This window comes from Macrotis lagotis, chromosome 1, assembly GCF_037893015.1.
Source record: "Macrotis lagotis isolate mMagLag1 chromosome 1, bilby.v1.9.chrom.fasta, whole genome shotgun sequence".
Taxonomy (NCBI): domain Eukaryota; kingdom Metazoa; phylum Chordata; class Mammalia; order Peramelemorphia; family Peramelidae; genus Macrotis; species Macrotis lagotis.
The window spans coordinates 343,696,000-343,821,465 of NC_133658.1; the positions used below are offsets into that span (position 1 = coordinate 343,696,000).

At 41.5% G+C, this 125,466-nt stretch overlaps 3 protein-coding genes, 1 long non-coding RNA gene and 1 pseudogene across 7 annotated transcripts; 4 read left to right on the forward strand and 1 right to left on the reverse strand.

Annotated features, from left to right (window-relative positions):
* The first annotated feature begins 19,636 nt into the window (after positions 1-19,636).
* Positions 19,637-47,007, forward strand: LOC141505731 (bactericidal permeability-increasing protein-like). Of its 2 annotated transcripts, none has more exons than XM_074211833.1 (16): positions 19,637-19,685; positions 21,751-21,866; positions 21,949-22,063; positions 23,504-23,632; positions 24,639-24,794; positions 24,874-24,937; positions 26,556-26,619; positions 26,736-26,827; positions 28,590-28,769; positions 28,945-29,004; positions 39,941-40,108; positions 41,643-41,710; positions 41,968-42,010; positions 42,452-42,515; positions 43,079-43,155; positions 45,240-47,007. In XM_074211833.1, exons 2-16 carry the CDS (start codon positions 21,773-21,775, stop codon positions 45,279-45,281), a joined length of 1,416 nt encoding a protein of 471 aa, XP_074067934.1. In that variant the 5' UTR covers positions 19,637-19,685; positions 21,751-21,772; the 3' UTR covers positions 45,282-47,007. The 2 variants fall into 2 exon arrangements, with proteins under 2 accessions (XP_074067934.1, XP_074067935.1); XM_074211834.1 differs by having other exon boundaries at positions 19,673-19,742.
* Positions 33,747-34,130, forward strand: LOC141517639 (mitochondrial pyruvate carrier 2 pseudogene; annotated as a pseudogene).
* A 3,428-nt stretch (positions 47,008-50,435) lies between the features above and the next one.
* Positions 50,436-58,386, forward strand: COX4I2 (cytochrome c oxidase subunit 4I2). Of its 2 annotated transcripts, none has more exons than XM_074211836.1 (5): positions 50,436-50,557; positions 51,858-51,948; positions 56,000-56,161; positions 57,522-57,653; positions 58,000-58,386. In XM_074211836.1, exons 1-5 carry the CDS (start codon positions 50,546-50,548, stop codon positions 58,134-58,136), a joined length of 534 nt encoding a protein of 177 aa, XP_074067937.1. In that variant the 5' UTR covers positions 50,436-50,545; the 3' UTR covers positions 58,137-58,386. The 2 variants fall into 2 exon arrangements, with proteins under 2 accessions (XP_074067937.1, XP_074067936.1); XM_074211835.1 differs by having other exon boundaries at positions 50,438-50,557; positions 51,858-51,954.
* Positions 58,387-59,234: 848 nt separating this feature from the next.
* Positions 59,235-104,281, reverse strand: BCL2L1 (BCL2 like 1). 2 transcript variants are annotated; one of them, XM_074211838.1, is made up of 3 exons: positions 104,172-104,281; positions 101,897-102,551; positions 59,235-61,383 (listed from the first exon to the last, which is right to left on the reverse strand). In XM_074211838.1, exons 2-3 carry the CDS (start codon positions 102,440-102,442, stop codon positions 61,246-61,248), a joined length of 684 nt encoding a protein of 227 aa, XP_074067939.1. In that variant the 5' UTR covers positions 102,443-102,551; positions 104,172-104,281; the 3' UTR covers positions 59,235-61,245. The 2 variants fall into 2 exon arrangements, with proteins under 2 accessions (XP_074067939.1, XP_074067938.1); XM_074211837.1 differs by lacking the exon at positions 104,172-104,281 and adding an exon at positions 103,518-103,644.
* An 8,063-nt stretch (positions 104,282-112,344) lies between these two features.
* On the forward strand, positions 112,345-116,628 carry LOC141517642 (uncharacterized). The gene is made up of 3 exons (XR_012476930.1): positions 112,345-113,161; positions 113,948-114,083; positions 115,804-116,628. It is a non-coding gene; the product is annotated as an uncharacterized LOC141517642 (long non-coding RNA).
* The last annotated feature ends 8,838 nt before the right edge of the window (positions 116,629-125,466 follow it).

Consider the following 125,466-nt stretch of genomic DNA (forward strand, 5'->3'; position numbering starts at 1 on the left):
GTAATTATCCACGTGAATTGTATACATGTTTATAAGTATGCACACGTGTAGGCCGTATATCTATGTGTGCAAAGGTTTGTTGACTGTAATGTGTGAAAGTGTACAGGAAATGTGCATATCACTATCTGTCCACTAAATATCTGTATGGACAGATTATCTAAAGGTGATTCTTTGGTAATATTTGTATGTGTTTACATGGCCTCATACTAGTTCATAGATCACATTTCTATAGCACTTCACAGTCTGTGAAGTATTTTCACTCTAACATCCCCATTAGGTTAATATAAATGTCATTATCCCCATTTTATAGATGGGAGACACAGGCTTAAAGTGATTTACTCAGTCACATAGCCAGGAAGTGACAAATGAGTGCTCCAACCCAGAACTAAATTTCAGGCCAGGCTTCTTTTTACTTTATCAGATGCCTCTTACCACCTTATGAAAAGCCAAAGACAGCTGCAGAGAGCTAGAAAGATACCCAGGGGTCCTCAAGCCCAACCTACTCCTTTAACGGATAGGAAACCTGAGGCCCAGAAAGGAAAAATGACTTCTCCATAGTTAGCCAGTAAGTGGTAGAGTTGGAACTTGAGCTTTCATTCCATACTTTTTTCTATACTCTATTGTTCTTTTGTTGTATGTATAGAAAAATATAATATATAAATGTGTATATATAAGACCACCTATATACAGATATAGGTATATCTGTATGTATGTGAATATGGACATAACTATAGTGCCTCCATATGCATATATCCAATGTACATATATTCATATAATGGTCTTAGGATTTTGGAATTTGAAGGGTTCTTAGCTGTTATGAATTCCGTTTTATAGAAAAGGAAAACAGGGAAGAGATACAACTGCCCCAACATCACACAGCTAACCAGTTATCAGTGTAGGGATGAGAACTCTGGACTTTGGAGATGCATTTCAAGGCTAGGGATCTCTCCACTATACTATCTGGCATATAGGAATATGAATATGCATGGCCATATCTATGTGTCTCTGGGTACATGCCTACATATAGCTACATGCATACACGTGGTGTGGTCTTTTCCAGGCCCCCCCTAATTCTGGGAGGGAAGGATGATGGTGGGGGTCCCTGGGCTGTGGTCCCTCCCTCCAGAGCTCAGCCCACCAAGCTGAGCTGCTCAGAAATCTCTCTGTTTCTCTCTTTTCCCTTTTGGCTGGGCCCCAGCCCATCTGGAGCCTGGCGCAGCCGGCCTGTTTGTGAATGTTTCAATCAGCTGGGTGCAGAAGAATGTGTAGTCATTTAACCTGAACATCCCCAGGTGTACAGAGGCGCCTCTCTGTCTGGGGCTGGGAGGCCTTCCCAGGCAGCCGGCAGCCTGCCTTTGGCACCAGTGTATTAGACAAACACGGCTCCCTCCCGCCCTCCCTCCCTTTTCCCCTCCCACCCTCCCGCCCTTCCACACTGCCTGCTGGAGCTAACCACCTCTTCCACAGCTGCATCTCCGGCCTGGGAACTGCAGCCCAAGAATTGCACAAGAGACTCAGAGACAGAGAAGGGGGGTGGAGGGAAAGAGAAAGAGAGAGAGCCTTTTTTTTTTTTTTGAAAGCACACAAAACCCTTCTCCTTTCAACCATGGCTTGGGAAATCATTAGAAAGTTAACTCTTTCTGGGCTGGCAGTTTGGGAATAGAAGGAGGTCTTGGGAGAGGGGAGCCATGAGGGTCCAGTCTCCTGAATCTTTTCCTCAACAACCAATATCTCTGGGTCAAAGGTAGAAACTCCCCTCCCCCTATTCAGGGAAAAAGGGTGAATAAAAACCTGCTGGCAGAATGTTGGGGAGGATAGAATAGAGTTTGTCTGGGCAGAGTTTCCTGGGACTCTGGGTGCCACACTCTAGGATTTTGGAGATAGAATGATTTACTAAGTCCCCTGGTCAAGATCATAAAGTCCTATACTACTAATCAGTGCAGGAAGGAATCTTGGAATCTAGAATACGCACTTTTAGAGATGTAAGGGCCCTTAACAGACAGAATGTTTAACATTAGATCATCTAAGGACTCTCAATTCCTTCATTTGACTGATGGGGCAGTGAAGACCTAAGAAGATCTCACAGCAAATGAGAAACAGAAAGGGCACTATAGACTTTCATAGGGTCCAGGGCCCCCTACACTACTCTCCACTATATAGGAGATTGATTGGGACCTAGACCCATTTTCTTTTCTGTAAGGTACAAAAAAGTAATGATTTTTAAAGTTCCTTCCCAAAAGCAGCTGCACCCAACAATGAGGGGAATTGAACCTGGAGGCAAGAGGTTCTCATTCTTCTATGCTGACATCCCCTCCCCCATACACATATTTCTATGTCATTCATTGCCCTCTGAGACCCCAATAATAATGACTATCAACAAGCCTGGGAAAAAACTCAAAGGATTCAAGATTTCAAGGGACTTTAACTATCATCCAGCCCAGGGGTTCTTAATCTGGGGTTCATGAACTTTTTAAAAATTTATAATTATTTTTTAATATGATCATGTAAATAAAGGTTTTCCTTGTACTCCTTGTATTTTGTTTTATGCATTAAAAAAAAAACAAAAGAAGGGTTATATCCAGTTGTCCCACTGAACCCAGATGACTCCAAAGGAGAGGAGACTGGTGATGTTTCATAGGTTTATTTCACTTAAATCCAATTCACTTGCAAGTCATGACTTTACTTTCTGGAAGTTAGAGAAAGAAAGAATGAAGGCCAAACAATAATCTGTGAGTAGACAGCTCTCTCCTTTTTCTTTTTTTCCTTCTTTCTTTCTTTCTTTCTTTCTTTCTTTCTTTCTTTCTTTCTTTCTTTCTTTCTTTCTTCCCTCCTTTTCCCTCTCCCTCTATCCACATAAGAATCATAACCTTACTTTCTGTTACCCTGCTGAAAAGGAACATAAATCATGACTGCTGAAACCTCTCAAAGATATCTTCGAGTTTGGGGCTGGATTTCTTTTTTAAGGATGGTGCCTTTACCCAGATCACTCTGGCTCTCATTGATTGGCCAACAATAGGTCCCAGTCCAAGTATCTCTTTGGACTCAGATGTCTCAGAATGGTTATAAATAGGAATCGTTTCTGTTTTGACCAGAAACCCGGGGGTCTTCCCCTGTTTTAGATCAATTTTTGAGGGAAATGAGGTCATTTTTGTCTCATTCCTTACCTAACCTTAATCACAAAATGGGCTTTGCCTCAGACAAGCTGAAACCTGAGAAAGACCTTAGCTTTAAAAAGCCAGTCTCCCACGGCATCCAGGGCAGTATAAAGTCATCCTGATCCCTATCTGGCCATAGGACCCAGATGGATCTAGAAGAGAGAGAGTGAGGCTGGTGACTTCAAATCAGTTGCAAGTTATGAGACCATCTTCCTGATGTCATGGTCCTCTCCAAGAGCAAAGCATAAACAATATATTTAAAAACCTAATGTTATTAAAAAAGAAAAAATATTCTGATAAAGAGAACAGAAGGTACACCAAGACGGCCAAAGAGGCCCAAGACACAAGAGCAGGTTAAGAACCCCTGCGATAATCCAACTGCCTCATTTTAGAGAAGAGGAAACTGAGGCTTATGATTTTTTCCTAATAGTAGCCAGGCAAATAAGTAACATTGTCAGGATCTCTGTTTCAATTTGTTCATGGCAGTTCCAGGCTTTCTCTACACCGGGGCCCTTCCCCAGGACAGTGGGTACTCCTGGCTACCAATCTTTGTGGGGAGAGCAGCAGGGTCTACTCCCCCATACTCTACCTAAGGTGGGGGGGGTAGTTCCTGGAACTGGGAAGAGAGCAGCCTGGAGCCCAGGCTCCTCACCCCGTAATTGGGAGGTGGGGCCGGGGAGGGGCGACCTCTCCTTCCCCAGGAGGGAGCAGCCCCAGAACCTCCCTCTTGCCCAACTCCCCAGCTGGGGCGACTCCATTCCAGGGGTGGAGTAAGGGAGGGTGGTGGAGAGGGGTGACTCAGGACCCAAGGTCCCGTCCGGGAAAGGGACAGGAGCCGGGGGGCCTCTTATCTCTCTCTGGGAACCGGGCGTTGCATTTCCTGCTGGCCAAGTTACAAAACTGGTCGGAGGCTCGGTGCTGGGGGTTCTGCTTTCCCGCGGGGGTCCGGGTTGTGTAATCCGGCGGGGAATTCCCTTCCACCTCCTAGGGAAGGTGACTCCTAGAGCTTATGGCCCAGATTCCTCCTCCTTTTACCTAGGGGGAAACTGAGGCAGAGGAAGAGAGTGATTTGCCACAGCGAACTAGTGACAGAGTTGGGACTAGAACCGAGGCCACTCAACACTTGCGCGGCCTTGGGCCCGGGGATCCTGGGGGAGGAAGGACCCCTAAATTAATGGGGAGGGGGCTGTTCGAATCCGGGACGCTGAGGAAGAGGAGGAAGGACGTTGATATCTGCGCAGTTTATGCAAAGCATAAACCTGGAACCATAGTAAAAAAAATAAAGAGGAGAGCGGCCCGGAGGCGCGGCTGCTTCTGGAGCGGTGCCCGCAGCCCCCGCCGGACGCTCCGGACCCGGCGCCCCGATCATCCGCCTCCTGGAGGCTCCTGGGCAGGAGAAGCGCAGTGGCCTCGGCCCCAGCGGGCCAGCCACCGAAGCTGGTGACTTGGTGTCCCCTGGTGGACAGAGTCAGGTGTGCAGCTGGGGTCTGCGCACAACGGCATGGGGCTGGGGGGAGTCAAGGGGAGGCGGCTAGAATCCCAATCCTAATGCGTGCCATTCGTTTCCTTAAGAAGACCATGACATCAGGGGCTGATGGATTTAGTGAGGGGAAGCTGTGCCGAACTTTCTCCTCTGGAGCCATGTGGGTCCAGTGGCCAGATATGAACCAGGATGCCTGGAGATGACCCTGGATGCCAGGCAATCGAGGTTAAGTGACTTGACCAAGGTCACACAGCTATTAAGTGTCTGAGACCAGATCCAAACTCAAGTTCTCCTGACTCCAAGACCAGTGCTCCATCCACTGTGCCACCTAGCTGCCTAATCCAAGGTTGGAAGGGAATTTCGAACATTACCCCGGCCAGCCTCCTTTCTGAAGCAGGGTTCCTCTCCTCTTGGATACCTCTTCTTTATCTGAAATATGAAGAAATATGATTGTGTATTTGTGTGTCTATGTAGATCTTTTCCCCTTCTCTCCTTTTCTCCACTTTGTGATCTCAGACTTTTCCCTTTCCTTAAATGGGCTCACCTTCCATGTTGGTAAAATGTAGCGGTAGGATAATCTGATTATTATCTTTTATCCTGTAACATTCAGTTGAGTTTTCTTTTATCCTCAGCTTCATTTAATATCCCAGCCCTTCATCTTGAAGCATTTAGTGACCCAGAGTGCAGGGCAATCAGAAAAATCTGAGTTAAAATCCAGCCTCTGATACTTAGGAGTTCTGTGACTCTGGGCAAGTCATTTAACTTCTGTTTGCCTCAGATTTCTCTAGTGAAAAGGAGAATAACAGCCCATAACCCCCAGGATTGTTGTGAGTAGCAAATAAGATAATACTTGTAATATAGCATCTGGCACGCAGTAGGGGCTTATTATTTTCCCTTGTGCCTATCTTCTCTCACCCAATAGCCCCCTTTCCTCCTTTAAATCCTGGCTTCTAGTCTACACACTAAACTCAAAGGAGTTCTCCACCCCAACCCAAATTTTCCTTTGATCTCTAAGACTTTCAGCTTTAGAACAAAAGTAGAACCCAGATTTCCCCAGATTCTTCCTAATCCTATGGACCTGGGATTGTCACTGGCTAAGACCCCAACCTGAACTGCCCCAGAATCCACACCTTTTGCCACTTCTGTGGACAGACTATCAGCATTCAAAAGCAGAAGGAATAAGGGCTATACATCAGAACTCTTGTGTGTAATCCCATCTCTGCTATTGACAACTTTTGAGAATTTTAAGAAGTTGCTTTAATCTAATCCTTCAACCATCTATTAACACCTATGCTGTCCCAGGCACTTTACTAGCTTTTGGGACTTCAAAGACAAATCTATTTCCTACTCAAGGACCTTATGTTCTAGTGGTTGGCTACCTCTAATCTCTCTCTCTCTCTCTCTCTCTCTCTCTCTCTCTCTCTCTCTCTCTCTCTCTCTCTCTCTTATTTTCTAGATCTGTAAAATGAGGAGCTTGGGCTAACTAATCTTCAAAAGCCTTTTCAGATCTGAATTCTACAAAGTTCTATGAAGCTTCTTCTACCTCAGTTCAATTCAACAAGCATTTTTTAAACATCCACTTAGAGGCAAGGCCCTGTGCAGTGTGAGAGTACAAAGATAAAAGAATGAAATGGCCTTTATTAAACACTTACTTTGTACAAATGCACTGTTGCTAAACTCTGGGGATAGAGTATAGGGCAACAGTTCTTAATCTGGAGGATCTAATTTTTTTTTAACCTTTCTTTTCAAAATGTAAATAATAGGGCAGCTAAGTGGTGAAGTGGATAGATCACTGGCCCTGGAGTTAGGAGTACCTGAGTTCAAATGTGGCCTCAGACAATAATTACCTAGCTGTGTGCCCTTGGGCAAGCCATTTAAGCCCATTTGCCTTGCAAAAACCTAAAAAAAATGTAGATAATATATTTTTTCCAATCACATATAAATATAATTCTCAACATTCTTTTTTTGTTTTGTTTTGTTTTGTTTTTGCAAGGCAATGGAGTTAAGTGACTTGCCCAAGGTCACTCAGCTAGGTAATTACTAAGTGTCTGAGGCCGGATTTGAATTCAGGTCTTCTTGACTCCAGGGCCCATGCTCTATCCACTGTGCCACCTAGCCTCCCCCAACCTTAATTTTTTTTATTATTTTATTATTTTTTATTTTTTTAGGTTTTTGTAAGGAAAATGGGATTAAAGTGGCTTGCCCAAAGCCACACAGCTAGGTACTTATTAAATGTCTGAGGTTGGATTTGAACTCAGGTACTCCTGACTCCAGGGCTGGTGCTCTATCCACTGTACCACCTAGCTGCCCCCAACATTCTTTTTTTAAAAGATTTTGAGTTACAAATTTTTCATCCTCCCTCCTCAAGACAGCAAGCAATTTGATATAGGCTACATACACACAATCATGTAAAACATTTCTACATTAGTCATATTGTGAAAGAAGAAACAGAACAAAATGAAAATTTGCATTCAGACTCCATCAACTCCACAACTTTGGTTGTGGATAGCATTTTCCATCATGAGTCCTTTGGATTGTTTTATGTCATTGTATTGCTGAGAAGAGGTAAGTCATTCATGATTGATCATGGCACAATGTTACTGTTAATATGAACAATGTTCTAGTTCTACTCACTTCACTCAGAATTAGTTCCTGTAAGTCTTTCCAGATTTTTCTGACATCTGCCTGCTCATCATTTCTTAAAGCACAATGGTATTTCATTACATTCACATACCACAACTTCTTCAGCCATTCCCCATTTGTTGGGCATCCCCTCAATTTCCAAATCTTTGCCACCACAAAAAAAAAGCTGCTATAAATAATTTTGTACATGTAATTTTGTACATTTATGAATCCCTTTGGGAGAGAGAACTAGTAGTGGTTTTGCTGGATCAAAATGTATATACAGTTTGATTGTTCTTTGCACATAGTAAGGAGCTAACTTTCGAATAGGAGAGACAACATATTTGGAAGGTTTTGAGTACAAGTTGGATGAAAAGCTCCCAAGATACCTTGGGTTCAATGGCATAGTAGATAGTAATATATCTTCTTTAGAGCCATTTCAATTAATAAAATATCTCTTTCTGATATTGAACCATTTGAAACACTGAAATCATTTCTAAGTGCCAAGGACTTTGTGGACAAGACCTTTCTTTTCCACTGAAAGGTATTTTAGCAGAAATTGAATATATAGACCAACCATCACACCTGTGTGTTGGCATAAATTCGAAGTGGCTGCATGTTTTAGACATAAAAGATAGCATCCTAAGCATATTAAAGAGCAAAGAAGACATTGTCTTTCAGATCTATGGACAAGAGAAGAGTGCATTGCGATACCATTACTACATCTCTACCCCAGAGAGGAAAAGGATCCATATTTACAATAATATTTATAGTAGCTCTTTTCATAGTTGGCTCAAACTGGAATCTAAGGAGAAGCCCACCTATTGGAGAATGGACAAACAAATTGTGGTATTATGAATGTAACAGAATATTATTGTGCCATAAGAAATGTTGAAATGTTGGACAGTTTCAGAGGAAATTGCAGAGACTTTCATTAGATGATGACGAGTGACACGAGCAGAATCGAGAACAATTCACACAATGACAAAAACATTACAGATAAAAATAACTTTGAAATTTCCCAGGACGATGATTGTTATTGTTGTTTGTCCTTCATTCTTGAAGAGGACTATGACATCAGGGAGATGATGCCATGACATACCAATGAAAAAAGATTTAAGTGAGGGGAGACCTGTGCAAAGTCAGCAGTCTCACTTTCTCCTCTAGAGCCATTTGAGTCCAGTGGCCAGATTTAGAAACAGGATGACTAGAGATGGATGTAGGAGACCTTGGTCTTTTTAAGCTAAAAGACCTTGGTCTTTTTAAGTCTAGGTAAGCAATGAGGCATGGTTGCTGCAGAGATGGGTCTATAGTTGTTTGGGGGGGGGGGTGTTTTTGTTTTGTTTTTGCAAGGCAATGGGGTTAAGTGGATTGCCCAAGGCCACACAGCTAGGTAATTATTGTCTGAGGTCGGATTTGAACTCAGGTACTCCTGATTCCAGGGGCGGTGCTTTATCCTCTGTGCCACCTAGTTGCCCCTAGAGATGAGACTATAACAGACACAGAAGTAGTTGCCAGATCACATCTCCCTGGATGCTTCCCAGGATGATAACTGTGGGGACTGGCCTAGAAGTATTAAGTCCAAAGTCACTGAGAGAGTCACAGGAGAGAGTTCTTTCCTCTTAGAATGGCAGTCTCTCTGTGGGTCCTTTCTTTATGTCCCTCAGTCTTTAGGATTCAAACTGACTTGTGCTCTGATTATGAAAAAGACAGAGAAGGAAAACCATGCCTTATCCCTACTGAACTCAGGCCAGATTCACTCAGAAGAAACTACGACTTCTGCAACACAGCATTAATAATATTTCTATCACTCTCCCCCCCCCCCCCCCCCCGCCCCAAGGCTCATCGTTACATTGGTGTAGACTGATCTCCAACCACACAAACTGTATACCCAAACACCTGCAATATGTTTCCTCACTGATAGCATCCCTATTAGTCAATAAGTATGGTTGATTGGGGGAGGAGTATTTTTTTTTAATGAATCAGACCTATGGTTTCATGGATTTAGAAAGTCCATGTTCAGAAACTCTTGTCATGTAGATCAGTAAAGTATCAAATCCTTGATCTTGTGGATTCTTCTGAGGCTCTGAGAAAATTGTAACTTGCCCCTGGCTACAGAGACCCTAACAGGGGCTGATTCATGTGTATAGGGGAATGAGTTACTCTTGGAAGGAAGCTGAACAAATATTACTAGAGCCAATGAGAAGTAAGGGAACTGAAGCTCAAAGAGAGTAAATGACTTGACCAAGGTCACAAACTTAGAGATTTGAACACAGTTCTAGACTCCAAACCAGATTGTCCTATATATTTCATAGACTGTCTCGACATACAACAACATTTATTATTGCCAAGTGGGAAACTCTGGGGATACAAGATCAAAAAAAAATGAATGAATTCTTTTCTTGAAGGCAAGGAAATAGATTAGATGATCTTTGGAGAGTCCTTCCAGATCTAATATTGGTGATGGAATCAAAGAAGTTTTTTTTAAAACACATATTTTTAATTTTTGTGGTTACATATCCCTCTTTACTGATATAATGAATGAGTGGATGGGACAAAAGTGAAAGAAGAGATGTAGGGGCAGCTAAGTGAAGAGTAAATGATAAGGCTGAAGGGGAAGAAAAAGAAGTTAGAAAGGCTTTTGGCTGGCAGTATTCCTGATTGGGGAGAAGATAGGAAGTGGTGGTGGGGGGGAGCTGAGCCTTGGATACCTCCACCCTTGACTTCATTCATTCATTCAATGATTATATAAATACCCACTATGTAGAGTCAATATTGTATTAGATACTGAAGGAAACTTTCAGTCAAGATAGCTGCCCAAGTAGGAGGTACACTGTGAGCTTCCCCATACTAGCTTAAGTAAAAACCTGAAATTTGCAAGAGAACAAACAATAATTTAAAAACTAATTGAAATACTTGTACCCGTATAATCTATATTGGATTGCTTGATGTCAGAAGGACATGGGGGAAAAGAGAAATGTGGAATTCAAAATCTTACAAAAAATGAATGTTGAAAACTATCTTTACACATGTTTGGAAAAGAAAAATCACATTAAAAAAACAAAAAAATCAAAGAAAAAATCTATGTAATATTTTTTTTAAATTCCAGAACTGCACATGAGATCAGCCTGAGTGAAACAGGAAAAGAAGGCAACCAGGAAAGTCAAGGTCAGTGAAGCACAACCTACCTGCTTGACCAGAAACAGGTCAAAGGCATGTGGAGCCAGCAAGAAACCTTTGGATCTGAAAGCAGCAAGAACAAAGGATTACCCTGAGAAAGCCCCAGGGTGAAAGTATTGGGAATCCTTTCAGGTGGTGGAGGGCAACAACCAACTTGATACCTGGGATAGCTCTAGATGCACAGGGCTTTGAGGTCTCCAGTACTCTTTCTTGAGAAATGAAACTGGGGGCAGCTAGGTTGTGCAGTGAATACAACATGGGCCCTGGAGTCAGGAGGACCTGAGTTCAAATACAGCCTCAGACACTTAATAATTACCTAGCTGTGTAACCTTGGGCAAGTCACTTAACCCTATTACCTTGCAAAAATAAAAATTAAAAAAACAGAGAAATGTAATAAAGGCTCTGGAATTAGAAGAAGAAAAAATAGTTTAGAAAATAAAGTGGTTGACTTTATCCAAGAAAATGGACACTCTGAAAACTAGGATAGGCCAAATAGAAATCAAATGACTTCATGAGATGAGAAATATAGCAGAACAAAATCAAGAGATTGAAAAAAACATGGGAAAAATATAAGATACATAAAACCAAAGACAATTGACCTGGAAGGTGGGTCAAGGAGAAGTAATTTAATAATCACTGAAAGACACGCCAGATGCACAGGGAGGCATGATGTTTAAATAAGAAATAGTCCTTATCATTAACAGAATTCACAGTGTAGTAAAAGTTTTATAATTCACCAACACAGTATAATAATATTACTTATGCAATGAATGAACCTGGTCTCAACTACCTCCTCATGCTTCTTTACTCTTTCTCCCTTCCCATCACTTTTTAAACTTGCCTCTTTTTTAACTATTTCTGTTAAGAGCATCACCAATTTCATGGTTCTCTTTAGAATCATCTTTTTTTTAGGTTTTTGCAAGGCAAATGGGGTTAAGTGGCTTGCCTAGGGCTAATCAGCTAAGTAATTATTAAGTGTCTGGGTTTGGATTTGAACTCAGGTACTCCTGACTCCAGGGCCGGTGCTCTATCCACTGCATCACCTAGCTGCCCTAGAATCATCTTTGACTTTCTCTTCTCTCTCATCTATGTCCAATCAATTAACAGGTTCTGTTAATTCTATTTCCACAATAGTTCTTGCATCTATTCCTTTCTCTCCAAGCACATAGCATCTTGGCCTAGTTCAGAATCTCTTGCCTAAACTAGGATAATGCCAGCATGGCAATAGGGATAGTAAAAAGTACACTGATTTTAGAGACAAGAACATGGGTTCATTTCTACACTTAGCAATATGAACCTGTGAGAGATACCCTGAGCCACTATTTTCTTATTTGTAAAATTGCATCCTTGACTATTGGTATCTGTAGTACCTATCCCATAGATCTGATGTGAATACTCTTTTAAATTTTTGTAAAATTTTTCCCCTCAGTTAAAAGAAAAAGAAAGTTTCAACATTTACTTCCAAAATCTTGAGTTCCAAATCTCTCCCTTCTTCCCACTTCACTCCCCTCATTGAGAAAGCAATTTATTCCATATAGATTAAAAATATATGAAACCTCAAGAAAAATAAAGTGAGGGAAAAAAGTATGCTTCTGTATTGTCTGTATTCAGACATCCTCAGCTCTCATGTTGGGAGAGATAGCTTTCTTTCCCATAAGTCCATCAGAGAAATTGCTTCAATATTTTTCTCACAGTTGCTTTTGCTAGCTGTATTTTCCTCCATCCTGTTCTTCCCCACCCCTATTTATTCTTTTCTCTCTCTTTCCTTTTACCCTGCCCCTCCTCAAATGTGTGTTGCATCTGACTACCCTCTCCCACAATCTTCCCTCTCTTATATCACCTATACCCCCCTCCCCTCTGCCTTCCCCTTTCTCCCATCCCTTTTCTCTCCTATTTTCCTCTATGGTAAAATAGATTTCTATACCCATTTGAGTGTGTATATTATTCCCTCTCTATGCCACTTCCTCTGAGAGTAAGGCTCACTCCTTCCCTTCACCTTCACCTTCTTCCACTCCACTGCAAAAGCTTTTTTTTGCCTCCTTTATGTGAAATAACTTACTTCATTCTACCTCTCCTTTTACTTTCTTCCAGTACATTCTTTCCCCTCATTCCATATTTTTAATGTTATAACCTTCAAATTCAACTCTCTCCTATGCTTTGTCTATATATGCTCTTACTAACTGCCCTAATAAATGAGAAGGTTCATATGAGATATCAGTATCATCTTCCCATGCAGGATTACAAGTAGTTCAACATCATTAAGGCCTTTATTACTTGCCCTTTATGTCTACTCTTGCTTTATTTCATCTGAGTCCTGTACTTGAAAATCAAATTTTCTATTCAGCTCTGGTCATCTCATCAGGAAAATTTGAAAGTCCCCTATTTCCTTGAATATCCATCTTTTCCCCCAAAAGAGGACATCCTGGGGGCAGCTAGGTGGTGCAGGGGATAGAGCACCGGCCGTGGAGTCAGGAGTAACTGAGTTCAAATCCAGCCTTAGACATTTAATAATTACCTAGCTGTGTGGCCTTGGGAAAGCCACTTAACCCCATTTGTCTTACAAAAACCTAAAAAAAAAATGCAAAAAGAGGACATCCTGAAAGAATATGTTCATTTTTGCTGAGTAGTTGATTCTTGGCTGTAATCAAGGCTCTTTTGCCTTCTGGAATATCATATTCCAAGCCCTACGAGCCCTTAATATAGAAGTTGCTAAATCCCATGTTATCCTGACTATAACTCCACAATATTTGAATTTTTCCTTTCTGGATACTTGTAATATTTTCTTCTTGAGTTCTGAAATTTGGCTATAATATTCCTGGCAGTTTGCATTTTGGGATCTCTTTCAGCAGGTGATTGTAGGAATCATTCAATTTCTATTTTACCTTCTGCTTCTAGGATATTAGGACAATTTTCCTAGATAATTCCTTTTTTCTGGATAATTACTTGAAAAATGAAATCTAGACTCTCTTTTTTTTGGTCAAGACTTGTAGATAGTTCAATAATTTTTAAGTTGTCTCTTCTGGATCTGTTTTAGGTCAGTTTTTTTTTTAGGTTTTTGCAAGGCAGTGGGGTTAAGTGGCTTGCCCAAGGCCACACACCTAGGTAATTATTGAGTGTTTTAGATTTGAACTCAGGTACTCCTGACTCCAGGGCTGGTGCTCTATCCACTGAGCCACCTAGCTGCCCTGTCAGTTGTTTTTCCAGTGAAATATTTCACATTTTCTTCTAGTTTTTCATTCTTTAGTTTTGTTTTATTGTTTCAGCTTCCTTTATCTCCATTCTAAATTTTAAGGAATTGTTTTCTTGGGGCAGCTAGGTGATGCAGTGGATAGAGCACCGGCCCTGGAGTCAGGAGTACCTGAGTTCAAATCTGGCCTCAGACACTTAATAATTACCTAGCTGTGTGGCATTGGGCAAGCCACTTAACCTCCATTGCCTTGCAAAAAAAAAAAACCCTTAAAAAAATCAATGTAAGGAACTGTTTTCTTCAGAGAGTTTTTGTATCTCCTTTTTCCATCTGACCAATTCTGCTTTTTAAGGCATTTTTCTCCTCATTGCCCTTTTGGACTGTTTTCTACATTTGACCCAAACTGGTTTTTAAGATGCTATTTTCTTCAGTACTTTTTTTGTATCTCTTTCACCAAAGCTGATGACTTGGTTTTCATAATTTTCCCATATCACTCTCATTTCTTTTCCCAATTTTTCCTCCACCTCCCTTAATTGAGCTCTTCTATAGCCTGAGACCAATTCACATTTTTCTTTTTTTTAATTTAATTTTTATTCTCATTTTGTACAAATGTTTTTCTTTACATTAATAAAATATATTTGTTTACAAGTAAACAAAATACTCCTCCCCCCATGAATATAGATAGACTTGCTTGGGCAAAAAAGTAAAGGGGGGGAGAAAAAAATTAAAATTTAAAAAAATAATAGTAATAATTGTAGCTATGGCCAGGTGGTGCAATGGACGAAGCACCAGCCCTGGAGCCACGAGCACCCAAGTCCATATCCAGACTCGTAAACCCAATAATCACCCAGCCATGTGACATGCAAGCCACCCAATCCCCACTGCATTGCAAAAGCCAAAAAGAAGAAAAAAAAAAGACCCAAAATAAAATAAAATAGTAATAATAGTAGGGGTGGCTGGGTGGCAGACAGAGCATTGGCCCTTGAGCCAGGAGCACCTGGGTCCGAATCCGGCCCCAGACAACCAATGATCACCTTGCTATGTGGCCCCAGGCAGGCCACCCAGCCCCACTTGCCCTGCACCCTCCCCCAAATAATAATAACAAAAAATGTGTTTCAGTCTTTGTTTCAACACCATCAACTCTGTCGTGAGTGGATCACATTCTTTATGATAAGTCCATCACAAAAGTTACTTCCATATTTTTCCAACGTTACCATTGTTGATCGCAACTCCCTCCTTTTGTATTTCTCCACTACCATGTACTATATTTTCTCTCTCCTTTCACTCTGACTCTGCTGTAGGGTTGCTGAGTGGCACAGCAGACAGATCCCTGGTCCTGGGGCCAAGAAGCCCTGAGCCCCCATACCACCCCTTAGACCCAGAATCCACCTGGCCCTATGGTCCTGGGCAGGCCATCCAATCCCAGCCCCTTGCAAGAAGTAAAAAAAGAAAATGTGTTATATCTGACCACTGTCCCCCCATGGTCCATCCTTTCCTCCTTTATTCACATCCCCACCCCTTCCCCCTGCTCCCCCCTCCTTCTTACTCCAGTTGTCTATACTCCATTGAATATATTTGCTGTTTCCTCTCCTAGCCATCTCTAATGAGAGCAAAGGTTCCCTCATTCCCCCTTGCCTCCCCCCTTCCATATCATTGCAATAGCTCATTCTAATAAAAAAAATCTTATTATGTGAAATAGCTTGGACTATTCCCCCTCTCCTTTTTCTTTCTCCCATTCCATTTCCCTTTTTTTCTTATTGACTCTATTTTTACACCATATTTTATCTTCGAATTCAGCTTTCTTCTGTGCTTCAATTATAAAAGCTCCCTCTACCTGCTCTATTAACTGAGATGGTTCATATGAATATTATCAGTATCATTTTTCTATACATGCAGTTCCTCCTCATCAAGTCCCTCATATTTCCCCCCTCTCCTCCAATCTCCATGCTTCACCTGAGTCCTGTATCTGAAGATCAAACCTTCTGTTCAGCTCTGGCCATTCCAAAAGGAACATTTGAAATTCCCCTGGTTCATTGAAAGTCCATCTTTTTCCCTGGAAGAGGACATTCAGCTTTGCTGGGTAGTTCATTCTTGGCTGCATTCTAAGCTCTCTTGCCTTCCGGTATATTGTATTCCAAGCCCTACGAGCTTACAATGTAGCTGCTGCTAAGTAATGTGTGATCCTGACTGCAGCTCCACGATATTTGAACTGTGTCCTTCTGGCTGCTTGTAATATTTTCTCTTTGACTTGGGAGTTCTGGAACTTGGCTATAATATTCCTGGGGGTTGGTTTTTTGGGATCTCTTTCTCAGGGGGATCGGTGGATTCTCTCCATTTCTATTTTGCCCTCTGCTTCTAGAATATCAGGGCAATTTTCCTGTAGTAATTCTTTGAAAATGATGTCAAGGCTCTTTTCCTGATCATGACTTTCAGGTATTCCAATAATTTTCAAATTATCTTTCCTAAGTCTGTTTTCCATATCAGTTGTTTTTTCAATGAGATATTTCACATTTTATTCTAATTTTTCATTTTTTTGGTTTTGAAGTATTGATTCCTGATTTCTGGTAAATTCATCAATCTCCCTGAATTCTATTCTTTGTCTGAAGGATTTATTCTCCTCAGAGAGTTTTCTTATCTCTTTTTCCATCTGGCCAATTTTGCTTTTTAAAGCATTCTTCTCCTCCATAACTTTTTGAACTGTTTTATCCATTTGACCTAAGCTGTTTTTTAGCATGCTATTTTCTTCAGCATTTTTTTGAATTTCCTTGACTAAGCTGCTGACTTCATTTTCATGTTTTTCCTGCATCTCTCTCCTTTCTTTCCCCAGTTTTTCCTTCTAACTCTCTCATTTGATTTTCAAAGTCTTTTTTGAGCTCTATTATAGCCTGAGCCCAATTTCTGTTTTTCTTGGAGTCTTTAGATGCAGGAGCTTGTGCTTCCTCATCTTCAGACTGAGTATTTTGATCCTTCTTGGCCTCATTTGCAAAATATTTCTCAATGGTCTTCCTCTTGTTTGTTTGTTCATTTTCCCAGCCGAAGCCTATTTTGGGGGGTGCTTCCTGAGCTTTTGGGACACTCCCACAAGGGTCTCAGTGTGTGAGGTTCTGTCCTCCCTCCTGGTCTGTGAATGATCATAAGCTCCCCCCTCTACCACGTGGCTGAGGTGGGAGGGGCCCTGCTGTTCTATGGGGGGGCTTAGACTGCGATCAGGATCTGAATGTGGTCCAAGCTCCAGAGTCCTGTTCCAGGGACAGAGGACAGAGCTCTGCAGTTTCTCTTCACTCCCCTCCCTCAGCTCAATGGGCTCATGCCCTAGGGGCTCCTGCTTACCGGCTCCGCCTGCTTCTGTTTCCAGGTCTAGGCTGCCAAAAGACCAGGCTGCTCGCTGTGTGCCCTGAGGGCTGGGCTCCACATGCTCGCTCTGGCAGAGGTCCCCCGCTGTTCCCCTACTTTGTGCCGGTGCTCCCCAGGGTACAGCTCAGGAGACTCCCCCGCCCTGGGGCTGCCTCCGGGAGGCTGAAGTTCTTTGGCTCTGGTGGGCCACCCCTCTGGCGGACCGCCTCTCCGGCCCCGGGGAGCAGAGCCTTTCTGCTCTTTTCCAGGTTACCTTGAGTAGGAGAACTGCCTCACTGGGTCCCTTTGTGGGTTCTGTCTCTCGAAAGTTTAGTTAGAGTCCTTAGTTTATGAGTTTTTATCAGAGAGCTCCTAAAACTCAATCCCTTCATGTCGCCATCTTTCCAATTCACATTTTGCTTGGAAGCTTTGGATTCAGAAGTTTTGAATTTTTCAGCTTCTGAGTGTGTATTTTGATCCTCCATAGGATTAAATTGTCTATGATTGGATTTTTTTCTTCTGTTGTTTGTTCATTTCCCCAGCCTATGACTTGATTTTAATTCTTCATAAATTGGGGCTTTGCTTCCAGGGTGGGAGACACACTATCCCAAGCTTTTGAAGGTTTTTACAACTGTTTTCAGGGATACCCCCTCAGGGACCTGCAAGTTCTCAATTCCTCCAAAGTCTTATGAGAGGCTCTGACTGCTCTCCTGGGCCTCTGCTCTGGTCTGTGGATGACCACAAGCACTCTCTTCTGCCTTGGAACTGTGAGGAGGGTCTCTGCTCTGCTGCAAGGAGTAAACTCTGTTGGACTTCTGCTCCATTTCCTGAGATTGTGGCCCCAGACTTCGACCTGGATCTGAGTATGGGTGAAGCAACAGAGTGCTGCCTCAGGGATAGTGAAGAGACCTCTGAAGTCTCCATTCCCTTATCCTCCATGGGCTGAGCACTCTGGAAGCAGCTGCTGGGATGCTCTCCAGACCTGCTTCTTGTCCCCTAGGCCTAGATCTGCACTGAGGACTGCACAGGACTGGGCTCCCCTATCACTCTGGTGTGACAGAGTTTTCCTGCTGAGCTTCCCAATTGTTTTTGGCAATCCCTAGGCTGCGAGGTCTGGAAACTGCCACTGCTGCTATGGACCCAGGCTCCCTGTGATCTGTTCCTGTATGTCTGGAGCCAATTCACTCTGGCAGCCCAGGCTGCAGGACCTTTCTAACCCCAGTGTAACAGACCCTTCCCTGTGGATCTTCCAAGTTATCTTGGGCTGGAAAATTGTTTCACTCAATCTTTTTGTGCATTCTGCCCATCTAGAATTTGGTTAGAGACATTATTTGAAGCTATTTGGAGTGGTTTGGGGGAGAGCACATGGGAGTCCTTGCCTTTACTCTGCTATCTTCACTCTGCTGTAGTGAATATTCAATGAAATAATACATGTCAACTATTATCATATCTCCTGGTTAGTTTGGAAGTCTCCAAACAAGTCTGATCATATTACTCTCCTGCTCAAAAATCTTTAGAGGCTTCCCTTGCTTTTAGGACAAAATACAGACCACTTGGTCTCACACCTCAAACTTTACAGCAGCTTTCCTGACTTTTTACCTATGTGATTTATTTATTTTTCCAATTTAGTTCCTATTATTTCCCTTCATGAACTCTACATTCCAGTTAAGACAGTCTACTCTTTGTCCTCATTCTTAACATTCCATCTCCAGCCTCCATGGCTTTCCACAAGCTGTCTCTCTCATCAGCCTATGCCTCTACCACAACCACCACCACCACCATCACTCCCCAACTCCCATGCTGGGAACCACCTACCCCTTCATCATCTCCCACCCATTTGAAACCCTATCCTCCTCCAAGGCTCTGTTCAAGAGATTCACCCCTTCCCTGTCCTTAAATGTTTTATTCCTTTTTCTGTCCTTGGGTACAGTCTCCCCACCAGAAAATAAGCTCTCCAAGGACAGGGGCTTTCATTTTTATTTTTTTGTCCTGGGAACCTAAGGCGATGCTTAACATCAATAGAGTTTTGTTGAATTGAGGTATTAGAGAGGTAGAAAGGAAAGTTGTTATTTGAGGTCTAAGGAAGAAAGTTGTTCCTGGTGGGGTCTGGGCAAATTATTGGATCAGGGAAAGCTTCCTGGAAAAGGTAGCAGTTGAGTTGAATTTTAAAGGATGAGATGAAGATAGAAAGGAAGAACATTATAGAAACAGGAGGTGGTAGAAAGGAGCCTTAAGCTAAAATGTTGAAATGGTGGAAAGAAATCATAAGAAATAATCATAAGAAATAATAAAGGCTGGACCAATAGAGTTGTACCAGATTGTAGAAGGCATGAATTCCCAAAAATAAGTTTGAACTTTACTCTTTAGACAATAATAAAGTCAATGAAAGATTTTCAGTTGAGTGATGTGACCAGACCTCCAGCTAAGGAACAATTTAGCAAAGTGTGAAGGACAGATTAAAGAGGGCAGAGAATGGTGGCAGGAAGACTTATTTGAAGGCTGATTTGCCTGGAAGAGCCAGGGCTAAAAGCTCATCCACATCTCATCAGCTCACTCTCTTTCCCACTTTTCTTTGCCTCTGCTCTTTAGCTCAGCCTCCTTTCACTTCCCCATTATCACATCCTGTTTTTGCAGCCCACTCCTCAACTTCCCCTTCCTCAACATTACTCCATATAACCCAAGGGTCAGAGAACAGACTCCTGCTGCCTCTCTGAAACAGCCCAAGGTAAGGAGAAGGGGAAGCTCTGGCTGAGCCTAGAGACCAAGACTGGGCCTCTTGTGGGTATGTCTGGGTATGTGTGTATATGGGTGTTGAGGATGGAGAGTGGAGGAGGGAGGGTAGCAATGCCATCTTGATCTAGGGCCAGCTGGAACCAATAACAGATGGTGAGTGGGAAGTGGGGGTGGAGGGGGGAAGACTGTCCAGGGTAGGAGAATGAAAGCTCCATTCAGCCAAATAGAAGGGTGGAAAGTGCTTTGAGATCCTAATGGGCAGTTTGGTAGGGAGGAAATTCTATAAGATGTTAAACCCTCTTAAAAAGTTTGACCCTTTAGCACAGTCTTTTTTCTAGAGCACTCTTTGTGCTAGGCTAATGGGGATAAATCCTAGAGGCAGACTCTGGTCTAAGGTCTTCCTGGAGCAGGAACCAGCCACAGACAGAGGCCCCTGTGAAGGAATTCAAAGTTTTCTCCTACCTTCACTCTCAATGAATGGTGGTGAAAGTGGAGGCCCAGCAATCAATGCACAGAAAGAATGGAGGAGACAGAAAAAAAAAAGACTTCAAATTCAATAAGCCTTTATTAAGCATTTTGTGTACACTGTGTGTACAGTGCTAAGGAGATACAGTTGTCTCCTTGAACAGTGCTACACAAATCCTGCCCTCATCATAACAACTCTCATTTCTATACAATAACAAAATCTTAAAGATTTTACAAAGTACTTTCCTTACAGAGGAAATCTGTGAGGGAAGGAGCCCACAAATTGTTAACCTTATTTTACAGATGAGAAAACTGAAGTTGAGAAAGGGAAATGATTTTCTTAAGGTCACTAGCAAGTGAGCAAGAGAGCTGCAACTTGGACATGGGAGGACATGCTACCTCTATCCAATTACATTTTTTTTTTGTAAAAGTGCTTAGCACAATGCCTGGCTATTGCTATATGTTGTTATTCAGTCATTTTTCGGTCATATCTGACTCTTCATGACCCTATTTGGGGTTTACTTAGCAAAGGTACTAAAAGGGTTTACCATTTCCTTCTCTAACATATTTTACAGATGATAAAACTGAGACAAACAGGGTTAAGTGACTTGCCCAGGGTCACATGGCTAATAAATGTCTCAGGCCAGATTTGAACTCAGTGAGATGAATCTTTTGGACTCCAGACCCTGAACTCTAGCCACTGTGAAGTGGCACAGTGGATAAAGTACTAGCCCTGGAGTCAGGAGGACTCCTATATCTGAGTCCAAATCTGACCTCAAACCTTTGACACTTACAAGCTGTGTGACCTTTGGTAAGGCCAAGACTGGGCCTCTTGTGGGTATGTCTGGGTATGTATATATATCTGGGTGTTGAGGATGGAAAGTGGAGGAGGGAGGGAGGGTAGCAATGCCATCTTGATCTAGAACCAGGTGGAACCAATAACAGATGGTGGGTGGAAAGTGGGGGTAGAAGGGGGGAGACTATCTAGGGCAGGAGAGAGAAAGCTCACTCAGACAAATAGAATCCTGATTGCCACACATCCAGGGCCATCTCCAGTCGTCCTGATTCATATCTGGCCAGTGGACCCAGATGACTCCAGGAGAGAAAATGAGGTTGGAGACTTAGCACAGCGTCCCCTCACTCAAATCTACCGCATGTTCTTGTCATGGCATCATACCCTGATGTCAGTCTTCTTTGAGAAAGAAGAACAAGGGGGCAGCTAGGTGGCGTAGTGGATAAAGCACCGGCCCTGCAGTCAGGAGTACCTGGGTTCAAATCTGATCTCAGACACTTAACAATTACCTAGCTGTGTGGCCTTGAGCAAGCCACTTAACCCTATTTGCCTTGCAAAAACCAAAAAAAAAAAAAAAAGAGAGAGAGAGAGAGAAAGAAGAACAAACACCACCTAATTATAACTTTCTACTTAGCTAGGCTAGCCCTTTGAAAGCCTATTGCTGGCAATGCCCAACACTTTCCAGCTTGGTGGGATCTACGATAGGTCTTACTCTGGTGACATATTTGTTAATTAATTGACTGCTGGAGAGTAAAGAAGCCATCCCACCTTATTTGTTGATATTCAATCCATCCCACAGCAGGGTCTGGAGAAGCTTTAAGATGCTGTGGTTCCTAGTGATGTTGTTGGGAGTAAGAACAGAGTCAGTAAATCCTGGAATAAAAATGAAGATCAACCTGAAGGCCCTGGACTATGGTTGGTGCTCCATAATGGGGTAGGGAGGCCATGGTGCAGGGAGGTAAAGAAGAGCTGATGGTCCTGTTGGTCTCTGTTGCAGGGAAGCAGATTGGGATGGAGTTACTGAAGACTACTCTGCTGCACATGCCAATCCCAGATTACCAGGATTCCTACTCAATCCCTGTTGCAGGTCATGTGGAGTATGCCGTGACAGGGTGAGAGGGATGAAAATCAAGGATCTCCCCATCAACTGTTTCCCATAAACAACCCTACCACCCTTCCTCCCTGCTCCCCCAGCCCTCTCCTTACTCCACTCAAATACCTCCATGGACATCAGATTTTTCACTTAGCTATCCTGCTTCTCCCCACCCCCCAGCTCCCAAACCCCTCTATCTCAAGCTTTGATTACAGACTGAAAAATGTCACAGTTAGAAGAAATATTTGAACAGAGAAGTTCAAACTTAGGCAGTTGGGTGGAATAAGGAAGCTGCTGAAATTAGAGTCAGGAGACCATCCTCAGGTTTGTGTGGCCTAGGGCAAGACACATAACCTCTCAGAGCCTCAGCTTTCTCATCTACAAAATAGGCATAATAAAATAAGTGCTCCGAACTACATGAGGTGATTGGGAAGAGAGTGCTTTGAAAACTTCAAAGTACTATGTGAAAATGAATCTTTTCCTTCTAGACTAACCCCCCCCATTTTACAAATAAGGAAACTGAGTCATCAGAAAGCAAGCATTCTATTACATCAAATAATAGGATTTTAAAATCTCTAATCCCAGAGTTCCCCTGTCAAAATTAAAGAGATAATATTTGTGAAGTGCCTGGCAGACCCTTCCCTCTCTGGATCTTGGTTTTCTCAACCGTGAAATAGGAGTTTGACCTAGATAATTTCTAGAAGTCCTTCCAATTCTGATAATCCTGTTCCCTATTCTAAGGACCCTTTAATCTTCAATGATCCTTGTTTTATGACAGTTTAGGATGCATAATGGCTTCAAACTGTCTCTCCAAGGGATATTTTTGACAGGGGGTCAGTTTGTCTGTTAGGAGACTTCCACCTTGGACATAATTGGGTCTGGGTAATGGGTCTGGGAGTAGAAGAGACCCTTTGAGGAAGGCTGGGTCAAGAAAGTGAGCTTCAACTGATACTTTCCTTTTGTTTATTTGATATTTTATTTTTCCAATTATATGTTATGAAAGCTTTTCAACATTCATCCACATGCATATGCATATTTTTAAATTATTTAATTTCCTTCCACCCTCTCTTCCTATCCCCTTCCTCTCAGCATCAGTCAGGTGAATATTGTACATACATATTTGTGTTTAATATATTTACAGACTAGTCATTTTTGGTATGAGGAATTAGGCTTAAGGGAAAACAAAGAGGATCATGAGGTAAGAAAAAAAAATACATGAGAAATTTTAAAAAAGTGAATGTAGTATTCATTTGGATTCTGTAGGGGTTTTTTATTTTGTTTTATTTGTTTTTCTTCCTCTGCATGGGGATAGCATTATCCATAGGCAGTCTCTTAGGGTTGTCCTAGTGCTAAGAGGAACTGCATCCATCAAAGGTGATCAACTCACAATGTTAATGTGTACAGTGTTCTCTTGATTCTGCTCCCTTTGCTCAGTATCCAACTGATATTTTCCTTACAGGCTCAAGGTAACTACTGTAAATTTGGGGAAGACGTTGGTTGCACTTGTTCCCAACTCAAGGCTCAAACTGTCCATGGGACCTGCAGAGGCCCAAGTCACTGGTCATTGGTCTGTGAACTCATTTTTAATGTAAGGACTTTGAAGAATTGACTGAGTTACCCCAATCCCCTCTCCCACTTTCATCCTTGGTTCCCTCCTTTCCCTAATGACAGACATATGCCTAACACCCCCATTAGAAACTTTCAGATCCTCAAAGAACACAGACTTTTGATTCTGTGGACTAGGACGCATCCTGTCCAATTCCACCCCCCTTCCCCCATTTAAGAGAGGAACGGGGGGTGGCTAGGTGGCACAGTGGATAGAGCACCGACCCTGGAGTCAGGAGTACCTGAGTTCAAATCTGACCTCAGACACTTAATAATTACCTAGCTGTGTGGCCTTGGGCAAGCCACTTAACCCCCATTACCTAGCAAAAAAACCTAAAAAAAAAAAAAGAGAGAGAGAGAGAGGAATGAATGGGTAAAGAAGGCCTAAAGAGGGAACACATTACTAAGGACACATATTAAATAAGTGGTGAATCCAATATTTTAACACAGAGATATTATGGATTCAAGGTTCAGGCTTTTCTATTCATCCCTTCCTGTATCCTGAGACTCCAAATTCCCAAGCTTCCGAAATCCAATCTTTTGAAAGTATCCACCCTACCTCTGCATTCTCTGTAGGACTCTGGATCTGGGCTCACAGGTTCATGGGATTAAGATTTGGAAGAGACATTAGAAATCATCTGATCCAATACCATTATTTTACAGAGAAAGGCCAGGGGACAGTTAAATTTGAATATTTTTAATGATTTTTTTACTTTCTTTGGTCAAGTTCAGTCCAGCTCATACTTTACCACCTCTTCCTGGAAGTCTTCCAGTTATCAGTGAGGGATGCTGCAATACGGTGTGTCCAGAGATTATACATATTGTTTCCTGTGGGAATCTGGCCACCCCAAATTTGAGAGACAGTCATTAGAATCAACTGCCTCAGTGGGCAGCTGCTGCTCTCTGGTGGCCATGAGTGGGATTACTCCCAAGCTCTTTGTATCTGTGGGCTGCCTACCTTCCCTCTCCTGTTCCATCTCACTAAGCAGAAAAGAGAGTGAAACCCTCAAGCTGAGTGTGGAGAACATGATGTTGGCCATGCTAGTAGAGGTGGGCTGGGATGGCACTGGACACCTGATCATGAGCCTTGAAGACTGTAACTGCCAAATTGGGGACTTGAATATCCTCATCTCTGAGGGATCCAGGTAAGTACAATGTCAGAGGACTGTCCCAGGACAAGAAGAGGGTGTCAGGTGCACACATTCCTATTCTCTCTTCCCCTAGATGGCTCTATAACATCTTCACTAGAGTGCTGAAGAATGTCATTCGACAGGAGTTGGAAGTCAAGGTGAGATTCTTCAGTAGCCCTTTTCTAGGAACCTACCTCACTATAAAACCCACCTCAAGCTCTTCCTCCTTCCCAAGACCATCCCCACCCCTTTGACACTTCAAGTTCCTTCCCCTCTTATCTCTAGACCCCTAGCCAATTTTTCTTTTTTTCCTCATCTAGGTGCCCCCCTTATTTTTCTTCCCTTTGCAATCCCTCCGTCAAGTCTCACCTAATTCCTTCAGACTGAGATCCCTTTTAGTTCTTTCCCCCTCTTAGCTCTAGGCCCACTCTCTTTTTGCCTCCTCCATTCTAATACACACATCAATTGCTTGTTATAACAGTCTTATGAGGTCCTTGATATCATGGCATCAACATTATGACATTATGAATGAGCCAATTTATCAGGCCATCGGCACTTGGATGGTTGATGTTAAAACTAAGAAATTATTCAGATACCCTGAATTTATCTGGGAAATATCTTTTGATCTTATTGCCCCCCATGGATAGGCAATCAGTGCAAAGGCTAGCTCAGTCAATAATTGGTACCCTTGATCAAATCACTTAACCTCCCAGGACCTGTGTCTTTCTTCCTTCAATAATTCAATTCGACAAAGTCCTGTGCTGGGCAAATAGGCATATAAAGACAAAAGGGCAATTGTCATCGGCCTCCAGGAATCTACATTCTGGAAGAGGTAGAGAATTCACAGAAGAAAGAAATCATCTGACCATCTGAATCACTATAGAACATATCCCCAAGGAATACACTGAGACTGAGACAGAGTGGAAGGAGGGAGAGGGAGGTAGAGACATATGGAGATACACACACACACACACACACACATACAGAGAGAGAGAGAGAGAGAGAGAGAGAGAGAGAACAGAATCAGAGTCAGAGAGAGACTAGAGAGAAAGAGAAGAAGGAGGGAGAAGGAGACAGAGATGGTTGGTTGTTGGATGGTTGGTGTTAAAACTAAGAAACTATTCAGACAGAGAGATCAGTCACAGAGAGTAAGGGGGAGAAGATAGAGGAGAAGGAAGGAGAGAGAGACATAAGAACAGAGTCAGAGAAGGAGAGTGGGGGAGGGGAAGGAAAAAGAGATAGAAGGAAGGGAAAGAGGGACAGAGACACACAGAGACAGAGAGAAGACATTGAAAGGCACAGAGAAATAGAGTACTTAAGGAGCCTTTCTCTGTGAAGATCAAATAAGACAATGTGTGTGTTTATATATATATATATATATATATACATATATATATATATAATTTATATGTATGTGTGTGTGTTTTTAAACCTTAAAGCAATAAAGTAGGAATTATTGATGTTTATTATTTTAATCCTGCCAACCTGTCAGCACAGACTCTCCCCCCATTTCTAGAGGATACATCTGAGAGCTTCCCCACTACCCCACTCCATCCTTCTACCTCTTCTCCCCCAGACAAGAGAGATGATGTATGAAAAAAAGGATTGAATGTAAAAAACCCTGAGCTTGGATCTCTGGGGATGGGATTCTGGGAACTGGAGGGACCAGAGCAAGAGGTCAGGAAGGGGTCCAGGCAGGGACTGATGCCAGGGAGTGACCTCACCCTCCCTAAGATGTCCCTTTCTCCAATTTCCTGGACCTTTCTCCTTGCTCAGCTGTGTGAAGAGATCCAGAAAGAGATGAGAACTCTGCAACAAACATTGCTGAAGAACATCTCAGGTCAGGGGGTGGCACTAGGAGCCTGGATCTGGGAGGGAGAGGGCTGGGGAGAGAGTCATGAGGATCACAGGAGAACCCTCTGAGGACAAGTGGTCCCTTCTTGCTCTGGTTCCCAGAATCCATCCACATAAGCCCCTTTGCAGACTTGAACTATTCTCTGGTAGCAGCACCACTGATTTCAGAACAAAGCATTGAACTGGACCTTAAGGTAATCTCCCTTCCCATACTCCTTATTATCTTTTCCTTCCTGAATCTTCCTCATTTTTTCAACCTTCTATTTACCCTCCTAATTGTCCTCCTTCCTCATTCTCCCTATTTTCATTTTATCATTGACATTCTCCTTCCTCCTTTTTGTTCCTCATCTTTCCTATCTACTAAGCATCACACTTTCCTACACTCTCTCTGAAAGTACAAGTTAGTTGTTCCTATTTTGCAGATGAGAAGAAGCCAGATAGAACCAAGTGACTAACCCAAGGTCCCAGAGCAAACCTGTGGTATATCTGGATCTCCCAGGCCACTTTCTTTTCTAAGCTTTCTTTTCCCAAGCATGTCCTTTATTGCCGCATCCAAAAGCCCATGAATATTCACTTTAGTAGGTTTGAGCACCCTAAGAAACTAATTTTATTCATTATAAAATAAGGGGGCTTCCAGTTCCGGTATTCTATAATTTATGCTCCAAGGTCTCTGCCAGATCTAACATTCTGAAATTCTACTAACTAATCCTTTATACACTATCCAAGTAAAGACTGGATGATTCATATCAGGAAGGTTTGGGGTAGTGACAGGGGTTGGACTCAATATCTTCTCAGGTTCCTTCCATCTCTGAAAGTCTATGATTCTTTCTTTTTTTTTTTTTTTTTTTTTGCAAGGCAATGGGGTTAAGTGGCTTGCCCAAGGCCACACAGCTATGTAATTATTAAGCGTCTGAAGCTGGATTTGAACTCAGGGACTCCTGACTCCAGGACCAGTGCTCTATCTACTGCAGCACCTAGTCGCCCCAAGTCTATGATTCTTAAGCACTTTATATTTTCTCTACCGGTTAGCCTGTTTGGGTTTCATGATTCTTTGTGGTCAGGGATAATTGGCTTTATTTCATGAAGGAGGAAAATGATGCTAAGAAAGAGATCATACCTGGGACAGCTAGGCAGTGTGGTGCACCAACTCTGGAGTCAGAAAGACCTGAGTTCAAATTTGGACTAGTATACTAGCTGTGTGATTTTGGGCAAGTCACTAAAACTCCAATTGTTCCCTCCAAAAAGCACAAATAAATCAGCCTTCTCAGAAAGAAAGGAAGGAAGGAAGGAAGGAAGGAAGGAAGGAAGGAAGGAAGGAAGGAAGGAAGGAAGGAAGAAAAGGAAGGAAAGAGGAAAAAAGAAAGAAAGAAAGAAAGGAAGGAAGGAAGGAAGGAAGGAAGGAAGGAAGGAAGGAAGAAAAAGAAAAGGAAGGAAAGAGGAAAAAGAAAGAAAGAAAGGGAAGGAAAGAGGAAAAAAGAAAGAAAGAGAAAGAAAGAAAGGGAAGGAAAGAGGAAAAAGAAAGAAAGAGAAAGAAAGAAAGAAAGAAAGAGAAGGAAAGAGGAAGAAAGAAGGAAAAAAGAGAAAGAAAGAAAGAAAGAAAGAAAGAAAGAAAGAAAGAAAGAAAGAAAGAAAGAAAGAAAGGAAAAGAAAGAGGGGGCGGCATAGTGGATAAAGAGCCGGCCCTGGAGTCAGGAGTACCTGAGTTCAAATCCGGTCTCAGACACTTAATAATTACCTAGCTGTGTGGCCTTGGCCAAGCCACTTAACTCCATTTGCCTTACAAAAAACCTAAAAAAAAAAAAAGCAAGAAAAAGAAAAGAAAGAAGACACATTACAGCAAAGGAATTGGGACTGGATCTTCACAAAAGGCTTGATGGGGCACTTTTGAGTGTTCCTATCTCAGTTTCCCTGTCCTGTCTTTTCTCCCCCCCTCTCCATAATTGCCTCCTACCCCAGGGTGAATTTTTCAGCCCGAGTGAACCCACGAAAATCTTTCCGGTGACCTCCTCTCCGATCTCACTCTGGGAACAGAAGAAACACATGCTGCTCCTCGGCCTTTCGGACTTTGTGGCCAACTCAGCAGCCTTCGTTTCCTGGGGGGCTGGGGCGTTGTCCTGGACCTTCAATGATAGCCAGGCAAGGGGCTTGGGGCGGGTGGGAGCAAGGAGAAGCTGACTTCTTGCAGAAGGTGGGTCTTTAGCTGGGGGAAGGTGAGGGGCAGTGAGCTCAGGGAGCAAGATGGAGATTGCTGCCTGCTTGTGAAAGGTGAGGGATGGGTAAGGCTGAAAGGGACCTTCCTCCATCATTCCAGATCCCCAAGAAGTTTCCCTTACGTCTCAACACTGAGAGCTTCAAAGGCCTTGTGCCTGAGGTAAGGGTCATCTGTTTTGCCTCTCAGCCTGCCCATGTTCCTTTTGCTCTCTTTAGTGTCATTTACCTGAGTCTGTACCGAACACACACAGTCCATAGTTAATTCTCCCCCCAAAAATCTGTTTCCTTTTGTTGTGATAAAGACAGGAAACTTCTACTGTTTATCCAGAGTAGATGAATTTAATGGACTTGAAAGAAACATTTGTTAAGCAACTACTATGTGATAAGAAGTACAGCTGCTGGCGCAAAGTAGGTGCTTAAAGGGAGATAAAGGGAAGGTGGGGAGATAAAGGAAGGGAGGGAACTTTTCTTGCTCTCAAGAGCTCACAGACTAATGGGGAAGAAAATATGCCAATAGCAATATACAAACAATAACTGATAAATAGAAATACATATAGAATGGTTTTACATATATGTGCATATTTGTGTCTAATGATAGCTATCTCTAGGACGGGAGGGGAAGGAAAAGGGGAAAAAAAAGTTACATAATAACTTTATTGTATATTTAAAAGGAATAGCAAACCGTACATAATAGATTTGCAGTACAATTATCTTTTTTTATCTAGCCTACCATGTATGAAAATGCTTATTTTATTTTTTAAGTTCAGAATAAAATAAAATGAAAAAAGAAAATATATGCAAATAAAAATAATACTGGATAAATTGTAGATAATCATAGCAGAAAGATACTAAGTTTAAGGAAGATAAGGAATGGTTTCTTATAGAAAGTGAGATTAACTGGAACTTAAAAGAAGTCAAGGAGACTAAGAGGTAGAGAGATGAGGAGGGAGACAGTTCCAAGCATAGATGATGGGTAATGACAATTCCCAGAGTAGGAAGATGAAATGTATTATTTAAGGAACTGCAAGGAGACCAGTATCACTGGATTGAAAATTATGTGAGGGAGAGTAAATTATAAATAGATAAGAAAGTTAGAAGAAGAGCCAAGTTATAAAGGGCTTAAAAGACAAGTGGAAGGAAGCTTAGAGATCATTTTCACCTACCACCTTTTTTTAAAAGAGGACCTGGAATTCCCTGAAGTCACCCAATAAAGTGGCAGAGCCATGACTTGAACCCTGCTTTTCCTGTCTAGGGGCTTCTTTGCTAATCACACAGCTTCTCTTCATTTGACAAAGAAAGGAAACTAATGTTCAGAGAGGGGAACAAACTTATCCAAGGTTTGAGAGCCATGTCATCCGTATAAGACATAGTTGAGAGAACTGGGTCCTGGAGAAAAGAGTTTGAGGGAACATGAATGCTATCTTCAGGTATTTGAAAGACTTTATTTTTTTTAATTTCAAAGGTATTAAATTTAAAATCAATGTATTATCTAACATTTAAAGTAATTTAACTCAAAACTTCTGAAGAATTAAATTCATCCTCTCTCAGATATCCCATTAGCATATCAAGTTTAACATGTCCAAAACAGAATTCATTTTATATATATATGCATACATACATATATGTATATTTTTCCTTTTTCCTTTTTTATTTTGTTTTGCTGTTTTCTTCATATTTTATTTTTCTGTTACATGTAAAGATATATTTTAATATTTATCTAAAAAATTTAAGTTCCAAATTCTTTTCTTCCTTTTTTTCCAATCTCCTCCCTTCTTTGAGAAGGCAAGCAATTTGATACCAATTATACAAGTACAGTCATGCAAAACGTATTTCCATATTAGCCATATTGTGAAAGAAAACAGACAAAAAATAAAAATAAGATAAAAAAATCTGCATTCAGACTCCATCAATTCTTTCTCTGGATGTGGATAGCATTTTTCATCAAAAGTCCTTCAGATTTGTTTAGAATCATTGTTTTGCTGAAAATAGCTATTCAGAGTTGATCATCATAGAATATTGTTGTTAGTGTGTACAATGATATCCTGAATATTACTTCACTTTGCATCTATTCATGTAAGTCTTCCTAGATTTTTCTGAAAGCATCTTTCTTTAATTTCTTATAGGACAATAGTATCCCATCACAATCATAAACCATAACTTATTCAGCCATTACTCAATTGTTGGGCACCCCTTCAATTTCCAGTTCTTTGCCACCACAAAAAAGAACTGCTATAAATAATTTTGTACAAATAGACCTTTCCTCCCCCTTTAAAAAATCTCTTTGGGATACAAAATATAATAGTAGTGATATTGCTAGGTCAAAGGGTAACATTTTGGAATCCTTTAGTCATAGTTCCAAATTTCTCTCCAGAATGATTGGATTGGTTCACAACTTTAACAACAGCTCACTAGTGTCCCAATTTCTCCACATCTCCATTATTTGTCGTTTTCCTTTTCTGCCATATTAACCAATCTGATAAGTATGAGGTGAGACCTCAGACTTGCTTTAATTTAAATTTCTCCAATCAATAGTGACTTAGAACATTGTTCCTATAGCTATCTAACGTTAATATTTTTCTGCTGGGATGGCTAGGTGGTACAGTAGATAGAGCAACAGCTTTGGAGTCAGGAGTACCTGAGTTCAAATCTGACCTCAGATACTTAATGATTACCTAGCTGTGTGGCCTTGGGCAAGCCACTTAACCCCATTGCCTTGCAAAAAACAAGAAAAAAATATATATTTTTCTTCTAAAACTACTTTTTCATATCCTTTGACCATTTATGAATTGGGGAATGACTCATAGTTGACTGAGTTCTCTATATGATTGAAAAATGGGGGGTGGCTAGGTGGCGTAGTGGATAAAGCACCGGCCCTACCTGGGTTCAAATCCGGTCTCAGACACTTAATAATTACCTAGCTGTGTGGCCTTAGGCAAGTCACTTAACCCCGTTTGCCTTGCAAAAAAAACCTAAAGAAAAAAAAGAAAAAAGAAAAATGAGGACTTTACCAGAGAGACATACCAAAAAATTTTTTTCCTGCTTTCTTTCCTTTTTTATTTTTTATTTTTTTAATTTACATTTTATTTGTTTTCCAATTATATACAATAGTATCTATCTATCATTTTTGTAAGATTTTGAATTTTACAATTTTTCCCCCACCCTCCCTTCCCTCCCCCCCAACAGAAGGCTGTCTGATAGTCTTTACATTGTTTCCATGCTACACATTGATGTACATTAAATGTGTTACAAGAGTAAACATAAACCCTCCCCCAAGAAGATGAGAAATCTCAAGAATAGAGAGAGAAAAAAAAATGTACTTCAGTCTGTGTTCAGATTTTAATGGCTCTGTCTCTGCGGTGAGTTCCTTTCTTTATCATAAGTCCACCAGAGAAGGTGCTTCATCATTTTTCCCACAGTTGCTATCACTAGCTGTACCTCCACTCTATTTCTCCCCACTCTCATTTATTCTATTTTCTCTCTCCTTTCATCCTAGCCATGTCCAAAAGTTGAATCTGCGTACCCTCTCCCTCGATCTTCCCTCTCTTCTATCACCTATTCCCCCCTTCCCTCCCCCCATTCTCCCTTATCCCATCCCTTTCTTCTCGTTTTTCTCTAGGGTAAGATAGATTTCCTCACTCTATTGTTTATGTTATTTCCTCTCTGAGCCTTTTCTGATGAGAATGAAGTTTCACTCATTCCCCTGTTGCCTTCCCCCTTTCCACTCCATTGAAAAAGCTTTTTCTTGACTTTTATGTGAAATTTCTTAGCTTCCTCTTCATCGCCTTTCCCTTCCTCCCAGTACTTTCCTTTATCACACATTGACTCCATCTTTTTACTATATTATACCATTATATTTCGCTCCTTCCTATGTCCTGGCTATATAACAGCTCTGTTAAATAAGAAAGTTCATATAAATTATCAGAGTCTTCTTCCCATGCAGGAGTACAAACAGTTCAATATCATTAAATTCCTCATAGTTAGTCCCTCTCTTCTACTCCCTCTATGGTTCACCAGAGTCCTGTACTTAGAGATCAAACTTTCTGCTTAGCCTTGGTTGTTTCAATAAGAAAGTTTGAAAGTCCCCTGTTTCATTGAAAGTCCGTCTTTTCTCCTAAAAGAGGATGTTCAGTTTTGCTGGGTAGTTGATTCTCAGTTGTAAACCAAGATCTTTTGCCTTCTGGAATATCATATTCCAATCCCTATGAGCCCTTAATGTAGATGGTGCCAGATCCTGTATAATCCTAACTATGGAGCCTCAGTAGTTGAATTGTTTGTTTCTAGCAGCTTTTAGAATTTTCTCTTTGATTTGGGAGTTTTGGAATTTGACTATAATATTCTTGGAAGTTTTTCTTTTGGGATGTCTTTCAGAAGGTGACTGGTGAATTCTCTCAATTTCTATTTTACCCTCTGCTTTTAGGATCTCAGGGCAATTTTGCTGTATTATTTCTTGAAAAATGAAGTCTAGGTTCTTCTCCTGATCATGGCTTTCAGATAGCCCAATAATTTTTAAATTATTTCTTCTGGATCTGTTTTCAAGGTCGGTTGTTTTTCCAGTGAGATATTTCACATTTTCTTCTAATTTCTGGCATTTTTGGAAGAGTTTTATTTCTTCCTGATTTCTTGCAAAGTCATCAGCTTCCTTTAGTTCCATTCTGCATTTGAAGGAGTTATTTTCTTCAGAGAACTTTTTTTTTTAGGTTTTTGCAAGGCAAATGGGGTTAAAGTGGCTTGTCCAAGGCCACACAGCTAGCTAATTATTAAGTGTCTGAGCCACCCCTCTCAGCCTCCGCTGGGCCCCAGGGCCACCCGAGCAGGGGGCATCGCCACTTGGAGAGAAGGGCACCCTGGGGAAGCGCGGGTGGCCGAGGTGACAGGCCGGGCTGGGTCACCAGCTGAGAGGGCATGGCCACCTCCGGGGTGTGAGGCCTGTGGGCCACCTACCACCAGCTGCTCGACAAGGTGGAGCTGATGCTGCCCAAAAAGTTGAGGCTGCTCTACAACCACCCGGCAGGTCCTAAAACTGTATTTTTCTGGGCACCAATTATGAAATGGGGATTGGTTTGTGCTGGATTGGCTGACATGGCCAGGCCTGCAGAAAAACTGAGCACAGCCCAGTCTGCTGTGTTGATGGCTACAGGGTTCACTTGGTCAAGATACTCCCTTGTTATTATTCCTAAAAACTGGAGTCTGTTTGCTGTTAATTTCTTTGTCGGTGCAGCAGGAGCCTCTCAGCTCTTTCATATATGGAGGTATCAACAGGAATTAAAGACTAAACAAGAATTGTAAAGGACTCGATATGCTGGACAAATCCAGAAGCAGTTATTGCCACCAAAGGGACCTAGTTGGATTAATTTAATTTTATTTGGTTTTTCAAAAAGATAATGCTAACAATGTTAATGTTCAGCGGTTGAGACTGTAACAGTAGTCATTATTCAGTACCTTGATTGAACTGAAAATAAAATACACTTTTAGTAAAAAAAAAAAAGTGTCTGAGACCAGATTTGAACCCAGGTACTCCTGACTCCAAGGCCGGTGCTTTATCCACTATGCCACCTAGCCACCCCCTAAACTGTTTTTTAACATATTATTTTCTTTTTTTTTTGTATATCTTTCACCAAGATATTGATTTGATTTTCATGATTTTTCTCATTGCTCTCATTTCTCCTCCCAATTTTTCCTCCATTTCCCTTAATTGCTTTTCAAAGTCTTTTTTGAGCTCATCCATAGCCTGAGCCCATTTTCTATTTCTCTTGGAGGTTTTGGATATGGAAGCTTCATTTTTGTCATCATCTGAGTATGTGTTTTGATCTTCCATGGGACTAAAGTAATTCTCTATGGTCAGATTCTTCTTTTTCTGTTGTTTACTCATTTCCTCAGCCCAAGACTAGTTTACAGCACTTCCTAGGATTTGGGGTTTTTTTTTGGGGGGGACACCCCACTGGGAACTTTATTCTTCCAAGGCCTTATGCTCTATTGCCTGTGCTTTGATATGTAGATGACCACCTCACTTCCCTCTGCCCTTGAGCTGTAAGGAGGAGTCCTGCTTGGCTACTTAGTACTTGCCCAAACTGCAATCTGGATCTGATTGTAGGCTAGCATCAAAGTCCTACCCCAAGGGAAAGCAGAGAAATCTCTGCATACTTCCCTTACTATCTCTGGGAGTGCAGGCTGCTTTCTCCAGATTCTCACTGCGGCCTGTGCTCCCTCACTGCCCACTCATTCTAGTGTAGCAGAATTCTCTCCCTGCCCCTTCAAACTGTTGCTGGTGATCTCTGGGCTAGTCTGGGCTGCACTGCAGCTGTGGCTTTTTTTCCAAGCCCTGGTCCTGGTGAAACACACCTTTGGAACTTCTAAGTTACCTTGGACTGGGAAAATGTATCACTCAGTCTTTCTGTGGGTTCTGCCCCTCTAAATTTTGGCTAGAGTCATAATTTGTTGACTTTTGGAGTTTGGGGGGGAAGGAATTCCTGGGAAATGCTGCCTTCATGCAGCCATCTTGGCTCTGCCCTTTTCTTTCCTTTAAAATTTTTTTAAATTTATTTAAAGCGATGGGGTTAAATGACTTGCCCAAGGTCAACAGCTAGGCAATTATTAAGTCTCTGAGGCTGAATTTGAACTCAGATCCTTCTGACTCCGGGGCCAGTGCTCTATCTAGTATTACCTAGCTGCTACCCCTGTTTTCCTTCTAATCTTGGCAGCATTGGATTGCATATGCTCTTTATTTCTTGTTTCATCATAAATTCTTCCCTTATCCATAGATTTGATAGGTACATTTTCCCATGCTCTCCTAATTTTTTTATGATATCACTCTTTATGTCTAAATGTCTAAATCTAAAATCATTTGACCTTACATTAGTGTGTGCCTTAATTTCTGCCCAACTACTTTCCAGTTTTCCCAAAAATTTTTGTCAAATAGTGACTTCTTGTTCCAAAAGCTTTGGATTTATCAAACACTAAATTACTATGGTCATTTATTACTGTGTGATCTATTCTACTGATCTATCACTCTATTTCTTAGTACTAGATTGTTTTGACAATCACCACTTCATGGGGGCAGTTAGGTATTACTCCTGGAGTCAGGAGGGCCTGAGTTCAAATCCAGTTTCAGGCACTTGATATTTACTAGCTGTGTTACCTCAGGCAAGTCACTTAACCCCATTGCCCCCCCCCAAAAAAGATGAATGATTACTAATTTATAATACAGTTTAAGATTTGGTACAGCCACCTTACTTCATATTTTTTTTTCATTAATCCCCTTACTCTTTTGTACTTCTGGATGAATTTTGGTATTTTTTCTAGTTCTCTAAAATGATTTTTTGGTAATTTGATTAGTATAGCACTGAATTAGTAAATTAATGTAGGTAGGATTGTCATTTTTATTATATTGGCTCTGCCTACCCATTAGCAATTAATATTTCTCCAGTTGTTTAGATATTTTTTTTGTGTGTAAAGTTTCATAAATGTGTTTATATAGTTCTTGGGTTTGCCTTAGCAGGTAGATTCTTAGGTATTTTATATTGTCTATAGTTATTTTAAATGTAATTTCTCCTTCTATCCCTTTCTGCTGTGGCAATATATAGAAATGCTGATGATTCTTGAAAGGGTTTAAAGAGGAAGAAGGACTAGATTTATTTTGTTTGTTGGGGGTTGAGAAGAGGAGAAAAGAGAAGAGGTTGTCACAGAGAGGCAGATTTTTTCCATTTCAGAAGTAAAAATTTCCTATCAATTAAAACTATTAAAACTTCAGAATTTCTCAGAATTGAAATAACTTCCTCAGTAGGATATATATTCTCTCTCTCATTAGAGAGAAAGTTTGGTGTGCTATAAAGGAGATTCTTGTTCAGGGAGGCTAGGTGGCTTCCAAAGTCCCTGCCAACCTGGAAATGTTACATTCAGTAAATTAGTGTTTCAGTAAAGGCATTTCCCACTGTCCTCTTGAGTCACAATTATCAATTTTCTTTTTTTTTTTTTGTAATTTAAATATATTATTTTTTTTACCAACTAAAGGCAACACTTCAATTTTCTAATTATTCATCTACACTAATAAGTTTTTGTTGTTTTGGGCATTTCAATTCTTTGTGACCCTATTTGGGATTTTCTTGGCAAAGATATTAGAGTGGTTTGCTTCTTCAGATCATTTTATGAAGAAGAAACTGAGGCAAACAATTAGGTGACTTGCTTAAGGTGACCCAGCTAGTAAATGTCCTAGAATGGGTTTCAATTCAGGTCTTTCTGATTTCAGGCACGACCACAGTAATATATAATGACCCACTAAAAGTGGTCTGAATGTCTGTTCTACCCCTCAAATCACAGTTAAAAGTCTCCTTTTCTTTTTTTTTATTAAAGATTTTATTTATTTTGAGTTTTACAATTTTTCCCCCAATCTTACTTCCCTCCCCCTCCCCCACAGAAAGCAATTTGTCAGTCTTTACATTGTTTCCCTGTTGTACATTGATCTAAATTGAGTGTGATGAGAAATCATATCCTTAAAGAAGAAACAAAGTATGAGATAACAAAATCAGACAATAAGATAGCAATATTTTTTTCCTAAATTAAAGGGAATAGTCCTTGAACTTTGTTCAAACTTCACGGTTCTTTATCTGGATGCAGATGGTATTCTCCATTGCAGACAGCCCCAAATTGTCCCTGATTGTTGCACTGATGGAATGAGCAAGTCCATCAAGGTTGATCATCACACCCATGTTGCTGTTAGGGTATACAGTGTTTTTCTGGTTTTGCTCGTCTCACTCAGCATCAGTTCATGCAAATCCCTCCAGGCTTCCCTGAATTCCTGTGCCTCCTGGTTTCTAATAGAACAATAGTGTTCCATAACCTACATATACCACAGTTTGTTAAGCCATTCCCCAATTGGACATTTACTTGATTTCCAATTCTTTGCCACTACAAACTGGGCTGCTATGAATATTTTTGTACAAGTGATGTTAAAAAATTTCCCTTTCAAGAAGCCTTTCCTTATCATCCTTAGTCTATGATTAACCCTCTGTGATTAATTTCAATTTATCCAGTATTATTTAAAAATTTTTGTCGATTATTTATATAAATACCATATATGGCTATCACAAAGAACAACAGGTTAGGAGAAATGGAGGAAGGCCTCTGGCACATTGGGTACCCCCTTGTGACAAATGTTTGAGAGGGCTGAACAAGAATCATATAGGGTGGGCAGATATAGATGGGATGGGATCTTTGGAGAGAATGCCAGAATCTACCTTCATTTGAGTATTTGAGTATCTGTTAATTAATTATCTGACATATCAGTAGCTCACAGGTTATGTAGTGCTTTAAGCTTTATGTTTTATGCCCATGATCTCATTTGTGCCACACAATTATGATGTAGATACTATAATTATCCCTATTACAGAAATTGAGGTTCAGAGAGGTTAATTGACTTGCCCAGGGTCATACAGCTTGTCCAACACCCAGCATTCAAACCCAGGTCTTCTTGACTTTCAAGGCCAGTGTTTTATCTACCAAACCACTCTGCTTCCTTTGCTGAACCTAGGTAACACAGTGGATAGAGTGCCAAGTCTGGAGTCAGGAAGATGTGAGTTCCAATCCAGCTTCAGACACTTGCTAGCGGGGTGACTCTGGACAAGTCATTTACCTCCATTTATCTGTTTCCTCATCTGTAAAATGACTAAATGACTCACCACAACTTGCTACTGGTCACAACAATTAAAAAACCCAGGACCTAGGAATTATTCAGTTTGGATATTAGCTGTCATTGTATAGGATGGGAAAGGGGTGGAGGATGATAATGTTTGAGCTTCCTAATTATATAGGGTTGGGAAAGAGAATAAGCATTTATGTATCACTTTCTATCCGTCAATATACAAATAATATAAATGAGATACAAATATCTCATTTGAGCTTCACAACAACCCTACAAGGTGGGTGCTATTATCCTCATTTTACAGCTGAGCAATCTGAGGCAGACAGAGGTTAAATGACTTGCCCAGGGGTACATAACCAGGAGGTGTCATATTTAGGATTTGAACTTAGGTCTTTTTTACTCCAGGCCCAACAATCTATCTACTATGCCACCAAGTATTTTGATGTGCGTGTATATATATGTAAGTCGGTGGGTGGGTGTGCAAAGAACTCCAAATATGATGAACCAGATGTGAACTTTATCTGAGGGCTGCATAGTGGTGGGGGGGAGGGGGATAACGGGGGCAGGGAATAGCCCCTTAGCCAGGCAGGACTTTCAGGTGACCAGAACAGTGCAATATCTCACCCTCAGGATCAACAATGACCAATATTCGAATACTTAAGCGATTTGGAGGAATTATGTCTTTGAACCTCATAACAGTCTTGTAATGGGAGTATGATAGACATTATTATCACCACGAGATGAGGAAACAGACCCAAGCTAAGGAATTTCCTGAAGGTTTCAAATCTAGTATCAGAGGTGGGATTCAAGTTCAGGTTTTTCTGATGCCAAATCCACAATGCATCTGTATCTGTTCCACAATGTCTTTAAGTGAAGGCCCAGGAAAGAATTTACCTGATGCTGTTTAAGGGGCTCTGGAAGGTGATTCCCAGAAGTCAAAGCTCAGGACTCCAGCTACTAGAGCTTCTTTCTTTTGGATCATAACATCCCCAAACTTTAGACTTTAGAGAGACAAAGAAACAGTCTAGAGAGGTGAAGTTACTTGTCCAAGGTCATACTGCTAGTAAAAAGCAGAGCTGAGACTGGAAAGGAATTCAGAGTTTTCCTAATCAAGATGAGGCTTAAAACAGCCCACTAAAGGATCATGTGTCCCTCATGTGAACCCCAGGGGGGTTCATTCTCTCCTCCTGGGATAGGAGTGGGAAATTTGGGGGTACCAAAGACAAACTTGACCTGTGAGGGCTGGCTGTCCATGATGCACCCTAACCCCACCGATGGCTTCTATAACTCTTTGGAACCTAGTCTGATTTCTCCCCCTCAGCTTCTAGCCCTTACCCCAAGTTCAGACAGGGTATAAGGGGAGCGAAAGAGTTACCATGACCTCCCTCCCTGCACAATTTTCCAAATGTCAGACTTTATTAACCTTCTTGTCTTCCCTCTTCCATCTCTGTACCCCCTCCAGGTCTGGAAGCAGTTCCCAGATGTACCTATGGCCCTGAAGCTCTTTGCTCGTCTTCCCCCCAGTTTTCAGACTCATCCAGAAACTTTGCATCTTCTGTTGCCTGGGGCATTGCAGGCCTTCATTCTGCCCAATGGAACCTCCCGAGTACCGGTCTTCTTATTGCATATTGTGAGTGGGCAGCCCCACCCTCTCAAGATCATGGGCCTCCCTTTTATAAGTGGAGCCCAAGTACTGGTTTCACTATCATCTTTAGTTGTAGGCAGGTGTTAGTATACTCTCTGAGTAATTGTCCCTGTTCTTGGCTCATGGATACCAAAGTAATTCCTAGACTCTGAATCAGGACTCTGTAACTCCCTGAAGATCCAAATCAAATTCCAAGCTCTTAGGGAACTTGCCTGTGCCCTAAGTCTGGGCCCTGATATCATCTTCTGCCAATGACAAGTAACAGGGCTCTGGAAAGCTCTGCCCATACAGGGAGCAAAGCCAAGACTGTCCAACTTAGTTCAACTAATATTAATTCCCACTGTTGCCTAGCCCAAATGTTTATTGACTTAACAAATATTTATTGACTTTCATTGGAATGGCAACCTGAATATAGCAATAAAAAGGACCTCATGCCTTATAATATTAGAACATGGGGAACTTTGACCATAAAATGTCAGTGATAACTATATATATATATATATATATATATATATATATATATATATATATATATATACATATATACATATATATAATAGAATGTGAAATATATAACAGAATGTGAAAACTAGAAAGGTTTTAGAGAATATCTAGCCCAATCTTCTCATTATACAGTTGAAAAAAAAACTAAGGTCCAGAAGGAGAAGTGACATAGTTTTCCCATTTCACTGGATCACAGAACAGAGAGTGAACTAACAGGATTCTTGGAAGGCACCTGGTCAAACTCCTTCATTTTACAGATAAGAAAAGTGAGGCCCTGGGAGATTTAAGTGATTTGAAAAAAAAAATCATACACAAGTAGTTTGTGTCACTATAAGATCTGAATCCAGTACTGGTGCTCTTTCCATTGTATCATACTGCCTCCCTATTTCTCTGTTCTGGACATTTTCCACAGAGCAGACTAATTGGGACAACAAGATTCACAAACAGGAAATGAGGCAAGAACAAGACAGGAGAGAGAAGAGACATGGATAACAAAAGAGGGAACTTCCTTAGGTCTTGAGTGGTCTTCCCTCCTGGTTGAGGTAGACTAGGGGTCTGGGACCAGAAGCCTGGGGAGTCTGTGTAGAGGCAGAGAGGAAGGGGTGGGAAATTTCATGTGGGGTGAGAATATTTGAAAGGGAACAAAAAGTTGTGCCTAGCTTCAACTGAGGTTACTAGGGGGATTGGTTTGGTCTCACTTGTCCTGATCACTGTCACTGCCCAGACCAGACCTTCATTTCTATGTTGGTCTGAATCCCTAGAGGTTCTTAACCTGGGATCCATGAACATTATTTAAAAAATTGATAGCTGTATTTCAATACATCATCCTATGTATTTTTTTTAAGTGTCTGATTTCACCATAATGTCAAAGGGGTTCAATGACAACAACAAAAAAAGGTTAAGCCCTATCCTAGAGAAATTCCATTTCCCTTGAATTCACTTCTCTGTGGAAAAGGGGCAGGGGCTAGGGACACTTGTGGAGGGGCCAGGTTTTGAACTACAGTTTCCTTGACAGGATATCAAAGTCTCAGCCCAGATCTTTGTTGTTGGAAAGAATATTGGGGCTTCTCTGATACTGGATAAGTGAGTTCTCTCTACTTTTCCCATCTCTAGGAGTTTCTCCTATTCCTAAAGAGGGTGATTCTGGTTTTGTGGGGGCTCGGGTGGGGGTAGAGGGGTCAATGCTGTTTCACAGTGAGAGAAATAGTTGGTTTGGGATTGAGAAGCAGAGAGTACCCACTCTACCCCCTTGGCCTTTTGCCTCCCATCAAGGTGAGGTCCTAGCACCCCTTCAGATCTAGGATATGGGGCAGGATCTCACTTATTCCCTCTTCCTGCAGCTTCAACCTGACCCTGGCTCATTCAGATATCGGGCCCTTCCAGGTAAGAGCCCTGTCAGGGAATCAGGTTGAGGATCTAGGGTTACCCACCCCTCTTAATTCCTTAGTCCAGCAACCATTCACACACTGTCCCTCTCTGGGTATTTTCTCCCTGGGGAAGTAGGGAAAGATTATGTTTCTGGACAAGGAAGGGAGCTGGGGCAGTGTTAGACCCGATACTTTAGATGCAGGGGCATGGCAGGGCCTATAAGCCCCACCTATAACCCACTTCCTCTCCTGCTTCTCTGCTTTCCCCACTTTCTCCCTTCTTCCTCCTGAACTCATAGGTCAAAACTGGAAGGGCCCCCAGAATGTAGACTGTTTGACCTGGGAGGGACCACTGTGAAGTTAAGCCCATTGCTTTTGCATTCTACTTTCCATCCCCCTCCATTTCATCTTACCTAAAATGTTGGTACCTCCCCATGGACTCATCTCTCTTTCCCAGATTGATAAATTGGAGAATCTGCTGAATATTGCCCTGAAGTCAGTCATACTGCCTAGGACCAACAGTGAGTTTTCACCACTCCCTGACCACTCCCCTGTTCCAGGAAAATAGTAACAAATAATAATAAAAAATAATATCAAATCACATCTGGAATTCTGTCCCTGGAGACAGAAAGGCAAGGAATTGAAATAAATCCTCACATCTGTCCTCACAATTCTGGGAAAGAGGCCCAGCAGCTTTATCATCAATCTCATTTTACAAATGAGGTATAAAGAGATGTGACTTGCCCAGTGTCACTTGATGGTTCAGTGTCTGAACTGGGATTCTTGCCTAGGTCACTTGTCTTGCAGGAACCTCCAGGGAGCAGGGGTGGAGGGAGATTAGGGATGGAGAATTACTGAAAAAGACTGAAAAAAGAAGAGGAAGGAGGAAGCTGGGGTGTAGCATTCCAGGACAGAGCATCTTTTTCCTGTGTCCTCATGCCAGGGGAAGCCCCCTGAGAAGCTCCTGGGGCTGGGGTCTCCATGGGGAAATGGCATCTTAAACCCACATCTTAACTGGGTTTAGTGGTTGCCAGGCTCTAGGCTGCTGTTGGAAAAGTGAACTCAGTTTATAGCCTTTCCCTAGGAAAACTCAAGGAAGGCTACCCTCTGACCATGCTGCCCAAGATCAGCCTTCAAAATACAGTCATCAACATCCAAAAGGTGGGTGTGGTCTTAATCTCTTTACTGGAACCCAATTTCTGTATCCCAGGAACCACGATCCTGCTCCCAGATCACTGCCTCAGCACTTCTTCCTCCCCTCCTCTTAGGTTTTTTTTTTTAAGGTTTTTGCAAGGCAGTGGGGTTAAGTGGCTTGTCCAAGGCCACACAGCTAGGTAATTAAGTGTCTGAGGCCAGATTTGAACTCAGGTACTCCTGACTCCAGGGCAGGTGCTTTATCTACTGTGCCACCTAGCTGCCCCCTCTTAGGTTTTTTTAAAAATTTATTTAGGACAGTGGGGTTGAGTGACTTGCCCAAGGTCACACAGCTAGGCAATTATTACTTGTCTGAGGCTGTGTTTGAACTCAAGTTCCCCTGACTGTAGGGACTATGTTCTATCCACTGCACCACCTAGCTGCCCGCTCCCCTTAGGTTTTCAGCTGTGTCCCTTCTGCTTTTTTCCATCCCCTTGCCCCAACTCCCCTACCTCTACAGTCTCCAGGATGACATCATGTACTGTATAGTAAAGACTCAACTCCTTGACATATTGCCTCCCATCCTTGCCTAGCCCCTTTTGTTTTGACTTCAGTTCCATCCCTGTGTGGCTTGAGGGACTTTGGGTAAGTCTCTTGTCCTTTCTGGGCTTTCTTTTTTCCTTTCCCCATCTGTAAAATGAAAAGGCTGCTTTCACATCTCTATAAACACTCCGGACTCTGGCACCCTATACTCTATTCTAAATTTCCCTTTAATGCTGTTTTCAGATCTTAAGCTCTGATGATCCCTGGTGTTCTCCATTCATTGCAGTTGTAATATTTTATGTTTGATTCAAAGGTTTTAGCTTTGACATGCTACCAGCTTGGAGTACCATGTTTTTGTTTGTTTTTTGTCTCTCTCATATTCTGGCTCTCCCACTCAGAGAGAACAGAGAACAAGAGGGAAATCTCCAGAAGGAAGGGGAGATCTATTCTTGTCATCAGGTTGGAGGGGTCAAGTATGCTACAAATAGGTAGCCCTGCCACAGGATGGACTGCCACAAGATGCACAGCCAGTTCTTTGCTATGGGAAATTTTCAAGTGGATGCTGGGTGACTCCACCTCTTCCCCCCATACTTGCCAGAGGGCACTGTGGAGAGCCAGTCCTTGGGAAGAGGGTGGAAGCTACAACCCCCTCCCCCTTCCCAATGCCCCTGGGACTTGTCTGGTTCTGGTATAAAGCACTAAGGAAAGTGTCATTCCCTAGAATGACCACAGAGGAGCACTGTAACCTCTCTATTGAGAGCTAGAGCTGGGAGAGCCCTCAAAGATCATCTTCAATCCTTTGATTTTACAGATGAGGAAACTGAGGCTCTGTGAGGTTAGATCACACAGCTATTGATCCAATCCCCTAACTTTATAAAGGAGGAAACTGAGGCCTGAAGAGGGGTGATAGCTTGCCTAATGTTAGTCTGCCTAATGTCTAGCTCTTCATAAGTTCATTTGGCATTTTCGTGGCAAAGATAATGGAATGTTTTGCCATTTCCTTCTCCAGCCCATTTTACAGATGAAGAAACTAAGGCACCAGGTTAAGCAACTTCTCCAAGGTCACCCAGCTAGTAATTGAGTTCTGATTTGAATTCAGGTGACAGAATGAATAGAGAGCTGGGTCTGGAAGGATCTGAGTTCATATGTGACCTCAGGTATTGATTAGTTGTGTGACCCTGGTCAAGTCATTTAACTCTGTTTTGCCTCAATGTCCTCATTTGTAAAATGAGCTGGAGAAGAAAATGGCAAACCACTCCAGTATCTTTGCTAAGAAAACCCCAAATGGGGTTCCCAGAGATTTGGATATAACTGAAACTGAAGATTCAGCAACAATTTCCTGACTCTAGGCCCAGTGCTTAGCTGCCCAGGATCTCACAGGATTCAGATTCAAATCTGATCCCTGTCCAGGGATGCTTTCTACTCAACTCTTTCAATATCACTTAGCTTGGGAGCTGAGTGTCCCTCAGAAAGTCCCAGGTGAAACTGTAGTCTCTGAGAACTTTGGAGAGTGTGACTAGAGAACCCCTCCCTCACTTCATTAACCAGGGGAACTTTTGCTTTTTCAGGGCTTTTTGGCTGTTGCCACAGATGTCCAGTATGAATCCTGAAACAGGCCTGCTGCCTGCTCTGGAAGACCCATCTTCAAGTGGCCTTTCCTTGGTCCCTATCCTGGCCCCTTCTCCCTTTTACAGGGTGTCAGACTAATAGAGAAGCAACTTTCAGGGCAGAAGGTAGAAGGGGTTGGGGGGGGGGGGCGCTCAGGCTCTGCTCCAGGGCTGCTACTCTTCCAGGATTCATGTCCCCAGTTATCTATCAGCTGCTACTCTTAGGAATAAACAAATCCACAAACTACTATTTTTGAACTCTTAATTTAGAATCTTAAGAGGCCACTGTGATTCAAGGAGCCTTGTGGTTGAGTGTATGGAAGAAGATGATTCGGAATGTCCGTGGTCCTCTGAGCCTGAGGAGGACTCTAAGGGTCTTACTTGAGACAGCAAGGATTAGTCAATTGATCAGTCACCGTGTGTTTATACTAAGCATAAGTTGAGTGCCCAGGTCTATGTTAGGCCATATCAAGGATATGAAAAAGCACAAGATCCAGTTCAGATGCCACTTCCATCATGAAGCCTTCCTTGATTCTCCAACCAAAGTGATACCTCTCCACAGCCCTTTGTCTTCCTCCTAAACACAGGGGTCTTTTTCTTCATTTTCTCTAGATTATTCCTTAATGAGTTCATCTTTTCTATAGCTTCAATTATCACCTCTAGGAAGATGATTTTTTTTGTTCTTTTGCAAGGCAATGGGGTTAAGTGACTTGCCCAAAGTCACGCAGCTAAATAATTAATAAGTGTGTGTTTGGATTTGAACTCAGGTCCTTTTGACTCCAGGCTGGTGCTCTATCCACTGCACCACCTAACTGCCTCAAGATGATTCTTTATCTAAGAACCACTTCTCTGAACTCCAGTCCTGTATCTTCAATTGAAGATACATGAGTAGCTAGGTGGAGCAGTAGACAGAGCACCAGGCCTGGAGTCAAGAGGACCTGAGTTCAAATTTGACCTCAGACATTTGACATGTCTGTGTGACCTTAACCCTGCTTGTTTCACATCCAAGATCATCCCCAGTAGTCTTGATTTGTATCTGGCCACTGGACCCAGATGGTTCTGGAGGAGAAGGTGAAGCTGGTAACTTAGCACAGCAGCCCCTCACTCAGATCCAGTTCATGTGCCTGTTATGGAATGACCTCTCTGATGGTCTTCTTTGAGAAAGACAAAACATCATCATCACAACATCACAATATGCAAACTGAAATTCATTATATCCCCACCCCCAAACCCATCCCTCCTCACTTCCCCATTTCTTCCATCTTCTCAAACTATCATGCTATTATCTTGCCTTTCTTCCCCTGGTGAAATGATTTTAAAAAACTGCCTCCACACAGTTCCTCTTGCTTCCCATTGATTCCTGAAACTTTTCTTTTCAAAGTACCTGTTGTCCTTGATACCTTACTCAAATTTAAAAGAGTAAGAGTCATTCTTCAGTAGATAAATAAAAGATCAAAGAGTGAATAAACCTCCAAACCAAATATCTTAATACATATATAAATCTATATAATCTGGCAAAACAAAATGTCACACTAAGTATGTCCAAATATGTATGATCTTTTCCTATATTACGTTCATCACCACACCGGCAGGAGAGAGTGACATATTTTATTTATTTATTTACTTATTTTTTTGATTCTTGGTCTATCATTTGTTTGATCAGAGTTCTAAAATCTTTCAGAATTGTTTTTTATCTATTATATTGTCATTGTGTAAATTGTTCTAGTTCTGTTCACTTTGTTTTTTGTCAGTTCATAAAAGTCTTCCCAAGTTTCTTCTGAAATTATCTTTTCATCATTTCTTATGGTATAATAATAGTCTATTATATTCATATACCAGAATTTATTTTGCCAATCTCCAATAGGAGGACACTCCCTGAGTTTCCAAATTTTGGCAATCATAAAAGGAAACACTGTAAATATTTTTGGAACCTTTCCTCCTTTGATTTCTTTGGAGTTAGCTGAAACAAAGGGTATATGTCATTTAATAGCTTTCAGGATGTGATTCTAAGTTGCTTTCCAAAATGGCTGGATCAGTTCACAATTTTTCCATCAGTACATTAATATGACTGTTTTCTCTCCAACATTTGATATTTTCTTTTTTTTTCATCTTTGCCATTTTGATATATATCAGAGGCTCAGGCCTCTCTCTGCTCAGCAATCTTGGGGGGATATATTTCAAAAAATGTTATGGAATTTTAGCACTGTGTTTTCTGTTCACTGTGGAAGATACAAAGAGTAAAAAAAAATTAATCCTTTCCCCTTGAGAATTTACATTATAATAATAAAATAAGTTTTCTGTATACTTAAATGGAATCTCTCATAACTTTTGAGGCACACAATAGGTAAGAATCAACACTTCAAAGATCTGTGGTTTTATTGGGGTGAGTAACCCTCACCACTCCTTACTGCATAGTCTCAGTAAGTTGTTATAGCTGAAAAAAAATTCATTACCCATTAGCCAACAAAATGCTGAACTTCTCTGAACTTAGTCTGGTCCTTGAATGACTGACACATAGTTCATCTGACTTGTATTTAAAATCTTTCCAGCTTGATAGGACCTGATTTGGTTTGTGTTTGACTGACATGTTCTTTAGGAACCCAGTATACCTTATGGTAAAAAGTGACTAAAATATTCATATACTTTGATCCAGAGATCCCAAAGGTCCCTTCCATCTAGTATCCTATAACCTAAGGAGGTCGGAGGTAGAAAGAAAACTCCCTTATACAACAAAATTTAATTACTTAAATTACTCCCTTATACAGCAAAATAGTCATTCAAAAGAAGAAAAAGCATTTATTAAGTATATTGTTATTGTGTTTATTATGCACTGCATTAAAGAATAAGCAAGAAGAAAAACAGTTTCTACCCTCAAGGGTTTACATTCTTAAGGGAGTAAAATATTCAGAAAAGAAAATTGAAAAAGGACCCAGGAAGGAAGAGAGAAGTTACTTGCAGGGGCATGATGGAGAAAATCCAGAATTGGAAGTAGAGCCAGAGAGGAATGAAAATATGAATGGTGGGCTCACTTTCCTCAAAAAGGAGGTTTAGGAAGAATCAATCAGTCAGAGGAAGAGATGCAGCCAAGGAATAAATTTCTGGGATGAGCACTTTTTGTAGCAGCAAAGAACAAGAAACAAAGTAGATGACCATTCATTGGAGAATGGCTAAGCAAAATGTAGTAAATGAATCAAGTATAACTGCATTGTAAGAAATGATGCATATGAAGAATCCAGAGAGGCATGGAAAGATGTATATGAACTGATACAAAGTAAGTTAAGCAGAACCAGAATATACAAAAATGACAAATGATATAAATGGAAAGAATAACAATAAAACAAAAAATAGTCCTTAGGTAGGGACTATCTTTTGCCTTTCTTTGTATCCTCAGGACTTAGCTCAATATCTAGTCTAGCCTATAGTAGGCACTTAATAAATATGTATTGACTATTGGCTAAAATTTACTGTTGTGACATTATAATGACTAACCATGATGTCAAAGAAGACATGTGAGAGGGCACCTATCCCTCTTCTTTGTAGAGGGAGAGACTGCGGGTATGGAATATTTGACTTTTTGATATATTGATTAGTTTTGTTGGACTTTTCTTCCTCTCTACATTTTTTATTTTACTAAGAGGGATGATTCTCTCGGAGGTAAAAGGAAGATAGATATACTGTAGAATAATAGACAATATAAAAAAAAGAACAGGCTGGATAGAATTATCAGTGTTATGATGCATTCAACTGACTTGGTAGAAAATTCTCCTAGAATGGGAAGCAGGAACCAGTTCTTTTGTTTATTTGTTTTGTTTAGATTTGAAATTGTTCTATTTTCTCCAAATATATATATATAAAGACAATTTTTAACATTCATTTTTTTAAATTTTTGAGTTCCAAATTGTCTCCCTCCCTCACATCCCCAGTTCTTAAAAGTATTTGATATAGGTTATACATGTTTAATCCTACAAAACATATTACCATATTAGTCTTATTGTAAAAGAAGAACCAGACCCAAAGGAAAAACCCAAAAGGAAATTAAAGAAAATAAAAATAATATGCTTTGATCTATATTCAAATTCCATCAGTATTTTTCTTTGGATGTGGATAGCATTTTCCATCATGAGTATCTTGGAATTACCTTGGTTCATTGTATTGCTGAGAAGAGTTAAGTCAATCATAATCTATCATAGCATAACCAAATGAGAGACTTATACTAGATGATTTCTGAGGCTACCTCCACCTCTAGCCTTCTAATTTCTAAGAGTAAATTATTTCACCTTTGATATTCCATGTCCTGAGGTCCCTTCCATCTAGTATCCTATGTCCTGAGGCCCCTTCCATCTAACATTCCATGACCTGAGGCCCTTTCCAATGCTATTATTTTCTGATATAAGGCCTCTTCTTCCTCTTGCATTCTATGATCCAAGGCCCTTTCCTACTCAAATATCCTATGACCTGAAGACCCTTCCATCTAACTTTCTATGTCCTGATGCCCCTTCTAATGCTAATATTCTATGATCTAAGTCCCTCCTATATAACATACTATGTCCTGAGGTCGCTTCCATCTAACATTCCATGAGCTAAGGTCTCTTCCTACTCTTGCATTTAATGACCTAAGACCCTTTCCTACTTTAACATTCTATGTTGAGGCCTCTTCCATCTAACATCTTATGTACTGAAGTCCCTTCCATTTGACCTGAGGTCCCTTCCATCTATCATCCTATGACCTGAAGCCTCTTCCATCTAACAGTCTATGACCTGAAGCCCCTTTCATCTAACATTCTGTGTTCTGTCATCCTTTTCTACTCTAATATTCTGTGTTCTGTCATCCTTCCTAGTTTTGTAGGATCTGCTATAACTTTATCCCAGATCCGCGGGGGCCTTGACTCATCCCCTCCCTGACCTCTATGCTAGTGTATTAGGGGTGGGGTTGGGAAAGTACTTTCAAGGCTAGGAAGAATGGGTAGGAAATGTGGACTGACCCCCTACTCCTGCCTCTGAACATCCCTACAGAACTCTTGTTACTCCCACAGCCCCTGCCCCAGGCCTGTTCCCACGTGGGGGAGGGATGGGAAGCTGTTGTCAGAGAGTAGTCCTGGGACTTGTCCCTGACACAGAGGAGTGGGAGGAAGGGGGGCAGTAAGAGGGAGGGAGAGAGAGGGAGGGAGAAGAGGTTGGACTCTGGCTCTTAGTCTACCCACCCCTAGGAGCAGCTGTTCTCCACCTCTATCTCTTCCTGGGAGAATAAGCTGAGTCGTCCTGCCCTGATGCCACCAATGGTGAGTTCAGAGTCCAGCCTTGCCCAACTTGGGGGGGTTAGAGAGAAAGGAGAAAGGAGGTAGAAAGGGAGACCAATTATTATCTCAGGATGGAGAGAGGTCTTGGGATGGTGGGAATTATGGACCTTTTTCTCCAAGTAAAGATGGCTAACCTTTCTATTTCCAGATGCTAAGAATATTCCTAGCATTCAGACATGAGGACCCTCTTCCAGTCCCCAAAATGAATTTTTCTAGTCAAAGGTGTGTGGAGCACCTCACCTAGACCCCAGAAGTCACAGATATAGTAGCTCATCCCAACCCCCAATTACAAAGAGCCTTTTTATTCCTTTTTGGAATGAGGAGAACTTGAAGATGGTTTGGGAATGGGCAATGCTGAGAGCTTCTCTCAGGGTACCAGGGTATGTGTGAGTGTGTGTGTGTGTGTGTGTGTGAGTGTGTGTGTATATGTATGTTTGTGTGTATGCCTCACAGTGAAAAGAGGAGCTGATGAGCCCAGTAAATGTCCCCCTTCCTCCTTAGGCTGCATGGAGCACGTAAGCTGACAATTACTAAGGATCTGCAGGATCAGAGATAAAACAGATGCTAGAAGCTCAGTGGGGGGGGGGGGCATAAGCCATACCTGGATCTGGGAATTGGGTAGCCAGGCCCAGGCCAGCTCCTCCTCCCATACTCAAAATATTCTGGATAGGAAGCAGATTTCTAGAATGTTAGAGATTGAAGGGCTCTCAGAGAACATCTAGATTAATTCTCTCTTTTTAGAGGGACGTATGCTGAGGCTTACAGTGGGAAAAGGACTGACCCATAATCACTTGAGATAGTGTTATCAAGAAGAACTAAATCCAGATCACTTAATGTTCTGTCCAATATGCTTTCCCATCTCACCTGGCTACCTCAACTATTCCCCTAGAATCAGGAATCAACCTATTTCAAAGAGAAAAAACTGAGACCAAAAAAGTGAGCACACATGTTTTAAGGACCTATCTGTGGGGAACCTGGTATGAAATTTAAGAAAGTGAGGGGAAAATTTGGTGGTAGTGGTAATTAAATAGCTTTAGCTCTTGGGAGCTCTCTGAGATGGGATGAGGGGCTTCTCCCCTACAAAGATTTTTTGGCCAACAGGGAGAAGAAAAGAGAAGGGTATTCTGCTCCCAGAATGTATGACAGAAACATGGAGTCTCTGGACTTCAGAAGGAATTGTCATAAGTTTAGAGCCCTGCTTATTCCTTCCCCTAGGTGACAGACAGAAGAGCATCTCTAGGTCTATGTTTCCTCCCTTACCATCTGCCCTTCCTTCCTACAGATGCTCTCTCTGCCCTACTCTCCCTGGTGTATCTTGGTGAGAAGAGGAACCATGGGGATCCAAAGCATCCGGCAGGTCCATGGCTCAGGAGGTACTGGTAAGGTCCATTCCAGCTGCCCATAAATGGTACCCAGGGCCCCTAGGTCCCCAAGAGCTGACCTGGAAGGGGGAGATGATTTAAAGGGATAGACTGGGGATAGAGGAGGAAGATTTGAGGATAGTTTGGAGTTGTTTGAGATAATGCAATCAAAGTTAAATCTGTCTGGAACCATTCAGATCTCATTCCTTCCCTCTGTCCCTTCCCTCCATTTCTTCTCCTCCCCTCCCATGGGGCCCCTAAGCCTGAAGAGTTCAGTTCCCAGGGCCATGAACACAAGAACAAAGAGCGAAGTTGCTGCAGGAAATGGACAGTGTGCTGTGCAGCTGGGCTGTGGGAAGTGTCAGTCTCAGATATCTTGATCTTATGTGTGCCCAAATGTCTTAGGCACCATCTTGGTCACAGGATCATTCCAAGTCCTTGGTTCTGAGGTTCTGGGAACTGCAATTCCAGTCTGAGACCAAGTAGGCATTAACAAATAAATTCTTGTTGACTTGACTTGCCCAGAAGAGGGGCATCTTGGTTGGCACAGCTCAGACTTGAGCTGAAGGGAAGTGACCTTTTGAGCCTTTTAGGGGAGCCAACAAGGTGGAACCTGAGTCTTTTTTCGGGGGATATAATGGGAGGGAGGAGGCACCCTTCTGGTTGTCTTTTTCCACATCTGCGGAGGAATAAGGGGAGGGCCTTATGCGAAAGCAGGATGAATCTTCAATTGGACAGAAGCAAAAACATGCTGATTCTCAAGTATTAGATGACTGATTAGGTCATGGAACATTTCTCCCAAAGAGGAGAGATAAGAGCATTTTGTCCTGAAGGCAGGGCCCAGGAGATGCTTAGTATCCACAGGAAACCTTATTGGAATGAGGAGCTGACATTTCCTATGAGACATCTCTGAGAGCAAACCTACAGGCAGGGCCAATTCTCTCCTTGTCTCAGAATCTCTTTTATTAAATAGTGAATCAAGAAGGCATTTATCAAATATTTATTACATACTGTACTGTAAAAAGCAAAACATTCCTCTTCTCAAGAACTTTCTATTGGGAGAGACAAGATGTATATACATTGGTACTTACAAAAGAGATATATGATAACCTGGAAGAAGTCCAATCAGTTGAAGAGTCCAATTCAGATAGGCCTCCTACAGAAAATGGTACCTGGGCTAAATCTTGAAGGAAACTAGGGATTCCAAGGGGTGGAGATTGGGTGGGGTTAACTTCCTGGCATGAGAGATATCTAAGGCAGAGCTAGAAGGTTGTGGACAAGAAATGGTAAAAAGGCCAGTTGATCTGGATCACAAGGTAGGTGAAGGGGAGTAATAGGAAAATAAGGTTGGTAAGTGAGGGGAGGGTCAGTTGGGAGCAACTAAAAATGCTAAATAGAAAAAGTCTGAATCACAGAATATAAAACTTGGAAGTCTCTCAGAGGTCATCTGTTCCCATTACTTTATTGTACAAATGAGGCTGGGGGGGGCGGGGATTTATCCAAGGTCACATTGCAAATTAGTAACAGAAACAGGCCTAGAGCCCAGAGAACATAGATACTTCTTCCATTTGTGCTACACACAATCTTTCAAGAAATATTTGCTGTTTCAAAAAAAAAAAAAGGAAAAAGAAAAAATATTTTCTGAGCACTGATTCCATGGAAAAGAGTAATAGCAATAATAATAAAAATAATTTTTAAAAAGCTCTCTTTTCTACACTACTTTCCAGTTTGCAAAGCCCTTTCCTTCATACAGCCATGAGCACCAGTAGTTTGGGGAGAAATGTTTGTACCAATTTTCCTTACTAGACCTTGGCAATACTGAATTCTAAAATTCTAAAAGCTAATTGTCTGACTAAATATCAATTGATAATCAGTGAGAGCTCTTGAACTACAGCAAGAGTGAATGTCACTGATTGAGAGGAAAGAAGAACTCTGAGGTCAGTAGGCCAAGGTCCAGGTTCTGGTTCAGTTATTTACCAACTATGGGACTCTGAGTATATCATAGTCTATTTTCTCATAAGTAAAACGGGGATATTAATTTTTACTCTGCCTCCTCAGAGTTGAAAGGAGGAACTAACTTTGCAAACTGTAAAGAGATATGGGGGGGCAGCTAGGTGGCGCAGTGGATAGAGCACTGGCCCTGGAGTCAAGAGTACCTGAGTTCAAATTCTGCCTCAGACACTTAATAATTACCTAGCTGTGTGGCCTTGGGCAAGTCACTTAACCCTGTTTGCCTTGCAAAAAACCTAAAAAAAAAGAGATATAGAAACATGAATTATCAGTATTGTTATGAGTGTGATAAAAGTATGAGGACTGCAAAAGGGAAAAAATTCCTCAGACCTGGAGTTTTCAGTGAAATGGGGGAGTTGGGTCATAAAGGTAGGATTTACAGGATTGTTATACAGAGACTGGGAGGGATTTTATGTATAGGGAACCAGGAGGGGAAGGATCACAGGATTCAGATTCTGGAACATAGAATTCAGACTGTCAAGAGTTGAAAGGGACCTTAGAATAGAGAATGTTAGAGCTGGACAGGACCTTAAAAACAGAATGTCAAAGCTAAAAGTGACCTTAGAACATTTACATCAGAACTGAGAGAAACTTTAGAACATAGAATGTCAAAGTTGAAAGGGGGCTTTAGAATTTAAAACCATATTACAGCTGGAAGGGACCTTAAAAACTTTCTAGTCTAGACCACTGAGAGGTGATGTGGTTTGATAGGAGGCACCCTGGACAGTATCAAGCAAGATGTAGAGAGATAATGTTCTGGTTTATTGAAACATAAGCAAGATAATTCAGTCTCAGAGTAGTTTCATCTATGTAACTGAGATAGTAACTCACAAGGTTGCTGTAAGGAAGGCATTTTTTTTAGTCTTAATACTATTTTATTTATACTTATTAATTATTAATATTACATATTAAAATAATAGCATTTATTTGCACTACTAATACAATTAGATGTAAAGATAGTTTTCAACAACCATTTTATAAATTTTTTGTTTTTTTCCAATTATGCGCAAAGATAATTTTTAACATTCATCCTTTCACAAACTTTTAAGTTCCACATTCTTCTACCACTCTCCCTTCCCTTCCCTTCCTCCAAGTACATGGACAACCTGTATCTATAACTGGATGTAGGTTGTACATGTACAATTGTTTGACATTTATTTTTGTAAGATTTTGAGTTCCACATTTTTCTTCTCTCCTCCCCAAGACAGCAAGCAATCGGATATAGGTTATACATGTTACAATCATGTTATACATGTTTCCATAATAGTCATGTTGTGAAAGAAGAATCAGAAAAGTGAAAAAAAAAACCAAATTGTAAAAAGTGACAATGGGGGTGGCTAGATGGCGCAGCAGATAGAGCACTGGCCCTGGAGTCAGGAGGACCCAAGTTCAAATCCGACCTCAGACACTTAATAATTACCTAGTTGTGTGGCCTTGGGCAAGCCATTTAACCCCATTGCCTTGCAAAAAAAACTAAAAAAAGTGACAATAGTATACTTTAATCTGTGTTCAGATTCTGTTGTTCTTTGTCTGGATGTAAATGGCATTTTCCATCACAAGACTGAGAATCACTTTGACCACTGTCTGGCTGAGAAGAGCTAGGTCCATCATAGAGTGTTACTGTCACTGTGTACAATGTTCTCTTGGTTCTGCTCATTTCACTCAGTAATCAGTTCATGCAAGTCTGATGAAAGCATTTTGTAACCTCCAAGGGCTAAGGGCTATAGAAATGTTGATTATTATTAGAGCAAAGAACTCCTCATTTTATAGATAAGAAGACCAAAACTGGTGGGGGGGCTCTGAGCCAAGACGAGGAGGCAAGAACAGGTTGGAGGCAAGAAGGAAATGGGAGAGAGAAGGCAGGAGATGCAAGGGGTGGGGTGATTGTGGGCCTCTTCCTAGGGAGGAGAGCATTGCTATGGGTAGGTAGGGAGGGAGAATTTGAATCTTGTTGCCCCTAGAAATAAGGCTGTGGGAGGGGATGGGTTTTCTGTGGAAGGGAAAGCTGGGGCAGGCTCCTCTTCCCCCCAGCTCAGTCTCCTATTGGTGCTAGTCTGCAGCCAGAAGATGCCTCCCTACACAAACTACCATGCAGAGAGGAATTACCCCATGCCGGATGAGCCTTTCTGTAGTGAGCTAAGCCCCCAGCAGCAAGCACTGAAAGAAAAGGAGAAAGGCCCCTGGAAGCAGCTTACAGATGCTGAGAAAGTGGCCCGTAAGTTCTTGGTGGGGGCAGAAGGGTGGGATCTGCCTGGCAGGGGTGAGAAGGCAGGGAGGATGGACCAGGGCCAAGTATGGAGCTGAGGATGGTGCTGAACTCATGGGCTTCAGTCTCCCATTCTGGTCAAGCTCACCAATGGTACGGAAGTGGGGCAGTAGAGATTAGGAGGCTTCTGGGAAGCAGCTCTTCTCTGAATGTATGAAGTGGGAACTCATTTTGAGAAAGAAGAGGACACTTCTCCATTCCCCTGTGGGGACGAAGGGAGTAGGAGAGGTACATACAGTGTAGAAATGGACAGCACTAGGAGACAGATGCCAGAGATGCTAAAGCAGCTCTGCTGGAATTCTGCATTAGCCTCTCAATATCTGGGTCAATTCTCAAGTCCCTTGTTGGGACCTTAGTTTTCTCCCAGAAAATAATGAAATGGGGTGGAGTGGATTAGATGGTTTCTAAGATCCTGTCCAGTTCTAAAGTCTAGGGTCCTGCCCGTTCACAGAAATATTTCAAAATATTTGTATTTTATATAGCACTTATATGTATGGCACTCTTAGCTATACAAAACATCTTCCTTACAACAACATGGAGAAACTGGAAACCCAAGTCGTATTTTACTCACCTTATGAGAGAGAGGAAACTGAGGCCCAGAGAGGAAGTATCTTGTCTAAGGTCACATAAACTGCAAGTGTCAAATGTGGGCCTTCAGATTCAGGTCTAGAGTTCTTTTCATTATCCCTTTGCTTGCCACTGTTCATTACAGGATCAGACTTAGTACTGGGTGGAACCTGAGAGACCATCTAGTCCAACCTCCTCATTTTACAGATGAGGAAATTGAGGCCCAGAGAGAAAATGTCTTTTCCAATCCACAGCTGGGATTCAAACCTAGGTCTTCCTCCAACTCCAAATTCAGTCATTTCTCCTATTCCAGAACAGCTATCTGGGCCCAGTCCTTTGAATCTGTAAGGATACAGAGCAAATCCATCAGAGAGGAGACAGAAGTGAGCAAGAAATTAGATCATCCATTCAGTTGTAGTTGCTGCAGGGAAGGAAAGATTCTCTTGAGCCTGGGTAGTCAAAGAAGGTTTCTCAGAGGAGGAAGATAAAAAAGCCTTTAAGGATGAGGAAGATTTGAATATGAAGAACGAGGTAGTATATTAATGTCTGAGAAAACTGGGAGAACAGAAGACAGGCAGAGGTACCTACCTACTTTAGGGGATCCCTCCCCATCTTGGAGAAGAGGGGACTGGAAGGAGGGATGGAAGAGGTTCCTAACCTCTGCTCCCTTGGCCATGGATTAGAGGAGTGGCCCTCAGGGTATGCAGAGCCCTGAGGACCACTCATACCCCATTGGTTCCAGTTTATCGAATGCAGTTCCATCAGACCTTTGCAGAGATGAACCGACCATCCAATGAGTGGAAGACAGTTTTGGGGGGAGTCTTCTTTTTCTTTGGCTTAACTGGACTCCTGATATGGTGGCAGCGGCTATATGGTGAGTGGCTGGTTCGACTGGGACACAGATTTGTGAATGTCAGTTTTTACTTCCCCACCACCTACCCAGGTTCCACAATTTCTAGGACTTCCCTTCCCTTGCCCATAAAGCAGGGACTGATGGGGAAGGGACAGACAAGATATAGGACTCCCCACTCTACCCCACCCCTCCCCAATCACTCCTTATCACATTTCAAACTGAGACTGGAGCTTTCTTGCAAAGCTCAGGTCATTTCCCATCTCAGTCAACACTGAGTATGGTCCTACCCCAAGGGTGGCTGAGATAAAGGATGCTCAAGGAAATTTGGTCCCTGAGCAACAGTACCAACCACTCCTCTCCTTTGCAGTGTTTCCAGAGAAGCCCATCACACTTTCTGAAGACTGGAAGTCGAAACAGTTGCAACGGATATTGGATATAAAGGGAAATCCAATTCAAGGCTTGGCTTCCCAGTGGGACTATGCTCGGAAGGAATGGAAGAAGTAATTCCCCAGCCTGAAGTCTCCTGGCTCATTTTTCACAAGTCAACAGACCTGTCTCCACCCAATTCCATTTTGGGGTTAGTTCCCACTGGATGCCTCTGTTCCCTTTCATTCTTTCTTTTCTTCCATCTGTGACTCTCTTGAGGCACCCTTTCCCCCTAAATAGTAAAACATCTAATCTGGGACCTGACCTTCTTAAGAATACAATTTAGTTAATGGAAATGACACATTTGTAAGAAAACCAGTAATTTAAAGTTTTGTGTGTGTTCAGGGTCCATGAATGGAGCTCAAACACTAGGGCTAGCTTGATCAGGCAAGGTTTCTAGAGCAAGTGGGACTTGCACTGTTATTTGACAGAGAAGAGAACATTCCATGCCAGGGAAACTCTGGATTTATATGGCAGACAGCATAAGTAAAAAGGTAGTAAAGCCCGAGTGTTGGGAATATTAAGAAAATCAAATTGGCTGGACCTGAGGTTCCCAGAGAAAAAGAATCATAGAATTTGGGGGATTTCGTGACCTTGAACAAGTTACTTTCCTTCCCTTAGTTTTCTCCTTTATAAAATAAGGGTGTGGGGCTGACTACAGTCTCTTAAAGACTGTCAGCTAGTCAAATGGGATGATGGCATGAGAACAGGCTGAAGAATGAAATGTGCCACTTGCCCCAGTTCATAGTTAAGGACTTTTACAGATCAACAAATCCAATCCTTTCACTTTTATAGTTGAAGGAAGTGAGGCCCAGAGAGGTCAAGTGACTTTGCTTAACTTAGGTCACACGAGGAGCTAATAGGAGAATCAGGATTCAATCCCAGATACTTTCTCAATTTCAGCCCTCTTTTCACAATATTTCAAGCTTGTGCAAAGGCAATGGCTGAAGGAGGGAGGCTGGTGTCCAGTTCCAACAGGGCCCACAAGAGGGCACCTGAATCCTATCCCTTACACAGAAGTGTGGGTAGAAGTTGAAGGGAACACTAGGTTACAAGGGATCAGGGCCAAAGATGAGTCTCCCCCTCAAGTTCAGCACATTCCAGGAAAGAGAGAACGATGCTAAGCCATCCTCATGGCTCACCAAACCCCACCCTGGACCTCCCTTTTGGACCCCCCCCATCACACAAGAAGCACTCGCTACCAGCAAATCAAACACAGTTTATTAGTTGAACTGCACTTCCACCATCACACAGACTACTTCAAAGAGCCAGGATACTGGGAGGGAAGACCCCCTAGGCCTGGGCTAGGGAGAAATCAATCTCCCTTACCCTAGGGGCACTGAAGGGGGGGTGAGATTAAATGGGGGTCAGAAGAACCATCTCCCCATGCATTCAGCACACGGCAGCCCTGCAGAGCCTCACATAAATACAGACACGCTTAACAAAAATAGTATATCATCTTCACAAGGAATAAAAACTAATCTCAAATATATACAGCAAAGACAAGACTATGATACAGGGGGGGTAAGGTGACATGGGGAGGGTCAAGGAGGGGGGTGTTGGTGAGGAATTAGCTGATCCATCAACTGGGATAAGGAAAGGATTTTTAATGGTGCGGGTGGGTACCACTTACTGATGGACTAGGACTCATGAGAGAGGCCACAGGTTGGAAGGCTGTGGGAAGGAAGAAACAGCCTGGCCCGGCCTTAAGCATAAACACCCCAAATATGAATTCTGAAAGTTTAGGAAAGAGATCTGGGGCATGGTCTGAGAGGGAAATTAGTGTAGTAGAGTCAATCTTTCTCAGGACCAAACTCCCCTTTCCCCCCCTCCCCTTTTCTAGTCACCAAGCATAGTCAGGTTCTCAGGATTTTAAGAGATCAGCTAGTCCACCCTCATTTGATTGAAAACTGAGGCCTAAAGGACTCATTTGTTCAAGGACATACAGCAGATTAGTGGAGAAGCTGAGATCTGACCCAGGTCTTCCAATTTCTGGGTCCAGTACCTACTTCATCAAAATGTGTCACCTAAAATGAGGTGCCTGGAAACCTCTGTAAATAGCCCCAGGTGTTGCTAGGCACCCTGAAATTCCCCCTTCAGCTTTGGGTCTGAGTTCTACCTGTTTATCTGGGCACTGGTTGAAAGTGATTCAGAGCAGAGCTATATCCACATTCTCCTGGGATCTCCAAGAACTAAAATGACAAAGGAAAACAGCTGTAAACAGTTCTCAGCTGCTCCTTTTCCTGGGTCTCTCCCCTGTGTCTCCTCTCCAGTTTTCTGTTACTGGGCAGGAGCTAAATGTGGGGAGGGGCTACTCAGCAGTTCTAGAACTCAGATACCCAACATTAAGCTTCCTTCTGCAAGCCCACTAAATCCAGCAAGAAATATTGGTCCAAACTGACCAGCCAAGACAGTCGAGGCCAGGGCAGGTCACTTTCCTGAGACATTTTGGGTCGCTTGTATGACTGGATTCCTGGGCTACCTCTGAACATGGTGGGTAGGGCATGGTTTGGAGTTACCAGATGGAGCAGTATGTTTGGAGAGGTGCCTGAGGCTGGTCAAACCTGGTGATCTGGAACCTGTGACAACTAACTACAGGGTTACACAAGCAAGCCACCCACTCCCTGTTTCAAGCAGGAAGTCTTTAGAGAAAATCTGTCCTTCATAAGGTAGGGCCAGGATCAGGGAATATCTCTTCCCAACATTAAGAGACTGCAAAGGGAATAAAATTATCCATTCTAACACAAAAAATAAAAACAAAGTAGATTTATTCTTTTTTTTCCCCTAGTGAAGTTCTATGGGTGTTTTTATAAGATTTTTTTTTGATCCTTCTTGATTTGGTCAGAGCGGGAGAAGGGCCCAAGCTCTTAAGAAGTCTGAAGGAGGAGAGAGGTCATATCTAGGCAGCCAGCAAACCCAATGTGGTAGAGGTTCGAGAAGTTGCATTTTTTTTTTCTTTTTGGAGGACTCAGAGACTGAACAGAAAAGGGTCCAAGGGTCTCAGACTGCATACTACTGAGGACCTTGGAGGTGGGGAGGGGATTGGGACTGTGGGAGAAGGCTTGGTTTAACCCCTGTGATAGACATCAGCTGCATGTAGTGGATTTCCTGTGTCAGAACAGAGTACAGGCCAAGATGTGTCAGAGTGGGTGGATCAGAGAGGTTCCAAGGTAGTTTCAGTGGATGATCACTTCCGGCTGAAGAGGGATCCCAACAGGACTACACCAGCCACTGTCATGCCAGTCAGCAGCCATCGGTTGAAGCGTTCCTGGCCCTTCCGGCTCTCTGCAGCTGCATCATTCCCATAGAGCTCCACGAAGGTGTCCTGCAGGGAAGAAAGTATTCATTGGGAGCAGTTGCAACTGGGAATAAGCAAAAACTGAAAGAGACCAGAGCACTAACTGGAAAAAAAGAGAAAGACTTAGGGCTTTCCTGATACATGAATACAGGAATTCTCTTGAGCTGTCTTCAAAAAGGTCCATTTTTACTTACCAATCCAGCCCACAAAATCACCTCTCAATCACCAACAATATAGTAAAAGAAATATAACTAAGTTGTTCCTGTAACACCAAACTGAGGACTGGGTAAAGGCCCAGAGAGCTGTTTTCTAAAGCAGTGTAGAATCACAAAATAACACTGGACTGGGTAAACTGGATTCTGGCATCTACTAAGTGTGACTCTGGGCAAGTCATTTAACCTCTATAGTGGTATCCTCATTTCATTGAATGCTAGAATAAGAAGGTCCTTAGAATACACTGTCACAAAGAACAAAGAAATAAAAAAGGAATTTTAGGACATTAAACAGATGAGAGTTGGAGGGGACCACAGAAAAGGAGGAATGGAGGAATAGAGAAAGAATATCAGCAATGGAAGGACTTCACAGAACCCACAGAATGTTAGTGCTGTTAAAGAGCTGAAATGGATGTCAGTGATGAAACAAATTAGAACATAAAAGTCCCAGATGGACAGAGTGACTGGCTCAGTGTTACAGTTAGAGGAGAGATGAGAACACATATTACTCTTCTAAGCTGCCTTTCTCTTTAAAAATAGGGATAATCATCTTGTCACTCCTCCCCAGTAGGTAGTTTTCAGATAATGGAACTCATAGTGCTATGCAAATACAAGAATTCAAGCATACTGGAGGGATCTCCAGAGGTGGAGGAGGAAGAGAATGGATTGTGTAGGTCAGAAAACAGAGCTGGAGATCCATGGTGGGAAGAGTAGGTACTATTCCAGGCCCTCATTCAATCCTTTGGTAACTGGGCTTTATTTATGCCCAGGAGAAAACAACTGTTTGGTGCTTCTATTGATGGATGTAGTCTCAAGGCAGGGATGTGAGATGGAGAGAGAATTAACCAGGTTTGGAGCCTGAGTCACTCCAAGAGAAAGGCTTGCTTTGCTTTAAGGGAAAAAACAGATTGTCTCTACCAAACCCCATCCTAGTCAATAGTACCAACCATGTTCTTCAGGATCTCCTACCTAATGCTTCCTCCAAAAGAACTCCAATAGCTGGAATACTAAGAATCTGGGCAGGGACTTTCCTCCTCCCCTTAATCCATTTTCTGTACCTTTTTTTTAAGGTTTTTTTTTTTTTGCAAGGCAAATGGAGTTAAGTGGCTTGCCCCAAGGCCACACAGCTAGGTAATTATTAAGCATCTGAGACAGGATTTGAACCCAGGTACTCCTGACTCCAATGCCAGTGCTTTATCCACTACACCACCTAGCTGCCCCTTCTGTACCTTCTTAAACCTAGCTTAATACACATCTCCAATAAGTCCTTTAGGACTATCCTCCCCAAAGTATCTTTACTGCATTCCAACTCAGCACTTAATTTATGCTAATTTCCACTTGTATCTGTCTACCTTAGAAATTTTTATTAAATCAGGTTATTCTGACTCTAAATCCAGGGCAGATATCTAATAGCAGGGTACATAAGCTGGCTTCCCTCTTATCCTCACCATAAATAATCATAGGGTCATTAGTTGTGAAGAGATGTAAGGGAGCTTTGAAATCATTTGAAAAGGAACATGATTTATTCAAGATCACAGAGGTAGAAAGTAGAAGGGGCAAAACTGAACTCAAGTCTTCTGACTCCAAACCTAGTGTATTGTGGACTCTCAGGTCTGACTATCACAAGGAAACTTAGAATAAAAATTTTGAGATTTAGATTTCAAGGGAAGAGGACATCCAAGAATGTTAAACTTGGAAGGGACTTTAAAAAGCTCTTAGTTCAAATCATGTTTTACAGAGAAAGAAATTGAGATGAACAAAGGGAAAGAGAGTGTTCAAAATCACAGTGGAGTCAGTAGTGAAGCAATAATAGGATCTCAGGTCTTCTGATTCTCGGTGTCACTGATTCTTTAATATGGACCCTAGATCAGCTGGCACAATGAGCTGTTTGGGGGGCTTCAAGTTCATTCACTAAGGCTGAGCCTACACTTAAGAACTGGATCATCATCAACAAGCATTTATAGAGCCCTATTAAATATAGCGTCCTCTGGTGCTATGACATAAGTAAAGATATAGAAGATACATGCCCTTCTCAAAGAATTTATAAGGTAGTTAGAGACATAGGATATATATATATATATATATATATATATATACGAAAGGATCACTTATAATCCTAGGCTATCTTGAACTAGAGTAGTACAATAGTCAGAAGATCTGGGTTCAAAACCTAGCTCTGCTAATTGCTACCTATATAGCCAGTTGCTACCTATATAGCCATAAAGTTAAGTAAATCATTTAAACCTCTCCAAGTCTCAGTTTCCTTCTCTGTAAAAGGAGGGTACACTAAGATCCCTTCTAGCTCTCAAAGTCATTTATCATGAAATCCTCACTGCCATTTATTGTTATCCATTTGACCTTGGGCAAGTGACTTTACTTCTCCAAATGTCAGTTCCATCATCTATAAAATGAAGGGGGTTGACTAGACAACCCCAGATGGTCCCTTTCAGCTCTAAGTCTATGATCCATGAGATGTTGGATGGTATAGTCAGAATAGGCTTCACAGGGCAGTCAAGATTTAGATAACTGAATCCAGGGTGGGAGGAAATCTCAGATCAGTGGTCAACAGACCTGAGGAACCAACCACAAAGGCCCACCCATGATGGAATGGGGTATCTTGTGAAGCATTAAGTTTTCCATTACTAAAGGTGAACCAGTATGGCTCCAAAAGGGCTCCTTTTCCTGGGAAAGCCATCCATAGTTTTTTATGATCCATATGGAGTGAAGGATCTCAGGTAGAAGTCACATGATCTACTTAACAAAGACCCTAAGGAATATTCAGAGCTCAACTCCAACCCTTCCTAACTTGAGGATCAAAAAATAAACTCTAAGTGGGCATAAAGGACCTCTGGATCAAAATTTAGGTATTTGGTAAGACAGAGGATATCCAATGTCCTAAGGGGGCTATTTCCTAAGCTGAGAAAGAAATGCCCAGGTTCCTGGCAGTGTCATTTCCTAAGAACTAGACTGGGAACCACAGGGAATTTTCAGTCTTTGCTGGGGCCTAATGAGTAAACAGGCTCTTGTCCCCACAGAGAGACAAAGCACATACTGTCCAGGAACAGTCACTCAAAGAGGGCTGCGAACAGTAGCTTTGATGCAACAACAAATAAAAGCTCACATATTTTCCTCTCTCCTTCCCTGCCCTCCTCCCTACTCCACCCCACCCCTCCAAGATCTGGTACATTCCTGTCCCAAAGAACCTTTGGTTTCTGGGGAGATGGATAACATGAATTCATTCAGGGTAAAATATGCCAGGTTCTCCCTGGAATTTGGATCCTGGGCATAGGTCTGTGCCCAAAAAGATGGTCTCTGTTTTTCTAATGCAGCTGAGAGGCAGTGGGGTGTGAGTATATTTAGCTGTTGGTTCACCCTTGGAAACAACCACCACAGCCATTTTTTCTGCTGGCCCAGATAAACAAACAGGGCTGCCAGTCTGGAAAAGCAGAGATAAGCCCTGACCTGCCCCCTTCTCCCCAGGCCTCCCTCCTCACCACTAGCTTAGGTGTCATGCTGTATTATAACTAGGTTTCTGTTTGTGGGTAAAGGTTCTGAAGTCACAGGGGCAATGGGAATATTAAGGTTTCTGGAAAGCTCCTAGTGAGGAGGCCTTTGGCTTAGCCCAGGACAGAAGCAGGGAAACTGTTAAGCTAATAGTTAACAGTTACTATGGGGAAGTATGTGGGGCTTCTACTTCCCTATAGCAACATAGGAACAGATGTCTTCCTTTGCCAAAAGCTTCCAGTTGGCTACCCTGAAGAAACATTACAGTGTCATGAAATGGTGGGGCTGGCAAAGATTTTAGAACTTGGAATATTAAAGCACAAACCCTCTGCAAACTTAAGGATCCTCAATTCTTACCTTTATGGCTTTTCTCACACCTTTCTTCTTTCTCTCTATTTAGCCAAATCCAATTCATCTGACCTCCCCTCTTCAAGGAGTCTTTCATGGACATGATCATTGTCATCCCTTCCTCAAAACTCCTGGAACTGCTTTCCTACATGTGCCACTCTTTGGGTCCTTGACAAACTCCTTGGAACTGTCTCTAGCTAATTTTGCTGCTCTGCAAAGCCAGTTTGTTCCTTTAGCTATTCCTAATGTCTTTCAGTGTCTTCCCAACTAAACTCAGAGTGAATCTCCAGTAACACAGGATGGAGTGTGGTGTTATAAAGTGAAAAATGCAATTGGCTTGGAGGCAAAACCTAGGTTCAAGTTCTCCTTCCAAGATATACTGGCTGTATGATTCTGAACAAGTCACTTCCACGCTGAACCTCCAATTCCATCACTGTAAATGAGGATGATAAAACTTACACTATCTATGCCTCACACATGTTGTTTGGGTAAAAATGCCTTCAATTTCTAGAGAAACATGGGTTAATCTTAAACTCTTCCTGCGGTATAGTGTATACTGCTCTTTTAACACCAATGAATAAGTGCTGCCCTTGAGGGTCAGCTATAGTAGTCAGGGAGGGATAACAATGAGTAGACCAATGATCAGCTCTCCCAGTTTAAGCATAGAGCTGGAATTTTTTCCTGGGTTATTTTCCATTTTTAAAGGTCCAGATGAAGGTCCATTGTATCTATGAAACTTTCTCTAACCATCCAAGTCCAATGTCAACTATACTTCTTCTAGCCTCTTATAGTCCTGAAGTCACAGAAGCACATGGAATAATCCTGACCTCCATATAGCTCATATTCTATTATGTGTCTTTATTCTTGAACATATCCTGTATAGTTCTAGGACTAGATCTATAGGTTGGATATAAATGATCTACAGGTTGGAAAAATGTCCTTCAAGACCAAGGGACAGATCCCACACCACAGAAAACAGGAAAATGGGGAAAGGAAGGGTTGGTTTTGTTCAGTCATGTGACCCAGTGGACCATATAGTCCATGGAGTTTTGGGCAAAGTTACTAGAATAGTTTGCTATTTCCTTCTCCAATGGATCAAGGCAAAAAAGTTAAGTGACTTGTGCAGGGTGACACAGTCATGTTTGAGACTGAGTCTAAATCTTCCTGATTCCAAGTCCAGCACTCTGCCCACTACCTCTTGGCAGGAAGGTTAATAGCGATCAACAGTGGGATTTCAAAGTGGTTATAGGCTCTACAGCAGAAGACCTTAGAGACTGCCCAATCCGGCCCTTCCATTTTACAGATAAGGGCCAGAGAAGCGACTTTCCTATGGTCACACAGATGCAAAGCTCCTATCACTACCTGTTCCCTCTTTTACAGCATGCATTTATGTTAAATTTACAGAGTACTAAACATATACATACCTCACATCAGTTATGTTATTAAGTAGTATAAGAATTATCCCTATTTAGGAAATGAGGAAACTGAGGCTCAGAGAGAAGGAATTTACTCCAAGTGGACAAATCAGTGAGTGGCTGGAATCCAATTAAAATCTAAATACTAGCCCAGAACACTGTGTAGCATCACTGAGTATAGGATATTCCTTACCTGGAACAATGGCAGTTTTGTTAGTGGGGATGGCATCTGGTGAGAAACAACTTATCTGGTAGGTCTTATGATCTGTGATGTGTTCTTTTGGTATAAGGCTCAAAGTAAAGTCAAGCTAGTGGCAATGGAAACAAAGTTGACTGACTAAATCTCAGTAGGCAGGTTGAGAATGGATGACATAGAAAAATACATAATATAGGAATGAAGAGGGAAAATAAAACACTCTCTACTCCATGTCACCATCAGGGAACAAACTCCCTTACCAAATGCAACCTGCCCTTCCTCTTGGGTGGCTCCAGAGGGGGCTGGGTCCACTGCTTCCTTCCATCAGGCTATTTTGGGAAGAGGTAGTCTGGGAAGAGCAACAGTATAAGAGGAGTGGGGAGTGGGCAGGCAGAGAACTCCCACACGCCCTTCTAATCTTAAGTCTAACATGAAGGCTGTGTCACTCACTGAGTCATTTCCCCTTTCTATGCTTCAGTTTCTCCTTTGAACAAAGGGATGATAATGTCCTTTGGGTTTAAGAACAAAACTGTTAGAAGAATCTTGGGAGACAGCAGGAAGAGAGTGGAAGTGGGGGAAATGGGAGTGTCTGTTTAACACTACTAGCAAATTAAGAGGTCAGGGACTTCACCAATTGACTCACTGATTCAAGAGCTGTTGGAAGGGATCCTGGACATCAAATTTAATTCAAAATGATCACTTAAGAAATGAGAAATGTGGAGCTCAGAGAACAGAAGGGACCCCCCCCCCCGCCAAAATCACAAAGCTAGTGAGAAGTAGAACTGGTACTCCAATTGTGGTCAGTAAAACCCCAAGTTCAGGGCATTTTCTATTACACATACATCTTGAAGTTTCCTTGTTTCCTCTTTTCTTTAAGTCAAACATAACAAGTTCTATGTCCCAGTAGGACTGGAAGTTTGGGGGGTTTTTTGGAGGGAGGGGTGGAGAGGAAAAAGCTTTTCTTTAGGACTGTTATGGACTTATGGATAAAAAAATGAGACTTTGGGGAAGGGTTCACCCTGAGAGGTGAGTAGCTCCCCTCTCATCTCCCTACCTCAACTCATTTAATTCTGCGAAGTCACCCACACTTGGCATTCTCATTTCTTGGAAAAGGAAATGGGGGAGGGGAGAGGAAAGAGACGATCGAGAGCTAGCAGACACAGATAGTGTTTTGAAACTGTAACAGGTCATCAAGAAGGCCAGCTCAACAACCTTAGGGTCTGACTCCTATTCATTCCAGACCCACATTTAACTCAGGAAGTGGACTGAAAGAAGGACATCCTGGTTGGGGAGACACAAGGCAAGCAAGTTATGATGACACAGTGTAAGGAGGAACAGTAAAGGACTGACTGGATAGATGATAAAACTGCTCTCTTCTCAGCCTGTTTCCGCATCTGTACAAAGAGGCAGCTGGATTAGACAATCACTAAGGCCCCTCCCAGCTGAGGCACTTTATGTTCCAAAAAACAAAGTGAATGAATTAAAGTAAGAATTACCTTTTTCCTCTTTGGGTCTCCTCAGTGTGCTAGACAAGGGCTCACTCTTTTTTAGTACTTAACAGGAAGCATGTATTGGGATGAGAGAAGGTCCTAGAGGAAAAGGATCTGAATGCAACCCTGTTTCTTGTCTGACATTGGGCAAGTAATTGTTCCTCTTCAGGGTTCTGTTTCCTCAACTATGAAATGAGGGATTTTAACTAGATGATATCTAAGATCCATTTCAGCTCCAAATCCTATGATCCTATCAATTCACTACTTTAGTTTCTCAAGTTATCTTGTTCCCCCATTTAGTTTTAAGCATATTTCTCACAGTAAATATCAGTGGATTAGTCTCTTGAGGATATGCAACAGGAAAGAAAATTCTGTTCTTTCTCTCCTCAGTCCTATATTTATACTGTCAAACTCTCTTGCCAACCTGGGAAAGGTAGGAAGGCCCAGGCATCTGTAAACTCATCTTCTATCCTCTAAGCAAGATATCTAGAAGACCCAGCAGGTAAGGGAGAGAAAATAGTACTCTTTCACCTCCCTTTTTAGGTATCTCTCACTCCTGGGGGGCCATCAAGGTGCTTCTCTGGCTAACCTGAGATTCACTACTTACAAATCATAAGCAATCCTCTCTGCCTTGGCCTCCCCTGGTTTAACCTTTTCTCAATCACTGCTCCAACTTTCCTTCCCTTACCTCCATTTTCAGCATGGTTGATCTTGACTAAGTTTTTGTGAGACAAGGTAAAAAGAGACAGAGGACTAGCTGGTAAGTTCTCTCTAGGCTTCATTTTTCCTCATTTATAAAGTAAGTGGATTGCAGTAAAAGACGTCCATGTTACCTCCCTTCCAGTTTTAAAATCTATGATCTCTGGTACTGAGTCCTAGTTCCAGATCGATGATTAATATACTATATAGCTTTAGACAAGTTGCCTGACTCTCCTCTGGGTCTCAATTTCTTTCTTTGCAAAATGAAAGGATGACTAGATGATTTTTCAGTTCCAATATTCTAGGATTTGTTTAAAGTGTTGGACACTAAGGAATGAATGACTAATAAAATAGCCTAAACCTTTCCAAGGGTTCTGTGTAATCCCAAAAGAAGATTCATTGATTAGTGGAATGCATGGGAGAATATATTTTTCCTGTTTTTCTGCTGTTCTGCTTTCTCCCCAACTAATCCAAATAAATGATGTCATATACTTAGCAAATATACCCTGTACCCCACAAAGGTTTGCTATAATCATGTAATGTAAGAGTTGCAAGGGACTTTAAGAGAGACAGCACAGAATAATGAGAAGCTGGGTGGTCTAGTGGAAAGAGCACTGGATCTGGGATCAGAAGGCTGGAGTTTCAGGTGAAAATCCTAGTTCTGATACTTATTAGTTGTACTGCTGTGAACAAATCACTTAGTCTCCCTGGGTCATTTCCTCATTTTAAAAATGTTGGTTTGGTTTCAAAAAGTTCCTTGGGACTCCATCCTGGTACCCTTTGAAATTCTCTGGTCTAATCTCTCTTTTCACAGATGAGAGAACTTGAGACTCAGAATTGAAATTAGTAAATGGCAAAACTGAGCTCAGAAGGCAGGTCCCTGGACTCTCTGTTCTAGAAACCACAAGCACTATTTCCTGGAGGCTGAAATGGGCCGTGGGAAGCTGCTCTTCTCCTCCCAGGCTGTCCACGAGGTTCCCCAGGGTGCTCTGGAGAGCTGCCTGGCCTGCCTGTGTCACTGAGACCTTTTTGCCCCAGCACTAGCTCAGACTAGCCCAGGCAAGTCCGGATATTTTCAGGCACCTTTATCTGATAGGAAATGTTTGGAATTCTTTAGCTGATAGCAACAGCTCCAGACCCCCCCACCCCAACACTCCCCCCACCCCAGATACCAACAAATCTCTGCAACATCTCTTTCTGCTCTTGCCAAACACACAAAAAACTCTTCACAATTAGAGGCCTTGAGGGAGGTTCAAAGTATTGCATTTCCTACATTCTAACCTGTCAACCCTTTGAGTATCTCCTATCTATGGTCTTTCCCCAAGGATGCAGGAATGAAAATGTCTAAGATAAGAAGGAAAATCCCCTGCCCATCAAGAACCGGTGTATTCAGTACTCTAAAAACCAACCAGCAAGAGGTTCACTACTTACAAATCATTAGCAAAAAAACCAACTTGTGGATGGTTTCCCAAAGTTGTCTCCTTTAGTCCAACTCTATTTCTTTGGATTGTTTCAGAAATGAGAACTCAATTGGTTTTACAGATGAGGAAGCTAAGGCACAAAACTGGTCAGGAATTGGGGAAAATCAGGGAAGGCTTCCTGACATTGAGGATATTAGGTCTTCAAAAATAGTTTTAGTGGGAAAATACTAGGTCATAAGATATGTATTTTATGTTCATCTCCATCTCTGACTGAACTGACTAAATGACCTTGGACAAGTCACTTTCAACTATTCCAGTTTCAGATTACTCATCAGTAAAATAGAATGTAAATTGTTTCTCAGGAAGGAAAGCAAATCTCTGTAACATTTTTTTTTTGCCTTTGTATCACTACAACTTATTATATTGTAAGAGCTCACTCAATGTTGGCTGAATTGAACTGAAGATGGGGATCATAATAGTGAGGTGGAATAAACACTTAAACTAGAAGCCAAGAAAATCTGGCTTTAACCTCAGGTTTGCTACTAGACTCTCTACTAGCTAACTTTGTGAACTGAGTAAGTCATTTCTTTCTGTATCTACATTTCCTCCTTGGTCAAAAAAAAAAGGAGGGATTTGGAGTAGCTCATTTCTAAAGTTTATTTTATTCTAAGTCTCTGATTGTATGATATTGATAGAAGGTAGAAAGAAACCAAGGATTTCCTATTTCCAGTTATATCTGGAATCTACCAGCCCCAGACACATAACTGTTTCTTAAGTTGTACACAGAAAATGTTGGTTTCCTATAGGTCCAAAGAAGGTAGTAAAATATGGCTCAGATTATGAAAGTAAGTAGTTGATGGCAATACAGCAGTAACTGGTCCTGTTGTCTTGCCTAGACCAGAAATACAGAGACTACTCATAGGCTCAGTTTCATTAGGAACAGCAGAGAAATTTTGATCTGCTCCATTTCTGCCCTGGGCTGCTTTTGCCCCTCCTTAAGCTACCTGATAGCTTCCAATGCCAGGGGTTCACCATATTAATTCTGGACCTAGTGCTGACACCCATCAGCTTAATGCACTGCTGCTGATTCCCAAACTCAAGAAATTGGCTAGCTTCTCCAGCAGCAGTTTTATAATATAGTACACTTATCCCATCATTCACAAGGGAGGGCCCTTCTTAACCCTTACTAATGCAATAGTTTACTAATTGACCTCCCTGACTCAGTGTATAGCTTCTCCAATCCATCATCCACACAGCTGTTCTACTGATATTTCTAAAGCACAGGTCCAATCATGCCACTCCCTAGGGGTACATGTTGTACCCATGGGCAGCAATGCACCCCTCTCCAGTGTACCTTATGAAATCCCTGCATCAGCTTGGATGCCACCTCCTACAGAAAACCTGGACTTCTTCAGCAAACAATCATGATATCTCTCTGTACAAATTATTTGCTATTTGTTTGTATATGACTGTGTATGATATTTCTCCATGAGAGCAGTTATTTTTCTTTGCCAAAGTATATTTTGTACTTCACATAGTACATTTAGTTAGATTAATAAATGCTAGTTGAATGAACTGTGCAGATATATTTTAACATTCTTCATTCTACAGTATTCTCTAGTTATGAAACTCTACCAGGTCCAACATTCTATAGGGCTGAGGGGTACAGTTAAATATAACAGATGGCAAATACAGGTAATCTTGGTGCATACGGAGGAGTTAACTTTTAGCATGTACTAATAACATAATTTCACTCAGTTCTCATACTCTCCCTGCCTTATTAACCCATGGTGTTCGGATCAACTCTTAAGTAAGTCACTTTAATTGTCTTTTTCAGAAAGTAAACAATAGAGGGTAAGATATTAGCTACCTCTTCTGGAATAGGAATTATGCAAAGAAGGATTATGCAAGCTGCAACTGTTTGATTTTCAGTCATTTCCTCACAACCCCAGCAAATTGTGGAAAGTACAACAGCACAATTCCTGTTAACTTCATGGTAGCAAAAATCAAATTGCCTGCTTATGCTTCAAAGTTGGACTCACAGACTCCTACATGGGGTTATTTGATTGCAAAATTTAAAGGCTAGAAAGTCTCTGTTGACTCCCCCCCCAACAAAACCTTTAACATGATTCTTCAGAAACAAAGAATAAAACTTTCCTCCTGGGGTATATCTGGTTAGGTGGCAAGAAGCCTAAGAGTCTAATAATGCCCTCCTCCAAGCCAGACAAGGAGCAAAGGGTATCACCACCAAGAACAAAAGCCTGTCAAATTAGTATGCCAGGACTGCTGAGTCTTATGAGGCTCCTGCTATGGGGGAATGGGCATGCACAAACCTGCAGGTGAAGTCCTGGGAGGCCAGACAGCTGAGAGCAGAAATGAAAACAGGGTTGGTCCCAAAGGGAACCATCTTCCATCCCCATAAACACCAGATAGTTGTAGGGGGATGGGGGGCACGTTTGGCCCCCAGAAGGGCTAAGAAGCAATGGAGATCAGTCCCCAGAGAGAAGCACTAGCCTTACATAAGGATTTCCTGTTTATCTACCACTAAGGAATCCTCTTGATATCTCCCAATTCACTCCAAAGGATCTGAATACAGCTGAGAGGCAAGATCACTGTGGCAGTTATAGGTTTATTGGTGCAAGTTACCAACTGGAAGCAGAGAAACCTAAGAATATCACCTTCAACAACAGTTCAGATATTCTAGAAGGTCTCTTGTCCATCTCTGTCCCCTGGTTGCATTATCTCCCATGGGTTTTAGCCCTTGTTGCTGCAGGTGTGGAGGGTTGTTAAATTGGGGTGGTTAGTTATAACTGTCATGCCCACAAGGGATGACCTCTAACTCCATGCTTGATTGCCTAAAAAGATAAATATCAGGAACTTCAGTTTCCTTTTCCTCGGTACCTCAGATAACAGGGAGGACTGGGGTATCTAATAGTCCAAGATCAAATGTAATAGGAAGAAGCTAAGCGAGAAGGAAGGGATATAGTAACTGAATGATACACCTCATTGTTTTCTTACTTTGAGGTGCTCCCTCATTAAAGAGGCCCACAGACCCAGTAATGTCGAAGGCAAAAGGCATTTTATACAGCACCTACTAGTCACCAAGGCATTGTGCTAAGTACTTTACAAATATTATCTTACTGGATAATCACAACAGCCAGGGAAGTAGGTGCTGCTAATCCTCTTTACAGCTGAGAATCTGAGGCAAACAGAGTTTAAGGAACTTCTCCAGAGTCACAGAGCTAGTAGGCCAGTTTTAATGGTCTTCCTGACTCCCGGTCCAGAGCTCTATCCATTGTACCAACAACTACCAATAGTAATAAGGAATATTACTATGAGAAACAATGAATAGGATGAATCCAGAAGGGGAAACTTGAAATGAACTGATGCAAAGTGAAGTAAGCAGAACCAAAAAACAATTTACATGATGACTACAACAATGGAAAAGGAAAGATGAATCAAAAACTGTCAAAAAGGAGTACTCTGAAATTATCATAACCAAATTTGGTTCCAAAGAAAAGATATAAGAAGGAACCTTTCTCCCTTTTGTCAGAGATGGGGGATTAAGGGTGTGGAACATGGCAAATTAAGGCCAGACTTTTGATGTTTCTTCTTCATTCTCAAAGAAGACCATGACATCAGATAAGTGATGCCATGACATGCATGTGAATTGGATTTAAGTGAGGGGTGCTATACTAAGTCATCAGTCTCCCTTTCTTCTCTGGAGTCATCTGGGTCCAGTGATCAGATATAAAACAGGACAACTGGAGATGGCCCTGGATGAGAGGCAGAGTTAAGTGATATATCCAAGGTCACAATGCTGTATCCACTGTGCCTTTTACAAATTGCTTGAATCCCCCTCTTAACCCCAAAATGTACACATGTACACACATACACCCACTCACTCACACTCTCTCTCTCCCCCATTCTGCCCCCTCATCCCCCATTTTGTTAAAAAGCAAGGTTCTAGGGAGGGGCAGTAGGAAGAGTTATAGTAAAGTAAATATAAGCAATATAGAAATAAAAACTATCAACATAAATAACAAATAAATAAGTTTTAAAGACTTGATATTTCAGTCAGCCATCTTTCCTCCAAGGTATCATAGATTCTGGAGCTAGAAGAGAACCTTAGAAATCATCTAGTCTATATCCTTCATATAGAGATGAGGAAAAAAATCTCAGAGATGGGAAATAATTCACCATTGGGAAATGAGTAACATTGGTCACAATGATCACATAATTGGATTTAGCAGAGCAAATGTCAAAACCAGAGTTCTTTCTATGGAAGACCCTTTAGACGGTGTTTCTTTAGATTCTGGGTCTTTTGTCTTGATGGAATACATACTGACTTAGGAATTAAAAGGCCTGGGTTCTTGAGTTAGGTCTGTCATTAACTCATTGTGTGACTTGGAACAATTTATTTCACCCCTCTAAGTTTCCTCCATCTGTAATTAGAGATAAAACATTTAGTACAAGTAAAAACACTTATTTTATTTGAAAGTACTATATAGATTAGCTCAGTTAGATGCCTACCAAGGTATGTGGCTCCTTTTTTAACTTGAAAAGAAATACTTTAAAAATAAAATATTTCTTGCCTTTCAGTGGGTAGGAGAGGGAGTGGAGGAAGAAATTTTGAAACTGAATAAAATTTTATTTGAAAAGTACTATATGACTGCACAGTATTAATGTTTCTTTCACAAATGAAGTTCATTACACATACTTTCCCAGGTTGCCAGAGTATCTCTTTTCCACATTCTTTTAAATTTAATAGTCTTTATTACAATTTCCTTTTTCGATCTAGCATTCTATGACCAGAATTATGCACATTGATACCACAGGAGGAAATCTTTGGACTGTATCCACCATGAGAACTATATATTTAATTAAATACCTAAAGCACTTGGACAGAAAATAGAAGGAAGGGCAGGAAACAAGATGAATATATACATGTGGCATAGTCCTTTAATAACTGTGTTTGGCTTACTGTTGCTGAGAATGAAATGAGTTGAGCAGAATGAGGAAGGCAAAAAAAGCCAATGGAGGAAAAACAGTGCGTATGGAGATATATACATGGGGAAAAAAAGAGGAAGACAGAAGAAAGGATAGGACAACTTCTTGGGGGAATGAAGAGAATGGAATGAAAACAGCAAATACTGGGGAAGTAAAGTTGCTCAACTCATTTTGATTTTTTTTTCCTTTACCAAGAATAATCTTTGAATTGGAAAAATAAAAAAATGCTGAAAACAAGAATAAGTTGGAAGCACAAATAGCTCCCAATTTTCAAAAATGAGAAAAGAATGGGATCTACAAAACTACTAATTGATGAGTTTTGTTTCTGGGTAAAATTATAAGTGCATATTATTAAAGAGGTGGCCTGCATAAGTAGAAAAAGGAAGTGATTATAAAGAGTCAGGAAAGCTTCATCAAGAACAAGTTAGGGGGCAACTAAGTGGCATAGTGGATAAAGCACCGGCCCTGGAATCAGGAGTACCTGGGTTCAAATACGGTCTCAGACACTTAATAATTACTTAGCTGTGTGGCCTTGGGCAAGCCACTTAACCCCGTTTGCCTTGCAAAAAAAAACCCAACAAAAAACAAGTAAGATCAAACTTGTCTTGTTTCTTTTTTGACTAGATTATTAGACTAATAAATCATAAGAATGATTCTGTCTAGAGACAGGGACTAGAAACTGCAAAGTGGATTCAAAGCTGGTTGAATAAGGGAATAGCTAACCCTGTAATCAATGTTATCTTAGGAAGGGACTCTCAGTAGAAGATTCCATGGCAACCTGGCTATTGAACATTTTTATCAATGACCTGCATAAAGGCATGGATTACATGTCTATCAAATTTGCAAATGACACAAAATTAGAGAAAAGTCACATGTTGCTTGACAAAAAATGACTTCAACTAGGAATTTCAACAAATTGAGAAAATCTCAGTTAAATAGAGTGGGTCTAAGATGGGGTGGGGAACCTTTTTTCTGCCAAGGGCCTAAACATTAAAATAAGCTTGCTATTTACTCAAACATTTAATTTACCCTTTAAAAGCTCCTAGATTTACTGAATTTTAAGTCCCCCCCCCCCCAGGTCGTCTTGGCAGCACAGACCACAGAAATTTGCTGGCCTTATATGGCCTGGACTTCCTCCTCTAAGAGTACAGGAGATTGAGGAAATGTTTAGGCTGTTCAAAAAGAATAGAGATTAGAGAAGACAATTGAGAATCAGATACTAAATTTATTATGAAGGGAGGAGAGTGACCTGAAAAGTCCACAGATGAAAGCAATAAGGATATGAATAGGTTAGAGTACACTTTAAAGGATGTAGTTACTGAATGATAGAGGCAGAGATAGAGTATGAAAGTGGCAGTGGAAAAAAGGGAGCATGCCAACTCCTCCTGGCCTTGGGCTTCAGGGGATAAAAGAGGAGAAATAAGATATGAAAATGGTACCAAGAAATGTGCTATCTTTAGAAGCTAGGTTTCAATGAGTATCAAAGGATGAAGGGAATGTGAGAGGAAGTGATCTAATATCCACTGACAGAAGTTTCCAAAGGGTACAGTGGAAAGGGAGGACAAAGTGGGTTAGAGCTAAGTTTACTTTATAGGTATGCAAGAAAGGAGACTGTAAGAACGTTGTACACCCTAACAACAACACAGAAGTGATGGTCAACCTTAATGGACTTGCTCATTCTATAAGTGCAACAATCAGGCACAATTTTGGAGTTATCTGAGATGGAGAATACCATCTGTATCCAGAAAAAGAATTGTGGAGTTTGAACAAAGACTAAAGGCTATTACCTTAAAAAAAATTATATTACATAATTTTTCTATCTCTTATAAATAAAATTTTTCTTTAAAAAAATTAAAAAAAAAGAAAGGAGGTTGTATAACAGCAGCTAGGATTCATTGCCTTTCTGATAATCCCTAGCATCCCTCATTCTAGATAGGTGATATGTTGGGGGCAATTGTAGAGGTGATAGCTTAGAGGTCAGGTGAGGGAGTGAGACAGTGAGATTTCTCCACTCTGGTGGATGATGTAGTGAGGAGTGGAGGGAGCAATTACAGTTAACAGATGTCAGCATGTGGGACAAAATTCTGGTTGCATTGTTCTGGCTCTGTCCAAAAATTATCTCCCCAAGGTAGAATTGGATCAAATTTAATAATGAGAAATTTAATGTGGACAAATGCAAAGTCTTATATTTGAATCCAAAATATCAACTTTAAGAACCAAACAGTGAAGTTTTAGCTATATAGCATTTCATTTTTTTTTTGGTTTTCCTTTTGCAAGGCAATGGAGTTAAGTGACTTGCCCAAGGTCACACAGCTAAGCAAGAACTGAGTGTCTGAGGCTGGATTTGAACTCAGGTCCTCCTGAATCCCAGGCAGATGCTTTATGCATTTCAACACCTAGCTGCCCCACAGCATTTCATTTTTAAAAACATGAGGATTTGGTGATTTGGTTCAGTATGAGTCAATAATGCATTGAGAGATATGCTATCAGATCTGATCTAGAATGCTCTATTCAATGTAGGGCATTGAATTTTAGTAAAGATTTTTAAGTTCAGGAGCATTAAAGGAAAGTAATGGAATGGTAAATTCTTGATATTCTGCCTTATAAGGATAGTCAAAGGACTTGAGGGTATTTAGACTAGAAAACACCTCAGTCTTAGGGGATGATTTGACCAGTGTCTCCAAGTAAAAGAGGAATTCAGCTTATTTGTTAGTGCAGAACTAGAAACAATGGGTAAAAGCTGCCAATGGATAAATTTCCTGAAGATCAGAGGTTCACCCAAAGTGAAATGGGTTGCCTTAAAAGTAAGAAGGTTTGGGGCAGCTAGGTGGCGCAGTGGATAAGAGCACTTAATAATTACCTACTTGTGTGACCTTGGGCAAGCCATTTAACCCCATTGCCTTGCAAAAACCTAAAAACAAAAAAAAAAAAGGTTTCCACTAAACCACTAAAGGTCGTAAAGCAAAGTCTGAACTTGGCAGGAGTACAATAGAGGTGATTCTTATGTAGGCACAGGCTGCACACTGGGGTCTATGTGGTCCATTCAATTCAGATTTTCAGCTCTGTAGGAAAGACATTATAAAGTGCAAACCATTTAGATTGAGTTATTTAAGATATCTACAGTAGGTACACATAAGAAGTGCTCTGAGTATTTCTACAATTCCACTTCCACCAGCTGACTCACTTGTCAGGTAAAGGAAGATGTTTACTAGCTCCTCTGAACTACCCATTACATAGAGTTCCTTCCCAGCACTCTCCTTGACTTTTATTGGTTCCACCAATACCAGCTGCCTTGCTTCCACTTGCCTCCTAAAGGATTGCCTTGCCCCCCCACCCCTTTCCAGTTTAAGGTCAAATCTCAACATAATAATATACCTCATACCTCAACAATTTAGAAATAAACACCTCATCATGTCCCACGTTCCAAGATACCAAACCTCAACCTGTCACTGTTCTCTGTCCCCCCATTGCCTAAACCTCTAAAAGTACCCACTCCGTCCACTGTGCATTCTGCTATGCTTTACCTATGCCTGCTTCATAGGTAAAAAAAAAAAAAAATTGCTTGCATCTTGAATTTTGTCCTTTCTCATTGCATTGTCTTCTTCCATTCACTGAGCCTTGAGTCTCTCCAGATGGATGACACAGTATCCTGGCCAGTTTCCAGCACTGATTGCTTTTATACTCATGCCCACTCTTCCCTGTACTAGAGGAGGAGCTGAAATACTCCTTGCTTTCTATTGCCACTTCCAGGTTCTCCCTCTACCGTTATCATACAGTAACACTCCTTTGAGATTCATTCAATCCATACTGCCCAATCAAGACTCACCTCCAGATCACTCCTTTTCCTTCCTAAATGAGCACAATATGCAGTTCACAATCTTTTTTTTTTTTTTTTTTTTTTTTTGCAAGGCAAATGAGGTTAAGTGTCTTGCCCAAGGCCACACAGCTAGGTAATTATTAAGTGTCTGAGACCGGATTTGAACCCAGGTACTCCTGACTCTCCGGCTGGTGCTTTATCCACTGCGCCACCTAGCCGCCCCTACAATCTTTTTTTTTCTTTCCCAACTCTAAGGATAAGTTTTAAATAACATTCTTTCAAATACCTTAATCACCTAGTTCCTCAACTTATTCATTTACCATGACACACTCCTCCTCCCATAATAGGAAGCTAGGTGGCTTAGTGGATAGAGTATCAGGTCTTAAATCAGGAAGACTCATCTTCATAAGTTCAAATCTGGTCAAAGACACTTCCTAGCTGTGAGACCCTGGGTAAGTCACTTGCCCTACTTGCCTCAGTTTCCTCATCTGTGAAATAAGTTGGATAAAGAAATGACAAACCATTCCAGGATCTCTGCCAAAAGAAAACCTCAAATTGGATCCATGAAGAGTCAGACATTGCCTAAAAAAAGGACTTAACTCCATACCACCTTAGCTATACATGAGAGGCTCATACCCTTGATCTTACCATTGCCCATAAGTGTTCCCTTTCCAAGTTCATGAACTCTGATATTTCCATCTGATCACAAACTATTGTCATTCCACCATTCCCTTTGTCTTGAAATCATTCTCCACTCTTATTATCAATCCTTACAAAACTTCTGATTGGGGGCGGCTAGGTGGCGCAGTGGATACAACACCGGCCCTGGAGTCAGGAGTACCTGGGTTCAAATCCGGTCTCAGACACTTAATAATTACCTAGCTGTGTGGCCTTGGGCAAGCCACTTAACCCCCCATTGCCTTGCAAAAACCTAAAAAAAAAAACCCACTTCTGATCCTTCCATACTCCAGTTCATTCCCTGTATTAGCTACACTCTCTTCTTTTTCCCATTTGGACCCCTAGATGAACCAATTCCAGAATGCTCCTTTCTTTTCTCTCCTTAACCTATTACCAATCTTGTCCATCCAAGCCTCAGCCAAACATTACCCCCATTTTCTGCTACCTTTACTTCTAACATGCTGCTGAATGAAGCTAATCATGAAAACTACTGGGTCCACCACAAAAAATTAAATAATCTCACCTGCATCCTCATCTTGGCAAGGTAATCCTGTTATATTTTCCTGATAGACTGTCTTGTGTTTCTACCTTCAAACCAGCTCTCGTATACTCTTCCCTTGTCTTTTCTATACTACCATCATTCTAGTACCAGACCCTCATCACCCCACATCAAGCCTGCTGCTTGTTTTCTCTCTCTCTCTAAAGGTTTTTGTAAGGCAATGGGGTTAAATGGTTTGCCCAAGACTACACAGCTAGGTAATTATTAAGTGTCTGAGGCCATATTTGAACTCAGGTACTCCTGACTCCAGGGCCAGTGCTCTATCTACTGCGCCACCTAGCCACCCCAATTGATCTCTCTTTCTTAAGTCTCTCTCCATTCCAAACCATTCTCAATTCAACTTGGCAAAATGACTTTCTTAAAGTACAGATTTGACCACATCAATCTTTATTGAATAAACTCTAGTGGCTGTCTATTATCTAGGATCAAATATAAAATTCTTTGTTTGGATTTTAAAATCCTTCATAGTCAGAGCCCTTTCTACTTTTTCAGTCTTCGTTGTACTCTGCTCCATGTATTTTTCGATTATAGTTTGTAACATTGACCTCCTAGCTTTGACTCATATTTCACACCATCTCCCAACTTTGGACATTTTTCACTGCTTATCTTCTGAACTTTCTCCCTTGTCTCAGTCCCCTGGCTTCCTTCAAGTCCCAAATAAAATGCTACTTTTTATGGGAAGGCTGTCCTGATATTCCTTGATTCTACTACCCTCATTCTGAGATGAGCTATTTGTCTGGTATATATTTTGACTGTACAGTCATTTGCATGGTATCTCTCCCATCAGTCTCTTTGGAAGCAGAATTTTTTTGGGGGGGGGGGCGGGGAACGCCCGGGCATCTTTTTTTGTATCCACAGTGCAGTGTCTGGCACATGGAAAGTGCTTTAATAAATGCTTCACTTGAGTTACCATGGTAATTTTATTGTTGGAACTGTTGCCCATCACCCAAGAAATTAAGTCTAAACTCCTTAGCCAGTGCTCCAAGATCCTATAAATGCTTATCAACTTGTCTCTCACCTCTCCCCTGAACATCCTTTATAGTCTCCTCAAATGAACTATTTGCTGTCTTTTAATATGCATCCATTTCCCTCTTTCCTTACCTTTGCTCACAAGGTCTTTTCCATCTATTTTTTTTAGTTTTTTGTTTGTTTTTTGCAAGGCAAATGGGATTAAGTGGCTTGCCCAAGGCCACACAGCTAGGTTGTCTTTTCCATCTATAATGTCTCTTCTGTCCATCTTAAGATAGGACTTTAAAGCTAGAGGGAACCTGTAACATCATCTAGTCCAGACTTTCATTAGATGAAGAAACTGAAGATCCCAGAAATGAAATGAATAACCTGAGATCAACATGCTAGCAATCCTTGAAGGTTCAGCTCAGGTGCCACCTTCTCCACAAAGTCTTTCCTGATACCCCTAACTAGAGGTATTGCTTTACCTTCCAACTCCTCTAACACTCTTTAGATTTGTCTTGCTCTACTGGTGTTCATGTTTTATTTTTATGACTAGCTCATTTATTCCTCAAGACAAGGCTCTAGAATCTTAGCTCATCTTCATTTTTTCTCTACTACAAGAATATTGCTCTAAGCATCTCAATTAATATTTCCTGAATTATTTCCTTGGAAATTCAGCTTATTACTGCTTCTAAGCTCTGAAGGGTTAAATCTACCTCTTTCTTCAAACAAAACCCAGCAGCTGGAGCACAGGGGGAACCCTTGGCTCCTCTGAGATCTGATCTGGATCAAATTCAAAATTTAGGCAGCAGACCCCCTGAAGAGCCTCTGGACAGGTGGAACCTACAGACTAATTAACCTTTGGTGAATTATTGCTGGTTCCAAGACACAGGGAAAGGTTTTAACCAAGGTTTAAGAAATGGGTCCCCCCATAGATCTTGCCTAGTTCTTCATAACAGAAATGGGGAGCAGCCTATAGCTCTGGCAGAAAGCAGAAACAGTAGGATTAACACCTGCTGGGAATAGGATTAGGATTCCTGGGATGAGCCCTTTTAATGCTCCCAAATGCTGTCTTGCTACAGCTTTTCTTTGCCCAACAGATGGTGTCTGAGCTGCAGGGAATAGAAGAGTGGGTTTGCTTGGGGGATGGGGGCTCTGGAAACTTATAAAGAATTGGCAGACAGCAAAGAATCAGACTGAAGGAACCAGAAATCTTGCCCGAGTCCTATCTCTATTGTTCACTGAGGCTGGGTCTAATTTCTTATTACAAAATGTTCTGAACTTCATATACAGGGCCATGGGATTTGGAACAACAGTAATCTGAAGAGAAGAGAATGGAGTCCTATTGGAAGACAGACTATCTCCTCATATAATGGGAAAAAATATGGTGGTGGGGGAGAAACAATGACACTGGAATCAGGAAATCTGGGTGCTGATTCCAACTCTGCCAATAACAATGTGGCCTTTGGCAAGTTACTTCCTTACTCTGGGGTCCCAGTTTCCTCATCTCTAAAATGGGTTTGGTCAAGATGATCTCTAAGGTCTCTTTCAGCTTATTCTATGTTTTAAGGGCCCTATCATCTCTGACCTTCCAGATTCCTTCTAGTCTTGCCTTCTATATACTAAAATCTCTTCTAGCTCTAATAGTCTTTAGTTTTTGTTTTAAGATCTAGTTCTAGAATTCTATGAGTCTAATATTTCATGACATGACTGTTAGGGAAGTATACTATTGGTCAGTAGCTCATATTTACTTGATCCTATAAGGAATTTATACATCCCTTTGCTCCAGCCTTCTCTACTTCCTAGTCATTCTTCTTCTTTTTTTTTTTTTGTAATTATTAAGTGTGTGAGGCCGGATTTGAACCCAGGTACTCCTGACTCCAGGGCCGGTGCTCTATCCACTGTGCCACCTAGCTGCCCACTCCTAGTCATTCTTAAAAGTCTATTTTAAGCCTTGTGTCCAATAGGAAGCTTTGCCTGATCACCACAACTTTTAAGGATATTTCCCTCCTGATTTCCCTGAACTAGCCTGTAATATCCTCGAGGACACCAACTGTATGTTGTATTTCTCGATATTTTACAGAATTCCTTATACACAGCAGATACCTGGGAAAACTACACAAACCCCAAAGAAAATAGAAGCTTTTATGAACTTTTTGGAATTAGAAGGGAGCTCAGCAAGCAATCTAGTCTCATTCTCTGCTTCAAATAGGCAAAATATAATCTCATTTTACAAGGAACTGAATACTAGAGAGGCTAATGCAGAATTGTCTTGCAAGTGTCTGACAGTAAACATTGTCTATAAAATATTTTACAGTAACAGTAACAGTGCTGTGACACTGGAGAAATAGAAAGCAAGTCTTTCTTCTAGTATAGTACTCCTATACTAAACCACAGCCTTCTTTTCTCAGGTTAAGCTGAGTTTCCAAATTTAGCAATTAAAATAGTGTTATGATGCAAAGAACATGGGCATGGAAATCAGACCTGGGTTCAAATGCCTGGTTCAGGCTGTGACAGGTCACTTACCTAAGTCACTAAGCCTTAGTTTTCTCATCAATAAAGTAGGATGGAGATACAAAAAAAAAAATCTGTACTTCCTACTTCAGAGAGTTGTTTCATTGTAAAGCACGACACAAAAAAGGCAAGTTACTAGGGTGGGGTAGCTGTGTCCAACAACTGTAGCACTTGGTTAGGCAGGCTTCCCATTCTCCAGCTTCTGAGAGGGTAAAGAGAAACTGCTCTTTCTTTCTGTTACTCAGCAATACAATGATGTTGATTCAGCCCCATGATGTCACCTTTCATAAAATCATGACTAGCAGCTGGGGGTGAGGGCAGGAAAGAAAGCTGTGTCCTAGCAGTTAAGCCTGGACATGCCTGTGGAAAGATACTAGGGCAACTGAGTAGTATCTGGGTCATTTGGGTAATAACCCTCACTGGGATACTGGGTCATACTTTGAACCATGAAGCCTACTTTATGCCTTAGAATTAAGTCAGGGAATAGGGGTAGGCTGTTATCCTAGTCTAAATTAGATGCTATAAAAATGAGCAGTCTTTCAGAAAGTGGAATGTTACTTCAAGTGCTTCCTTTTTTGTTTTGTTTTTTTTTTAGGTTTTTGCAAGGCAAATGGGGTTAAGTGGCTTGCCCAGGGCCACACAGCTAGGTAATTATTAAGTGTCTGAGACCGGATTTGAACCCAGGTACTCCTGACTCCTGGGCGGGTGCTCTATCCACTGGGCCACCTAGCCACCCCTCAAGTGCTTCCTTAATCCATTCTCCCCACCCTTTCCCCCATTTTCTTTCTTTTAAGCAAGGTTTTAAAAGTATTTAATTGTTTAATTGTTAATAGCTATCTAGATCTCAGGAAGGGATATTTCTATTTAAAAAAACGCAATGAATTAGAATCACAAACCCATCATTAACTCCAATGTGGCCATGGGTAAGTCACTTAACATTCTTAGACTATCTTTATTACATCTACTTCTAGCAATCAAGATTCTGACAATGAAAAATAATTTGTAAAAAGTAGTAATTATTGGGGCGGCTAGGTGGCGCAGTGGATAGAGCACCCGCCCAGGAGTCAGGAGTACCTGGGTTCAAATCCGGTCTCAGACACTTAATAATTACCTAGCTGTGTGGCCCTGGGCAAGCCACTTAACCCCATTTGCCTTGCAAAAACCTAAAAAAAAAATGTTTATTGAGATCAATAATTTTGTTGATGCAAGGAAAGAAGGGATCTTTCCCAGAAGGGGAACCTCTAGGAAATTCTATCCTCTGGAGCTGTCAGGTTTCCCTCCCCAGTTTAGGATACTAATTTGGAATTCTACTCCCACCACCACAGCACCCCCTCCAGGTGCTCCACCAGCTTCCTCTGGTCTGGCTTCTTGCCTATTCCTGTCCATCTCTCTCAGTTTCACTGAGTGGCTGCCAGCCCAACTCCTGCCTGCACCTGCTGCCAGCCAATATTTGAAGATCCCCTAACTGTTCCCAGAATTTGAGAGCCGGAATTCCCTGACACAGACCAAAAGTTCGACTTTTGGATCATTCATTGGGATTTCTGACTGACATGGAGACACATGAGGGTCTATTGGCCTCTGGGAAATGAGTGTAGAGTATAAGTTTTTTAGGGCAAATCAAGGGATCCTTTCATTCAGAATTAAGGCCAAGTAATCCAAGGAAATGTAGACTGGAGGCCACACTTAACAGAGTCAAGACTCTCACTCTCCAGGCTAGCCTGGGTGGGAGAATCTAACATTCAACACACAGCATTGAGAGAAATTTCATATCTCAGAGTGCTCAAGGTGAGATACAGTAACGGCAGTACCTTACATTTAAACTTTCAAAGTACTTTCTATCTACTCTCATTTCATCTTCTCAACAGCAGTCCTGTTGGTAGGAGGGACTTAACAAACAGATGCAAAGATACAATATGACTTGCCTCAGATCACTATAATGGACAAAATACTGGTCTCACAACTCTCAGTCCAGTGCAGTGAACTGGGAGACTACTATTTCCATCACCAAATATCAATCACTCAAGGCTGGTCTTTACTGCTTGAACTAGAAATCTATGGAAAAAAAAATAGACAAACCAAAAAACTTCCTTGAGGGCAGGGACAACAATATTTTGCACTTTTGTATCTCCAATACCTAACATAGTGCCCCACAAATAACAGGAATTTAAAATTAGTTAATTCACTTATGTAATATGGATTAAACTCCTCTATGTAGAGTACTATGTTACTCTACAAGTCGTTGAGAGGGAAAAACCAACAATATCAAATGCTGCAAGGGGAAAGAAGAATGAAGATTGAAAAAAAAGTCACTGAATAATATTTAGAGATTTGAGAACTTTGAAGAGAGCAGTTTTCATTTGGGTGTTGGAGGCAAAAATTACATCACAATGGCTTGAAGAAAGTAAAGTTGAGAACATAACCTTGCTAACCTCCTTTCTTACTACTCACCCTTCAGTGAGCCTGTAATCTAACCAAACTAGAGTTCGTACCATACCCTGAACCCATCAAGTCCTTTGAGCTCCAGTGCTAATGGTGTTCTATATTGTGAATATCATCACCATTTGTCAAATCCTAGATCAAATAAAGATTTCCCGAATTTCCAAAGTTTTTAATCACTTTTTCCTTGTCTGTACTCCTCTTCGGTATTTTTATTCGTATTATTTTTTTGTGTGTGTGTCTTATTTCCTAGCTGAACTCTAGGTTTCTTGAGGACAGGTTTGTTTTCTTTCTTGGATCTCAGTGCCTAGCTCAATGTATTTCATATACCATCTTGTATTTCTTTTCTTTTCTTTTTTGCAAGGCAATGGGTTAAGTGGCTTGCCCAAGGCCACACAGCTAGGTAATTATTAAATGTCTGAGGCCAGATTTGAACTCAGGTACTCCTGACTCCAGGGCTGGTGCTCTATCCACTGTACCACCTAACTGCCCCTACCATCTTGTATTTCTAATACTGTTTCACAATTTAAAAAAATACCTCAAATATGCTATTAGCTGATGAAACTAAGGGTGTTTAGTCCAGAAAAGAGAAGATGGAGGTATGATAGCTATGGTCCAAGAATGTGAAGAGAGGCCACGCAGAAGAGGGGTTGGACTTCTGTTTGGCAAAAAGATGGAAGAACCAGGAGGAGTTAGTGGAAGTTGCAGAGGGCAAACTTAAGTCTCAATATTATAGAAAAACCCCTCCAATTAGCACTATCCCAAAGTGGAAAAGGCTGGCTTGAGAGATTCCCCCCCCCCCCATGACTTCTTGTTAAGTATATTATAATAGGGACTTCTGGCTATGTGTGGGTTGGACTTGATGGTCATTGAGGTCCCTTCAACCTGTAAATTTTTGTAATTCTTTGATCTCACTGATTCTCAAAAATTAGAAATATATTTATCCTTTCAAAAATGAGGAAATGGATTCAGAGAAAGGAAGTTACTTGCTAATAAACTGACAAAGCTGAATTGGAAACTGAGAAAATATCCATCAAATGGAGAATGGCTGAACAAATTGTGATAGATGAATGTGATAGCACACTATTATTCTATAAGAAATCATGAGGAACTTAAGAAAAATCTGGAAAGACTTACATGAACTGATGCTGAGTGAAATAAACCAAACCAGAAGAATATTATGCACACTAACAATACTTTGTGATGATCAACTATGAGGGACTTGGTCATTTCAGCAGTACAATAATCAAAGATGATTCTAAAAGACTTGTGATGGAAAGCATCATCCATATCCAGAGATATGCAGTTTAAACGCAGACCAAAGTTTACTATCTTCAATTTTTAAAAGTTGTCTTATTATTATGTTGTTTTTCTAATGTTTTTTCTTCTATTTGGATTTGACTCTTCTTTTACAAGATGATTAATATGATCTATGTTTAGCATAATTACACATGTAGAGCCTATATTAGATTGCTCACTATGGGGGAAGGGAAGAGAAGGAGGAAGAAAAATGTGAAGCTCAAACCTTGCAAAAAAATGATTGGTGCCAACCCTTCTGGAAAGCAATTTGGGATTATGCCCAAAGGACAACAAAAATGTGGATACCCTTTGACCCAGCAATACCACGGAGTCTATACCCTGAAGAGATTATGAAAAAGGATAAAAACATCACTTGCACAAAAATATTCATAGCGGTCCTGTTTGTGGTGGCAAAAAAATGGAAATTAAGCGAATGTACTTCAATTGGGAAAGGGTTTAACAAACTGTGGTATATATATATGTCATGGAACACTACTGTTCCACTAGAAGCCAGGAGAGATAGGAATTCAGGGAAGCATGGAAGGATTTTCAAGAACTGATGTTGAGCGAGATGAGCAGAACCAGAAGAACATTGTACACCCTAACAGCAACATGGGGGTGTTGATCAGCCTTGATGGACTTGCTCATTCCTTCTGTGCAACAACCAGGGACAATTTTGGGCTATCTGCAATGGAGAATACCATCTGTATCCAGAGAAAGAATTATGGACTTTGAACAAAGACCAAAGACTATTACCATCAAATTAGAAAAAAACCAAACACGTTATATTATTATGTAATTTTGCTATCTCATACTTTACTTTTCTTAAGAATATGATTTCTCTGTCACCACATTCAACTGAGATCAATGTATAACATGGAACCAATGTAAAGACTAAAAGAATGCCTTCTGTGGGGGGTGGGGGGAGGGAAGCAAGAATGGGGGAAAAATTCTAAAACTCAAAATAAACTCTTTAAAAAATGATTGGTGAACTCTACTGTTGCATGTTGTTGGAAAAACAAATAAATAAAAATGTTTTTAAAAAGAAAAGAATGTTCTACAGAGGTGGAACATGAACCCATATCTTCATATCTAATAATATCCTTTTCACTACACCTTCTTAAAGGAAAGAAAGGATGGAAGGAAAACAGGCAGGCATGAAAACTGGGGCAGAAATTTGGTCTTTCTAAACTTTTATTTCCCTGAGAGCCTAATAGAATGTCCACATATGGTAAGCATTTAATAAACATTTGTTGACTGATGGGGCAAATACCATCTACTATAAAACATTCAGGAACAATGGCAGATCTTTTTCAACAGAATGCTGGAGACAGAAAGGCAACTGGGAAAGAGAGATCAACAGTGGCCCAGGATGTATTCACAGAGCCCCATTGCACTAGAAAATGAACATTCATGGAATCATAATTCTGAGCTGGAAGGGACCTTAGATCCTCAAGTCCAATTTCCTGAGGACCAGAGAACTTATGAGACTTTTCCAGGGTTTAGAACCCAGATCTCCCTGATTCCCTCACCACTGTTTCATTCAACACCCTTTCAGAGTTTGCTAGTCAGGGCAAAAGCTACTATCATCCTCAAGGTAGTAGGAGTCCTTCTATTAAAATCTCAAGGGATAAGATTTGTCAGCTGTGTTTGCTTCTCCCTAGAGAGAACAGGAGAGGAAGGATCGTGCTAGGAGGGAGGGATGTGTCTGTATTCTCTCCAGAGGGTATCTGGGATAAGAGGAAGAACAGAGTAGGTAAGGCCCTTACTTACAGGAACTCCACTCCTGTCAGGACCTGTCCTTGCTCTAAAAGATGGTCAACCTTCCACAAGTATGACCTCTCAGGACTCCAATACCCATTTCTGAACTTCAAGATGCAGAAAAGGAAAGACGTATACAGACTAAAATGAACAAACCACAAAGACTGTTTCTAAGCACAGTAACTAGGTCAGTTGACTCCTGGAGAAACCAGCTGGGAGGATGGGGGGAGGAGAATTTTGAGGGGGCCCCCAAGGTTCTCTGCTTCTCTTCAGGCCCTGCCCCTACTGAAACCTACACCTGTTCCTCAACACCCTCAGCTGTCAACGGCTGCCACCCTCCTCTTCCCACCCCAGGGGCTTGCCTCACCACCAATGGGCTGGAACTGTTTTTGCTTGTACGGCAAATTACAGTTATCTTCATGTGAGCCCTTCAAAGTCTAAGTTGCTTGTGGTTACTTAACCCCTGGGGGTCTGGGCTAGCCAAACAGAGAAGATGATGACAAGGACTTTAGGATTTCCTCTTTAGAACATAGGATTCAATTCAACATACCTCTTATGAGATAGGTGTTATATTCAGTGCTAAGGAAGTGAAAATGAAAATGAACCATAATACCGGTCCTCAGGGTGATTACAATCTAAAGAAATGGGATACAACATGTATACACACAAATATGATAAAAGTAGAATGTGCTAGATTTAGAATAAGGGAACCCGGATTTATATTCTAGTTCAGAAACTACGTATGTAACATGAATTAGTAACTTCATTTCTGTCACTAAGTTTCCTCATCTATAAAATGGGGGGGTAATGATTCTAGCACTTCCTACCTTATGGGACTGTTTTAAGGAGAGTATTTTGTAAATAAAGTGCCTTAAAATTTTGAGTTATTATATTATCAAGGGATAAAGCAGAGATTCATGTAAAACATTCCAGGAAAACCATTGGAGAAAATCACTTCCAGTTGGGAAGATTCATGGAGGAGCAACAATTATCAGTTTTGTTTTCCCCAGGGGAGCAAGCAGGTAGGGGCACTTTAGGGATTGTCAAGGGCTCCATTACTAACATTACTGCAGGTGTCAGAAACCAGGTGATGTTTACCCTCCTTTGGCCAAGTCTGCCAAAGGGCTACAATCCAGCTTCTGAATCTGCACCTGTGATTAAGACCCAGAAATAACAACTTAAGTGACCTACCTGATCTGCAGGTGCCTCTGTTTGCTTCCCTCTCAGCAAGCCAGAGCTAGGCAGAAGCCTTTTCACTCTAAGCCTCAGGCTGTAAGAGTCTCTCCTCCCCATGAGCTGACTGCAATGCAAAAATATGCCAGGCCCATGTCCAAATCTACCCAATTCGGTGCTAACCCTCTTTTTCCACTGCTAAATCTACCTATAGTATTAAAGTCAAATTCCAGTTTGGTATTTGGTTCCTTCCAGGATCTGAACTCTTCTCTCTCCCAACATGTATCATTTCCACTAGTATTCACTGCATTCCTCTCCTATGCTGGGAATGGCATCTCTCTTCCTGATCTATCTATCTTAGATCCTTGCCCTCTTCTTACCTTTGTACCATAATTCACTGTTTTTTTTACACTTGTATTATCCTTTCTCCCTCTTTCTGTCTTTTAAATTCCTATCCATCCTTTAAAGGCTAATTCAGATCTCACCTTCTCAAGATTTCTTGGATAATCTATTAGTAACGAGCATGTAACGAGCATTCCTTCCCCTCCTCCCCTCACTCTAAGCTCTATGAGGGCTGCCTTAAATTTTATCTTTGGGGCGGCTAGGTGGCGCAGTGGATAGAGCACCAGCCCTGGAGTCAGGAGTACCTGAGTTCAAATTTGGCCTCAGACACTTAATAATTACCTAGCTGTGTGATCTTGAGCAAGCCACTTAACTTCTTGCCAAAAAAAACCTAAAAAAAAATTATATCTTTATGAGTGTCGAGCATGAGGTTTCACCTAATACAAGTTTTTGGGAGGTTTTTTGGGGGAAGAGAAAATATTACAAGTCAGGGCTTCAAGTCAATTCTCTTCCAGTAAGCTTTCTCTGACTACTTCAACTCTTAGCATATGGACCTTAGCCCTTCCTGACTTCCGGAAGTACCAAGGAATCTTTATTATACATTTGTCTTTTAACTATGTTATGCATCAACATGAACATACATTCTCTAATTAGATTAACCCTTTGGTGTAGGAACTGAGTCTTAAACTTCTTATAGGGTCCATATGACACCTACCTTTCAGTCATTTTTTAGTCCAACTATTTATAAGCCCATTTGGGGTTTTCTTGGCAAAGTGGTTTCCCATTTCCATCTCCAGGCTCATTTTATAGGTGAGGAAACTGAGGTAAACAAAGTTAAGTGACTTGGCCATGTCACATAGATTTGAACTCAAGAAGATTCTCCTAGCTCTCCAAGCTCTCTTTCCAATGCACTACCTAGCTGCCCCCTCCACCTATCTAGTACAGAGTTTTAGAAATGCGCAATACACATAAGGTGACTTGAACTGAATATGTCAAAACTGATAAGAGATTTAATCCCTTCTCCTGGTTCTCCAATCACTTGACTGCTCTCTTCCTGGATCTTCATCCAGGTCACATCCACTAACCCCTGGAAGAGTCCTGGGGGGCTCTTTCCTGGATCCTTTATTCTTTTCCCTCAATCAATACTATTTCACTTGATGATCTCATCAGCTCATCAGCTTCCATGAATTTGATTATGTTCTCTATGCTAATAATTGTTTTATCCACTTATCCTGCCCTAATCTCTCTGTTGACTTTCAGTCTCACATCTCTTAACTGCCTAGTGGATATCTGAAACTGGGTGTTCTATAAACATCTTTTTTTTTAGGTTTTTGCAAGGCAAATGAGGTTAAGTGGCTTGCCCAAGGCCACACAGCTAGGTAATTATTAAGTGTCTGAGGCCAGATTTGAACCCAGGTACTCCTGACTCCAGGGCCAGTGCTTCATCCACTACACCACCTAGCTGCCCCAGTGAAAAGGTTTTTAAGGGTATGAATACCTTTGCAGATTCAGTTAGCATCAATTATTAACCAAAGTTGAACTAGAATTCTGACAGACGAAAGGGACACTGTGTAAGGCCATGATTCTGTAAAATTGTATCAGCGACATTTCTACCCCTTGACTCACCCCAACCTATCCTCAGCTTGTCGGCAATTTCTTAATAATGAATAGAGTGGCCTGATCTCTAAGAGACATTCCAGAACCAAAGGACCTAGTGGGGAGAGAATGAGATATCTGGTGATCCTCTGAATCAAAGTGTCAAAGGGATCAATGAAGGGATCAATCATTATGGGGGAGAATCAGGGTGTTTGGAAGGGACACTACATTTAGAAACAGCCTACCTGGTTTAAATTGAACAAAAATATATGGGGCTAAGATGGGAAGGAGTTTCCTTTTCAACTAGATCAAAGAATCTGAGAACTTTAGCACAGACTAAAGCAGCTATTTACTATTCATCCATTAGTTAACCAACCCATGCATTAATTCCCTCAGACTTTCTAACCTATTCCTGAGGAGTTTGGGAGAAGCACAGCAGACTATGTTGTATCTCTTCTTTGCCCTCTATACAAGGGTTTGAGTCAAAATTTTTTTTTTCAAATGTAACCATTAGGTGATCCATTATAATGGCCTTTGGATAATTGATAGGCAGGTGATTTAGGGAAATGGCACAAGTGTCTCTCTTGGATTAGCATAGTTCAAACTGGAATCTCCTAAGTAACAGAGCCAAAGAGAATCTGGGAATACTAAACTACTTAGCATTGCCTACCCAGGCAATGTGACTAGGGACCTCTGGCACAAAGGTTTCAGCTAGAACTTTTCTCAAAAGAATTGAAAGGAAGGAGGAGAGTTCATTCACTGGCTCATTAGTCATTCAACAAACATATATTCAGCAATAACTGTTCACAAGGTCTTAAGCTTGTGATGGCGGTAGATATAATGATGAATATTAGACAGCCCCTGCCAGTAGGAGAATACAAAGCAAAAGAATCACAAAGAACCATGAACAGACCAGAGGGAAAGCAGAGAGGGCAGAGAATCCTTAGGCCAGAAGGAAAGGATTAGGGGATGGGAGAAGAAGAGGTGCCCAGAAGAGAGAGTGACATTCAAAGGAATACTTCTCAGTTTCCACTTTCTCATCATAAGGATGAGAAATCCTGCCACTTAGCTGGGACAGGGAAGTGGTTTTGGAAGTCACTGCAATGGCATTTCCTGACAGGCTATAGGAAAAAACCCTCCCATTTTGGAGCCAGCTAGCAAGGACCTTATGCAATGAGCCCAGTTTTCTATTATAATGACAGACAAGCCCAAGACTAGATCCTCTTCTGATAATTTCACTAGGAAGCATTGACAATAGACACGAGTTCTAAGTCTAAAAGAGCAAGACAGACCTAGTATCTGGAGAGGAGGTCAAGAAAGCTGTATTATCTGAATCAGAAATTTCAAAAATCCCACTCAGAGAATTAAAGCATAGAAGGACCCTGGAGGTCTGATCCAACTCCCTCAGGCCTGTGTGACAAAAATCACACAGAAAATTAGTACTATATATCAAGGACCTTCAAAACCTCCTGGCTCCTGGTTCAGGGAACTCTTTTCCATATTTATGTGACTCAATATATAATGAAAAAATCAGTTGTATTCTACCTTACACTATAATTTGGGGATAGTTTATTTCTGAGATTAACTTATTTTCTCCTGAGTTAATCAAAATCCAGAAAACATAGGTAATATGACTTATGATTTTTAAAATCACTGAGTTAGGCAATGCTCACCATCAGCATAAGCTTTCTGAATTACTACTAGTTACAGTAGTTACTACTACTGCTATCCATACTAATTCTGTAATGGCAAATATCAAAGGATGATTAACAGAAACACAATCTAAAAAATTATGAAGAATGTGTTGCTATCTCCAGGATAGTGCTGAAGATAGAAACAAGAGGTTGAAAAGTTCAACCAGCTAAACCACACAGCTTTGGCAGAAATGTGGGAAGAATATCTAGATCCAAGAGGGGCAAAAATAGAAAGGCATAATTTTATTAGTATGTGAATTGATCCAATCATTCTGGAAAGCAATTTTGAATCATGCTAAGAAAGCAACTAATATGCTCATATACTTTGATCCAAAAATATCAGTATTTTTCATATACTATAAGGTCAATGGGGAAAAAGAAAGATTCATATTTATAACTAAATATTCACAGCAGTGCTTTTGGTGGTTAGCAAGAACTGGAAACAAAACAGCTCATCAACTAGGAAGGAAAGGAATATTGGTGCACAGAAAAAAATGAAGTATTCAGAGAAGCAGATGAAGAACTATATGAATTGATGCAAAGTAAGCAGCTAGGTGGCGCAGCAAATCTCTATTGGGCTTGGAATCTGAAAAATTCACCTTCATGAATTCAAATCAAGTCTCATACACTGAGTAGCTGGGTGACCCCAGGCAAGTGATTTTAACCCTGTTTGCCTCAGTTCCTCATGTGTAAAATGAAATGGAGAAGGAAAAAGAGAATCACTTCAGTCTCTTTGCCAAGAAAACCTCAGATGGGGTGGGTCATGGGAGAGAACAACAATGTAATCAAAACCAATAAAGTAATATATACAACTACAACAATGGTAAATGGAAAGAATAAAACAAGTGCTGTAAAATCATAATGATCAAACCAAACCAAGTACCAAAGAGATATGTAAAGTCCTGCCCCTTCTTTCTTTACAGAAGGCTATAATTATGGGGATTGAGTGCTGTGTGTCATATTTTTGTGGCATTCATTTTGCTCAGCTACCCCAACTTTTTCCTCTTAAAAAAAAATCATTGGGGTGGCTAGGCAGTGTAGTGGATAAAGCACCAGCCCTGGAGTCAGGAGTACCTGGGTTCAAATCTGGTCTCGCTTAATAATTACCTAGCTGTGTGGCCTTGGGCAAGCCACTTAACCGTTTGCCTTGCAAAAACCTAAAAAAAAAAAATCATTTGTTATAAGGGTGGATCTTGGGGGAGGGGGGACCTTATTGAAAAATACTGGTAATAGAAAAACAAAAGCTAACAGAAACTTTAAAAAAAACCCAAAATACCCAATTTCCTATCATCACTATCTTTGTGAATCAAAGCTCCTTCTGATTAATCATTTTGTTTCTAAGTGAACTCCCCATGGGCAATGGGAGTTTCTAGATATGGATTCTTTGGTCATTTACCAGTGCAAATGAATAAACTGGCATTTTTATTATTAAATATGTTTTGGGGGGGATCAATTTAGGTGAATCAATTCTGACCACCCCAGAAGAACAGATAAAAGTTACCTTCAGAAATTGAAGAACTATGGTGACCTTGTAAAGGGACAGCTAGTCTGTGATAAGTCAAAATGACCTGTCTTATTCTTACGCACTTTACTACAAAGTGGAGGCTCACCCAACTGGGCTTACCTTCCTAAAAGTTGGAAGTAGGGGAAAGACAGCTTAGACTGAGGAAATACTAGAGTCAGGAAAGGAGATTCCTTCTAATGAAAGTCTTGTTGGGACCATGTTTGTGTTAGTATGTGAGTTCCTTGAAGGCAGAGACTTTTGCTTATTCCTACGGGCTTAGCACAATTGCTGACACATACCAGGAGCTTAAAAAATGTTTACTGATTAGTGGTAGTGGTGTTTTAAGTGGGGAGAACACTAAAGGGCAAAACCACAATTCATTGGAAATCATCCCTAAATCTACCTAAAATATCACAGATGCTTGAAGAAACTTCTGAATGGAGATATAACTGGATGTGATCGAAGGGAGGGTACCTAAATTACAAAGGTTCTTATAATAGACTGATACCAATTTGGAGTAAGGGAAAAGAGAGGGAGGAAAGATTAGTCATCTAAACCAACCTGCTGGCAACTCTATTCCAAGACCAAGTGATTCTTATCAACTTCTTTGGAGACTACCTAGAGAACTTTTTCAAGGATTCTCCAAAGGCATTTAGAAAGATCCTACCTGGTAAATTAGATACTCTGGGGGCTCTGTGGAATTCAGAAATTCCTGTGATGCTGATAAGAGTTTTAAAAAGATCTACAAAAAGTGAATGCCCAGCAGACCTGCCAGTCAATGGGGAAGCACCAGCACCATTTCCGCCACTGTCATAGAACCTGAATGAGTTGTTCAAAATTTCCAGGTTTGGGGTTTCTGATGGGGTTTCCCTGAGAAAACCACAAAATTACCAACAGCTGCCAAGAAATGCAAAAGAGTTTGTGGGTTAGCACTAAAGGAGGGAAGCCTACAGGAACTGAGAGACCACAAAGCCAAGAAGCCCAAGGGTAAAGTTCTAATTTCTCCATCCAAAACATCACTTTGAATGAATAATCACTTACATCTGCATAGAGCTTTATAATTCATAAAGCTCTTTCTTCAAAACAGTTGGGTGAGAAACAACTTAATATAACTAAGTAGTTTTATCTCAGTTTTACAGATAATAGGACTCAAGGAAGTAAAGAAAATTTACTTGTTTAAGGTCACAAAAGTTGTCTCCAGGGGGCAGCTAGGTGGCTCAGTGGATAAGAGCACCAGCCCTGGAGTCAGGAGGACCTGAGTTCAAATCCAGCCTCAAACACTTCATAATGACCTAGCTGTGTGCCTTGGGCAGGGCACATCAGCCTTGCAAAAAACTAAAAAAAAAAAAAAAAAAAAAAAAAAAAGGTTGTCTAGCTGCCTAGAATACAGGTATTCTGATTCCAATTCCAGAGCTTCTAGCAATTACACCCAGCTGGGTTTCATAAAGGTTAAGTTGAAAAATGTCCCCAGAATTTCCACTTAGAAGATCTTCATTTTCCCTCAATTTTCATATGTTGTTGTCCAAGTATAATGATGGAGTTTCCCCACCCTTCAAGGCTCAAATTCCCACCTAATTATTAGTCCAGGGCATATACAGCAATGACTCAAGTTGTTTCCTGAGTAATAACTTCAAGGGTGAAACTCAGCTTCTTTGGGGAAGCAAGATAGCCAACTCTGTTGGAAGAAAAGATCTTACTACATAATTACTGCAGAGGCATTACACTCTTTTATCGGAGTCTTCTCTCTGCCCCAGATGCTGGCTATTATTATCCCATTTTACAAGCAGAAAATTACTCACAAACAGGTACAACATCTCACTTAAGTTACCAAGCAGAGAGGCAATGGGATGGCTAGGAATGATGTCTGTCCTTCATTCTCAAAGAAGAACATGAGGTGATTGCATGATAAGCAAGTGAGGCTAAGAATAGAACTTGAGAAACCACAACTCCAATCCTTAGCCCTCTGCCTCCTGATAGTCATAATTAAGTAGAAATATACTGAATAGTCTTCCTCCTCACCCTAGCCCCACCCCCCAAAGACCCCTGCATATATAGAGCTGCCAATCATTCACAGGGATTACTACAAATTTCAGAAAGAAAAATTAATTCAAATGAGGGAATAACCATGATAATTTAACACTGCCTCTACCCTTTCTGAACTGGACAGAGTATGATAGAGGCATGGTTTTGGGGTTCTTCCTTACCCATCATAAGATTGAAGGTCAGAAGGAATCTTAGAAATAATCTAGTTCAATCCTCCTGATTTTACAAGAGGAAACTAAGGTGCAGAGCACTATAATGAAAAAAACAATAGATTTAGTCAGAAGATTTGGGTTTAAATTTTAGATTTGCCATTTTCTACTGGTGGGGCCTTGGGTAAGTGGATTTCTGTCTTTTCATCTGACCTGGTGATTGATCTAAATGATCTCTAAAGTCCCAGTCAGCTCAAATCCTACCTAAAAATGATTTATTCAAGATATTATTAGAGGGGGGTGGCTAGGTGGCACAGTGGATAGAGCACCGGCCCTGGAGTCAGGAGTACCTGAGTTCAAATCTGGCCTCAGACAATAATCACCTAGCTGTGTGGCCTTGGGCAAGCCACTTAACCCCATTGCTTTGCAAAAAAAAAAAAAAAAAAAAAAAGATATTATTAAAGGTAGTAAAATAACAGAACAGAGTTATAATATCAAATCAAATATTCTTGAATCCTGGTAAATTCTGAAGCTTCCTAGAATGCCAAGACTGTATGTCAGTGGAAAAAAGGGGCATTTTGCTTGGTTCACCTCTTTTCCTTCTCTAGAGGCTCAATATCCTGATAGTAGGCCCAAGAATGAATACATTAGTGCAATAGCTATTGCTCAGAAAAGATGTGATGGTGTGATGAAAAGTATAGTGGGACTTAAGAGATCAGATTTTGTTTCCCATATTCTGGCACTTACAATGTGACTTAAATTCCCTTTTCAGAGCATCGGTATTTTTCTCTGAAAAATGAAATTGGACCACAAGATCCCTAGAGTCCTTTCCAATTTTAAAAACTGATTTATCAGGCTATGGCCCGAGGATGTACCAATTAGACCTCTGGCCATTCAAAGAAGCAATCTTAGTACTAATCTTGGTAAGATTTTAGTTTTCATCCTAGGCAGGGTGATTACATGAAAAGAACATTGATTGATTTTGGAGTCAGAGCAGACTGTGGATCCTAGCTCTGCTACTAATTACCTGTATAGCCTTTGGAAAGACAATTTACCTCTTCAAGCTTCAATTTCCTCATCTGTGAAAAAAAAATTATGATGGACTAGATGACTTCTGAAGTCCCTTTGAGTTTAAGGTTCTGTGCATCAGATCAGAATGGCATCATAAAACAAATTTCCAGAGCTCAGGTAAACATATAGTTAACTTCAGCCTTTGAGATTGGTAGAAAAAAATAGGTTTATGTCCCCTTGTGATAATCTAGGAGAGAATGGTTCCCAGGAAGGTAAATGTCTGTGAGCATCCTTTGTCCATACCTGAAAAGTAGTGAGTGCCCTGAATAATCAACTCATCTTCAGTTCACCTTACCTACTTATTTTTAATTTTTGAAAAAAGTCAAAAATGATGTTAAAATAGCTAATTGTAGTTCACCCATCCCCTTTCTCATGGAAATGACATTTGAGGTATTATGCAAAGGATACAACTTACTAATTACAATAAATAGGATTTCCAGTTTCAGGGAAAGAAAAAGGGAAGAAACAATACAATACTCTTCTGCAGAAGGGTATCATCTAGTGTTCTCAAAGCCTTTGAGTCATAAATCTAAGAGATTATATTAAAAGAACATAGTGGCTGCCACTCAGCAGTTCCTCAGCAGTATGTGCTTAATAACTGCATACTGACTGACTGAAGGTTTAGCACAGGGCCTTTTCACGTAGTTGGCACTTAATAATTCCATGTTTCCTTCCATTCCCCCCATATAGCTCCTAATCTTGGTAATTTATATATCCTGGGAAGCCTAGGTAGAGCTCTACAGAGGCAGGGCTCCAGGTGATGCTTCCTTGGCTCTGCTGATTGGCCACAAATAGCACACCTCATGGGGCAATGTCACAACAGGACAAGGGTCGGAAGGAAATGGTGCACATTCCCCACCAGGAGTTGCCACAGAGGATATATCTGAGGCAGTGGAATCTGGTCCCTCCTGTAATCAGCTGAACAAATATTTACCCCTAAAGACAAACTAAGTAGGAGGGCAAGCTGCACAACCAACAGGAACCATTTAATCATTATCCCCAAAGAAGTTCATTTACAGAGTAGATTTCCAGAGCTGGGTCAGCCAGCCAGGGAGAGGGTCACAGAATTAGCTAGGCCTCAGCTCAATGCCTTCCCTTTAAATTGGAGGTAGAAATGGGATTATGGAGAACACAAGGGAGATACCGATGTACTGGCTGGGGGAGGTCTTGGATAGGTTGAACAGAGATGAGTGATCCCTTTAGCAACTTCAGAAGGCTTAAGTTATAGTTCTGAGACTGCCACACCCTGGGCACAGCCTTGGAACAATCACATTCCTCACATTCCAGAGTCCAGGGTACATACAGTTTCTCCCTTTCACCTCAGCTCTTTTAATTGATCTTTTTCTTGAAAATCTGCTAGACTTCCTGAGAAGTCAGCAAGCTAATGGAATACTTATACTCCCAAGCAATGAGAAAGGAAAATAGGCTGATAGAACTTTGGTTTCTACAAGCCTCCCCTCCACAACTATGCTACTTATTAGAATGTATATTTAAGTCACCTAACCTATCTGGGCCTCTCCTTCCCCATCTACAAAACCAGAGAATTGTATTATATGCTCTTGAAGGTCCCTTCTAGCTCTAACTCTTAGGATCCTCTGCTAAATTTGGATTTTTACTCTTTTTACTCAACACAAGGAGAGTAAGTAGTGAATGAGAGTTGCCTTTCCCAAGGAGGAGTAGAAGTGTTGTTCTGGTCTTGGTCCAGGCCTCAGTAGCAAAGAGTGCTCTGAGCAGAAGTACCAGGACTCTTTTGAAACGAGAAAATTGGGGGGAATGAGGTGGGGAAAAGAGCACAGGAGTTCAGTGACTGCTTACCTACTATCTGACTTCAGGCAGTGCTCTGTTTAAACAGCATGACACAGCAAGAGTTCCAAAAACTGACAGATCAAGTGAGAAGTTACACATAATGAAGAATTACAGAAAAGTATACAACCAGAATCCTGAAGAGTTATGGTCCATTTTATCCTAAAATCTAGTCCCATCTTTAGGTTACTGAGTCTCCTCCCTAGCCTTGTCCACTATTTGCTCTGGTCCTTCTAAGGGTCTGGCTTCTACTCTGGTGGAGAAGTTGTAGTAAAAAGAACAGGGTCCCAGCAGTACTCCTACTAAGACCAAAGCCTTGGATTTGTATCCTGACTCTACCATGATTTGGCAGTGTGATCTTGGTTAAATGATTTGACTTCAATTTCCTCATCAATGAGATGAAAACTAGATTATATTAGAAGGCTCTTACAGTTCTAAATTCTATAATCAGTCTGAAAAGTATTCATCCACTATGGGGTTTTCCTGAGAAGTAAAGAGAACCTTGAGTTTTCAGAGGGAAAAAGCTCACCAAAGTAACTTCCCTTGACCTCCCTGACACTTCCCAGCTCTTGGAATGAAATAGTCTTAATTGTGACAGTGTACCTCTGAAGAGGCTCTCATGAGTTTCAAAGCTTGGCCAGCCAAGCTTGAGGGATGGGGCCTGGTTTCCAGACAACAGCTCCTTATGATAAAGACACTAAAAATACATTCGGTTTTTGTCTATTCATGGTCCTCAATGTACACAATGTTTACCCAACACAACAATTTGAATTGCACTACAAGTCAGGAAAATATGGGGATGTCTCTAGTCAGAGACTAGGGAGAAGGTGAGCAGAGAGGGATCCTGGTCCTTACCCAACCGCCATTTTCTTGGATCCAAGGATCTAGGTGTTCATCCAAGTAAGTGGCCATCCAGGAGGTGATGCGTCCTACCAAGACTTCCATCTCCTTATCCACGCTTTCCACACACAAGGCCCCTCCGAAGGAGAAGAATGCCACAATTCGGCCCCAGTTCACCCCATCCCGGAAGAGTTCATTCACTACCTGCTCGAAGCTCTGATAAGCAGTCCCTGGAGTGATGTGGAGCTGGGACGTCAGGTCACTGAATGCCCGCCGGTATCGGAGTTCAAATTCATCTCCCGCCTCCCTCAAAGCTTGCTTCACAGCAGCGACGGGTATCGTCTCATGGGCATCCAGGCTGCTGCTGTGTCCTGTGGCCCCACTCACCGCTCGGCTGTCAGCAGGGTGCCAAGAGGGGCTGCCATTCACAGTAGTAGGTATCTCTGTCCCTTCTGAGGCCTCAGTCCTGCTTTCATCTTCAAACTGACTCCAATTGTATCCTTTCTGTGAAAGCTTGTAAGAAAGAAAGTCAACCACCAGCTCCCGGTTGCTGTGAGACATTTTTACATCAGGAATGGGCTGATCCAGTTCATTGTCCAAAGCACCTGCTCTCTGGGTCTCCAATCTGCTTGACAACCCACTTCTGAGATTCTGGACAAAAATGCTGGTTCTGAACAGACAGAGACACAGGAGAGAGAGAGAGAGAGAGAGAGAGAGAGAGAGAGAGAGAGAAAGAGAGAGAGAAACAGATAGAGAGAGAGACAGAGAGATTGAAAGTAAGAGAGAGAGACAGAGAGATTGAAAGTGAGAGAGAGAGAGAGAGAGAGAGAGAGAGAGAGAGAAAGAGAGAAAACAAGAACTTAAAGGGCACCTTCTTCACCCTCTTCACCCTCCCAGACTTCTGGGCTTTCTCTCACATCTCGGTAATTTTCCACCTCTTTCCAGAAGCCCGGACTCAGAAGAGCTTAAAATCCCCACCGCGGGCCCTGGGCCGGGGCTGCCCGCAGGTTCTCACCTCCCCTAGGAAGTGCCCGCCCCCCACCCGCATTCACATCAGCTGTCTGAGGCGGGCCAGGGCCGAGGTCCGCGCCGCTCCCTCCCCCCCGGGCTGCAGGTTTGGCCCCCGGAGCCGGGGCTCTCACCCCCCTGCATCGCCCGCCCAGGAGGCAGCGCCGAGGCGCGCAGCCGGCCCCCGGGGGAGGGCCCGGGCCCCTCGCGGCTCCCTCCCGCCCCTGGGGGCTCGGGCCTGCGGGCGGCGGGCGGGGATGGCCGGGGCCGGGCTGTGCGGGGCCGGGGCCGGGATCGGGCTGTGCGGGGCCGGGATCGGGCTGTGCGGGGCCAGGCTGTGCGGGGCCGGGATCGGGCTGTGCGGGGCCGGGATCGGGCTGTGCGGGGCCAGGCTGTGCGGGGCCGGGGCCGGGGCCGGGGCCGGGATCGAGCTGTGCGGGGCCAGGCTGTGCCGGGCCGGGGCCGGGGCCAGGGTCGGGCTGTGCCGGGCCGGGGCCAGGCTGTGCGGGGCCGGGGTCGGGCTGTGCGGGGCCGGGGCCGGGGTCAGGCTGTGCGGGGCCGGCCTTCAGTCCGCGGCTTGTGTGCGGGTTTCACTGGACCCCGAGGGCCGGCCCGGGGCGCTCCTCACCGGCAGCCGGCCTTCCGAACGGGGGTCTCAGCGCCGGCGCCGGAACGCGGCTGCCCGGACCCGGGGCCGGGGAGGCGCCGGCGGGCAGGGGGCCAGCGCGCTCGCTCTCTGCCCGCAGACGCGCTTGCCGGCTCGGGGCGCCCCGGGTGGGCTCGGGGCCCGCTCCCCTCGGCCCTGGCGGCGTCCGGGCATCATGGCTGCCGGCGCTTCAGGACAAAGGAGCCGGAGCCGGCCGGGGGGCTCCGAGTGCTGGGGGCCGATCGAGCCCGACCCGAGGGGGGCCCCGCTTCTCCCCGGCGTTTCCTTCGCGGGGGTCCCGGCTGGGCGCCCGGGACGCAGTGCCCGGCCCTCGGCTCCACAGCGCCGCCCGCCGGGGAGGTGAGGCCCGCCCTAGCCGGAGCCGGAGCCACCCACGTTGCCGGGCAACCGCCTTCCTTTCCTCCCGGCGCCCCCCGGACCCCGGCTCAGGATAGTAGGAGGGGGAGGCAGGGGGCGGCCCGGCCCCCCCAGATCGCCCGGCGTCTCCGCCCCCCGACGGCCAATCAGCGAGATGGTCAGGGCAGGAGGCGGGACACGAAGGCCTCCATGCCGCCCTCCGATTGGGCACGGTGCCCGTCACGCATCCCCCCCCCCGCCCCGGGGCGGCGCGCTCACCTGCGAGCCCCACGAGTAGAGGGGGGGCGACATCCCCTCCCCCGCCTGCGTTGTTCCAACAGTCGAAGGCCTCCGGTCGGCCGATCTCCCGGCGGCGCGCTGGGAGCCGGGGGCCTGCGCGCCTGCCTGGAGGCTGCCTACCTGACCGGCCTTCTCTCCCGGAGTTTGATTCCAGGCGGACCCGGCCTCAGTTTCCCTTGAAAGAGGCCGGGGGAACTTGCGAGCTCAGTCACTTCCGGTGCCTTGGCGGCGCGCGCGTGCCCGAGACGTAGATGGGAGCGCGCCTTCCGAGGCCGCCCCTCTCTGGAAAGTAGAGAGAAAGAGCGCCCCCTTGCGGGCCGAGGTGCGGTAGAGTCCAAATACGTCTTGGTTCCTTGGTTACTCATTCATTAATCCTGTGCATTCGTAATTGCTGGCCCGGAAGGGACTTAGAGATCATAATTCATTTCGTTAATATTAAATTTTCTCTTTTGTTCTTTCAATAAAATTCAACAAACATTTATTGGGCTCCTACTAATGTGCCATGCATGTACTTCCTAGTGCTGGAATTTCATCTGAATTCTGTTTTAACATTGGTACTATATGATTTGTTTATAACATAATTTCACAAATATCTCTAATTGATAAAAGATGATAGAGCTTAGACTTGAGTAGATCACACTGCAATATTCTCAATTATGTCAAGATGCCACAGCTGCAAAACACCACCTTCTTAGCAACATCTTTGTTTTTCTAATGTATGACTTCGTATGTTCATTGCCAGGAATTTGGCCTGTCACTTTGAATGCAAGGGTAGATTGTTAGCTTTGTTAGTACAAGTACTTCACTAGTTTACATAAAATATTCGCAGACCACCTTGGGTTTCTCTTTTTTTTGTTGTTCCTTTGTCTTTTTAGGTTTTTGCAAGGCAAATGGGTTAAGTGGCTTGCCCAAGGCCACACAGCTAGGTAATTATTAAGTGTCTGAGGTCGGATTTGAACCCAGGTCCTCCTGACTCCAGGGCCTTGCTGTATCCACTGCACCACCTAGCCGCCTCCACTTTGGGTTTCTTATTTTAGCATATTAATTCCTTTCATGAATTAGAAAGGCATCATACCCAGATTGGAATCTACACCAACTGAGAGAACACACAAACCAGTGAGATGCATCAAAGGTATCATTAGTCTATATATAGATATATGAATATATACTGTCAAAGTATAAGAAGTTTCTCAAATTATATTCTTGTAAAAATGCTGATTTCTTCTCTTAAGTAGTTTTTGCTACACAGTCACCTTTGCTACTAAGTAAGTCAAGATCAGTGTCAACCCCTATGTTAATTACAAACTCAGGAAGACAAAGGATCAGAAAGCCAGAAAACTCAGATCTGGAGGTGCTTTAAAGTCTAGGAAGAGATAACAATTCATCAGATTGCATTATATAAGGATGAGTCTTTTGTTGAGCTAATGTACAACTTAATAGTGTTCAATCTCATGGGCCTCCCAGGAGGTTAATGATTTGCCTTATGCTTCATTTTATTTTATTTTTCTTAGGATTTTGCAAGGCAAATGGAGTTAAGTGGCTTGCCCAAGGCCACACAGCTAGGTAATTATTAAGTGTCTGAAGTCAGATTTGAACTCAGGTACTCCTGACTCCACCACCTAGCCACCCCCTATGCTTGGTTTTTGAATAAATTCTTTATTCTCTCTCTAGATTCCATTACCATTACCATAGATGTCATTACCATAATGGCATCCACCTTAAAAATTTTATGGTAAATCCTAGAGAATAAACTTTATATCTAACCTATATTTTATGTCATTTTATTTTTATGTTTCTAAGATTTACAATACTTTTTTTGTTCAAGAGACCCCATTTGGCAGAGAGATACTGGGATAGTTTGCCATTTCTTTCTCCAACTCATTTTACAGACGAGGAACTGAGGCAGTTAGTGAAATGACCTGCCCAGAGTCACATAGTTTGGAAATATCTGAGGTCACATTTGAACTCAGGACTTACTGATTCCAAGCCTAGCACTCTATTTCACTACCTAACTGCTCCACATTTACTTAGCTACTCTCAGTCTTAATATCTTTATTGTAAAAGGGCAATGTAAATTGCTTTGCAAACTTTAAAGCAGCATACAGTAATTTTACTATCTCATACTTTATTTTTCTTCCTTAAGGATATAATTTCTCTGTCATCACATTCAACTGAGAGCAATGTATAACATGGAAACAATGTAATGCCTTCTGTTTGGGGGGGGAGCAAGAATGGGGGAAAAATTGTAAAACTCAAAATAAATAAAATCTTTCTTAAAAAATAGGACCATGGGGCGGCTAGGTGGTGCAGTGGATAGAGCACCCGCCTTTGAACCCAGGAGTACCTGGGTTCAAATCCGACCTCGACACTTAATAATTACCTAGCTGTGTGGCCTTGGGCAAGCCACTTAACCCCATTGCCTTGAAAAATCTAAAAAAAAAATAGTATCATACAAAGATCAACTATTATTCCCCCCTTATTGAACTTTCTCTTATAATAAAGAAAATCAGCTAAATAAAATCAACCAACAAAACGACTATATTTGAACATTTATTAAAAATTTATCAGAAGGGTGGCTAGGTGGCACCATGAGGGGCAGCTAGGTGGCACAGTGGATAAAGCACCAGCCTTGGAGTCAGGAGTACCTGGGTTCAAATCCGGTCTCAGACACTTAATAATTACCTAGCTGTGTGGCCTTGGGCAAGCCACTTAACCCCATTTGCCTTGCAAAAAACTAAAAAAAAAAAAAAATTATCATTCAGGGGGCAGCTAGGTGGCGCAGTGGGATAGAGCATGGCCCTGGAGTCAGGAGTACCTGAGTTCAAATCCGACCTCAGACACTTAACCTAGCTGTGTGGCCTTGGGCAAGCCACTTAACCTTATTGCCTTGCAAAAAAAAACTAAAAAAAAATTTATCACTCACAGGTTCATATTTTTTCTGTATAAAAGTGGAAATATATTTCAAAATCCCAGGATAAAATTATTCTGACTTTGCTTACCTCAACTCAAATGCGAAGGGGGATTCAACTCTCTCTCCTCATTCTAATCTATGCTCTGTTTAGCCATTATAATTTGGTTTTAATATAAGGACATCAAAGACAGTCAAGAAAGGGAAAAGAGAAGGGAAAGGAAACACCAAGTGACAGCTGGCTGGGATCAACTTGTATCCAGCAGCTTGGAAAAGAGGATGGGCTGAACCTTTATAGTGAGCCTAGTCTACCTCCTGTGCGGGGGCAGAGGGTCTCAGAATGACCCACCTGGACTTGACTGGCATCTAGCATATACCTTGGAAGGCTAGGAGCAAGACTGATGGAGGAAGGTTGGGGGAAGGGGATGAGGTTATTTTGTAATATCTTTGTTAATTTACATTTGAGAAGAAAATTAGATTGAATAATGGGGAGAAAGTCAGAAGCCCACAGAAAATTCCAGACAAGCAAAGACAATAGTTCCTTAATATTACAGGAAAGGCTAGACTAATATTTCTCCTTCAAGATGACCACATTCAGGATCAAATACAAAATGCATTGTTTGATGTTCAAAACCTTTCATAATCTAGTTGTTCCCCCTTCCTCAGTCCCCAGTTTTCCTTGGCTTCTTATTCTTTACATTCCCTCAGGTCTTCTTCTAGTGGCCTCCTGACACTCTTGAGAGCAAAACACTCATCTTTAGCACTTTCTCTGCCTGTTTCCCAGGCCTGAAACAAGAGTGGCTACTAACCTCCCTAAATTTCTTTAAGTTCCAACTAAACTCCCATCTTTTGTTGAAAGCCTTCTCCAACCACTCTAAATTCTCGTGCCTTCCCTCTGTTAATCATTTCTTATTTATCATATACACACACACACACACACACACACACACACACACAACTTCCCCTTCTCCCATTCAATTAAGTCAGCAAGCATTTATTAAATTCCTTTTTTTTCCCCAAGGCAATGGGGTTAAGTGGCTTGCTCAAGGCCACACAGCTAGGTAATTATTAAGTTTATGAGGTCAAATTTGAACTCAGGTCCTCCTGACTCCAGGGCCAGTGCTCTGTCTGCTGCACCATCTAGCTGCCCTTTAAATTCCTATTATTGACAGGAATAAAAGACAAAAATAATACTATTTCTATAATTTGTCATTTTGACTATTGTGAAACTTAAGTTGGAACCTCAGAATTATTTTAATATTTATTAATTTGGAATGTTTTTAATAGTTTTCTAAGCTTCCAGTTCTTTTCAAAACTTCAGATCCTTTGACTCCTCATTAGGAAATAGTTTTTATTGTTTTATATTTCTTGGCTTTTTCCAGAGGTTTGATGCAAAATATGTCTATGAATATATGCTAAAAAATGTTGATCTTAACCAACTTTTTGCTAAACTATTTTCCAGAGTTTTTTTCTTTTTAAAAAGCAATTTTACTAATATATTTTGTTTTTATATTGCCTAAATTTCCCCCTTAAATCCCCTCCTCCTCACCTAGCAATCTATTCCCATATAGCATGGAACACTTTCTGGGATTTTTTTTTCTCAGAATATCTGTTAGTTAAGGCATCCTTTGTACTTTGTATTTAGAGTTTTATTAAACAATGTGCTACTATATTCCATTGCTTCTGTATCTTCCTGATCTATTCTTTTCTACTCTTTATCTACCTCCATCACTTTGCAAACTACTCCTTTGACCTTCACTCTATCCAAATTTATCAGCCAATCCAGATCCTAGTGTCAGTTCTCTACTGGTCTCCCAGATCATTTTTCCTACTTGCTCAAAGAATTCAGTATCCAACTCATAATCTTTCTCACCATGCTTTTGACTTTATAATAGCTAGGGTGCTTTATCATACATCAAACTTCTTAGCCTTCCTGTTTTCCAATCTCCAACTTGTATGACCTACTCCTTTACTTCCATTATACTCAGGGGTAATGACCCTCTTGATCTTTCTGTTGCCTACTTTACACATTCCCTTCCAAAATTAAGAATTCCAAAGTCTTTTATTCAACCACAGTCTCCCATCATTTCATCTTTTCCAATATAAGGTATTTTTAATAAATCTGTTCTTCTTCCTTACCCTGACCTGCAGTCTCTACACTCTCACTATTCTTCCAGACCATCACCCCTGCTCTATTTTCACCTTTCCTCCATTTGGGATCTTGACCCTGTGGTTAACCATTTAACTCCCATCTACTTTTGACTCTCTTGCTCCTTTGTGTAATTACTGTTCTTGTTTTGTCAAACCCCTATGTGCTAGGCTCTGTATTAAATGATGGGGATCCAAATGTATAGAATGTAAAAGGAAAAAAATCACCTAGGAAAGCACTTTTGACTCAGTTCCTAAATAAAACTGGTCCCACCAAGTTCATTTCCAAATGAGCCCACCTGCTAGATGAGTCCTTGTCTTTGATATTAATGGCCTGGTCTAGAAGATTAATTCCTCCTTCTGGGGTTATTGAAGTTATACTAGTGACAAAACTGGACTCTAATATGTTGGGATGCTGGGTTATCCTTCTACATCTTTTGAAACTCACTTGGTAGGAGCCTTCTTCATACCCCTCACCTTCAACAGAAAAGAACAAAAGTAGTAGTCAAGGACCAATGTCTATTTCCAACCTCAGATACTCCAAGAATGAAGAGGTTTAACAATCAACAAAGCAGCTGAAAGGATTGAAGCAAGATAAACAGTGGAAGCTTCCTCAAATAATCTAAGAAACTCCCATTCACCACATGGTCGAGTTGATCAGAATTAGTTACAGAATGTCTATACTGTCTTCCCAGAGCTCCAAGGTCTTGAACTTGATACTTCATCCAAACTCTCCCAGACTCAAGTTCTTTAGTTTCTCATGTACTTATACTTACATCAGGGTCTTCAGTTAGTGGGGAGGGGGTAGCGAAGAAGAAATCCCATGGAAGGCACCACTATGGAGACTGTGATAGAGTATCAGGGAGGAAGAAAGACATTGCCTTGCTATAGTAGGGCCAAGGAGAGATTAAATAACATAAATTTATAATGGATTCCATTACCATGGCTATATGGCTTCCTATGTCCCAACTTGCCTATACAGATTTATTATTATACATTATCCCTCTTCACCCACTCAATAGTCCAACCAAACTTGCCTTTCTGAGATTCGTTACATATAACCTTCCATCTCTTCTTTCTGTGCCTTTCCATTACCTGCCCCCCTATATCTGGAATACACTTCACCCCAGCTCCACTTCTGGGCATCTTTGAATTCCTTGTTTCCTTTAATGCATAGCTCAAATACTATCTTCTGCATGAAGTCTTTTATTATTCTTTCAAGCTGATGGAGCCTTCCTCGCACTAATTTTTTTGTGGTTCAGTTGTTTCAGTCCTATCTGACTCTCCCTGACCCCATTTTGGGCTTTCTTAGCAAAGATACTGGAGTGATTTGCAATTTCCTTCTTCAGTTCATTTTACAGATGAGGAAGCTGAGACAAACAGTGTAAAGTTACATTCCTAGTATCACACAGCTAGTAAATATTTGAGGCCTGATTTGAACTTGGGAAGATGTCTTCTGATCTCAGGACCAGCAGTCTAGCTCTTGTTGCCCTTCCCCTAAAGTACCTTGTATTTATTATCCTGTATATACATATATATATATATATATATATATATATATATATATATATATATATATATACATAGAGAGAGACAGAGACAGAGACAGAGAGACAGAGAGAGACAGAGACAGAGACAGAGAGAGAAGCAGTATGGTAGTAGATAATTAGCTGGCACCGGGGGTCAGATTCTATACCTGTCATGTATTGACTATATTTCCATAGACAAGTGCTTTTTTTTTAACTCTCAGTCTCCTAAACAATTCTCTAAGGTTAAAATCTCTTTTGATAGATGGATTTTTCATAGCTAGGAGTTCTCAATACCAATAAAATCACTGGACCTATGCCCATACTTATATGTTTGGCATATATTTGGCTCTTAATATATTCTGGTTGACTTATTTATTTTCTATTTTTTAACTAATGCTAAATAGTTTTGATTATTTTTTAGTCTCTAGTATAGTTTAAGATGTGATAATTCAAACTTTTTCATTTTTTTCTTTGAGATTCTAGAAGTTTTCCTTTAAAGTAATTCTGTTATTATTTTATCTAGTTCTATGAGTAATCTGTGACACTTGTGTAATAGTCAGAATACTGTTTTTCTTAAATGTATAATTGTGTTGTTTGTTTGTTTGTTTGTTTGGTTCTTGTCCTTCATTATCGAAGAAGACCAAAATGACATCATTATATTGGAGATAAATTACAGCATGTCTGACTTTGGCTGATCAAACCAATAAGAGCTCAGAATACTCTTCCACAGGTTGGGCATGGATACTCTAAATTTACAAATGGCACATTTCCTTTGAACTGCTTCAATTCTTCCTTTCTCATAGAGTGCAGCCCCCTCACTGATGAGAACACACCATGCTGGGCGATTCTGTGCCAGTGTCTCCATGTATAATCAGTTCTAAAGTTCTTCAATGAGACCTCCAGGGTCTTGCTTCTTCTGACCCCCTTGTGAGCACTTGCTCTGTGTGAGTTCTCCATAAAATAGTTTTTTTGGCAAACATATGTCTGGCATTTTAATAATGTGTCCAGCCCATCATAGTTGCACTCTCTATAGTAATGTTGGAATGATAGGCAGTTTAGCTCAAGAAAGGACCTCAGTGCCTGGTATCTTCTTCTGCCAGGTGATTATCAGAATCTTTCTAAGACAATTTAAATGGAAGTGATTCAGTTTCCTGACATGGCACTGGTAGACTGGCCAGGTTTCACAGGTATATTGCAATAAGGTAAGCACAAGAGCTCTGTAGACCTTCAGTTTGGTGGTCAGTCTAATACCTCTTCTCTCCCATACTTTCTTTTGGAGCCTCCCAAATACTGAGCTAGTTCTGGCAATGTGAGTGTCAACCTCATTGTCAATGTGTACCTCCTTGGAAAGGACACTGGCAAGGTAAGTGAACTTGTCCATAATACTCACAATTTCTCTATTTGCTGTAATTGATGGTTCCCCATATGAATGATGCAGTGCTGGCTGATGGAGCACTTGTGTTTTTTTGGTGTTAATTTTTAGACCAAAATTAGCACAAAGAGCAGAAAATCGATTCATACTTTGTTCCATCTCAACTTCAGAGGTTGCAGTCACCTGCAAACAGAAGATCATACAACATTCCTCTACTTTGGTCTTGGCTTGTAGCCTTTTCAAATTGAAGAATTTGCCATCAGTGAGATAGCTGACCTTGAGGTCATGTTCATCCTCAGTGAAGGCATTTGATAGCGTGACTGAAAACATCATGCTAAAAAAGCATAGGAGAAAGGACACATCCTTGTTTCATTTAATTGGTGACTTGGAAATCATGTCCAACATCCAGAACCCAGGCATGCATAACATCATGGAACTGAAGTACAATACTGATGAACTTCTCTGGGCAATCAAATTTTGACATAATTTTCCATAAATCCTCACTACTGACAGTATCAAAGACCTTGGTCAGATCTACAAATGTTGTACACAGACTTCTGTTCTTTTCTTGGCATTTTTCCTTAGGATTGTTGGGCAGCAACCACTATATCAATGGTTCCTCTACCCTTTTTGAAGTCACACTGGCTCTCAGAAAGTGACCGACTTCTAGGTGAAGGATCAGCCTATTGAGAAGGACTCTGGCAAGAATCTTACCAGCAATGACCAAAAGAGAAATACCTGTGATTGTCATAGGACAATCTATTATTCCCTTTACCTTTATAGAGATGGACAATGGAGGCATCCTTGAATTCTTAGGGGATAACTTTTTCATTTCATATAACCTGGAAAATTTCAGTTTTTGGATGAGCAATGGACCCCCCCCCCACCTTGTAAATCTCAACTGGAATAAGATCAGTACCAGGTGATTTGCCACTAGAAAGGAGCCTAATGACATTCAAAACCTCTTCTTCAGTTGGAACTTCAGCTAGGGACTGATTGACTTCAGCTTGAGGTAAACAATCAGTGGCTTCTATGTTGATTGTTGATGGTCTTTTAAGAACACTGGAAGTGTTCAGCTCATCTTTCTAGGATCATGTCCCTATATTTAATCAATGTAGATCTATCAGCACTGAGTAGTTAAGACACACCATATGTCTTTCATAAATAGCCTTCAGGGCATCAATAAAGCATTTTGGTTTGTTACAGTCTGCATAAAATTGAATTTCATCTGTCTTCTAATTGAGCCAAGAGACCTGGATCTCTCTAAGTTTCTCATGGACTTTACTTTTGATGGAATTAAGTGCTGCCTTCTTAGAAATGGATGAACTATCCTTTTGGTAAACCCTGTGGTGTTCTTGTTTTTAATTTAGCAGCTTCTGTATGATCTCATCATTTTCAACAAACCAGTCTTGGTGGTTTTGGTGTTCTGGTCCAGATGAGTAAATGCAGTGCTGTACACCAGATCTCTGCAAGCTGCCCACTCCTTTTCCATTGCTGCCAACTGTGTGTTGGTTCAGTATTCCCTATAAATTAGCAGCAAATTGTTCCCTCCCAGAGAGATACTTTATTCTCTTGACATTAATTCTTCTAGTATTCATTTTGCCTTGAGGTCATTGCTTTGGTTGAATATGAATATTTAACTTAGAGAGGATGAGTCTGTGATCAGTCCAGCACCCTGCACCACACATTGCCTTTGTCACTCTCACATACTGTCCATCTCTTCTCCTTACAATCACATAGTCTAATAGATGCCAGTGTTTGCTATGAGGGTGCATTCAGGAATGTTTTTTGCATTTAGATAAATGGAAGACAGTGTTTATGATGAGAAGGTCATGAGATGCACAAGTCTTCAGTAGAAGGTGACCATTGATTGCTGTTGCATTTTCCAACTCCATTCCTCCCAAGGACTCCCAGCCATAAAGTCACCCAGAAATGTAAGTTTTTTCTCTTTTGGTACATTGATGATAAGGTCTCTGGGTCTTCATAAAATTTTTCTTTAACCTCATCAGTATTTGTCATAGTGGGAGCATTGATGATGGTGGCAATCTCATTGTCATGAGATTGTCATTCACTCCTTTTGGTAGGCATTCAAGTATGCTGACAAGATTAGTTTTGATTGCAAAACCTACCCCAGCTTCACAACATACCCTTTCACTATGACCCCTCCAGAAAAACATGTATCCAGCTCTGACTTCAGTAAGCTGGCCTTCATTTGCCAGCCTTGTTTCCCTCAGGGCTGCTATTTGGATACCATACCTGCCAAGCTCTCTGGCAGCAAGAGTTGTTAGTCTTTCAGATCTATTGGATCTTGTGTTGTCATGAGCATGCACATATTCCATGCATCAATGATAAGTAGAATCTTTTTTTGAAGAAGTTTTTATAGACTTTTTTATGTCTCCACTGCACTGTGGGATTCCCTGCCTGCTGTGGTAGTCAGGCCAGGGTTGGGTAAGCAGACAATTTTTAGGGTACCTTTTCTAGCCCCTTCCTCACATCAGGAGGTAAGCAGTGCGATCCTTAAAAGAGTTGCTCAGTCACCCAGGGAGCTGCCAAATCCCACTGCTGCTTTCAGTAGAGAAATGACCCTATGACCCTGGGCCACCTGTGTGCAGGGTTGTGACTACAACTCCCAGTGTATCTGCACCTGTTGCTTCATCACTTGCCTGTTGCCACAGGACTTTGAGGAATGGTTATGAGTGAGGTAGAGCTACACAAAGTCATCTGCCTCATTCTCTCTTCCAAAGTCAATCATGATCCAGCATAGCAAGACAGAGTCAAGACAAGTGGTGATGGCAATGGATGACCTTTGCATCTTCAATGTCTAAACAAGTTCTAAGTGCTCCACAGCATCTGTTCAGCTGGCTTCATGGCCATTAGAATGAATTATTCTCCTCCACCCATTCCATCAGTGGAAGACTACACACACTTGGAGTAAATACCCCTCAATACTCACCTATGAGTTTGAGACTCCCTTGGTTACCCTTACCTTGGTTTAGCCCATCTACCAAAACAGTATCCCAGGGTGTGGCTGCTGTGCATGCTACAGCTTCTTGGAGCCACAGATGAGAATTAGGTGGCTCAGGTGGGCATCAAAGGTGGAAAGCAGCCCTGAAGAGGACTCAGCAGCCCTCACACCAAGGTACCTCTTCCTTGAATGCATTATTCAATTATTCAATGAAGTAATACAAATTCTGAGTTGCCCAGTAAGTGGTGCTCTATTTGAGCTATCAGCCCACTGAGTTTTTCAGTGTCTCTGACCATGCCTGGCATTGCTTTCCTAAAAAAAAAATATTCAGTATACTCACTGACTACCAGAAGGCTGTCAGCTTGTAGAAGTGATATTTGTTACCCAAGTCATTTACTTTTTTTGTATCACTAGCAGCATTACACAGTTTGGTTCCAATCTTGCTGGCCTGATCCGGAATGAATCTAGGGAAGGAAATGAAATATTGCTGAAGATACTAAACTTTAAAATCTATTGTTTGCACATAAATCATGAATCCCCAACCCAGCTGGTCTCCAGCTTCTTTGTTCACAATCTCTTGCATATATATACACATTCAAAAATTTAGCTCACTTTAGTCAGTTGATTGTACAAAGTATATAGGAAGGAAGAAAAGTATATAACTTTTGTATGTCTACTTTTTTTTTTAGGTTTTTGCAAGGCAATGGGGTTAAGTGGCTTGCCCAAGACCACACAGCTAAGTAATTATTAAGTGTCTGAGGCCAGATCTGAACTCAGGTACTCCTGACTCCAGGGTCAGTGCTTTATCCACTGAACCATCCAGCTACCCCTGTATGTCTACTTTCAATGAGCTTCTCATATACCTCCCAGTTCTTTAAATATGGAAGGAGAGTTCTAGGGCACATGCCTCACAAATCTCATGGAAAGGAATAATGGAAAGGAATATTTGTAATTCATACTAGGATCATGAACCTTGAAAAAGGGAAATGGGGGCGGAGAAGAGTAATGGAAATCAGTGTCACCAACCTAGATCACCAACTTATCAGGATTCACAAGGATTGGCAGTCTTGGCAACTTGGGATCCTTTTTCTCTCTGAGACACTAGTCTCTGACTGATTCTGCTCCCACAGTGTTAGTGACCAACCATTTTGCTCCCTGGTTATTTGAATCTCTTTAACAGTCTCAGGAGTAGTGGTACTAAAACCACAGACCTGGCCATTCTTAGAAAGCTCATGGAAACCCAGTAGTCTGAAGTCAAAGTCAATGACTACTTGCTGACATAACCTTCTTGAGAGCCAAGAATTCTTTTTTTAAAAAAAGTTTTTTATTTATTTAAGGCAATGGGGTTAAGTGGCTTGCCCAAGGCCACACAGCTAGGTAATTATTAAGTGTCTGAGACCAGATTTGAACCCAGGTACTCCTGACTCCAAGGCTGGTACCTTATCCACTATGCCACCTAGCCACCCTGGAATATTAATTTGACAGTAGTGTGGAAGATGAATTGGTGAGGGAAGGGACTAGAAGTAAGGATTCCAATTAGGAGTCTATTGTAATAGTCTAGTTGAGAATGTGATGAGAGCCTGTACTCTAGGATAGTGGAAATATGGGCAAAAGAAATTGGCAGGGGAACTGTAGGGGGGCATTGAGGAGATAAGAGGTTCACCTGCAAGAAAAGTATTACTTTCAATATTTTAGTATATATATAGATCCTTCCCTTTGATTTCTTTGGGTTATGTACCAACAATCAGAACACTGCATCAAAAGGAATATATGATTTAATGACTTTTGGAATATAGTTTCAAATTTCCTTCCAGAGTAGTAGGACCAATTCACAGCTTCATCAAGAATGTACTAGTATAACTGTCTTCCCATACTTCTGGCTCTCTTATGAATTTGCCCTTGAAATCAGCAAATGAAATTTCTATTTATTCTCCTAATTATAACTTCATAGCTAAGGGTTTACTAGGGCTCACACAGCTCCATGGTACCTGGAAAGATATTCCATAGCACTCTCCTTCCTTTATTTTCCAAGTCTTTTTCAATTCCCTATTCTCATTCCTCTTAAACAATTATTTTGCTCAAAGACCTCAAAGTATAGATCTGGAAATGAACGTAACAGATACACTACATTCCCCATCTATCATCATCCAGAAATCCCTGAAAAATATGTAGTAAATCCTAACACACACACAAACACACACACACACACACACCAAATATAAGTTTTTTCTGATTCATAAGAAAAATATGGGAAGCCATCAAACCTATTTGGATGAAGATTTGGAGGACTCCAGCATCCCCCCTCCTGTCTCCAGCCTTTCTGAGGCCAAGGTTAGTTGAGCAGAATATCTTTTAATAAGCCCCATTTGGACATGTAAGTTTTGTGCCTATATTTTTCTCTTTTTTCCTTTTCCTAGTATGATTGCTGAATTACTACATTATCATTCATTTGGAGAGACCTTTGCCACCAATTTCAAGAATTAAAGTGGTCAGAGAAACAATCATTTTCTCATTTGAAAACTCTTTAAACTCACAGAGAGAACGCTAATTCAAAATGCAATAGTAAATGACCCTGATTTTCTGGCTATGCAGGTAGGAGAAATGGATATATAGAAATATTGAACTTTTTTTCATTTTTCTTCTTCCTCTTCCTCCTCCTTCAGCAATTGAGGTTAAATGAAGTGCCTAGGGTTTCTGATGCTGTATTTGAACTCAGGTCCTCCTGACTCCAAAGAAAAATTAAACTTCTTAAGAAAAGAGAAATAACTTGATATCTGAAAGATAACTCTCCAGCATCTGAACAGAAGTGAAATCCAAATAAAGAGAGGGTCCTGAATGATGGTGGTCAATAGTCTGGAAGAGGAGGCCTGTTTCTGATAGTGTGCTAGTACTGGAAAAGATCATGGATATAGTGGTCTTTTGCATGGAGTCATTACCCTGTTTGCAAGGTGGCAGGAGTGTGAGGAACAGGTTTAATGGAAAGAGAATGCCAAATGGAACAATATACCTAAGGGTAGAGCCAAATGGAATAGCCATCAGAGACGGGCACAAAGTAAAGGGCTGATAAGCCTAGGGATGAAGGAGATTGATAGTTGAATAGAAATAGAATAAAAATTGAATAGAAAAAAAAATCCCCTAGGCAGCTATCAACTCTGAATCTCAGGGATTTAAAGGCAAGGAGGAAAATTTTGAGAGATGTAGTTAACAAGTCCACAAGCCTTTATTAAGTGTCTATATGCTAAACACAGGACAGTAGATTGCTACCTCTTCTCAATTAGTAGTTGTAGCTAAATGTTACAGTGTATAGATTGAAGATCCTGAAATCAGGACTCATCTTTTTAAGTTCAAATCTATAGACCTCCTAGAGGTCAGGGATTATCTTTTGTATCTTTTTGTATCCTCAGAGTTTAGCACTGGGTGTGTACATGGTGACCCCTGCTCTTTGTTCTTGGAGAAGACCATGAAATCAGAGAAGTGATGCCATGATAAGTACTTGAATTGGATTGAGTGAGGGGGACTGTGCTGAGTCATCAGGCTCACCTTGTCCTCCAAAGCCTTGGGGGTCCAGTGTGACACTAGCTGTGTGCCCTGGGCAAGTCACTTAACCCTATTTGCCTCAGTTTCTTCCTCTGCAAAATGGCTGGAGAAGCCTGTAGCAGATCATTTCAGTATCTTTGTCAAGAAAATCCCAGATGGGATCACAGAGAGTTGGACATGACTGTAGCTGTGATGTTGTTACACAATTTATCAGCATATCACAACTACAAAAATAAATTATGAGATTGAAGATTCTCAGATAGATGAGAAATCTGAAGCTCAGAGAGTTAATAGCTCAAATATACTCCCAGTCAAATTAAATTCTTATTTGGGAATTGGAGCCAGTGTTGATGAGGGAAGACATAAAATCATACCTTAATCTTCTACAACCAGGAAAAAAAAAGTCTCTTGGCACCAGGACTCTTATCACCCTGATTGAACCAGAGGAAGTCTTTGCTATCCTCTAGGATGAGAAAATCCTAGCAACATCCCAGCTGGGGCCCAAGGTAATACACATCAGTCAGGTCAGACTGACTTCAGGACCTTTGACCACTTGCTAGTTTGTGGCGCCATCAGTTTCTCTTTACTTCTCCCTCATGCAGCCTAGCTCCCTTCAAGGGCAAGCTCAGGGGCCACCTCCTTCAAAGAAACCTTCTTTTATTAGTGGTGCTCTCCCCTACTTGCATATTTGTGATGTTTCTTCCCAGTAGAACAGAAATTCATCCAGAATAGGGACTAGTTTTCAATCAATCAACATTTATTTAAGCTCTTACTATGTGATACTAGTAGGCAGGTGGTGCAGTAGATAGAGTAGCTCTGGAGACAGGAGGACCTCAGTTCAAATTTGAGCTCAGACACTTGACACTGACTAGCTGTGTGAACTTGGTCAGGTCACTTAGCCCTGATTGTCTCATATTCAAGTCCATTTCCTGTCCTGATTCACATCTGGCCACTGGACCCGGAAGGCTTTGGAGGAGAAGGTGAGCCTGATAACTCATTACAGTCTCCCTAACTCAATCCAATTCAAGTGCTTATCATGACATCATCTCTCTGATGTCATAGTCTTCTTCAAGAACAAAGGGCAAGTTGGGGGTGGCTAGGTGGCACAGTGGATAAAGCACTGGCCCTGGAGTCAGGAGTACCTGGGTTCAAATCCAGTCTCAGACACTTAATTACCTAGCTGTGTGGCCTTGGGCAAGCCACTTAACCCCATTTGCCTTGCAAAAACCTAAAAAAAAAAAAAGAACAAAGGGCAAGTACCATCATGTACACACCCAGTACTAAACTCTGAGGATACAAAAAGATACAAAAGATAATCCCTGACCTCCAGGAGCTCCACTGTCTAAAGAACTCACAATTCTAAAGAGCTCACAATCTTGTATTTGTATTTTCATTGAAGAATATGTTTGATACATTATTTTGTTTTGTTTAGTTGTGTCCTACTCTTTGAGACCCCATTTGGACTTTTTTAAACAAAGATACTGGAATGGCTTGCCATTTTATCGTCCAGCTCATTTTACAAATGGAGAAACTGATGTACACATGGTTGTGACTTGCCTAGGGTCACTCAGGCATTGCCCATAGAAGAAGTGAGTATTTTGCTGTATTTGGATTGTGGGGTATCATGTTCAATTCTGGGCATGGCAGGGGATGCCCCAATGAACCTTGGCACTTCGAAAAATTCCTCTTCCTATAGAATGGGTGGTTAGGTGGCACAGTGAAAAGAGTACTAAGTGCAAATATAAGCTCAGATACCAGCTCTGTGACCTTAGGTAAGTCACCAAGTGCCTACTGAAGGGACCTAGCCAGGCAATCAACAAAACCTGCATAATTAACTCTAACCCCTTTCCTTCCCTTTGGTTAATATTGATTAAGATCCAGTAGTCCCAGACAATTACAGTATCTGATTCAGGATTAGAAAATTCTATTTAACTTCTGTTTTACCCCATAATTGCATGCCCTCATCCTCAAAACTTATTTCAGAGGCAGCTAGTTGGTACAGTGGATAGAGCACTGGCCCTGGAGTCAGGAGAACCTGAGTTAAAATCCAACCTCAGACACTTAAAAAAAAAATTACCTAGTTAAGTAACTTTGGGCAGGGCACTCCATTGTCTTGCAAAAAAAAACCCCAACTTATTTCAAACTTTCACAACAAGACTAATGTGGAAATTTACACATGTATAACCTATATCAGACTGTGTGCTATCTTGGGGAGGAGGGAAGGAAGGGAGGGAGAAAATTAGGAACTCAAAATATAATGCTGAGAATTAACTTTATATGTAGCAAGGGCCAGTAATCCATACATGAAGATCCCTGTCACCTCAAATCAACTAAGTTTAATATGTAATATTGAGGTTGAATTATATATTTTTTGTTAATTATTTCCCAATTATATTTTAATCTGGTTTTGGGGAAAGATTGGTCACACTTAAGTTTAATTTGCACTGTTAACATTTTCTCCATAGTCTTATTTTTTTCATTTCTTTCTTTTTTTCCTTTTTTTTTTGTTTTTATGAGGCAATGAGGTTAAGTGCTTTGCCTATGGTCACACAGCTAGTAAGTATCAAGTGTTCTGGGGTGAATTTGAACTCAGCTCCACCTGACTCTAAGGTGCCCTATAAGGTATACTACCTAGCTGCCTTTGCACAGGTTTTTGAGAGCCAAGTTTGAGCTGCTACCAGTATATCCCCAGTAGAGAGGCTCTGATTCTGAACTTGGTGATCCTGGGATCTGGTTGTGAAGAATTAGTCTGGATAGTTGGATATCAGGCAGGAAGGAGCAGCAAATAGATTTCAGAGAAATAAGTTGAGGTAGGGAGTTGAAGCATCCTTAAGAGTTTTCAACACCACCTGGCTCCCCTGATGGTGGCTTCCAGAATTGGCAGTCCTAATTTTACTTTTCCAGGCTGGCTAGTGGGCCACCTAGTGGAAGTTTACTCTGGGAAGCAGAAGATGAAGGGTGGCATTGGGGTAAGGGATGGAGTGGGGAGGAAAGGGAGGATTTCTTGGGCAGAAATCCTGGTATCAGCACTCCTACCTGTATACTTGATAATACAATGCAAATATAGGAATTAATACATTTTTTAAATGTAGAGTTCAGTTTTAGATAACATATTATTAGGCCTAATTTCAAATTCTGATCTCTTTCTTTTGTGTATATTTTTCTGTCACATTTTGAATATCATACTTATATAGCACTTTAAGATTTATAAATCTGTGAGACTTTAGTGCTGGTAATATTACCCTAACCTTTTAGGGGAGGTTAACTGATTTAAACTTGATTGATGGAATTTAAAGCTAGAAGGGACCTTTGAAATTGTAAACTATCCTTTTCCAAAATTTTACAGGTGAGAAATCTGAAGCTCAGAGGGTTAGAGGTAACTTGTTCAAATAGCATATCCAAGAAATTCTGACTCTAAATCCAAGGCTCTTTCCCACTGCTTCTTTTGTCTTCATGGTCACATAATATGAGCAAAGGTACAGGTCAGGAAACCTGAGAAGTGTTCAGGACTGGTGTGGAGTGTGGGTATGCGCAGCCCACAACAATCCCCCCAAGGGAACTAGATTAAAATGAAATTGGGAAATATTTAACAAAATAAATAAAAATATAATAAAACCTTGATAATATTACACTTTAAAACTTAGTTGATTTGTGGTCAGAGTATCTTCATGTATGGATTAGTGGTCCCTGTTTCTATATGAGTTTGACACCACTGATGTAGAGAATATGTAAATGAAAGTAGTGTGAGAGAAGTTTAGAGTAATGGGTTGAAAGGTAAATTGTGAAGGGGCCTGAATACCTGGCTAAGGAGTTTGTAGTTTATCAGGTAGATCTGTACATTTGGAATGTAGAGATGGTACCTCTGTGGTGGACAGAAGTAAATAAATGGTGCTGTCTTGACTTTCAAGTGAATTGGATTTAAGTGAGGCAGGGCTATGCAATGTCACCGACCTCACTCTCTCCTCCTAAGCTGTCTGGGTTCAGTGGCACGATATAGTCTATAGATTGACTGCCCCGGATGCAGTAGAACTTAATGGAAGAAAGACCATAGTCTCAAAGCTTTATCAAGTATTATATATTCCTCTGATTTCATTTTCAAGTTAAAGAGGATCTTGAGGGTTAGATGGGATTCTTTTTTCCTAGTCTCTACAAAATCCAAGTGGTTTTTCTTGAGGGATCTGGGTAGATAGGGGAGGAAAAGTGACTGAAATATATATGTATATGCTATATTATCAATGACTCATCATTACAAATACTTAGTCCAGAGTGATTAAAGTGCCTTTTATTAATTCTTCTTTGCAAAGGACCCCCTCTCCTAACAAAAGAAGACCCCCCCTAAATTATGACAATGTCCAGTCTTATATGCAGTTTGAAAGGTTTCTTCCTCCCCCTTCATGCCAATCATTGGTCAGGTTACAATCTAATTGATACATTCACCCCTATATGGTTTCCCCATCCTAGTCATTATACTAACGAGCACAGGGGAGTGAACAGTAATATGCATGAACCGCCTTGAACAGGAGCAAAGGACAAGGACACAGACCCTAGGTCAACCCCTGACTAGTTGAAGCAAGTTTTTGACCTCCCCCTGGTAAGGCAACTTGATGTCTGGTGAGGGACTTTATTCAGCTCGCCAGTTGTCAAAGTTATTTCTTCAATCATCTTTCCTTTTGTCTAACTTTCCCCTTCCTGTAAAGAGGCTTGCATCTTTTGGCTTACACAAAGACCAGACATCTTGGCTTTTGTGATGTCGTTCTCTCACAGATATTCTTGCAATGTCCTCTCTCATCCTTGTGGAAAACAAAACACTCAATTCTTTTTCACATATTATATATACAGACACACACATACACACACACAAAATTATATGTAATATTTTTTCCAGTTACACATAAAGCTAGTTTTCAACATTTTTTTATGTTTTGAGTTCCAAATTCTCTCCCTCCCTCCCTTTCTTCCCTATTCCTCCCCAGGAGGGCAAGCAAGCTGATATGTTAAACATGTATAATCATGCTAAACATATTTTTTTTTAGGTTTTTTTTGCAAGGCAAATGGGGTTAAGTGACTTGCCCAAGGCCACACAGCTAGGTAATTATTAAATGTCTGAGACTGGATTTGAACCCAGGTACTCCTGACTCCAGAGCTGGTGCTTTATCCACTGTGTCACCTAGCCACCCCTAAACATAGTTTCATAGTAATCGTGTTGTCAAAGTCTAAAATATGTTTTGAGGATGAGGGCATACAATCATGGAGGCTAACAGGAGTTAAAAGGAATTTGCTAATCCTAAATCAGATACCATGTTTATCTGAGACTATGGGATCTCAATCAGTATTGGGAAGTGAGGGAGGGGGTAGAGTCACTTATGTAGGTTTTTGCTGACTGCTAGATTTTTTTTTAATTTAAGGCAATAAAGTTAAGAGTGACTGGTCCAAGGTCACACAGACACAGACAATTGTTATTAAGTATCTGAGGCTGGATTTGATTTCAGGTCCTCCTGACTCCAGGGCTGGTACTCTATCCTCTGCACCACCTAACTGCTCCCGTGCCTGGCTAGATTCTTATTCAGGAGTCACTGACTGACTTATCCAGGTCACTCAGCTAGTGTCTAAGTCAGCACTAGTTTCATTATACCACTTAGCTGGTTATTATCCTATTATCTAGGAAAAGGAGCCTTTTTTTTAGTTTTTTTGCAAGGCAATGGGGTTAAGTGACTTGCCCAAAGTCACACAGCTAAGTCATTATCAAATGTCTGAACCTGGATCTGAACTCAGGTCTTCCTGACTCTGGGACTTGTGATCTATCCACTGTACGTAGATGCCCTTTCTTTCTTTTTTTTTTTTTTAGTTTTTTTTGCAAGACCATGGGGTTAAGTGGCTTGCCCAAGGCCACACAGCTAGGTAATTATTAAGTGTCTGAGGCCGGATTTGAACTCAGGTACTCCTGACTCCAGGGCCGGTGCTCTATCCACTATGGCACCTAGCTGCCTCACTACACCAACTAACCACCCCAGTCTTTCATTTTTTGAAGAAGACCATGACATCAGAGAGGTAAGAACATGGCATCAAGGGAGATGATGCCATGACGAGCACTTGAATCGGATTTGAATGAGGGGGTGCTGTGCTAAGTCACTAGCTTTACTTTCTCCTCCAGATCCATCTGGGTCCAGTGGGCAGATATGAATCAGGAACTGCAGATGACTCTAGATGCAAGGCAATCAGGGTTAAGCGACTTGCTCAAGGTCACACAGAAAGTCTCAAGTGTCCCAGGCTGGATTCAAGCTCCAGTTCTTCTGATTCCAAGGCCAGTGCTCTATCCATTGTGTCACCAAGCTGCCCTAAACAAATCAATAATAAACTATATCAAACATGTTCTGCAGTAAAAATACAAATAAAGAAGGTAGTGAGTTCTTTAGAATTGTGAGCTTTTTAGACAGTGAGCTCCTGAAGGGCTTAGCACTGGTAATAGCACATGATGATGCTTTCTCTTTGTTCTTTAGGAAAGCCATGAAATCAGAGAGGTGATGCCATGACAAGCACTTGAATTGGATTTGAGTAGGGGGTGCTGTGCTAAGTCATCAGCCTCACTTTCCCCTCCAGAGTCATCTGGTCCAGTGGCCAGATATGAATCAGGACAACTGCAAATGGATCCAAAAGTGAGAAAGTCAAGGCTAGTGACTTGCCCAAGGTCACACTGCTAGTCAGTGTCAGTGTCGGAAGTCAAGTCTGAACTGAGCCCTGGGCTGCTCCATCCATTGCACCCCTAACTTTAATAAATGTTGAATGAAAAGGAATCTCTCCCCTGGATGAATTTCTAT

Coding starts and splice junctions, on each gene's coding strand:
- LOC141505731 (XM_074211833.1), top strand. CDS start 21,773: ATGCTGTGGTTCCTAGTGATGTTGTTGGGAGTAAGAACAGAGTCAGTA. Junction 21,867..21,948: donor CCTGAAGGCCCTGGACTATG/GTTGGTGCTCCA, acceptor TCTCTGTTGCAG/GGAAGCAGATTGGGATGGAG. Junction 23,633..24,638: donor TCTGTGAACTCATTTTTAAT/GTAAGGACTTTG, acceptor CTCACTAAGCAG/AAAAGAGAGTGAAACCCTCA.
- COX4I2 (XM_074211835.1), top strand. Junction 56,162..57,521: donor AGATGCTGAGAAAGTGGCCC/GTAAGTTCTTGG, acceptor CATTGGTTCCAG/TTTATCGAATGCAGTTCCAT. Junction 57,654..57,999: donor ATGGTGGCAGCGGCTATATG/GTGAGTGGCTGG, acceptor TCTCCTTTGCAG/TGTTTCCAGAGAAGCCCATC.
- BCL2L1 (XM_074211838.1), bottom strand. CDS start 102,442: ATGTCTCACAGCAACCGGGAGCTGGTGGTTGACTTTCTTTCTTACAAG. Junction 61,384..101,896: donor TCCAAGAAAATGGCGGTTGG/GTAAGGACCAGG, acceptor TCTTCCCTGCAG/GACACCTTCGTGGAGCTCTA.